We start from the raw sequence: 115718 nt of genomic DNA, 5'->3' as shown, positions 1-115718 counted from the left end.
AATGTCTATTGCAGACTCCAACAGATTTTCTGGGAGGAACATGCAAACTTTGCACAGGGAGGCCGGCAACTGGAATTGAACCCTGGACCTCTGCTCCGTGGGGCTGTGCGCAAATCACCTAGCCGCTGTTCCGTTTATTTTGTTACAGTTGCAGAAAAAAGGACATAAAAAAAAATCACAATTATATTTAGCTTAATATAAGGTCCATGATTGCCTCTCCTTAGCCCATTGCAGTCTTGTTCTTTCGTGTATAAGGGCCAACAATGGATTCCTTTTAGCTTTCCTATATGAAAATCCCATTTCCTTTAGGCGATTTTGCATGGTTCTGTCAATGCATTGATGTCCTCATTTTCCTTATGCATTTTCTGTTAAAAAGACGTATGGCTTTTGTTTGTCTTGACGCCAACATGTCTTCCTTGGCCTACCAGTACACTTGACTAAAACAACCTTCCCATGCTGTTTGTACTTAGTCCAAATCTTCAATACAGTGGACTGTGAACAGCCCACATCTTTGGCAACCGTACGAGTAGTTACCCTCTTCAAGAAGTACAACTTTGGTCTCAAGAGACATCTCTCTTGTTGGAGCCATGATTCTTGCCAATCCACTTAGTCCAAAAACCCAATTAAGCTCAATAAAGGAAATTGACTGGGTGAGGCCTTTTCAAAATGCACTGATTCCATATTTTTTTCCTTAGAATTGAGTGATTCCATATTGTTTCCCCTGCACTTGCTCTATAAAAGTAACATTTACTGACCATTGCCGGTCTTTCTTAATTTCATCTTGTTTCTGAATGCCATTTTGGAACATTACAATTGTTTCATGTTTGTGATCTACGTTTGTTCTACAAAATCAACTGTCAAGAGTAGGGCTTGCCCAAAACTACTGATTCCATACTTTTTGCTAAAGGGGTTTAACATAAAGCATATAGGCGTGGTGGAAAAGCTTGTAAAAGGCTCTTTGAACTCAGTTGGGCATTAGTAACACATACTTATGGAGAACATATTCTTCTTTCAACTTAATAAGTCACCTCAAACGTCACACCACACCTGTACAGAAATGGCCCCTAAATTTGCCACTTAGAATGAACCATGTCAACCTCAGAAAACGAGTGACATTTAAAACAATTATTATATAGTTCATTTTAGCCAGGCTCTCAATGGCAGGTTGACTCGAGTCAAACCATTTTTGATGTGATCCTTGAAGTCAGTGGCTGCCAATTTTACTACTAAAGGGGCACTAAATATCACACACTGTCCCTTTAAAATCAATCCCTGGTCAGTATTTACCCAGTATATAACATTGATATGTATTTTCATGCAGATGGACAACATGTGCAGATTTAGAGACTTTTTGGGATTAAGAGCAAGACCCATGTGCCTATGTTGTTGCTCCAAATCCAATAATCTCATTTTAGATGCGATCGTTGCAGCCTGGAGTCATTACTGTATTTTTCGGGACGCTGCACACGAAAACCAAAGGTAAAGACCATCATATTGGGCTGACAATGACACGTAAAGCACATTTACCCCAACATTAAAACTGTAACCCATTAAACAGTAGCAAGAGAAATCCCCTTTCCATTATTGTCCAATGGCAGTACCTCGTTTTCTCAATTGAAATATGTTAAAAAGTCTACAAAATTGTGATTCAAACAAAACAAATGTTTAAAAAACATACGGGACCATGGCAGGATTTGGATTTCATCAATTTTATTCAACAGACATTTATCACTCAGATGTTCCTGTGGAATGGAAAAAGAAATAATTAGAACCAGGTATGCAATAATAACAACTACAGCGTTAAATTCAAGACTTTTTAAAGACTTAATTGCATGCCTTTTGATATCAAATTTCGGACCAAGTCGATAAAAAACAAATATTTCTTGCACACAATAGCTGCCACAGCTCTTAGCCATGGCAAAAAACGTTTGTCGGACAACATGTTTGCATTTTGAAGACTTTCCAAACTTGGAGTTAAGACATTTTAACGCTAATTAAGGCCGTATATTTAGAATAATGAATTCAACGTCTTTTAAGACTTTTCAATGATAAGCGGGAACCCTGTTCCAAGGGAGTCTACTTACTTAGCAATAACACCATCGTTCTTCGACAGCCTGAGGATGGAATCGTCCGACTCTCCCTGTTAAGAATTAAAACAGGAATATACATTTACATGCACTGGGGAAATACATTAAAAGCATGGGTGTCAAACTTCTCACCGGGGCCAGACTGGTATGGGAAAGAGAAATAGAGAGACGAAAGGAGAAAAAAAGGAGCAAAAAAAAAATTAATAATAACAAAAGGGAACAAGAAATAGTGAAATTTAGTGGGAGATGAAGAGAGTAAAAGTAAAAAAAAAGAGAGCAATAAAAGAAAGACGATGAGGGAGAGACCAAAAGAAAGAGAACAACAGAAAAAGGGGGAAAGCTGAAAAATAAACAGAAATAGAGAATGAGAGAAACAAAAAGATAAAAAAAGTAAAAGATAGAGGGAAATCTAAAAAGCGTGTGGTTGAGAGAAAGACAAACAAATGAGAGAAACGGGGAGTGAGAAAGAGCAAATGAAAGTGAGCAATAAATTCAGCTTCAGTGTTTTTGTGAGTGGCGCTTGACTTTGGTGACATCCAGTGGACATATTCAAAACTGCAGCGCCGACTCACGGGCCGCATTGAAACCCTTTGGGCGGCCTGATCTGGCCCCTACGTTTGACACCCCTGATTCAAAGCATTTAACATCAATGAGTACACTCACCATCCTGCGGATGTTGCCGCAGATGGCGTAGGTTTTAAACTGGCCGTTAAAGCGACCGGTGACCTTGTCCACCTGTAGCAAACATCCAATGTTTTAGTTGAGACGCTCCAAAAGACATGGCACGAAAAAGCTTCAAAACCAAACAGTACATACTCAGACATCTTGCTACTTCGCACTTTATCCCTGCTTCACCGCTTTGCGGATTTCGTATGGAGTCGTCTTTATTGTCATGATATCACTGTACCATGCACACAGCAAATGCCGTCACAGAGGCAGGTTAGGGAGGGCTTTGTGTCTCGAGTGAGCGTGACTGTACGCGCGATAGAGTGACTGACACCTGCCTAACAGTCGGGGAGGGCGGACGAAATACCTAGCGAGGCACGGACGGTTAAAGCAACATCCTTCGCAGGTTGTTTTATTGAACTTGAATTTGTCAATTAAATTGGACTCTGAGGAAAAAGTGCAAAGAAATTGTGATCACCAGTAGGTGATCGGTTGATTGCTATTGGGTCCGGGAAGGGACTGAGGCGGGGTCGGGAGAGAAACCAATAGCAGTGCTGCGGGCCCGGCCTACTGCTACAGCTAGGTAACAAGCCACCCCTAACAAGCCTGTATATCTCAAAACCGATAAATCCATAACCAGTGTTCTGGTTTGCCCGCGTCCCTGCGTCCTAGACGCATCATTTTTACTGGGGACGCAGTGTCAAATCAACGTGCGTCACCCGGGACGCAACTTTTCTGACACCAAATTGTCGTTATTACCCACATACTTTATTTTTACAAAGATTTACCGCACTCCAAACTTTGTCAGGCAGATCCGCCATTGTTGTTTTGGCCTCGCGCCGATCTCGGCAAACGAGATCTTGTTGTTTCGAGATGACGTCATTGTTTGGTGGTTGTCGAGTGAAAGAGAAGTATGCCTCCGAAAAAACATTTGGCATTAGGTGCAAATCAACACAAAATTGGTCATTTCTTCAGTGTCAGTAATGAGTCGAAACATCATGCAGATAGTGATAACGGCAATAATTCCGGCACGAAAAAACGGCGGAGAAATTCTTCAGAAGACCGCGAAGGCAAGGAAAACACGTGTTTTGAAACGAACGATTCGACGAAAGATAATAAACAAAAGAATACTCGTAGCAAAAAAAGGACTTTTCTGCCAAAATGGACTAAATTATATTCCTGGTTAAGCTATGAGGAGGATGATAATGGAGGCTACATGTTCTGTGATGCGTGTACCCAGCGTGACAAAAAACTGGATTGCATAAATCATTTCGCAACACGAACTTTCAGAAAAGCACATTACATCGGCACAACGACAATGAAAACCACAAATTAGGTATGGAAATTCCGTTGCTGCAATTGGACATTGAGAAGGCATTACAACTGTGGCGGGACAGCAAACCATGAAGAATATGTGAACTGAAAAATCTGAAGTGATTCAAACTGCATGAATATATAGACTAATATTTTAGCAATATCGTTTTGTATAATGTACAATATTTTTGTGAACTGAAAAATCTGAAGTGATAACTGATTTGTATTACCAATTAACTGTGATGATTAAAACTGAATGAATGTATAGAGTTATATATTTATTTATTTGTCACCGATTTACAATTTCAACCCCGATAACACTAAATTTTGGGGAGCCATAGATCTCTGTTGGGACCCATAGATTTTTGAGCATGCGAGTCCCCGGGACCCATCACTTTTCACAGGTAAAATGAACACTGCATAACCCATGAAACGGATGACCCTGAGCTACAACTCAAAGGAAATAGCTACATTCGGGACAGTTGTATTTTTATCATCACGGAAATCTAGCTCAACCTAAGGATACCTGATGCTTGCGTGCAGCTGACCAACCACTCGTACACAAAAAAACCCCCTCCAATTTCATTGAATGTTTGCATAGTGAAAAAGTCCATTTCTTCTAGAGCAATTCTGTACTTTTTATTTGTACATCTGTAGTTGTTATCTTGTTACAGTTGTGTTCTCTCAGTGGGAATGGATAACATCCAGAGGCAATTTTGACCCTTGGTGGCTTTTATGAAGGGGCGTCACTACTTCCAAATTTTGTGGGGTGTCCAATTTAATTTGTGATTTTCAGCCTATCACAGTCTCACATACATACAACCTGCCCTGCCTGATGATAACTGTGTGCTCTCTGAACAAAATGAACCATACACGTTGATATCAATCACGACAGAGATAATTCCATTCAAAATCCACAAAGGAGTGAGACCCAGCATAGATGAAAACATTCTGGCTTTTAACCTGAAAACGTTATCCAATGTTTATCTTTATTCCCCTTTATGTGAAGCCTTTCACAACACTTACAACTCCCCGCACAACTGGGATTTTCTGAAGTGTTCGATACAAAAAGAAGAGAAACTAAGCTTACCTCAGCTATGTTGATCTGGACAGAAGCATGGTCCTTGGCTCCAATGATTCTGTTGCTTGCAGAACTTCAAGAAAGACATAATCACAGATATCAACACATTTCCATTTGCCAGAATTTCGGCCAGTATGCAATAGACCATCAGTTTTTGCAGATATCACATGCCAAATACGCAGAGGTGCGTTGAGTAGCCCAAAATGTTCAAGTAAATCTTACTTTGGATAATATGATTCAAATAGATTCTACTTTTGACTTATATTTAATTGAAATAAAAAGCAGTCATCTGAATAATTACTTATGCAAAAGAGTACTCAACGAATCAGTATTCAGTAAGTCTAGCAAGTGGATTAAGGGGGAACATACACCTTCGGTGGTAACCATCCCGGGTCCTAGAAACAATGCACTAGGGCCACACTTCCGTAAAAAACGAAAAAGGTCATTCCATTAACCGGCTTATAGTAAAACATTTATAACCTGTGCGGAGTATGCATGTTTTCCTCGTGCTTGCGTGGGTTTCCTTCGGGCACTCCGGTTTCCTCCCACATTTAAAAAACATGCATGTCAGGTTAATTGGCCGGTGTTATGCCGAGAAATGCATTCCCTAGCTACTATAACCACTTTTACCTCGTTTTATCTCACTTTTTGGGAATGTAATGGCAAACAAATAACCAAAACCACTTCGTCTTGCATTTGTTGGGAATGTAATACAACTTAAACCATTCCGTCTTTGTATTTGTTGTGAATGTAATCGAACGGTAATGCACTCTGTATATAAATCAGTTTTAAGAATCATTATGCTCTCTACCATAAAGCTTATTATGCTGAAGCTTTATGGTAGACTGCGTAACAGTTTTAATACGAGCGATTTGATTAGAAAAAGGCAAAATAAACATGTTACCTGCTCAAAAGTGATTTATATACGGTGTGGATCACCGTTCGATTATATTCATAACAAATACAAAGGCAGAATGGTTTAGATTGTATTACATTCCCAACAAATGCAAGACGAAGTAGTTTTGGTTATATGTTCGCCATTACATTCCCGAAAAGTGATATAAAAGTTAGATAAAACTAAGTAAAGTTGGTTCTAGTAGCGAGGGGATGCAAATCTCGGCAGGGATGCATTTCTCGGCATAACACCGGTCTGTCTGTCCCTGTGTGCCCTGCGACTGGCTGGCAACCAGCTAAGGGTGTCCCCTACCCATTGCCCGAAGACAGGCTCCAGCACCCCGCGACCCTAATGAGAACAAGCGGTGCAGCTCGTGGATGGATAATCAACTCACCATTTTCGAGGAACGTAGAGGTCCACAAATTCACCAGCGTCGTTTTGCATGATGGCTAGCACGTCGCCTACAAAGCTGTAGGAAAAAATTAGGTCAGCAATTGTATCCAAAGACTTCACTTAATAGAAGAAAAACACATGCTGGGAAAATTTGTTGAGTATAAAGCGGGTGGTTGTTGGGTCCTCTCAACTTTTTTAGCATAGCAACTAGCATGCGACCACGAGACGGTAAGGAAATGTGAAATGTAACCGCTTTCTTGCCATATATTCCCCTCTTAACGAACGCAAATTGCAACACAGTCACTCAATAGAAACGAAAACGAACATAACACGGGGTTATGACTCCAAAGGAGAGAATTAAATACGTATTTTAAGAGAGCGATAGCCAAAACGTACCGTTTTGGGAAAATGGACGCGAAGAGAGGGTGTTCTTCTTCTACGCTGATGTCAGGTCGGTTAGCATCCGCTATGTGGCTTTAGCGCCACCTGTCGTTTTTTTTTTAACTTTCTTTCTATGAGTTCAACGGCTGTTGGCATCCATCACTTTAGCACCCTCCTTCAAAACAGGCATTTGATCTGTTTTTTTTTTTTTTTTTTCAGAACAGTTCAGTCTCGGAAATTCTTACTGGGTTAATAAATATTGGCCCAAATCCAGTCATGTATCTATATACCTGTAAATATAATTACTATGTAGCTTGCCCGCCCGTGGAATAGGCAGTACAGTAATCCCTTGGTTATCGCGGTTAATGGGGACCAAAACCAGCCGCGAACAGTGAAAATCCGCGAAGTAGCGACGCCCCTTCAAAAATGCTTAAAACAAATTATTATTATTGTTATTTAAAAAAAATATATTTTATTTTATTATTTTTTTAGACCTGCGAAGCTCTGAACCCGCGAAAGTGGAAACATTAAGTAGCGACACCCCTTCAAAAATGCTTAAAAAAAAATATCTATTTTTATTTTTATTTTATTTTTTAATTATTTTATTTTGTTATTTTTTTTAGACCTGCGAAGCTCTGAACCCGTGAATGTAGAACCACGAAGTAGCGATGCCCCTTCAAAAATGCTTTAAAAAATATTATTATTATTAAATATTTTTAAAAAAAATATTATTTTTTTTTTTAGACCCGCAAAGCTCTGAACCCGCGAAGTCCCAATGTATAGGCAAATGCTGAGGGCGCCATCAATCTAGGGGGCGCCAGAGATGGGGAAAGACAAAAAAAAAAACTTCCACTCTTTTAAAAACTAGCAGTATTAATTATCTATCTATCTATCTAATCTATCTATCTGTCTATCTACCTTGGGCACCTAAGTTGGTCATGCTTTCGTCCTTCCAGATGAAATGGGACACAAGAAAGCGGCCATGTGAGTCGGGTCAGGGTGACACAACACACTCTTCTGTTCTACAGCAGGGCCCGACAGCTTTCACTGGTTTACCCCTGCTGCATCATACAGGTGCTCTGCCCATCTCATAGTAATACAAATTATTATCAATAATGGACAGTATTTATTACCAAAAATCAAGACCAAAATACAAAACAAACAAGTGGGCGGAAAAGCAAACAAAATGTCCAAACAAAAAATGGTAAATGGTCTGCATTTATATAGCAATTTTCAAGTCAATGAAGACCTCCCAAAGCGCTTTACAATTTGCTTCATACTTACCCATTCACACATACACCAATAGGAAAAAACTAGGAACAAAGACTGTGGTGTTGACAGTGGTAGCCCAAAAGGGTCCAGCCACTTATCTGCTGTCTGATGGAAAGGTGTGGAATGCTTTCCACCTTGCCCATTCTTCCACCTGTGCTGCTGCTTCAGCGCCACAGCCTGCTGATGCTGATGCTTGCCTCCTGCCAAGCAACCAAGGTGCTGAGCCACCTGAAACTGAAACTGTGCCCTCACCACATCCCTCTCCGAGTGTACCGAGAATACGACATGCTCCTGCATGGCTTCAAGATTACGTGACTTAAAAAAAAAAGATACAGAAAAGATGTGGTGATGTATAAAAAAAAAAAGACATGATGAATGTTCTCATCTCATCTCATTAGCTACACCGCTTATCCTCAGTAGGGTCGCGGGGGTGCTGGAGCCCATCCCAGCCATCTCCGGGCAGTGGGCAGGGGACACCCTGAACTGGTTGCCAGCCAATCGCAGGGCACACAGGGATAGACAACTCACTCGCTCATTCACACCTAGGAACAATTTGGACCGGCCAATTCACCTGAAATGCACGTTTTTGGAATGTGGGAGGAAACCGGAGTGCCCGGAGGAAACCCACGCAAGCACGGGGAGAACATACAAACTCCGCACAGGAAGTCTGGAGCTGGATTTGAACCCACGCAGGAGGTTCCCAAGACATGAACCGTGCCGCACATGCGCTAACCACTGCACCGCCGTGCTGCCCAATGACGAATGTTCATTGTTTTAAAAAAATTGTCATGTTTGTTTATGATGTGATCCTCATACAGTCTGCTTACGTTTACAAGGTTTACACACTTTTGCTTACCGATATTGACAGTATAGTTCCTTACAATATTGCTTACCTTTGATGAATATTTACCTCTAATCTGGTAATAAATATTGAAATGTATGTTTTCTATAAGCTCATACTTACCGAAGAGTTATTGCGTATTTTAGATTAATGCTACTGTTTGTGTCCTATTCTAACAAAAAGGGAATATGTGGTGTCGTGTAATACACTCCCCTTCCTGCGGTGTCGCTGTATACTAATGTGCAGCCTTGTACTTGTGCTTGAGAACTACCGAGGAAGAAGTTAAGTAAACACTCTATGAATGTACCGTCCGTGCCTGTCTCTGAATCCTACTACAACCCTACTACATACACAACAAAAGACATTTGACAAAGTTCAAACTAGAAACGACTAAAGCTGGAAATGGAAACTGTGTAGCGAGCAGAGACGGGAGTCGTAGGCGGAGTGTCAAACAAAGGTGCCAACGAAAGCTGCTTTAATGACATTTAAACTTGCAATAACAAAACAAACACGAGAGTGGCTAGAGCCGGCCGAATTAAGAGTCCCCCTAGGAACTCGCTAACTAAACAATGGTTCCGCGGGTGAATTATGTAAAACCCACTACAACTGCAAGGAATAAAGTAACAAGCAAACCGACAGAAAAATTCACTATGACCCGACAAAATTTGCTGATCAAAAATGTATTTTTAAAGCGTTCAAGATGATTGGGCACAGCTTTGTGATAGTTGGACACACCCGTACCTAGTTCAAAATGCCTGTTGTGCCCTCTGGTGGTGGGAGGTATCCCAGACCCTAACAATGTGGTTCAAGATCAGGGGATGGTGTCATTGTCACCTCTGCAGTCCTTTAAGACACTTTATGATTAAGGGCGTCACAAATAAATGGGACTTGATATAGCACAACGGTCTCCAACCTTCTTCAAACTGGGAGCTAATTTTGTTATTAATTAGCGCAAAGAGCTCCCAGTTTGATGTACATTTTTTAAAACAGCAACTAAATGGTTTGCTAAATAGCAAAAAAAGTAGCTTGATAGTTAGCTAGAAAATCAATAGCTAAAAAAACCTTAAAGAGCTCTAGATAAAAGAGTAAAAAGCCAACTGAATTGTCAGATATAACGCTAAAAAAAAGCTAAATAGCGGGCTAGAAAAGAGGCCAACATTTTGCGTAATAACTAGCCGAAAAAGTAAAAAAATTAGATAAATAACATGCCAAAAAAGTTAGCTAGATAGCTTGCTAAATAGCTAAAAATGTAGAAAGATAGTTAGCTTCAATGCTATCAGGGTAGCCAGATAGCTAGCTCAAACGCTTTATATCAACCATAAATTGTAATTTAATGTTTTGTATTTCCTGTCAAATAAATCAATAAAAATATGAATAAATACATTTGTTGAATACAAGAATAGAATCTTATTCTATTTTCTAAATCATTTGCTGAAAAATAATTATCAATACTTGAAGCCAATGAACTGGAATTTATTTATTTGATAATATTTATTAATAACAATTCTTCACTATTACTATGTTATGTTTGTTTTTTTGTTTGTTTGTTTGTTTATTCAACCAATAATCTTCACATAAAAATCATCATTTATTACAGGGTAAATACTAAAGTAGGGTTACCCTAAACCAATATATGATACATTTTACTCGAAAAATTACTCGAAAATCAACCAGCACTAGTAAGATAGTTCCGCGGGCACCTCAATTGTCCTTGGGGGCCCCAGGTTGAGGACCCCCGATAGTATATAGCATACTTGACAATAAAGTATTTGTTTTACATAGCCGAATCCCTACCCAGCTGGCATCTTGCTGCTACGCGTTGTTCTTTGCCACTGATTCTTGTTGGCATTAGACACTACAGTGCCATCTAGTGGTCAAATATAACACACTGTGGCTTTAACAACAATAAAAAATGCCAAAGGAACAAGAGAAATGAGGGGGTTTGGGGTTTTTAAGGTTTATTGTTCTATCTTCGTTATTCATTATCCATTATCCGTTATCGGTCAGTTCATAATACGCTACAAAGCCTAGGAGCCAGGACACTTACTCTCAGCCAAAAGGCTAAGCTAAGGTCCTAGCCCTAAAGCCTTGCTGCGATCATTGCGAATGCACCGTTCCCAGAGGTACTGCAATACCGGGCCGATGCGTGGAGTGGACAGAGCAAGCCAAAAACTATAGAAATGATCCCTAAGAGTATGAGTCCAATGAGGTGAACTAATGAAAGGAACCCATATTTCCAAATTGCGTCATTTTAGAGTTCGACCTTTTATACAAGAGAATGGACAATGACATCATGAATCAGAAAGGAAGCACAGGCAGAACATCATCCCTTCAGAGAAAGGTGGAGCAAAACGCTGACGTCATAAGGCAAATTTGGAATTGTCTATCAAAGGACTCCGTTGTCATAGGGTAAGACACTGTCCCTCTTTGGGCAATTCGAGTATGTCGTGCTTTAATTTAGCTAATCGACTCCACCACCGGGACACCTTTGATGTGCCAGAATGGAGTCGGGATCTTCAGACCAGCAAGGGGTTGTCGTACCAATTGTGATGAAATATTTTGAAAAAATCACTTCGGCGCAGTGGTGTCTGCTGGCTGACAGAGACTTTGACTCGGACACTGCGGCCATTCTGGCGGACATGTGTACTGAGATAGCCCAGACACTCGCAGCCGACACCCTGAAAAGATTCCTCCCTCTGCTTCAGCGACGATCTGCCGAGTCAAGATGCACGGCACCGATGATGGACGGAGCGATGAATACGGCTTTTGCTTCGGCTCTTAACATCCCAGAGCAGCCGTGTGACTACGCCAACAAGATGGACTCACTGCTTGCAGATGAGATCTCACAGAGGGTCAACCAGACTTTGACCATGACGACTGACACAGACACTGAGCCACTGGCACCAGTCATCTATGTCCCGGGGACCTTTACCAAGCTGGAGGTTCTCTACAAGATGGTAAGGCTATGCTGTGGTGTTCTCTGGTCTTATCTCAGCTGCGTCAAGTCCACCACACGGTGTTTAGGACCATGCTGGCGTCAACACAACCGGAGTTCTCAGGCAACACAAAATAAGGATCCTAAAAGTCCAAAGTCGTCTTCCCGTCCTAAATCTAACATTAGTCTGGAAGAAACCACGGAAGCGGTAACAGAAATCCTTCGTAAGTGGTCCGAGCCCTCGGATTCCTCTACATCAAATACCTCCCCGGACCTTCATGATACGGCGTCTGACATTGTTTCAACGATCAAGAGTGACCTACACTATGCCAGCAACGTAGACAGAAAGAGCAGCATGCCCGCCTGTCCTCATTTTGACCTCAGGTTAATCCTTAAAACTCTCACTAACTTCTTTTCTTCTCGAGAACAACCCACACCCCATCAGGAGGGTGTACGCAAAAGCAGCTTTATGGAGTTTTCCAAAAATCGATTTGACAAACTCATGACAGACGTCGCCTCTCCAGGTGTGCAAATGGAATCTGACTACCTGGTTGGGGTTCAGCGCCCTTTTTCATGTGGAAAGACTCAGAGATCCTTACAGGCTTCTTGTCTGGATACACCTAGCACCTCTCCTCCTTTCAACTTCGAAGGAATCCAAGATGATGTGGAGGACCTCTACAATAGGTTTCCCACAGAAGGACGAAAAGTCATCAAAAAGTTGGAGAGCCTCAGGGACGACATTGCAAAGTTCTCCATGCAGTTGCGAGATAAAATTTGCAATTATATGGAGGCAAACCGGGCTAGCCTTGCTGCGGAGTTATCGGGAAGTCAATCCGAACAGCAAGAAGCCCGACATCCAGAGGTCATGAAAAATATTATTGAAGATTCCGTAGGGAAGTTTCTACAACAGGTGCTTCTCTGGATGGAGATGGACCCAAGGAAAAAGAAAGACAGCGCTAATAAGGTCTGTGGCGCTTTAAAAGACATCGACAATCTAATCACTAATATTGTGACCTCAGAACCTGAAACGTTTGATACTGAGAGAACTTCCGAGATAGAGACAGAAACCTCTTCGTCCGAGGACTACCAAAGTCCCTTAATCACCGAGTCTTCGCTACGAGAGGTGACCAAGAACTTTGTGAGCATGCTAATCATCACGATGGTTCAGTACTTCCCAAAGAAGGTCCGCAAGTCTTTGCAGCCGGATGATGTGCTTCTGATAGTACGGCGGCTTTCAGACAAGATGCTCAAGGTCAACCTGGCATCTCTGGCGGGCGAAGACATGGTCAGCTACAGCAGATTCATCCAGGCGGTCATCAAATATCTCCTCAGACAATTTGGCTCTCAAGAGAGGTTGCTGGATGCGTTGATGTCCGACGAGCCGCGCTTTGATGAAGCAGTCTTGACACATCTGACCAACACCCTCAACAACTGGCATGACCGAGCTGAACAGAGCCGAATCAAGAGATTCTTTTCTGCCGTGGGCAAAGCGCTCACCAGACCCTTCAGTTTTCAGTGATGAATACTAAGAGTAGGACAAAGGAAGATCGATTCATGTGATTTCATTTTTGGCCATTTTCAAAATCGACGTTTCTCCTGGGACGTCATATCCGGTACGTAAAAATACGGAGAAGCAAACGGAAGTGAAAGAAAGCGAGCAACTACTGTACCCTTAGATTTTAAATCCGAAGTATGGACGTATTTTGTTTTTTATACAGTTCTCTGGGAAGACGGAACTAGACACGACCAAAATGGTCCGCAAACTTTGTCGCAGAGCCGTATCCCACTGCGGTAACACCATATTATCAACATTTACCAACCCAAACTACCTGCTGTGGCATCTCAAGTCTTGTCCTGTTTATTTGTTTGGCCCTTAATCACAAAATGTCTCAAAGGACTGCACAGGACAATGACACCATCCCCTGATCTTAAACGAACATGCGGGCAAGGAAAAACTCAAAACCTCGGCAGGAGGAAATTAAGAAACCTTGAGAAGGGACCAGGCTGCAATAGATTTAGCATTGGGTCACGGCACTCAAAACATAAGCAGTATTCATGGGTCCCGGGGACTCGCATACTCAAAAATCTATGGGTCCCAACAGAGATCTATGGGTCCCCAAAATTTAGTGTTATCCAGGTTGACATTGCAAATCCGTGACAAGTATATAAATAAATATATAAATCTATATATTCAGTCAGTTTTAATCATCACACTAAATTAGTAATACAAAGCAGTTATCACCTCAGATTTTTCAGTTCACAAAAATATTGTACATTATACAAAATAATAATGCGGAAATATTAGTCTCTATATTCAAGCAGTTTTAATCACTTCAGATTTTTCAGTTCACATATTCTTCATGGTTTGCTGTCCCGCCACAGTTGTAATGCCTTCTCAAGGTCCAATTGCAGCAATGGAATTTCCATAGCTAATTTGTGGTTGTCATTGTTGTTGTGCCGATCCAATGTGGTTTTCTGAAAGTTCGTATCGCAAAATGATTTATGCGATCAAGTTTTTTGTCACGCTGGGTACACGCATCACAGAACATGTAGCCTCCATTATCATCCTCTTCATAGTGTAACCAGGAATATAATCGAGTCCATTTTGGCAGAAAAGTCCTTTTCTTGCTCGGAGTATTCTTTTGTTTATTATCTTTCGTCGAATCGTTCGCTTCAAAACACGTGTTTTCCTTGCCTTCGCGGTCTTCTGAAGAATTTCTTCGCCGTTTTTTCGTGCCGGAATTGTTGCCGTTCTTACCACTTTCTGTATTATGTTTCGACTTATTACCGACACTGAAGAAATTACCAATTTTTTGTTGATTTGCACCTGATACCAACTGTTTTTTTGGAGGCATACTTCTCTTTCACTCGACAACTACCAAAACAATGACGTCATCTCGAAAAGCGAGATCTCGTTTGCCGAGATCGGCGCGAGACCAAAACAACAATGGCGGATCTGCCTGACGAAAAGTTTGGAGTGCGGTAAATCTTTGTTTTAAAAAAAAAATAATCGGGTAATAATGACAATTTGGTGTCAAAAAAGTTGCGTCCCAGGGATGCACGTTGATTTGACACTATGCGTCCCCAGCAAAAACGATGTGTCTAGGACGCAGGGACGCGGGCAAACCAGAACACTACATAAGGTACATCAATAAAAGATAACAATAGGTAATAAGTTGAAATTTTTCCAGAAAGTCTATGACAGAAACGGATCCTCTTTGTCCCTTAGATGGATCACTGAACAATCATCAATGACATTGAATCTCAATACGCGTAGAATCGCAATTATCGTGATATAAATCGAATCGGCGCCTCAGTATCTCGATACAATTGAATCGTGAACAAAGGATATCGTCCCACCCTTAATACTTACTTTGCTGCAAAGTTGTCTTAAAGCTATAACATACCTGAAAATTACAAAAAAGAAATTCTGGTCCAGACAGAATTTATTGGGGCGATAAACAAATCTTTACTGTATCCGGTACTTGAAGGCTCATATGTGAATATATATGGTAGCTGAAGGCTTATATACGAGTATATACGGTAGTTGAAGGCTTATTTGCGAGTATATATGGTACTTGAAGGCTTAATGTGAGTATATCTGGTAGTAGAAGGCTTATATGCGAGTATATACAGTACTTGAAGGCTTATATGCAAGTATATATGGTAGCTGAAGGCTTTAATGCGAGTATATATATGGTACTTGAAGGCTTATATGTGAGTATATCTGGTAGTTGAAGGCTTTAATGCGAGTATATATGGTAGTTGAAGGCTTATATGCGAGTATATATGGTACTTGAAGGCTGATGTGTGAGTATATATGGTAGCTGAAGGCTTTAATGCGAGTATATAGAGTTGTTGAAGGCTTATATGCGAGTATATATGGTACTTGAAGGCTTATATGTGGGTATATCTGGTAGTTGAAGGCTTATATGTGAGTATATCTGGTAGTTGAAGGCTTTAATGCGAGTATATATGGTACTTGAAGGCTTATATGTGAGTATATCTGGTACTTGAAGGCTTATATGCGAGTATATATGGTAGCTGAAGGCTTTAATGCGAGTATATCTGGTAGTTGAAGGCTTATATGCGAGTATATACGGTAGTTGAAGGCTTATATGCGAGTATATCTGGTAGTTGAAGGCTTATATGCGAGGATATACGGTACTTGAAGGCTTATATGCGAGTATATATGGTAGCTGAAGGCTTTAATGCGAGTATATAGAGTTGTTGAAGGCTTATATGCGAGTATATATGGTACTTGAATGCTTATATGTGGGTATATCTGGTAGTTGAAGGCTTATATGTGAGTATATCTGGTAGTTGAAGGCTTTAATGCGAGTATATATGGTAGTTGAAGGCTTATATGCGAGTATATATGGTACTTGAAGGCTGATGTGTGAGTATATATGGTAGCTGAAGGCTTTAATGCGAGTATATAGAGTTGTTGAAGGCTTATATGCGAGTATATATGGTACTTGAAGGCTTATATAATAATAATAATAATAATAATAATTTCCTTGTATTGTCATTCTGTGTAACAATGTACACAGAACGAAATGTCGATTGCATCTGACCCGATGCAGCCGCAGCCAAGAGAGGGCGCCGCCGACCACTTTTTAAGTCTTAGGAATGACTCGGCCGGGGCGCGAACCCGAACCTCCCAGTCTCAAAGCGGGCGCCTTACGTGGGTATATCTGGTAGTTGAAGGCTTATATGTGAGTATATCTGGTAGCTGAAGGCTTTAATGCGAGTATATATATGGTACTTGAAGGCTTATATGTGAGTATATCTGGTACTTGAAGGCTTATATGCGAGTATATATATGGTAGCTGAAGGCTTTAATGCGAGTATATACGGTAGTTGAAGGCTTATATGCGAGTATATACGGTATTTGAAGGCTTATATGTGAGTATATCTGGCAGTTGAAGGCTTATATGCGAGTATATACGGTACTTGAAGGCTTATATGCGAGTATATATGGTAGTTGAAGGCTTTAATGCGAGTATATACAGTTGTTGAAGGCTTATATGCGAGTATATATGGTACTTGAAGGCTTATATGTGAGTATATCTGGTAGTTGAAGGCTTATATGCGAGTATATAAGGTACTTGAAGGCTTATATGCGAGTATATATGGTAGCTGAAGGCTTTAATGCAAGTATATACGGTAGTTGAAGGCGTATATGCGAGTATATATGGTACATGAAGGCTTATATGTGAGTATATCTGGTAGTTGAAGGCTTATATGCGAGTATATACGGTAGTTGAAGGCTTATATGCGAGTATATACGGTATTTGAAGGCTTATATGTGAGTATATCTGGCAGTTGAAGGCTTATATGCGAGTATATACGGTACTTGAAGGCTTATATGCGAGTATATATGGTAGTTGAAGGCTTTAATGCGAGTATATACAGTTGTTGAAGGCTTATATGCGAGTATATATGGTACTTGAAGGCTTATATGTGAGTATATCTGGTAGTTGAAGGCTTATATGCGAGTATATAAGGTACTTGAAGGCTTATATGCGAGTATATATGGTAGCTGAAGGCTTTAATGCAAGTATATACGGTAGTTGAAGGCGTATATGCGAGAATATATGGTACATGAAGGCTTATATGTGAGTATATCTGGTAGTTGAAGGCTTATATGCGAGTATATACGGTACCTGAAGGCTTATGTGCGAGTATATACGGTAGTTGAAGGCCTATATGCGAGTATATATGGTGCCTATTTCTCCAACCAAAATGCTCGCAGAACCCCGGATGTTGATTTGAGATTGCCGCGGGGACATGTAGCATCTACCTCCGACACAAAGCGGGATGGTTGTTGGCAATATTCTGAATCAAGGACATAGTTTCGGGATTCTGTGAACAAGAGCTTGTTCAATTAATCGTTTTTTAAAGTAATCACCAGCAGAGGGTCCCAACTGGAGTTTCGAACTGGGTACAGGTGTGTCCAATAATCTCACACCTATGCACAATCATCCTGAACCCACCCTTTAAAAAGGAATTTTAGTACAGCGAAAAAAGGTTGGGTCATCCTCTGTGTCATTTTCACTTCCACACCAGGTTTGTTTGTTACTTTGTTACTTTATACCTCGTTTCCTGTTTCAGTCGTTTCTAGTTTGAACTTTGTCATGGTTGTTTTTTGTTTCTAGTTTCTTGTTTGGACATTTTGTTAGTTGTTTAGCATGCATTTGTTTTTTGGGTACTTTGGTCTTGATTTTTGTTAATAAATACTGTCTTTTTGAAAACCTCCGCCTGCAGTTCCTGCCTCCCCCACTTGGGTTTATCGTTACTATTATCAAATCAATATCGGTTGGGACAAGTCACCTCAATCCATGCCAGATCCATGCTCTCGCTTTGCACGTTTCTGCTGTTATTTGGCTTCATGCTGTCCGCTACTAACATTTTTGGACAAATGGTCTTTCGTCGTCTCACGTTTTTTTTTTTTTTTTTTTTTTTTTACACGAGTTGTCATATTTCCTCTCGACTTTCCGAGGTTTTTATCCATCTCTTAGTTCCGTAGTCCTGTATAGAGCGCGGTGCCAAGCACGCGGTCTGCGGGCTTGATGAAGCCCGCCAAGGTTCTGGATCCGGCCTGAGAGACATTGCTGAGAAGCACAAGAGGAAAATAAGCTGCTGTTTTAAATCTGTCCACTGTATGCAGGGTTAGGTAGGGTTACTTTAACTTGATTACTTTCAATTACTTTTGGATTACTCCAATACCAAATATGCTAATAAAAGACCAAAGTAACTAAATATGAATCAAATGATGACTCACAACACGTGGTAAGCTTTCTCTCCTGGCTTTGATCTCCGGCAAAACGAACATAAAATGCGACAGAAACAAAATGAAAACAAATCCAAACAGCTTGCCAACATCATTTTTGCCGTTCCATGTATTCCGTTACTCCCCAAGCCTGCACAAAATTGAGTAATTTTATTCATATTGAGCTTCTTTTGTCTTTTATTAGCATATTTGGTATTGGAGTAATGCAAAAGTAATTGAAAGTAATCAAGTTAAAGTAACCCTACCCAACCCTGACTGTATGTCACCCTGGCAAAGGGTCAGAGGCTCTACTTTGGTTTTGTCCAAAGTGTAAAGAGTGTTACTCTGGGTTTTACTAGGACAAGGAATTTTTCCACGTGTGCAAAGTGGTACAGCGAAGATGGTTTATATCAGGGGTGTCAAACTTATTTTAGCTAGGGGCTAAAAAAAAATCTCTCGGGGGGCCGGACTAGTGGATTACAGTATAGCGAAAAAAGAGGGTGAAAAAGAGAGAAAGGAAAAAAAAGAGAAGTAAAGAGAAACAAATGAAAGGGAGAGAGAAATAAAGAGAGCACAATATAGAAAGGGAGAAAAAGGAGAAAGAAGGATACAAAAAATGAAAGACATAGAAAGGTAGAAAGCGAGACAAAGGGAGAGAGAAAGCAAATAAAAGAATGAGAGAAAAGAAGGAGAAAGACACAGGGAAAATGAGCAAGTGTGAGATACTGAGAAAGAAAAAGAGTGCGGCAGAGAGAAAGTGAGAAAAAAGACATGGCAAAAGAGAGAGAAAGAGAGGGAGGTAAAAAAAGAGAAAGTTAAAGTGAGGAAAAAACAACGCAAAGAAGAGAAATGAAAAGATAGAGAAAGAGAGGGTGAGAGAAAAAGAGTGAAAGCAAGAATGAGAGAGATAGACAGAGAGTGAAAAGTGAGAAGAAAATGAGAGAGCCTGAGAAAGACATATAATGAGAGGAAGAAAGAGAGACGGCAACAGTTGTTTTGTGAGTGGCACCTGGCTTTGGCGACATCAAGTGGCCATATTTAAAACTTCTATCCCCAAGGTCAGCTCTCAAAATGACTGTTTAGCCATTACTGAAACATTATTTACAAATGTAACCGCGGTGTATCTGTCCCACCAAAGACCCACATTCACGCTGGACTGGATGATGAGGTTTTTATTACAGTTGCTGCAAATGAATGAGTCACTCACAACACGTGGTTAGCTCCTCTGCTGGCTTTCAACACGTTAGCAGCTGTAGACTGCCCAATACATTTTCTTTACAGTTGAGATACAATACAAGTTCAGAAAATCTCATCTCATCTCATTAGCCGTACCGCTTATCCTCATTAGGGTCGCGGGGGGCTGGAGCCCATCCCAGCCATCTCCAGGCAGTGGGCAGGGGACACCCTGAACTGGTTGCCAGCCAATCGCAGGGCACACAGGGACAGACAACTCATTCGCTCATTCACACCTAGGGACAATTTGGACCGGCCAATTCACCTGAAATGCATGTCTTTGGAATGTGTGCCCGGAGGAAACCCACACAAGCACGGGGAGAACATACAAACTCCGCACAGGAAGTCTGTAGCTGGATTTGAACCCACGACAGGTTCCCATGACATGAACTGTGCCGCACAAGCGCTAACCACTGCGCCGCCGTGCTGCCCTTCAGAAAATCAACCATGACAATTATTTTTACATCCATTTTAACAAGATACTTTTAACAAGTGATCGTATAGTGATTTCAACTTTTACAATGAAGTCAACTCGACATATTTCTCAATCTGAATTTCAACCAACGTCATCCTTTTTATATATTTGTGAAAACAGAAATAATTACAATAACGAGTGTAAAAAACGGGAACAATTTACCTGCAATGAATGAGTCACACACAACACGTGGTTAGCTGGCTTTCATCACTATAAGGGGAATTAGCATTTTAGCACAACATGCAGCGTCCAGCAAAACTAACATAAAAGGCGACAGAAACAAAACGAAAATAAATCCAAACAGCTTGACAACATCAATCACATTACTGTGCATGTTGAGAGATTTGTCAGCTGTGGTTTTAATGTTTACAATTAACTTTTTGCAGAGCACCAAAAGATCGTGGCTCACCGTTAGCAGCGCGCTGTAGACTGCCAACAACCCCCGCCTTCCGGTCACAAAATCAGAAGCCAAACCAAACCTTACCCCATACCAGCAGGTGGCACTGTTGGACTCATCATTGCAGGACACTTACACAAAAACTATACAACATATTTCAGCAGGAATTTCAACAAAACAAAAGTTATTATTACCCCCGTTACACAAAAACCGCACCCAGTTTTGAGTTTTGCTTCTCTCAACTAATTGTGTGTTCATTTGAGAAGGTAAGGGGCCAGTCTCGGGTCTTGTTTGAGCCTTTGGTCCAGTGCACGATACCTTTGAAGTGCTGATCTCTTGTGCCTGCAAACACAAATCGGGACAGGCTTGAGCGTGTATATATATATATATATGTATATATATATATATATATATATATATATATATATCCAGGAATCATCTGCTGTCTTGTGCTAGCAATAGCAGTTACTTGGGCGATAGAGTCTTTAAAGTGACGCAAGATTTCTACCATCCGGGATGAATGGGCCCATTCATTATAATTTGTAATTACTGTGTTATCGTCTGGTGGGTCCTTGAGCACCATTTATGTGGTGTATCTTGGGCAAGTACACCTTGGTGGCATTCATTTAGTATTGAACCGGGACATTTCGCATGTCAGGCAAATGTACTAACCACCGTACCGTCCTACAGAGACATACGTTACTTTGTCATTACTGTAGCAATGATTTCAGACTGTCCCTGAAGACATCTCATTTGTTTTGCGAGTTGGAAATCTCTTAGTTATCAGGAGCTAACATGCTTTTATGTCAGGTGTCCCTGAATGCTAACGACTATATGCTAATAAGTCGTGCTAACGATGACATGCTAACGCATAGATGTTAAAGACGACATTCTAACGTGTAGATGCTAACCACTACGTGCAAATGAGTAGATGGCACGGTAATGAGTCATGCTAAGGTCTACATGCTAACGACTACATGCTAACAATTCATGTTAAAGGCTACATGTTAACATGCAATGGGAACGGCCACATGGTAACAAGTAGATGCTAACGACTTCGCGATAATGAGTAGATGCTAACAAGTACATGCTAACAAATACATGCAAATAAGTCATGCTAATGGACACATGCTATTGCGTAGATGCTAACGAATCATAATAGAAGCTACACGCCAACGCGTAGATGCTGATGACCACGTGTTAACAATTAGATGCTAACGACCAAATGCTAAAGACTACATGCTAACAACTGCACACTTACGAGTCATGGTAACGGCTATATGCTATTTCGTCAAAAAGACAGGCTTTAGTGTCAGGCTGTGGAGGATCCGCGTGAATAATTCTGTCTCTCACAGCAAACCATGCTCGGCAGCAGCAGCGTATGGCACCACCAGATTAAGAGAAGAGGGCAGGGGCCGGTGCCCACTCACAAATACGATATGAACTTTCAGGCTTGCTACGGGTTTGGTTCTGCATATCAAGTAAATTGGGCTCGGGTTGAGTTTTGGGGGTGATGGACCTATGTGGGGGAGGCAGTAACTGGAAACGGGGGTCCTCAAAACAAGGAAGGTATTAACACAAACAGGACCAAAGTACTAAACAAACAAGTGGGCACAAAACAACTGACAAAATGCCCAAACAAAAACCAAACCTGGAGGCGGAAAATGCAAGGAGCAAAGTAAAACAGAACCAAACACCAACAAACCTGGCGTGGTCATGGAAATGGAAACCACAATGACCCGACCGCCAAGATTCAAGGGGGAGGCCCCCAAATCCCTTTTCTGGCGGCGGCTTCTGGTTTCCTGTCCTGGCGGGAAGAAAAAAGCCCCTTGCCGCGCCTGAATTTCTGTCCTGGCGGCAAGGGGAAAGCCCCTCGACCGCCACTGGTTTCTTCTTCTGGAGATGAGAAGTAAGCCCATCTGCCGTGCCCAGTTTCCTGTCCTGGCGCCAAGAAAAAAGTCCCTCGGCTGCGCCTGATTTTCTGTCCTGGCAGCAATGGGAAACCCCTTCGACCACCGTTGGTTTCCTGTTCTAGAGATGAGAAGTAAGCCCCTCTGCCGTGCCCGGTTTCCTGTCCTGGCGGCATGAAAAAAGTCCCTCGGCTGCGCCTGATTTTCTGTCCTGGCGGCAAGGGGGAAGCCCTTCGATCGCCCCTGGTTTCCTGTTCTCGAAACGAGAAGTAAGCCCCTCTAACGTGCCCGGTTTCCTGTCCTGGAGGCAAGAAAAAAAATCCCTCCGCCGCGCCTGATTTTCTGTCCTGGCGGCAAAAAGAAAGCCCTTCGACGGCACCCCGTTTCCTGTCCTGGCAGCAAGGAGGAATCTGGCCCTTCAGTGGGATGTTATTTTATCATGGCCAACCTTGTTTGGGACTGTGCCCGATAATCCTCATCCCTTAAAAGGAAATTTTGCTCAGCGAACGTGGTCAGGTCATTGTAATTTCACTTCTACCACCACACCAGGTTTGTTTCTGGTCTCTTACTTTGATCCTTGCATTTTCCATCAGTTTTTTTTTCCTGATTTGAACATTGTTAGATTTTGTTTTGTCAGGACGTTTCGTAGTTTTGTAACATTCTTTCGTTATTAAACGCAAACCCTCTTTTTGAACACCCCTGCCTCCGGTTCCTGCTTACCCCCACATGGGTCCATCACCTCAAAACGCAACAGCTCGGGCTGCGTCGGGCTTTGATATTCGTATGTATGCATGTGCATGTATGTGTGTGTGGTGACCTACACGCTGAGGCGTTTCTGCCCAATGTGTATCTGAAAAATGTGCTGGGCACAATAGGCTTGATACTCCTTTTCCTCTTGGTGGCTCATGTTCTGCTGGTTCTCCTGGTAATGTTCTTGCATCTTCTGCAGGGCCTGTGTAGCCTGTATGGAGGCATTGGCAGCATTAGACTGGAATGGGCAGACACTTGATGGGTGAACAGAAGCTGGCTATGCAAATTTAATCCAATCTTGATGTATATTTATAAACAATATGAATGTGGTGAATAAACGGTGAATAAATATGTTAGTGATGATAGTGAAAACGAAACAAGAATAGAATAAACAGAGATACTACCCATGGAGATAACTAATCTCATCTCATCTCATCTCATTAGCTGCACCGCTTATCCTCAGTTGGGTCACGGGAGTGCTGGAGCCCATCCCAGCAATCATCGGGCAGTGGGCAGGGGACACCCTGAACTGGTTGCCAGCCAAGGAGATAACTAATATAAACACAAATTAGACGTGTGCTGCACAACTCATAGAGCAGACAAACGGGAGTTTTTATATCCATCCATTATTTGCACCGCTTATCCTCAGTAGGATTGCGGGGGTGCTGGAGCACATCCCAGCTATCCTCGGGCAGTGGGCAGGGACACCCTGAACTGGCCAACCAGTCGCAGGGCACACGAAGACAGAGAACTCACTCAATCATACACACCTAGGGACAATTTGGACTGGGCAATTAACCTGACATGCATGGTTTTGGGATGTGGGAGGAAACCCACGCAGGCACGGAGAGAACATGCAATGAAATGAAATGAAATGCAATCTCTACATGAAGAGGCTGCGGTAGCTGAATTTGAACCCTGAACCATTGCCGCGCGCTAACCACCCAGCCGCCCCTAGCTTATTTCTAAATATATATATATATATATATATATATATATATATATATATATATATATATATATATATAATATATTTGGGTCCATGATACTAATAAAAATGTGGAGTTGTTTAACGTTCAAGTATTAACTGCACTTATTTTGAGGACTGTAATTATTTCATACTTTGTGGATTTTCATAAATCTGTCAAAGTATTCAAAACGTCTAAGTACTCAAGTTGTAAACAGTGTCTGAAATATTGTCTGCCCGGATGCCCGGGGCATGCATCTTTTACGTCGGGCGTACAACTTACAAAACGTCTCCGCCCGAGTGGCCGACAACTTTTTTCAGGAAAAAAAAAAAACGAAACATTTTTTTTCCAAACAAACGTTTGTATTATTCAGATTTCCAAATCTTTGTTCGGTTTGGAAATTTCGAAAATTTCGGTTAGTTAGGCAATTCGCATCCTCTGCAGCCAATCAGAAGCCTTCATCGTATAACTTCGTGCTTCCGGACTTTTTTTTTATAAGGTCGTGCATTTGCTTATCATTTTCCGAAGTAGACACACAGAGAACACAAGAAAATGGATAAATGGTAAGGAATCAAGCCAAAACCTCAGCCCCAGAAGAAGGATTCAAAAGAAGCTAACCAAATTGATGACGCTACAAAACGTAAACATACATTAAAAGCATTGTGGAAAGAGGAGTTCACGTGGCTTGTAGCAGACGACACAACGCAAACATTGCATGAATAAAGATAAGTAAATACAGGTACATACTGATGGCAGATGGAAAACAGCAATGTCATATACATGCAATGAATGTTATGAGTACATTAATAATAACCTTAAATTTAAAGAGTTGTTCTGTTATATATTCTGATTATCAATCCTTAATATTTTGCAAAAATTCTTTTTTTTTTTTTGCAATGAGTCGTCTTACTGTGTTTCAAGTGGTGATAAATGGGGCAGGCAACTTTATGGCTGGGCAGGCAACTTTTCAGAGTTGTCTGCTCTGGTGTCCGCTAACTTTTTCTCATGAGTTTCAGACACTGTTGTAAATCATCATTCAAAACATCTTCGTGTTCTTTCCACTGTACCTGGTCATGACGTTCCTGGATGAGTTGCGCTTGTGCGAACATACACTCTTTGAATTTGATCAAGATATCGTCGTATACGCGCTGTGCGTCCTCGGCGCTCATAATCTCAAGGTCAGAGAGTTGGCTCAGGAAGGGAGCCAGTGAGTCATTTTCCTTTTCTTGCAACCACCGATGTTCTTCAGCAGCCACACGCTCCTGAGAGACAGACAGACAGAAAAAGTATTTGCCCCCTTCCTGATTTTTGTGTTTTATTTGGCATATAGGCGCCGCCGCGAGTGGCAGCCTCCCAGCAGCTCCGTGTTATTTTGCTCTTTTTTTGATTTATTGTTTTTGTTGTCTGCTTCTATCTTCGGTGTTTTTCCTCCCGTTTGACAACTACGCTTTGGATGACTTTCTATCCTATGGTTATGGGTTTTAACGCACAAAAATGCGTTTATTCGAGGAATCGACTCCTTGCCCTGAAGAATTCTCGTGCTGGTGTGATGAGGGGGCCCTATCGTGGATGCAGAGCCGAAGCTAAGGTGTTATAAGCCTTAGGTATCGTCCGTTATCATGGGAAATGTGAACTCTCTACCAAATACGACCTACGAACTGGCTGTGCTGGTGAAAAACATCAAAGCGTACAGGGAGTGCCGTTTGCTGTGTTTTACGGAAACGTGGCTCACGTCCCGCATCCCGGTGGAGCTACCCGGCTTCAACGCTGTTAGGACAGACAGAGACACAAAAGCCTGCGGGAAGCGGAGAGGGGGTGGACTCGCTATGTACGTGAACACGAGGTGGTGTAACTCTGTGCACAAAGATTTCCATCTGCTGCAAGGACGTCGAACTTTTGGCCTAGCGTGTGACGTCATCCACTCCGCTATTGCTAAACTACATCACAGCACCCCGAGGCCATCCTGTTAATCTGTTAATAAACAACAAAAAGATACTGCTGGAAGTGTGAATTTCCCTACGGGGATAAATAAAGTAAGTATCTATGATCTATTATCTATCCATCTATCTATCTACCTTTCTATCTATCACTAACCAAAGGTTTCAGATCATCAAACCAATTATAAAGTCTCACAGAGGCAACCCAAGGAAATACAGTTTGGAAATGTTGATTTCATTCATTAAGGCAGAATAAAATATCAAACCCTATCTGGCCCTATATGAACCTTATAGCGAGTTGGGGCTAATTGGGGCTCCACTCGTTCCACAAAAGAACACAAAGAGTCGTGTCACATTTGCCAAAAAGCATCTTGATTATCCTCAAGACTTCTGGAGAAACATTGTTTGGACTGGTGAGTCAAAAATTGAACTTTTTGTAAGATGTGCAACCCGTTACATCTGGCGTAAAAATGGGACAACATTTGACAAAAATATGATTCCAATAGTAAAGCATGGTGGTGGCAGAGTGATGATCTGGGGCGGCTTTGCTGCCTCAGGACCAGGACAACTTAATGTGGTTGATGGAATAATAAATTCTAGTGTTTCCCAGAAGATCCTGAAGGAGAATGTCGGGCTATCAGTTTGTGCCCTCAAATTCAAGCGCTCTTGGATCATGCAGCTGTAACAATGATCCGAAACACACCAGCAAGTCCACCTTTCAATGGCTTAAAATCAAAATGAAGGTTCTGAAGTGGCCAAGTCAAAGTCCGGATTTAAATCCAATTGAGATGCTGTGGTGTGACATTCATCGGGCAGTTCATGTCAGAAAACCCTCCAATATGTCAGATTTCAAACAATTTTGCAAAGAAGAGTGGGCCAAAATTCCTCCACAGCGTTGTGAAAGACTCATTTTCAATTATTACTCCTGTTTTCGCTGCCAAAGGTGGCCCTTTCTCAAAAGAAGACAAAAATAAAATATTTTAAGAGGGAATAAGAAATACAGAAGAAGAAAAAAGAAAACTGGAAAAAAATAGGAGAAAGGAAAGCTAAAAAGGGAAAATGGAGAAAAAGAAAGAAAAAAGAAAATAAAGAAATTAAAGAGAAAAAAACTTCTTTTCATTATTTCCTTTTTCTCTTTACAATTTTTAAAATTTTTATTTTCCCTATTTTTTTTTTATTTTTTCATTTTTCTCTTCCATTTTTCTTTCCTATTTTCTTTTCTATTTATTTTACTATTTATCTCCTTTTCAAAAGTAATAAGGATCGTTTTGGTTTTCTTCCAACCTCCGTATTTTGCCTTTTTCCGTTGTGCTTTTAGCACTTGTTTTGGTGGCGTGACAGAACACAGCGACATGTAGCGGGTAAACAATACGCACTGTCCCTTCAATTTTCATATCAAGGCGGGGGCTTCAGACTATCAACCTGGGGGCTGAAATTGGCCACGAGTTTAAGAAGTGAAACAGGTCATTTAGCTCAGGAAGAAGAGCCATTAGTCGTCTTGGGATCAAGAGATCGCGAGTTCGATTCCCGGCTCCTCCGCATTCTATGTCGAAGTGTCCTTGGGCAAGACACTGAATCCCTAATGCCCCCAATAAGCAGGTCGGCGCCTTGCATGGCTGCATGGCCGCTATTGGTGTGTGAGTGTGTGTGTGTGTGTGAATGGGTAAGTGTAAAGCACTTTGGGAGGTCTTCTTGAAAAGCGCTATATAAATGCAGACCATTTACCATTTACCATCAAGTAGAAGGAAACCAACCATTTCTCCCCGTAGATTGCAGGCCTTGGCGGCACCCGTGGTGGTCCATGGTGAAAAGTGAAGCAGAATATCCGTCTCCTCCTGCTCCCTGCAGGCCACGATGTCCCGTACCTGTGCATATAAAAGCTATGTTACTGCCGACTTACCAAAATTAATTACCGTAAATTCCGGACTATAAGCCGCTACATTTTTCCCAAACTTTCAAACCTGCGGCTTATTCAGTGATGCGGCCAATTTAGGGGCGCTCGAGTACAAAAGGTAAGATTTAGACCGGTGGAATATATGCGCCGAGGAAGACTGCAACTTCTTGGCTTGACTAGCGGTGATAAATCTTTCACTAAAACTGTCCGCATGCGAAAGGCAACTTTTTCGCAAGTCTGCCAGTGGATCCTGACAGCGTGGGGCAGCATCAAAAAATCCACCATCACCAACGGGTTCCGAAAAGCCGTGAAGGAGAGGAGGGCACACCAGCGACAGAGACCACCCGAGTGAGGCTGCGGGAGCGTGGGACGACGTCTATATGACACTGTATCTTTCCGAGACTGAGGAAGATGACTTTGATTGCTTCAGTTCTAAGGAGGAAGATGAGGACGGTTTACCGTGATTTTTACAAGTACGGTATATTTTTTTAACAGACTCGTTTACTGTGTTGCGAGTGGGTGTTGCTAGCGTGTTGCTACCATGAACTGCCCGGATGAAAGATATATTATTATTATTAAAGCTTTGAAAACTTTTGTAATGTATTTATTTGGGACACTTATTCTGACATGTTTTGCGAATTAAAAAAGAGGGGCGGAGCAAACGCGGGCTGACGGGAAGTAGGGTAAAGGTGAGTGAGACCTGTTGTCGGGGCAGACAATAGTATATATATATTTTTCCCACCCTTACCTTTGAAAATATAGACTTTTTGTCCTTGGATTAGTTACAACGGGTAGCCGGACTCTGCAGGTCTGCATCAAACCTTAAGTACCGGTGTCATTTTCTGTTCATTTTGCCGGCTGTGATTTTTGGACTGTGTACTTCAAAGAAGGACATTTAGTTACAACCGCGCGACATGAAGTCGGATATGGATACATTTAATGTTTGTGTTACAATTTTTTTTACGTGGGCGTATGCGGCTTATATACAGGTGCGGCTTGTGTATGTACGAAATCGGTTTTCCTCTGAAAATGTGGTGGGTGCGGCTTATAATCAGGTGCGCTCTATAGTCCGGAATTTACGGTACCCCACAGCCACATTTTGTTTCGCTTCCTGGTTTGTACACCCTTTTCATGGCCAAATTCAAGCACTTCTTCAGGATTTTTAAAGCCAATTTTCCAATTTCATCAGTTCACGGATCCCTTAACTGCATGGGTCGTCGGGGCACCAATGAAACTTTTTTTGATCCTTGTTTGTTTTTTTGTTCTATTCAAGTGTAGAGCAAATCAGCCCAGCAAATACATGACTTCCACCTTCTTTGTTTCAGGTGGCTCGCTTTGGGATAGATTGAATGACAGCGTCCCCTTTTGGAAAGGTTTCGAAAGTACCAATTCACCATGTACCATAATGCAATTTCATAACATGAAGTTTTGAATTTAATCAAAACATCCAAGGCAACATATTGATAGAATGATGTTCTCACCGTACGTAATTATGTCGATTGGCGGGACATTCACAAGTGCAGAACATTACGCAAATTTCTCACTTCTTTGGCTTTCTAACAAGTTTAGCAACTTCAAACACCGTCACCTGATTCTTAGGGTATCGGATATCTGAGACCACGCCCAAAGAGGCATAATCTGGTTGAGCGATAGCCGGTCTCTTTTCCTCCTGCCTCTCTGCCTGCCTGGCTTGTTCGTCTGTATCCTTGAGTTCAGCACGTGGGCCATACGTTGTGACCTTACGGAGCACGAGACCAGATCGCTCCGCAACAACAAGGAGACGGTTTCAGATTTAAAACCATGTTTGCTGGTTCTTGGGAATGAGCGTTTTTTTCTATAAAAGGGAATCTCCCCAAATCGACTAGCATTATAGCGGGAAACGTTTTTTTTGTGCTAGTAACTTCAACCTTCAGCGCTCGAAAACTCCCATTATCTCCGGCGCCTTCCCCTCCCCTTTTTCTCCATATCATCAATTCTGTATCAATGAATTGTTTGTGCTATTTCAATCGGACTGGATCATTGAATCCATTTTCTAAGGATTAGTAATTCATATCAGAACTCAAAGAACTCAAAGTAATAACATAATGTAAGTTTTTATCCGTTCAGGAAATTCTAGCATCCTTCAGAGAAAAAAAGAAGGGGGAAATCATTTCAGAATTGCAATAATAATAATTATAACAATAATGGTAAGAATAATACATTTTACTTCAAACAAATTCCCAAATAAAGACTAAGTCCAGTTAAAAAGGGGGGCAGTATGTGAAACAGATAATTATGAAGCGACAAGTCTGAAGAGGTGGGTTTTGAGTCCAGATTTAAAAGAGGACAGGGTATCGGAATTCTGGATGTCAGGTGGTACTGAGTTCCAGAGCAGGCGGGCAGAGCGGCTGAAAGCTCTGCTCCCCATGAAGCTGAGATGGGCAGCTGGTACAGGAATCACACTCTCCTGAATTATAATCAAATTGTGAGGTACCCAAAGATTCCCACACCAAATATTTATTGTATCATTATTTGAGAAAGGTTGGACAATGTTTTTACTCATGCATTGGTGGGATGAGACTCTGTATCTGCACATATAAAAAAATCCAATTCCTATTTTTCTCCCCCCGTAGCCATCCCCGCTGCATTTTAATCCATGTGGCCTACAATCCAAATATTTGCCCACCCCTGCTCTAACCTCTTTCTTGGATCTCTGGATCTGTAGGGCAACATCCTTCTCAGCTTTCACAAGTTCCGAGAGAAGATCGTAGAGGGCCAGTGTGTGGAAAGGTTTCTGGGCAGGATCCACCTATAGAAAAAAAAACCAAAAAGAATGTAATTGTGCAAAAAGACTTTGTCATTGTGCTGCACCGGTTCGTGTAGGACCCATTGGTTGGATATGCTCACATGGAAGCCTGAAACCATGTCGGCTCTAAAGTCTTCAACCCAGTTTCTGTTGTTGTTAGATATTCGGGGTTTGATGAAAGTCCTCATGCAAGGGACGAAGCGGTGCTCCTCCAGATGGTATTTCACATCTATCCTTCTCTGCGAAGCCACGAACACTCGCTCAGCTACATCTTCGTTGGCGTCCTTCTTTGGGTTTCTGTGAAAGCGCTCCAACACTTTCTGTGCATGCATCACAGACACACACGCAGACACAAACCTACATTAACGCTCTATTGTAGATATGGGTTGCTGCTGATGTCCACCTAGGATGTTGTAAAACTGTGGGCAGAATACTTGAAAAAACTCTTCAATTCCATTGACATATTCGGGAGAGGTAGCAGACTCTGGGGACTCTAATATGGTCTCTCCCATGACTGTGGTTAAAGTCACTGAAGTAGGTAAAAAGCTCCTCAGCGGCAGGGTGAACATCGGGCACACTACCTCTGGATCGGTAGACAGGAGCGATGGTCCCACCGTTTTAAGAAAGGGACCTACAAGTGACCCAACTACAAGGGAATCACACTACTCAGCTTCCTTGTTAAGATCTATTCTAGGGCACTGGAGACAAGGGTCCGTCAGGAAGTAAAATCTTTGATTCAGGAGGAGCAGTTTGGTTTTCGTCCGGGCCATGGAAGAGTGGTCTAGCTCTACACCAAGAAGCTGGAGATTAACAGACTGATTTGTGCAACGCCTGCCATCATGCGGACCCTTTGCTGGTCCGTTGTGACTACATTAACGCTGTATTGTAGATATGGGTTGCTGCTGATGACGACCTAGGATGTTGGAAAAATGTGGGCAGAATACTTGAAAAAACTCTTCAATTTCATTGACACATTTTCATGTGAGGTAGCAGACTCTGGAGACACTAATGTGGTCTCTCCTATCTCTGGGGTTAAAGTCACTGAGGTGCGTAAAAAGCTCCTCAGCGGCAGGGTGGATAAGATTAGCCGGAAGTTTATTTAGGCATGTGTCGTGGGCATGTCCTAGTTGACACACCTCTGCAATATAAGGTGGACATCGGGCACACTACCTCTGGATCGGTAGATAGGAGCAATGGTCCCACCGTTTCAAGAAGGGGGACCTACAAGTGACCCTACTACAGGGGAATCACACTACTCAGCTTCCTTGTTAAGATCTATTCTAGGGCACTAGAGACGGGGGTCCGTCAGGAAGTCAAATCCTTGATTCAGGAGGAGCAGTGGAAGCCATGGAAGAGTGGTAAAGCTCTACACCAAGAAGCTGGAGATCAACAGGCTGATTAGTGCAACGCCTGCCATCATGCGGACCCTTTACTGGTCCGTTGTAACGAAGAAGGAGCTAAGCTTAAACGCAAAGTCCTCGATTTACCATTTCATCTTCGTTCCTACCCTCACCTAGGGTCAGGAACAGTGGGTCGTGGCCGAAAGAACAAGTTCCCGGATACAACCAGCTGAAATAAGTTTCCTCTGAAGGGTGGCTGTCTTCTGGAGAAAGGGTGAGTTGATTCCTGCGTTACTTCAAGGCTAAGACTTTTGACTAGAACAAGAATTTTTTATTATATTCCTCCAATTTTAGCTAACTTGTAATTGCTCCCTGATGTTTAAGATGTGACTTTAAGGTTTTGTTACAAGCATACAGACGTTTGCATTGACTTGCCCTCTATTATCTCTCTGATTTGATTTCCCCTAAAACCTTGCTCGGAGCCTGAGCTCAAAAAATGCTGGTCTACTTGTGACTTTAAGAGCCAAGAACAAATCTGCAGGCTTGAGAGCGTTCTCCATCTGGGCCTCTGCCACTTGAGATAAGATCTGCAACCTAAGTGTTTAAAACTAGGCTTAAGACACACTTCTATTCTAAAGCTCATGACTGATGCCCTGTCCTTTAAGACTGCCAGACTGGTGGCGAATTAAGGGAGAAGGACGAACCTGGATAAATGAGCAGACCAGCACCGGGACCTGAAACAAGTCACCATCTGCATCGACTAGCTGGCTGAGATGGGAAGATGCGTCATCGCTGTCTTGGATGTCCTGAACACTTTTACATATTACCTATATTTATTGTTGACATTGACCCAATGCAACATCTATTGCAGCCTGGTCATCCTGAAAGAGGGATGACCTCTTTTCAAGGTTTCTTATTCTTCTCATGCTAAAGTTTTGGAGTATTCCTCGCCAGCATGCTGGTTTGAGATCAGTGTATAGTGTAATTGTGGCCTGTGCAGTCCTCTGAGACATTGTGTACAAGTATATGTGACTAAAGCTAGCTTATCCGGCAGGGGCTTAAATTTAAGCCGCTGCTCCTCTTCACTGAGAGGAGCCAGTTGAGGTGATTCTGGCATCTGATAGGGATGCCTTCTGGATGCCTTCCTTGAGGGGTGTTTAGGTCATGTCCTACCGGCAGGAAGTCACAGGAATGACCTAGGATACGCTTGAGAGACTATGTGTCTAGGCTGGCCTGGGAACGTCTTCAGATCCAAGCGGATGTGCTGGACAAAGTGGCGAAGGATAGTGAGGTCTGGACTTTCCTGCTGAAGATGCTTCTACCTGACTGACAGACGTAACCCTGAATAAGCAGATGAGAATGGATGGATGATTTGAAACTACGTTTTTGGGCTGAGGCAACACTGCTGTTTGAAAGTATTTCTCCTACTTTGAAGTAAACATGTCACGGGGCAAAGATACCAGCATAGCGCACATACGAATAAGGTCGGGAAATTAGTCTTCTTTGTCTGTAAACAATCAAAAGACTCCCACTCCAACAGTGAAGGCATATGTTTTTTGCCATTAATTTATTAGTCTGTTCCACGTGGGAGTGGTCTTTCTACTGTGTGGCCCCTTAGCTAAAATTAGTTACTGCTGAAGGATTTTATACATTTGACTATAAAGCATTTTATACGATTGAATACAAGTTTAATGCAAGATTTTTACCGAGTGGGCTTTAGTTCAATGACAGGACAGGCTGTTCGAAATGCATAATATTTTGTCTGGGGAATTTTGATAACAGGACTCTGACGGAAGACGGCAGGCGTTGTTTTGAGAATAAGGCGCTGTGTTGTGAGAACGATGGGCGTAAACAATTCCTTGGCACGCCCATGGGAGGAGTCGGCACGCCATCTTGCGGGGAGACGTGGGCCAAGAAGAGAAAGCTAAAGGACTTCAGAAAAAGACTTCACACAGACGAGTTGGAGTACACTTAGTTAAATTGTTAGGGAAAATAAATCTGCCCCAATTTGAAAATGTGGGCTTTCCTGTTCTTTTTTCCCTCAAGAAACGAGCGCGCATAAATTGTAGGGTGAACGTAGGTTGTGTTTGGTTAATGGAGTCAGATAACTAATTCGAACAATTAGGTAAACGCTACATTTTGATATTTAATTCCCGACACTGCTGATATAAATGATCTGCTTGTTATCGAGCTTTACATGGGTTTAGTAACAATCCTGGTCATTTGAATCACCTGTCTTGGAGCAAAAAAACTCAAAATATCCAGGACTGCAGTCCTCGAGAACCAAAGTTGCCGAACCACTGATTATAGGTTATCAGGAGTGATTTACCAGCAGACGTCGCTCCTGTTGCTGAGTGTTGTTGCTTTCCTCGGGCAACTGAACATTGCTGTCAAAGATGACATGTCTGTAGTAAAGGAAGTCCTCACGGCCCTTGAAGTCCTCCGTCATCTCCTCAGGCGTGTCGACTCGCCGCACCAGGCCATCCTCACGAGCGCCACTAAATTCCATCTCGTGCTCAGCGCCATCTGCTTCGGCGGATGTGAATTTGTGAACTGGAAATAGAAGTACTGGGATTATTGAAGGTGGAGATTGAAACAAAACGAAAAGGCCTAAGCAGAGTGGGCACAGCATGAACAACATTATCATGCTGCTGTCTTTTCACATTTGCAGATTTTTTTATTTACCGTAAATTCCGGACTATAAGCCGCTACCTTTTTTCCAAACTTTCAACCCTGCGGCTTATTCAGTGATGCGGCCAATTTATGTAATTTTTCTAACGGCCGCCAGCAGCGCTGGAGTACAGAAGGTAAGATTTATACCAATGGAATATATGCGCCGAGGAAGACTGCAACTTCTTGGCTTGTGCAGAAATTAAATTAGCGTAAACATACCCTCATCATGCAAAATGCAAAAAGGAAGGCACACGACGCAGCTTTCAAGCGAAAAGCAATCGAGCAGCTCGATAAAGAAGGAAAACAGAAACAGAGCTACTGTAATTAGGAGTGGATAAGAGTTCCAGCGACGGTGACAGCGCGAGTGAGGCTGCGGGAGCGTGGGACGACGTCTATATGACAAAGTTTCTTTCCGACACTGAGGAAGACGACTTTGATGGCTTCAGTTCTAAGGAGGAAGATGAGGACGGTTTACCGTGATTTTTACAAGTATGGTATGGTTTTTTTTACCGGACCCGTTTACTGTGTTGCGAGCGTGTTGCTAGCGTGTTGCTACCATTAACTGCCCTGTCACAGGCACCGTTTGGGATGAAAGTTATATTATTATTATTATTATTAAAGCTTTGAAAACTCTCTTGGTGTACCGTCTTTCTTTGTAAATATGTGTAACCATGTATAATATGTATTTGCAACTGTATATTTTTGTAATGTATTTATTTGTATTTGTTTTAGACACTTCTTCTGATATGTTTTGCACGGGCGAGTGAAAAAGGAGGGGCGGAACAAACGCGGGGTGACGGGAAGTGGGGACCGGTAAAGGTGAGGAACAGACAGACCTGTTTGTGGACGCGGCGGACAATAGTATAGTATATATATATTTTCCCACCATTACCTTTGGAAATATACACTTTTTTCCTTGGATTAATTTCAACGGGACCCAGACTCTGAAGGTCTGCATCAAACCTTAAGTACCGGTATCATTTTCCATTCATTTTGCTGGCTGTGATTTTTGGACTGTGTACTTTGATGAAGGACATTTAGTTTCAATCGCGGGACGTAAAGTCGGGTTTGGGTTAATTTTGTGTTTGTGTTACATGTTTTAATGTGGGCGCATGCGGCCTATATACAGGTGCGGCTTGTGTATGTACAAAATCGGTTTTCCTCTTAAAATGTGGTGGGTGCGGCTTATAATCAGGTGCGCTCTATAGTTCGGGATTTACGGTAGTTAGGTAATTGTTTTAGGGGTATTAGAACGTGTAGCGTTCCTCCCCACACTCTTCCAGATATGTTCCGTGATTTTCCACGTGCCATGGATCTCCAGAAATAAATTCTCAAAGATGACAAATTGACCTTATATCCCCTAAAGCTGGGAGGTCACTGGATGATAACAAGGACTCAAAAAAAATGGTGTTTCCCGTTGAAAAACAAGATGGACTTTGTAGTGATCAGCAAATGTAGATCGCTCATTCCTGCTTGGAGTAATTGGAACTTACGGTGTTGCTAAGGGACTTCTGACTGTTTTGTCTGATGTGCGTGCTTTATTCATCAAAAGCTACATGCGGTAAGTTAACCTGATTTCGTGTACAGCGTACATCCTTTTTTGCCTTCGCCTCATATTTGGTATGTGATTGTACATTTCTTTTTTTGTTTTTCGCTGCATTTCTTGCAATTAATATAATATTGTCCAGATAGCTCCCCCATTAGCGTGCGGGCCCTCTAAGGCTTCCAGGTTAGCCCCAAAAGCAGTCCGCTAGTTGGCTAGCCTAATGTTCTAATTATTTTACCAAGGCTGGGTACCTGTTTCTTGCCGTAATCACTTTTTTTTTGTTGGCTCACAGTTATCCTGGCTGCTTACTGCATGTTTTTGTCAGCCAGGCGCTTGTTTTTTCGGCCGATCGGTCTCCGTCGCCCTCTAGTATTCGGCTAGCCTGCCGTGTCCATTTAGTATACTGCCGGCTGGGTTTGTGTTTGTGGCTGTAATTGTTTTTTTGTGTTGGCTCCTAGTTATCCTGGCTGCTTACTGCATGTTTTTGGTCAGCCAGTCTCTTGTTTTTTCCGCCAATCGGTCCCCGTTGCCCTCTATAGTATCCAGCTAGCCTGCCGTGTCCATTTAGTATACTGCCGGCTGGGTGTGTGTTTGTTGACGTAATCGTTTTTTGTTGTTGGCTCCCGGTTATCCTGGCTGATTACATCCTCCCGTTTTTCCCGCCGATTTGTGTCGGTTAGCCATTATAGCAGTCGGCTAGCCTGCCGTGTCCCAGCTGGTTTAGCCCATGTTAGCTCTGTATGTGGTACTTTTGCCAGTTTGCCCCATTTTGGCTGCTTGCCATTTGATGTACCATTTCTGCAATCACCTGAGACACAAGACCTAGGCATTCTCCACAAAAACTACCAAAACTTTGCTCAAAACACTCCAAACCTTTTCGAATAATTAACATGTAAACCAATAGGGTGACCGGCTTGCTGGGGTGCTTGTGTTCTTCACATGACGTCAGAGCTCAGGTCGAAAACAAGACAGACTTCAAAAAGCATTGTCTCTGAAAATAATTTCAATATACCAATGACATAAAAATAGATATTATGCAAAAAACGTACTGGTGTCTCACATTTTGTATGATTCATAATTTGGGTATCCCTATGAATTTTAATCACTGGAATGGACTACAGTCTTTCCGGATTATTGTTCTATTTTCAACAACATCCGGCTCTTCAAAGTTTGGTCCAAATTTCACCGAATAGGACTTAACATTGCCCTGTCCAATTGGACTGTGGACTTCCTGAAGAAAACGCACAAAGAGGGTGCATCCAAATACCTCCTCCACCTTTGTCATCAACACCGGAGTTCCTCAAGGGTGTGTCCCAAGACCTCTACTTTACTGTACACTCCTGACTGCCCTGCCACGGCTAACCTCAACCCTGCCAATTGGTGTTTGTGCAGGTGTTTGGGGTAGAAGTCATAATAATAATTATAATGACTAACATAAAAGATGAAAGTGTCGTCCTGGCGTGAAGCTCTCCGTGGTGATGCCTGTCACCTTGTTAACTTCCCGCTCCCTCAGGTGGTCATTTCTGCCCTGGTACCACTCCGTGACGGTCATTAACTCCGTCCCTGTGGCACAAGCACACATTAAGCAAACATGGATATCCTTGGCATCACACATGATGTTTGCATGTATTCTCACAGTCTAGGTCCTTGTATACACTCAGTCGGGTAACCAGACCATCCATTCGCAGAACAGGCGCAAATTTCTCCAGTTCCACGTTCTTGTACCGAGTCAACTTCCTGCCTCCTGGCCAACGAATCTCCAAGTCTGAACACGATGAAAAAAATGAGCAGATAATGATTGTGATTGTGATGATTGTCACAAGTTCCCGAAATATCTCAACCCCAAAAACCACAAACGTATACAGGTTTGAATTTAGGATAGAATGTGGATTTAATTCTTAAAAGAGTATTGACATTTGGGCCATATTTTATTTTTTGATAAAGATAGTAAGCTTGTTTGGGCATAACTAGGCACTATTGGTCGCTTAAAACAAGGACTAGCAGAGTCAGAGACAGTTTTTTTTCACCAGGGCCATCACCACCCTTAACAAGGGCGCAAAATTGTGAAAACTATAGATCTTGTGTGAATTTTTTTTTTTTTCTGGTTGATTCTTAAGGTTATTGCACTACTTTTAATTGCACTTTCTCAAGGTCATCACCACCCTAAACAAGCACGCAAAACTGTGAAGAAAAAATATATTTTTATATATATATTTCAATTTATTTGGGATTTTTTGTTGATGCTTAAGGTTATTGCACTACTTTTCATTGCCTATTGTTGAATTTAAGATAAAATGTGGGTTTAAATAAGTGTTGACATTTGTGTCGTATTTTATTTTTGATAAAGATAGTGAACTTGTTTAGGCATAATCAGGTGCTATTGGTCCCTTAAAACAAAGACTAGCAGACTTTTTTCACCAGGGCAATCACCACCCGAAACAAGGGCGCAAAATTGTGAAAACTATAGATCTTGTGACTTTTTGAGGAATTTTGGTTGATTCTTAAGGTTATTGCACTACTTTTAATTGCACTTTCTCAAGGTCATCATTACCCTAAACAAGCACGCAAAACTGAAGAAAAAATACAAATAAATAAATTATATATATATATATATATATATATATATATATATATACAAGCAGTGGTTAGTGCGTGTGCGGCACAGTTCTGAGGTCGTGGGAACCTCCTGCGTGGGTTCAAATCCAGCTCCCGGCCTTACTGTGCGGAGTTTGTATGTTCTCCCCGTGCTTGCGTGGGTTTCCTCCGGGTTTCCTCCGGGCACTCCGGTTTCCTCCCACATTTCAAAGACATGCATTTCAGGTGAATTGGCCGGTCCAAATTGTCCCTAGGTGTGACTGAGCGAGTGAGGTGTCTGTCCCCGTGTGCCCTGCGATTGGCTGGCAACCAGTTCAGGGTGTCCCCTGCCCACTGCCCGATGATTGCTGGGATGGGCTCCAGCACCCCCACGACCCAAATGAGGATAAGCGGTGCAGCTAATGAGATGAGATGAGATATATATATATATATATATTTCAACTTATTTGGGAATTTGTGTTAATGATTAAGGTTATTGCATAACTTTTCATTACATTGTTAAATTTAGGATAGAATGCAGGTTTAATTTTAAAGGTCAAATGTGTAATTTGTGCCCCTAATCCAAAAAGGAAATACAAATTTCTTGACCTGTAATTGTTTGTGAAAATTAAAAGTGGTATGATAGTTCACATATTTTTGCCCAGTAATCAAATCAGGGTTTTTTTTGTACCACTAGGTGGCACTAAAGGTTATGATATCGGTGCTATATTTTATTTTTGATGATGATAATAAGCATGTTTAGGCATAAAAAGACGCCTTAAAACAAGGACTCTCAGTCTCAGAGAAAGTTTCTTTCCTAGGGCCATCACCACCCTAAACAAGCACGCAAAACTGAAAATATATACATATTTCAACTTATATGGGAATTTTTGTTAATGCTTAAGGTTTTACCTTGTTTGGAAATAGTAATGGAATGAACCCAGGATCTCGGCATCTCAAACACTCGAGTGTCCTCTTCCTCTTCTTCCTCCTTCACATAAAAATAACATTATATTATCTTTCCTTTGACTTTACAGCAGGGGTCTTAAAATCATGGCCCGACGGCCAATTGCGGCCCTCAGGATGAGAGTTTTAGGCCCCGACTTTAATATGAAAAGTTAGAGGGTGTATATTTTTTCCACTAGATGTCGCCAAAAAAGCGAGCAAGGAAGAGGAAAAAGAGAGAAAGAAAGAGGAAAAAAGACAGTGAGAAAGAATAAAAGTAAAAGAGAAAGAGGGACAGAGAGAAAGAGAGACAGAGAGAGAGAGGTCAGAGACAAAAAAAGAAGGGACAAAAGAGAAAGAGAGAAAAAGAGTGAAGAAAAAAGAGCAGGGGGGAGAGAGAGTGAGTGAGATAAATAGAGAGTAAGAAAAACAGCTACAGGGTCCTTGTAAGTGGCGACAGCAAGTGGGCACATTTAAAACTGCATTTTTCTCTTGCACTTCTCTCAGCGTCTTCCCGGGGGCCGGATTCAATCTGTTGGTGGCCCTGACCTGGCCCGCGGGCCGCATCTTTCACACCCTCGCCTGAGAAAGAAAGAAAGAAAGAAAGAAAGAAAGAAAGAAAGAAAGAAAGAAAGAAAGAAAGAAGAGAGAGAGAGAGAGAGAGAGAGAGAGAGAGAGAGAGAGAGAGAGAGAGAGAGACACACACACACAAACACACTGGCACTTACCCAAGTCATTCCCATCATTTTCATCTCTTTCCTCTTCAGAAGATTGACAGTCAGTTGTCTTTTACTGATGACGCCGAACAAGACGGGCTCCCACAGTTTGATATCGTGCAAGTCATAAAGCAACTCCTACACAAACACATTTAAGACCTTCACTGTCATTTTATAGCAGTTCACTGTTATTTATGACGCATTGTAAACGGTTTATGAGCATTCTTCTTTTGTTTTTAAAAAGACAGTGTTTGGAAGTACTGCGTGTAGTCTGCTACTGTAGCAACACCCAAAAATGACATGAACACTTGGAAAAAAGCTCACTCTGCAGAAAGCAACGAGCTGCAACCAGAGATGTCAACATGTTACTGTTTCTGAACAAAAACCTGTCAATCTGTTGTTACTATGGCAACAGAGTCATTTTATTTGCATGACTGACTTGGTTTTCTCGATATCGTGCAATCGAAGGTACATTGTTCAACTGAATATGGATATTTGCTGCTTTTTTTGTTTAGACTCTCTTGATTTTTGTTCTGAAACAGTTTTTGTATGAAATGTTTTTTTTTTTTTACACTGTTCATGTTTACATTGTAGTTATTAAAAAAATGGTGGAGCCTGAAATCTTGGTGCTGTGTTTATCGTGGAGGGCTTCTAGAATTCAATAATCGTGACACTTCCATGCAAAAAGTTTCAGTATCGCATCCTATCGTTCAATACTTTCCTGGATTTACTTCGTGCGGACTATCAAAATTCTCAGGACCAGAACGGAAACAGGACCCACTCGCGTAACTGTCGAAAACCGGATGTAGTGCTACAACAGGATGGATATGGTTAATGGAAATATGAGCCAATTTTTTTGTTTGTTTCTTAAATCTGCTAGTGTGGAAAGTGTTAGGACTGTTAGGGGACAGAACCAAGATACAGTAAGCTTCGGCTTTTTCTTGTCAGTGTCAGGACCAGAATGGAGACAGGACCCACTCGCGTAACGTTTCTCTCAGTTTTATTGGGAAGAAGGGATAGGACTGCACACACAGTCCAGTGATCGCTGGTCGCGGGAAGCAGGTCGCTCTGAAGTGGGCGAGCGACGGCGGTGTCGGGAACAGAAAAAAACGGGTCAGTAGCCGGGATAGAAGAGCAAAAACGTGGTCGGGATCGGAAACACGTCAAAAGCCAGAAAAGGAGAGTAGACGTGGTCGAGATCAAAAACAGATCGTAATTCGGGACGGGAGAGCAGACGTGGTCGAGATCAAAACAGGTCGTAATTCGGGACAGGAGAGCAGACGTGGTCGAGATTAAAACAGATCGTAGCAGGAGACAAACAGGAGCAAAAAACAGGACAGGCGAAAAAAGGCTTGCCATGTAAAAAGAGAGATTCGCAGACGGACCGACAAAAGGGGACTGACAGGACATAGTTTAAATACTGACAGGGGGCCAATCTGTCAACAAGCTGCAGCTGGGGTCATAAGGCCGGGGCCAATTGGGCGCCATGGCAACCGTGACAAAAATGACACCTCCATTTCAGCAATTTTAGTATTATATCATGACAATTACAATAATATATAGTACCTTCCAGTACTCACAGCACAGCTGTCTTTGCAGTCCTGCATGTTCACATAGTAGTTGAGGTTATTCCAAACGCTCTCTACACCCAGAAAATGGTCATACGCGGTGCCGTATCTTCTTCCTGTGAGCGGGTCGATAAAAAAGTTCTCCTGGACACTGCGGCACCCTGCTAACACAAGCACCCAGCAATGGACTCGTAAACCCCGCAAGGAGTCAACTGGCGGCGGTGGGACCTCCTGCAGGGTCATAAATGGTACAGTGAAGAAATGAAGTATTTGAACACCCTGCTATTTTGCTATTTCTCCCGCTTAGAAATCTTCATCTTAGCAATTTTCATTGTAGGTGCATGTGCACTGTGAGAGAGATAAACTAAAAACGAAAATCCAGACATCACAATGCATGATTTTTTTAGCGATTTACTCGTGTGATACGGCTGCAAAAAAGTATTTTAAAGCCTGAGAAAATGAATGTTAGTATTTGGTACGGTAGCATTTGTTTGCTATCACAGAGGTCAAACGTTTCCTGTAGTTTTTCACCAGGTTTGCACACACTGCAGGTTGGATCTTGGCCCTCTCCTCCACACAGATCTTCTCTAGATCAGTCCGGTTTCTGGGCTGTCGGTTGAGAAACACGGAGTTTGAGCTCCCTCCAAAGATTTTCAATTGGGTTCAGGTCCGGAGACTGACAGGGCCATGCTAGAACCTTGATATGCTTCCTACGGAGCCACTCCTTGGTTTTCCTGGCTGTGGGCTTCAGGTCGTTGTCGTGTTGGAAGACCCAGCCGCGACTCTTCTTCAATGCTCTGACTGAGGGAAGGAGGTTGTTCCTCAAAATCTCAATACACGGCCCAAGTCATCCTCTCTTTAATGCAGTGCACTCGTCCAGTGCAGAACCACCCCCCCACCCCCCAAAAAACATGATACTACCACCCCCATGCTTTACAGTAGGGATGGTGTACTTCGGATTGTCGGATTGTACTCTCCATTCTTCTTTCTCCAAACACGCTTAGTGGAATTATGACTTTTTATATGAGTAACTAGTCACTGTTATTAATTACATTTTTGGTTTAGTAACGCGCCCAACACTGTTAGTGACACTGACAACTGTTCATACCTCCAGCCGTTTCGCTTTGGCTTCAGCCTCCTCCTGTTTCTTCTTAGCCTGTTGCGTCAAAAAACGACTCTTTGGCTCGCGGTGAAATCTAGCCCAGGGATCGCTTTCATCGGGCAAGTCAGAGGTTACGTCCTGCACCAGAAAAATAAAGGAGCTTGTTGTCGGATCATGCATTCGCGATGACCGGCTAGATGTCTTACAGTGTTCTCGTTTGCCCGCGTCCCTGCGTCCTAGACGCATCATTTTTGCTGGGGACGCATTGGGTCAAGTCAACGTGCGTCCCAGTGACGCAACTTTTTTGACACAAAATAGTCATCTTTACCCGATTACTTTTTTTTTTTTAACAAAGATTTACCGCACTCCAAACTTTTCGTCAGGCAGATCCGCCATTGTTGTTTTGGTCTCGCGCCGATCTCGGCAAACGAGATCTCGTTGCTTCGAGATGACGTCGTTGTTGTGGCGGTTGTCGAGTGAAAGAGAAGTATGCCTCCGAAAAAAACAGTTGGCATTAGGTGCAAATCAACACAAAATCGGTCATTTCTTCAGTGTCGGTAATAAGTCGAAACATAATACAGAAAGTGGTAACAACGGCAATAATTCCGGCACGAAAAAACGGCGGAGAAATTCTTCAGAAGACCGCGAAGGCAAGGAAAACACGTGTTTTGAAGCAAACTATTCGACGAAAGAAAATAAACAAAAGAATTCTAGCAAGAAAAGGACTTTTCTGACAAAATGGACTCAATTATATTCCTGGTTACGCTATGAGGAGGATGATAATGGATTGGACCTTGAGAAGGCATTACAACTATGGCAGGACAGCAAACCACAAAGAATATATGAACTGAAAATTTTGAAGTGATAACTGCTTTGTATTACCAATTAACTGTGATGATAAAAACTGCAAGAATATATAAATATTTCAGCAATATTTTTGTATAGTGTACAATAGTGTGAACTGAAAAATCTGAAGTGATAACTGTTTTGTATTACCAATTAACTGATTATTAAAACTGAATGAAAATATAGATTAATATAATTATTTCAGCAATAATATTTTGTATAATGTACAATATTGTTGGGGCAGCACGGCGGCGCAGTGGTTAGCGCTTTTGCGGCACAGTTCATGTCATGGGAACCTCCTGCGTGGGTTCAAATCCAGCTCCAGACTTCCTGTGCGGAGTTTGTATGTTCTCCCCATGCTTGCGTGGGTTTCCTCCGGGCACTCCGGTTTCCTCCCACATTCCAAAAACATTTCAGGTGGATTGGCCAGTCCAAATTGTCCCTAGGTGTGAATGAGCGAATGAGTTGTCTGTCCCTGTGTGCCCTGCGATTGGCTGGCAACCAGTTCAGGGTGTCCCCTGCCCACTGCCCGGAGATGGCTGGGATGGGCTCCAGCCCCCCGCGACCCTAATGAGGATAAGCGGTACGGCTGATGAGATGAGACAATATTGTTGTGAACTGAAAAATCTGAAGTGATAACTGATTTGGATTACCAATAAACTGTGATGATTAAAACTGAATAAATATATAGATTTATATTATATATTTGTCGCCGATTTACAATTTCAACAGCAATAACACTAAATTTTGGGGACCCATAGATCTCTGTTGGGACCCATAGATTTTTGAGCATGCTAGTCCCTGGGACCCATCACTTTTCACAGGTCAAATGAACACTGGTCTTACCTTGGCCAGTGCGTCCAGTAAAGGGCACTCTTGCAGCCTTTGGTCCAGCACGCACATCTCCTGGCTAGCGTAGCCGCTAACGCAGTAGGCGTCATAGTTGGCGCCCAGCAGCAGACTGCAGAGGACAGCAGCGTACTCAAAACATGTTCCTGTCTGACTCTGCAACACTGAGGTGGCCGAGAACAAGAACCTGGGCTGCACACACACAAACATACACTCCTTTGGTACGGGGCTTTAAAGTCATTTTATTATGATTTTATTTATCTTTTTACGTTGCCGGGCATTGTACTTGAGCGAGATTGTCCAGAAATTCATTCATTCACTCATTGCGTGATATCGAAAAAAAAACTATCAGTCGTGCAAATAAAGTGTGACCACAATTGGATCAAATTTAAAAGTTAGATTGTATGTATACTCTTACAACTCACAACATTATCATAGTGATAGTTAAAACGGGAAGACAGTATTTATTTTAAGACAATATGCATATATTAGCCTGGTGTTGCCGGGCATTCTCCTTGAGCGAGGTTGTTGGGGCCTTGGTTTGTTGAAAGAGTGCCAGGGAGGCACTAGGGCAGACCTGGGCACTCCGGTCCTGGAGGGCCGCACGTCCCGCCAGATTTTGAAGTTTGCTCTTCTTTAACTCAGGTGATACAAATTATAACCTCGTTAGCAAGCTAGCAAGTGCTCGTTAACGATACTGGTGATTGGAATCACCTGTATTGAATCAGCGAAACCTCAAAAATCATGCAGAACATGCGGCCCTCCAGGACCGGAGTGCCCAGGTCTGCACTAGGGGGTGCCAAAGAGTAATATGACTGCATGTACAGACGCTCCCCTACTTATGACCATTTTGACTTGCGTAAAACGGTAGATACAATCATTTTTTTCGGGATGTTGAAAAATATCCAGAAATTGCTGTGCACCTTTTTCCGAGTACAGGACATTACTGTAGTGCTTTTTTCCGCCACTGCCGGCGTGTGGCGCTGTGAGAGGTCACCCACCATCCACCCCGAAGAAGAAATCCACTTCCTCTTGCTAGTTCGTGTGTAAACATTCTATACTGTATCTCCAGCGTGCTAAGAACTTTGACATTTTTACTGTTTAATATCTCGTGCATCCCTTCAATATGTTTGGTGTAAAGTGTAAAGAAGAGGCGAGAAAGTGGAATAAGAAAGCTTGATGCGGTTGAGAAAATGGTCAGATCGCTTTTTTTCGGCCACTTTCTACCACGGAGGAGGAAGTTGCCTAACTTTTGAAGCTCATCCTCCAAAAGTTAGTCAAACTTAACTTTATTTATCTATGTAGAGCATATTATTTTATGAAATGTTTATTTTTTAAAAACAATACAGGTTACTTATACATGCCTTAATCATACTTATATAAACCTTAGACGGACAAAATATAACACTGAAGCAACCTACGAACATATTCAACGATCGTTCGTAAGTAAAGCAGCGTCTGTACCTCCAGAGTGGCTTGGAAGCAAAAGCGGATGTTTATGGATTTTCTTGGTATTTATTGGGGGTACCTTGAAACCTTAATAAAGACACTCCCAGAGGCCTAAAGTACAATTGTGTAACTTTTCATGAAAATCAGTTCAGCCTTTTTGGGGCCTATAAGTCACATACATATACACACACACAAATCAGTCTGGCGATTACTTTTTCACATAGGGCCATCCAGGCCTAGATTTTTTGGGCGCCTTAAAAACGGTATTAGTATTTTATTGGGTTGTCTCAGTGATGTTCAAATTGGTTTTGGAGATCAATGCAAAAAACACAGAATTTGGGAAGGGGGGCAAGTACTTTTTCACAGCACTGTACATGTAACTCACAAGCTCTACAGGAGGCTCCAAACGTTTTAGAGACAGGAAGTCAGCCACGAATGAAGCACATCCTTCCCAATTGAGAAGCTCAGGATGCGTTGTCATGGTAGGACGAAGAGTGGTTGACACAAACTTCTAAACGCAGCAACAAACAAGCGTAGACCAGACAGTGCTATAATTGCGATTCACACAGCAGCCAGAAAAAGTGGCATCAAAATGGCCGCCATCATTACCTGGACACCGCATTCGTTGAGCGGGCAGAGGAGCAGAGGTTTACGTTCTGGGCACAAGAGTCGATACTGACGTTGGAAGTTGTCGGCGATGGCGAGAAGTCGGACTTCCTCCGGAGAAATGTGCCTGTATGACTCGGGAAGGAGTGTACTCGACCTGTGGGATACATTTGCAACATAGGTATACAGTCATCCCTCTCTGTATTTGCTCCAGACTATTATGACACCATCCCCTGATCTAAAACCTACATGAGGGCAAGGGAAAACTCAAAAACATCAAGTCAAGTCATGTTTATTTGTGACATTCTTAATCACATGGAGTCTCAAAGAGCTGCACAGACCATACTATTGCAAACTACAGATTATTATGACACCATCCCCTGATCTAACACCTACATGAGGGCAAGGGAAAACTCAAAACCTCAAGTCAAGTCCTGTTTATTTGTAACGCCGTTAATCACAAGGAGTGTAAAAGGGCTGCACTGACTATTGCAAACTACGGACTATTATGACACCATCTCCTGATCTAAAACCTACATGAGGGCAAGGAAAAACTCAAAAACTTCGAGTCAAGTCACGTTTATTTGTGACGCCTTGAATCCCAAGGAGTCTCAAAGGGCTGCACAGACTATTACTCCACCATCCGCTGGTCTATAACCTACATGAGGGCATGGGAAAACTCAAAAATCTCAAGTCAAGTTTATTTGTATAGCCATTAATCACAAGGAGTCTCGAAGGGCTGCACAGACCACAGATTATTGCAAACTACGGACTATTATGACACCATCTCCTGATCTAAAACCTACATGAGGGCAAGGAACAACTCAAAAACCTCAAGTCATGTTTATTTGTTTGGCCCTTAATCCCAAGGAGTCTCAAAGGGTTGCCCAGACCACAGATTATTGCAAACTACAGACTATTATGACACCATCTCCTGATCTAAAACCTACATGAGGGCAAGGAAAAACTCAAAAACGTCAAGTCATGTTTATTTGTGACGCCTTGAATCCCAAGGAGTCTCAAAGGGCTGCACTATTACAAACTACAGACTATTAATTTACCATCCTCTGATCTAAAACCTACATGAGGGCAAGGGAAAACTCAAAAACCTCAAGTCAAGTCATGTTTATTTGTGACATTCTTAATCACATGGAGTCTCAAAGAGCTGCACAGACCATACTATTGCAAACTACAGACTATTATTACACCATGCCCTGATCTAAAACCTACATGAGGGCAAGTGAAAACTTAAAACCTCAAGTCAAGTCCTGTTTATTTGTTAAGGCCCTTAATCACAAGGAGTGTAAAACGGCTGCACAGACCAGATTATTACAAACCACACACCATTATTACACCATCCCCTGATCTATAATCTACATGAAAGCAAGGAAAAAATCAAAAACTTCAAGTCATGTTAATTTGTGACGCCCATAATCACAAGGAGTCTCAAAAGGCTGCACAGACCACAGACTATAGCAAACTACGGACTATTATGACACCTTCCCCTGATCTAAAACCTACATGAGGGCAAGGAAAAACTCAAAAACTTCAAGTCGTGTTAATTTGTGACACCCTTAATCACGAGGAGTCTCAAAGGGCTGCACAGACCACAGAGTTTTGCAAACTACAGACTATTATGACACCATCCCCTGATCTAAAACCTACATGAGGGCAAGGAAAAACTCAAAAACCTCAAGTCAAGCCACATTTATTTGTGATACCCTTAATCACAAGGAGTCTCAAAAGGCTGCACAGACCACAGACTATAGCAAACTACGGACTATTCTGACACCTTCCCCTGATCTAAAACCTACATGAGGGCATGGGAAAACTCAAAAATCCCAAGTCAAGTCAAGTGTATTTGTATAGCCCTTAATCACAAGGAGTCTCCAAGGGCTGCACAGACCACAGATTATTGCAAACTACGGACTATTATGACACCATCTCCTGATCTAAAACCTACATGATGGCAAGGAAAACCTCAAAAACCTCAAGTCAAGTCATGTTTATTTGAGACACCCTTAATCACAAGGAGTCTCAAAGGGCTGCACAGACTAATACAGACTACAGACTATTATGACACCATCCCCTGATCTAAAAACCTACATGAGGGCAAGGAAAAACTCAAAAAACTCAAGTCAAGTCAAGTCATGTTTATTTGATGCCCTTAATCACAAGGAGTCTCGAAGAGCTGCACAGACCACAGAATATTGCAAACTACAGACTATTATGACACCATCCCCTGATCTAAAACTTACATGAGGGCTAGGAAAAACTCAAAACCTTCACATGAGGAAAATGAAGAAACCTTGAGAAGGGACTGCACAGGAGGTAATCCAGGATGACCAGGTTGCAATGGTTGTTGCAGTAACAAATAATACACAGATATTGTCAACAATTCATTAATTTTGCATAATTCTGGAAAAGCATCTCAAAAAGTGATTTGGGATTCTGTAAAAAAATAAATAAACCAAAAACATGGATAATGTTGTGTTTGGTAAATTACATTTAGAAAAAAAGGGAAAAAAAATCACAAAGCCTCTCTTCATTTTTCAAAACAAGGTAAAAAAAAAACAACAACTGTAATTGAAAAGAAAACTATCGCACTTCATATATTGAGATATGCACCCATCTTTAGGGAGGGATTTCAGTGTTCATTTTAGCTGTGAAAAATGATGGGTCCCGGGGACTCAAAAATCTATGGGTCCCAACAGAGATCTATGGGTCCCCTAAATTTAGTGTTATCGCGGTTGAAATTGTAAATCGACGACAAATATATAATATAAATCTATACATTAATTCAGTTTTAATCATCACACTTAATTGGTAATACAAAGCAGTTATCACTTCAGATTTTTCAGTTCACAACAATATTGTACATTATACAAAATAATATTGCTGAAATATTAGTCTCTATATTCATGCAGTTTTAATCACTTCAGATTTTTCAGTTCATATATTCTTCGTGGTTTGCTGTCCCGCCACAGTTGTAATGCCTTCTCAAGGTCCAATTGCAGCAACGGAATTTCCATAGCTAATTTGTGGTTGTCATCGTCGTGGTGCCGATCCAATGTGCTTTTCTGAAAGTCCGTATCGCGAAATGATTTATGCGATCCAGTTTTTTTTGTCACGCTGGGTGCATGCATCACAGAACATGTAGCCTCCATTATCATCCCCCTCATAGCGTAACCAGGAATATAATTGAGTCAATTTTGGCAGAAAAGTCCTGGCTAGGAGTATTCTTTTGTTTATTTTCTTTCGTCGAATCGTTCGCTTCAACACGCGTGTTTTCCTTGCCTTCGCCGTCTTCTGAAAAATTTCTCCGCCGTTTTTTCGTGCCGGAATGATTGCCGTTGTTACCACTTTCTGCATTATGTTTCGACTTATTACCGACACTGAAGAAATTCCCAATTTTTTGTTGATTTGCACCTAATACCAACTGTTTTTACGGAGGCATACTTCTCTTTCACTCGACAACCACCAAAACAATGACGTCATCTCGAAGCAACGATATCTCGTTTGCCGAGATCGGCGCGAAACCAAAACAACAATGGCGGATCTGCCTGCCGAAAAGTTTGGAGTGCGGTAAATCTTTGTTAAAAAAAAAAAGTAATCGTGTAATAATGACAATTTGGTGTCCAAAAAGTTGCGTTCTGGGGACGCACGTTGATTGGACACTAACCGTCCCCAGCAAAAATGATGCGTCTAGGACGCAGGGACGCGGGCAAACCAGAACACTGGGATTTACAGGTGAAAACTTTTTCTTTTTTTTTCATAAACAGAGAGAGAAAAAAAATGAAAAAGTTGAGCATGAAATAGTGATATTTTTTTCAACTGTTTTTGTATGCATTGTGCTAGAAATTGGATGCGGCCACTTACAGGAAATCACACGTCGGCGAGACATGGACAACATCTTCTCGCTTGTATTCCTGTTCAGTCTTGGCTTCTTCTTCGTCCTCAACGTTGGATTCCTCTGGTGTCTCTGTAAGATCACTTGTCGTGTCCATCTTTGGTGTGCCTCATTTGCCCTTCGAATGTCAAGGAATGTTATTTACAGTCCCGTGATAAAGTATTTGCCCCCTCTCTGATTTCATTGTTTTTTTTGGCATATTTATCACTCAAAAATGTTTTAGATCATCAAACCAATAATAATATAACATAAAGACGACAAAAAGAAACACAAAATGCAGTTTTGAAATTGATTAAGGCACAAAAAAAATCAAACCTGACCTTAAGTAACATAATTAGCGACAGACTACTGTCACAGTCTTGTTCCACGGACAGACTGAGGAGATCATTTCTTCCTCATTTCATGAGGCTCTTGAACTCCACCCGGGGGAGTAAAAGCTCACATTAAACCCCACCCCCACATTTGCATATTACCCTATTTTCATTACAGTGTGTATTTTCCGTAGCACTATTTAAATACTCTATATCAACACGTTATATTGCGTATTTTTGTATTTTATAGGAAAAAAAAGAGAAGCAAAGAGAAACAAATGAAAGGGAGAGCGAAATAAAGAGAGCACAATATAGAAAGGGAGAAAAAGGAGAAAGTAGGATACAAAAAATGAGAGAAAGACATAGAAAGGTAGAAAGTGAGAGAAAGGGAGAGGGAAAACAAATAAAAGAACTAGAGAAGAGAAGGAGAGAGAGACAGGGAAAATGAGCGAGTGTGAGATACTGAGAGAGAGAAAGAAAAAGAGAGCGGGAGAGAGAAAGTGAGAAAAAATACATGGCAAAAGAGAGAGAAAGAGAGGGAGGGAAAAAAAAGAGAAAGTTAAAGTGAGGAGGCAAAGAAGAGAAATGAAAAGATAGAGAAAGAGAGGGTGAGAGAAAAAGAGTGAAAGCAAGAATGAGATAGGCAGAGAGAGTGAAAAGTGAGAAGAAAATGAGAGAGCGTGAGAAAGACATAAAATGAGAGGAAGAAAGAGAGAGACCGCAGCAGTTGTTTTGTGAGTGGCACCTGGCTTTGGCGACATCAAGTGGCCATATTTAAAACTTCAACTCATTGTTCTCTTGTGCTTCATTTTGCAATGTCTCGCGGGCCAGATTAAAACTGTTGGCGGGCCTGATCCGGCCCGAGGGCCACATGTTTGACACCTGTGGTCTATATGAATCCCTTCCTATTGTTGGCCAGTCTCAGATATGGCTTTTTCTTTGCCACTCTGCCTTGAAGGCCAGCATCTTGGAGTTGTCTCTTCATCAGTGTTCCCTCTAAGCTGCAATTGCGCACTGCTCGCACGTTCTCAGCGCACAACAAAATCTAGCCAGCGCACAAAAATGAGGGCTCAAAATGACTAATTAAGAAGCGACTTAAGTCAAAGTTACAGTGCATGAAAGTAAAAATACACGGGTTCCCCTGACGTTGTGTCCTAAATGCGGTATTTTGAAGTCGAGTAAAGTTAGTAGAGTTTGTCGAGAACCGGCTTCGTTGGCTCGGCTCACTAAAAGGAACCGGCTCTTTCGGGGCTTAAACGGCTCTTCAGGTTGTTTTTGCTTCTTTAATCCCAACATGACCAAATAGTATGTAAAATTATGCGCAAAATGACTTAAAGGAAGGGGGAATAGAACAAAAAAAAAATAACAAAATGAAAAAGTAGTGAAAAGCTGGGGAAAAAAAGAAACAAAAGGAAGAGAAAAAAAGAAGGAAAAATTTTGAAAAAGGCCAGAAAAAAAGAATAGAAAGAAATGTAGGAAAAAAGTAAATGGAGAACAAAAAGAAAAAAGTAACAGCTCGTAAAAAATAAACACAATCGGATTTTTTTTAAAGGAATTTTTAAAAAAGTAGAAAAAAAATACGGAAAAAAGAAAAAGTTTGTGTTGCATTCAAATAATTTCCAATTATATGAGGTGAATCTTGTTGCCAACATTGTATTTCCACTAAAAAATGTGATTAAGTACAGTTCTGTATCGTACAACCGACTCAATAAGCCCCCCAAAATGTTAATATTTTGCGACAAAATATATCAGGAAATAAAAAGAAATGGATATGTTGTGAAAGAATTGTAAGAACAAACGACGTTTGTAGGCCGTGCAACCTTTGCAATAGTACATTAGTCAATTCATTCAAGAGTGAAACATAATTTTTCATTGCCGGAAACTCAGCAAAATGTAACTTGATGTCAAGTTTTGGACATGTTTGATAATGAATTATCTTGCCACACTTGGGATTACTGTTGCTCACTGTTGTTTCAAGCGTTGCTCACCGACTTTGTGTGAACGCTCAGACCCGTAAGGAAAATTACAGGGAACATTGCTCTTCATTGTAGATAATGAGTGTTATCTGGTGTTTTGTAGCTACAATTTAACCTAGTCTTTGAATTCCAGACGTTTCTCTGAAATGGGAAGTGCAGGTGCCAGCCATTTTTTAACCATTTTCACTCATTTTTGACAGCAAATTTTGTTCTTTAGCTAGTGGATATCAAAGGAAACTTGAACCCAGGACCTCTGAATTGTGATGCAGGCGAGTAAATTAAAAGGCTGAGTTACAACTGCAACATGTATCAAAACTTACCGTTCTGTCTTTCGTGTTAGCTACTTTCGTCGGACACTGTTGACATTTGAATGGTCGCCATGGTTACCACAGTACGTCACGACGGTAGACTTTTATTTATTTATGTTTTTGAATGAAATGATAAATAGCGTATGTGTCCCCGGTATATCATTTTCCTTATATTAATGAGCAAAAATGATGCAAAAGTGACGCTATTCAAGCCACACAGGACATAGTCAAATTAGAATCTCACCAGCACTCCCTGCTTTTCTCTTATTACGAACGTCCACCGTTTTTTGTTTTCAAATTTAAATAACAACACTTTTTAAACTCGGGACTAGTATTTAGTTTTTATCTGGAACCAAAACTAAGTCTTATTTCTTGAATAAACCGCTCCCAAGATCGCGTTTGAATTCGGTTTCTGAAAAAGTTTGCCACTTCCGGTTTTGAAGCTTTATTGAACAAAACGCAAAAAAACTAAAGTCATTTTTATTTGTAATCACAAGAAGTCTTGAAGGGCTTTATCCTTTGAAACGCATGTAAAGAAAATTACTAGAACCGCTTTCTTCCATCTTAACATTGCTAAAATTCGTTCTATACTGTCTCAGTCGGATGCGGAAATTATAATTCATGCGTTTGTTACCTCCCGTCTCGATTACTGTAATGCACTACTCTCCGGTCTCCCGAAGTCTAGAATCAAGTCTCTTCAGCTAGTACAAAATGCCGCAGCGAGGCTTTTAACTAGGACAAAAAAGTCCGATCACATCACACCGATTTTGGCTAACCTGCATTGGCTCCCAGTTAGCCTTAGATGTGATTTCAAGGTTCTTTTAGTATTATACAAAATCACACATGGACTTGCTCCCTCTTATCTTTCAGATCTGATTTCCCCCTATGTCCCGGTCCGAAGCCTACGATCTGAGAGTGCCGGTCTTCTGGTGATCCAAAGAGCAAAGACGTGTTCTGCTGGGTCGAGAGGGTTCTCCATCCGGGCACCGGTGCTGTGGAATGCTCTTCCCCCTCCCTGAGATCCGATCTGCAACCTCAGTGGAAATGTTTAAATCTAACTCACTTCTACTCTATAGCATATGAACAACCTACTCTTTTCGTCGGCTCCAGAGCAGGGGAATGTATGATAATATTCTGAAAAATAGTCTGTGTAATATAGTGTAACGATCTGTGAAGCCCTTTGAGACTCTTCGTGATTTAGGCATATACAAATAAAAATGACTTGACTTGACTTTATAGACTACAAACTATTACAGACTAGAAACTTTTATTTGACCATCCCCTGATCTAAAACCGACACGAGGGCAAGGAAAACTCAAAAATCTCAAGTCAAGTCATGTCGATTAGTGACACCCTTAATCACAAGGAGTAAGAGGAGGCGATATAGTTATTGCCTGGCAAAGCAGCTGACTACCCGCAACCCTCATGACGAGTCGTGAGGAGAAATAGTCAGGAAAATGTACAAATGGGTGGATACTGAACACATCTCCACCAGGCCTGGCATGGATGCTGAAGAAGGATCCTTGATTCTGATCTTGTCCTTTGCGTGTTGGTTAAATTTCGGGTGAAGAGAATGTTGGTAAATCAAGAGGCTGGAGATGAACTGCTTCTCGAGAAGTTTTGATTGGAAGAATATATTCTGGAGACAACCACAATTCAACAATTCATTCGGACAATCTTAACAATAGTCTTTCTATTATCTTTTCAAGCAAGATTTTTATAAAAAAAAAATTGAGGCGTTGTATTGGTCAACAGGGAACCGCAACTTCAGTTCCCTGCATGCCACGTGACACAGGAGTCGGTGCAGCAGGCTATCGCTAACGGCATCACCGCGCAACAGATACTTCACTTCCTGAGGAGCCGAGCACACCCGGTTATGCTGAAGCAGACGCCGGTGTTGCCGCCAACAATCGCCGATCAGATCCGATTATTGGAACTAGAGAGAGATCGCTTGCAGTTCACAGAAGGTGTTCTGTACGACCAAATCCTGTCCCAAAACGACTTTGAGGTGCTGCGGGACCGAGCTCAGGGCCTGGACTGCCTGGTGTGGCAAGACGCGGCACATCGGGTGATGGTGGTGACGCCGCACGGGCACAGCCAAGTCAAAAAGTTCTGGAAACAGCAGAAGTCGCACGTGTAGACGAGCGTGCGGTGCTGCATAGCGTGCGTGCTTTGCCCACGTGAAAACGTGGTGCTACAAAATAAGTGAATGAATGCCATTGTTCGCACATTTTTGTGTTATAGGTCATCAGGAAACCGCAACTTCAGTTCTCTGCTTGCCACCATTCACACATTTTTGAGTAATCAGCCAATTATTAAAGTTTTAGTTCCTTGTTCTCATCTTGACAACAGAATGAACCCTTTTGCTTAAAGTTCCTGACATTAGTTTGAACATGTAGTTTGCATTGAAAATATCCATTTATAATAAAAGCTGATATACAGCAATTCTTGTGAAATAGGTCTACAGTGCCAATAGATATAGAAGGTCAATTACTTTTGATTTAAACAAAAACAATAAATTCAAGTTGTCATTGTTTAAAATGAACTCAGACCACAGAAAATGTGAAAAAGCAACACGGGTTCATGTCTCGAGTAGAAACTTTTCAATTGTGTTACAAGTTAATCTTCTCCGGAACCATGAATGGTTTTCTCTTGAGGGAAGGCTTTTCTCTCATGTTTCAGGATTTTCCAGCTCACTTTGATATGTTCGCTCGCTAGGTTGCTCTGCAAACTTTGCTGCAACTGAAACACAAAGATGGTATCTTGGAGATATGACTGACACCCGATTGGTATTTCCACTCCTATTTACCTGCTTCAAAACTGATGTCTGATTAAGCTCCGCTGAAGAGTTCTGGAACATATTGACCCTCACCAGTCGTATTGCTTTGGGCTGAACCACTTGAATTGGGGAGAAAAACGTTTGTTTTTAGTCCTGTGGATATGTCTGCTAACAAATAACAAAAATTTGCAATTTCTGTATCTAAAACAAGAGTGTCAAAACTAAATAGTGTCATGCTCATTTGGCGCCACCCGCCGCGGGTTCTGATTGGCTCCCTGTCACGATTTGAACCCAGTCCTGTCTGTCACCTGTTGTCAGTCCGTCTGCGAACCTCTGTTTTTACAAGGCAAGCCTTTTTTCGACCCTGACTCCCGCCTGTCCCGTTTTTGCCCACTTTGTCTCCGACTACGACCCGTTTTCGATCCTGACCACATCTGCTCTCCCGTCCCGACTTATGTTGGGAATTAAATCTCAAAATGTACCGTTTACCAAATTGTTCGAATTAGTTATCCGACTCCATTAACCAAACACAACCTCATTCACCCAACAATTTATGCGCGCTTGTTTCTTTAGGGAAAAGGTGAACAGGAAGCCGACATTTTCACACGGGGGCAGATTTAATTTCATTAACAATTTAACTAAGTGTACTCCATCGAAAACGGCTGAATTAGCGACGTTGGAGTCTCTGGGAAGCATTTTTCTCAAGTCCTTTAGCTTTCTCCTATTGGCCATCTTCTCCCCGCATAATGGCGTGCCGACTCCTCCCATGGGCGCGCCAAGGAAGCCCCCTGAGCTTCACCATCTCCTAGAAGAGTCCCGATGTCTGGGGTACTCAAAACAGCACTGAGCGTTTCTACATCATCAGGGCCTTTCTGCGTCAACAGCGTCTTGATGTGCTGATTATCTTATCAGCTGTACGTCCCGTTCCTGCCGTTTCTGTAAACAACATTTTCCACCAGTGTGCCCTGACCTTGCACCACAGCCCTGTCGGTGAATATCTTTTGCATTAAATGTAATTTGTATTCAATTGTATAAAATCCTTTATAGTCCAACATATAAAATCCTGCAATTACGACCCGTTTTCGGTCCCGACCATGTCTGCTCTCCCGTCCCGGCTTATGACCCGTTTTTGACCACCGACCACGTTTTTACTCTCCAGTCCTGGCTACAGACCAGTTTTCCCTTCCCTGACACCGCTGTTGCTCACTACGGAAGATCCACTTCCGTGTTCGGATCACAAGCCGAGTACGAGAGCGACTCGCTTCCTGCGTCCAGCGAACACTGGATCGGGGCGCAGCCTTTTCTCTTTCCTTCAATAAAACTTGTGGTAAACGTTACGCAAGTGGGTCCTGTTTCCGTTATGATCCTTACAAATACCTACAAACATACCTGCGGATTGATTGTTTTTAAAAGTGATGCATAAGGTCTAATAAACTTACTGAAAACCCAACAAATGAATTCCAATATGATCATATAAATAGAGTAATATTTTCTTAAGCCATTTTCAACACAAGACAAAGGTCTTTGACATAAAAATGTCCATAACATGAACATGAAGGTTCTTAAGACAATTTTAAACTTAAAGAGATTGTCAGGACCAGAACGGAGACAGGACCCACTCGCGTAACGTTTCTCACAGTTTTATTGGGAAGAAGGGTAAGGGGTGCACACACGATTCGGAGATTGCCGGTCGCGGGGGAGTAGGTTGCTCAGACGCAGAAGTGGCGAGCGATGGCGGTGTCGGGAACGGAAAAAATGGATCAGTAGCCGGGATAGAAGAGCAAAAACGTAGTCAATATCAGAAAATGGGTTGTTATTCGGGACAGGAGATCAGACGTGGTCGAGATCTAAACAGATCGTAATTCGTGACGGGAGAGCAGACGTGGTCTAGATGAAACTGATCATAGCGGGAGAAAAACAGGAGCCAAAACACAGGACAAGCGAAAAAGGGCTTGCCGTGTAAAAACGCATATTCGCAGACGGACCGACAAAAGGGGACTGACAGGACAGAGTTTAAATACTGACAGGGAGCCACTCTATCAACAAGCTGCAGCTGGCGCCACACGGGCAGGGGCCAATTGGGGGCCATGGTAACCGTGACACACGGGCGGGGCCAATTGGGCGCCATGGCAACCGTGACAGAGATAAGAATCTGACTGCCAAATCACACAATTCATAGATCCGGCAGCGCCTGTTTTCAGCCAATCAGAACGTGAGGCAGCCATCAGCCGGTGGCTGCCGATTAAGGTCGTACGTCTTTGTATCACGTGTGATCAGGGTTGGGTAGGGTTACTTTAACTGGATTACTTTCAATTACTTTTGCCTTACTCCAATACCAAATATGCTAATGAAAGACAAAAGAAACTAAATATGAATCAAATGATGACTCACAACACGTGGTAAGCTTTCTCTCCTGGCTTTGATCTCTTTGATCTCCGGCAAAACGAACGTAAAATGCGACAGAAACAAAATGAAAATAAATCCAAACAGCTTGCCAACATCATTTTTGCCGTTCCATGTATTCCGTTACTCCCCAAACCTGCACAAAGTTTAGTCATTTTATTCATATTTAGTTTCTTTTGTCTTTTATTAGTATATTTGGTATTGGAGTAATCCAAAAGTCATTGAAAGTAATCCAGTTAAAGGAACCCTACCCAACCCTGTGTGTGATTCACACGCTTGTACAGTGGTACCCCTACTTACGAATTGGTTTGGATTAGCTTTGTAACCTGAAACATTTCTGAGTAGAGTGTTTTGTATCAAAACTGGTTGGATGATGCGTCTGGGGTATTGGAACGTCGATCAGAGGTATCCGGAACAATTGGTAGGGGTGAGTTTGTCCCTTTTCCTCAGCCAAAAGCGAATCAAGAAAGTTTTGGATAAAATGACTGCTTGAAGTCCTGTTACCGACAGGGTTGGGTCGGGTTACTTTAACTTGATTACTTTCAACGACTTTTGGATTACTCCAATACCAAATATGCTAATAAAAGACAAAAGAAACTAAATATGATTAAAATAACAAAATTTTGTGCAGGCTTGGGGAGTAACGGAATACATGGAACGGCAAAAATGATGTCGGCAAGCTGTTTGGATTGATTTTCATTATGTTTCTCAAAAGCCAGGAGAGAAAGCTTAAAACGTGTTGTGAGCAATGTTCCCTGTAATTTTCAACGGGTTTGAGCGTTCACACAAAGCCGGTGAGCAACGCTTGAAACAACAGTGAGCAACCATAATCCCAAGTGTGGCAAGATAATTAATTATCAAACATGTCCAAAACTTGACATCAAGTTACATTTTGCTGGGTTACCGGCAATGCAAAATTATTTTTCTCTTTTGAATGAATTGACTCATATACTATTGCAAAGGTTGTATGGCCTACAAACGTCGTTTGTTTTTACAATTCTTTCACAAAATTTTCATTTCTTTTTAATTCCTGATATATTTTGTCGCATAATATTAACATTTTTTGTAAGATACAAAACTGTACTTAATCACATTTTTTAGTGGAAGTACAATGTTGGCAACAAGATTCTTTTGATATTATTGGAAATTATTTGAATGCAACACAAACTTTTTCTTCTTTTTTTTCTACTTTTTTTAAAATTCCTTTAAAAAAATCTCGTTGTGTTTATTTTTTCCAAGCTGTTCCTTTTTTCTTTTTGTTCTCGATTTACTTTTTTCCTACAATTCTTTCTTTTCTTTTTTTCTGGCTTTTTTCTAATTTTTTCCTTCTGTTTTCTCTTTCTTTTGTTTCTTTTTTTCTCAGATTTTCACTACTTTTTCATTTTGGGATTTTTTTCTTTTTTGTTCTATTCCCCCCTTCCTTTAAGTCATTTTGTGCATCATTTTACATATTATTTGGTCATGTTGGGATGAAAGAAGCAAAAACAACCCGAAGAGCCGTTTAGGACCCGAAAGAGCCGGTTCCTTTTAGTGAGCCGAGCCGAAGAAGCCGGTTCTCGACAAACTCTACTAACTTTCCTCAACTTCGTTCTACTCCGACTCGACTTCAAAATACCGCATTTAGGACACAACGTCAGGGGAACCCGTGTATTTTGACCTTCATGCACTGTAACTTTGACTTAAGTCGCTTCTTAATTAGTCATTTCGAGCCCTCATTTTTGTGCGCTGGCTATTTATTCATATTTAGTTTCTTTTGTCTTTTATTAGCATATTTGGTATTGGAGTAATCCAAAAGTCATTGAAAGTAATCCAGTTAAAGTAACCCTACCCAACCCTGTTCACCGATGACCGCAAGCTAAGCCACATATGAACATGCGCTTACCCTGATAACATATGAAGGGATGCCGGGTGTCACAATCCTGGTTCGTCCACCACGTAGAGTTCTTAACGTTGGCCACAGTGCAAGAGGCATTTGCACATTTGTTGGGCTTTGCCAATTTTAAGAGCGAGAAGGTAACACGGCTTCCATCCGACCACCTCCATAGGTCCCTTTTAAGTCCGAGCCAGGTTTTTTGGTGTCCGGTGAGCGTCATGATATCGCTGTTCTGCAGCTCGTTGCTCACGCGTGCGAGGGATCCGTTGTTTCGGTGGCAGGCATCCTCGGCCTCGTGCCAGTTGAGCTTTGTTTTTCGGAAGACGTACGAGCTGTTGAAACCTTGAATGAACGAATGAATGAAAACTTGATTTCGAACATTACAACATGAAATAAAAACAGGACAAAAACAATGACTCAATAACTGTCACGAGAGCGGACCAGAACGGAGGCAGGAAGGATGAACTCATTCGCGTTAACGATCTGGACTTTTATTTAGCAAAATAAAAGTCGTCCAACACTCATGGGACAAAACAAACAAAAACAGGCTTTACAGGCAAACAGGATCTCCGACTAGGAATACTAACAAAACAGGATTTAACTCAGAACGTGCAAACACAGGTTTCCTCCGAATCAAACATAACAGGACAGAGCAAAACAGAACGGAAAATGCAAATGAACCAGCACCCGCAAAACCCACAACCCACCCTTAAGTAGAACACACACAAATTAGCTGATCTACTACAGCCGGTGCCCAGGGGGCGGGGCCAGCCGGTCGCCACGGCAACCATGCTGGACAAGACAATGACAAAATAATGTTAACATAACATGTTCGAAAAGGGGTAAGAAAAAAGCAGACGCTTATTCTCACTACCCCTTCATCTTCCCTATTAATTACATTTTACAGACAGCTCCTCTTTTGTTTCTAAATATAACAAAATCTCACGGATATACGTAGGTCAGATATCAATAATTAGGATTAGAGCACGTGTGTCAGACTCATGACGGTGGTTCAAATGATCGCCTAAAAACAAACAGGTCAACAAGTGCGCTGACCAAAAACTACATTTCCCACAATCCCCCTTGACTACGATCTCCGTGGTTCAGTACCATTACACACTAGCAGTTACATATACCCTGTTACATTTGAGTTTTGGGGACTTTTTTACTTTTAGGGGTATTTTGATTCACTATACTTTTGACTTTTACTTGAGTTGATACGTGAAGAAGAAACGATACTGTTACTCCGCTACATTAGGCTACATTGAACCCGTTACTTAAATCCCCTCTTGGTAACTGTGTCTCTGTCTCTGCTAAGGCGCATTTATAATGTCAGAACTCTTTGCTAGGCTCTTTTATGTTTCATCAATTAAAACGAAGCTCTCTTGGCACGTGATTGTAATCAACTTCAGAAGCACGCAAAATTATCTCGAGGCCTTCACGCATGAGTCACGTTTCTCTTATTTAGTTTTACCAGGTGACCTAAACAACCACCAGGTGGCACTTGTGAGAAAGATTGGGAACTTATTTTACTTATAATGTATATAGTTACTGAATATCATTGTGACACCAATGATAATAACAACAATAGCAATAATAACAGTTATGATATAATAATAGTAACAATAACAACAAGGTTAACTATAGTTGTAAACGCAGTATTTCCAATCTTTAGTATCACTCATACCCAATGTTCCCTCTAATTTTCCTTACGGGTCTGAGCGTTCACAGAAAGTCGGTGAGCAACGCTTGAAACTACAATGAGCAACCATAATCCCAAGTGTGGCAAGATAATTAATTATCAAACATGTCCAAAACTTGACATCAGGTTACATTTTGCTGAGTTTTCGGCAATGCAAAATTATTTTTCTCTTTTGAATGATTTGACTCATGTAATATTGCAAAGGTTGTACGGCCTACAAACGTCGTTTGTTCTTACAATTCTTTCACAAGATATCCATTTTTTAAATTTCCTGATATATTTTGTCGCATAATTTTAACATTTTTTGGGGGCTTATTTAGTCGGTTGTAAGACACAAAACTGTACTTATTCACATTTTATTCACCGTACAATGTTGTCAACAAGATTCACTTGATATCATTGGAAATTATTTGAATGCAACACAGACTTTTTCTTCTTTTTTCCGTGTTTTTTTCTACTTTTTTGTAATTCCTTTAAACAAAATCTCATTGTGTTTATTTTTTCTGAGCTCTTACTTTTTTCATTTTGTTCTCGATTTACTTTTTTCCTACATTTCTTTCTTTTCTTTTTTTCTGTTTTTTTTCTAAATTTTCTTTCTTTTTTCTCTTCCTTTTGTTTCTTTTTTTGTAAGCTTTTCACTACTTTTTAATTTTGGTATTTTTTTCTTTTTTGTTCTATTCCCCCCTTCCTTTAAGTCATTATGTGCATAATTTTACATAATATTTGGTCATGTTGGGATGAAAGAAGCAAAAACAACCTGAAGAGCCGTTTGAGACCCGAAAGAGCCGGTTCTCTTTAGTGAGCCGAGCCGAAGAAGCCGGTTCTCGAAAAACTCTACTGACTTTACTCAACTTTGTTGTACTTCGACCTTGACCTTACAATACCGCATTTAGAACACAGCGTCAGGGGAACCCGTGTATTTTGACCTTCATGCACTGTAACTTTGACTTAAGTCGCTTCTTAATTAGTAATTTCGAGCCCTGATTTTTGTGGGCTGACTAGATTTTCTTATGCGCTGAGAATGTGCGAGCAGTGCGCAATTAGAGGGAACACTGCTCATACCCCATTTTCTTCATCTCTGTATTTCGCCAGTAACGTTTTTTTTGTATTTAAATTTGAACACGTCAATAGTTGGACATTGCTTGCTCGTCTTATAAATTGTTCCAAAGTTTGACTCCACACACAGACACACACATACTTTTCCTGGTGGTTCTCACCTTTGTGATTTTGAATTTACTCCAGCCCCTCAAGTTATAATTTCCCTCTTTCCGAATGAATAATGTCATGATTGCCGATTAAGTGCAGCTGCGGCGGCTTAACTGGCGCCAACAGCCCGGACAGCTGATTGGCTTTCACTCTCTTTTTAAACCCCCGGCTTCCAAGAGGAAGCGGTCTGATCGTCGTGAACTGTTGCCTTCCGTTCCTGTCCTTTTTATGCCTGATCTTTGTTGCCAACCTGTTTCCGGACCTGATTTCGCTCCGTTCTGCCTGCCTGTTACCTGAACTGTTTTGCCCCGTTACCTGCCTGCCTCCTGCTGCCGATCTCGGAATAATGAATTCTGGTGTACACCAGAAGATCCTGAAGGAGAACGTCCGGTCATCAGTTGGTTCCCTCAAACTCAAGCGCTTGTTGATGCAGCAGGACAACAATTCAAAACATTCCAAACAAGTCCACCTCTTATTGGCTTAATAAAACCAAAATTAAGGTTCTTGTCATGATTTGCCAATTGCCCTCGCCTACGCTCACTTGTTCAGCCCCAGCTGCCACTCGTTCCCTAATTAGTTCTCTTATTTAAACACGACATTCTCGTTCACGTCTTGTCAGTCCGTCAGCAAACCTCCGCATACGCAAGGCAAGCACTTTTTGACTCTGGCTCCTGTCTTGTGTAGGACCAGAATGGAAAAAGGACCCAATTACGTAACATTTACCACAAGTTTCATTAAAAGAAAGAGGAAGGGCTGCGCCTACGATCTGGTGTTCGCAGGAAGCAAGTCGCTCTCAGACTCTGACTGTGATCTGAACACGGAAGTGGATCTTCCGTAGTGAGCAATGGCGGTGTCAGGGACGGAAAAACTGGACGGTAGGCGGGATTGGGAGAGCAAGGCGTGGTCGGGGTCGGAAACGAGTCGTAAGCCAGGATGGGAGAGTAGACGTAGTCGGGATCAAACATGGGTTGAAAGCCGGGACGGGAGTGCAGACGTGGTAGGGAACAAAACAGGTCGTAGCCGGCTACGACCGGGAGCCAAAACGGGACAGGCGTGAGTCAGGGTCGAAAAAGGCTTGCCTTGTATGAACAGAGGTTCGCAGACGGACTGACAACAGGAAAGTCACAGGACAGGGTTAAAATAGGAACAGGGAGCCAATCAGAACCCACAGCGGTTGGCGCCAAAGGTGATTCAAATCGGTAATCATGACAGTCAGTATTAATAAGAAAAATTGGACGGTAGCCTGGTGGTTTTAATAAAAGTTTGATTCCGAAATAATCATTCCGAACGTTCTACTTCTTTAACAAAAATCTGGAAATCCGTCTAAAAACCTCATCAAGCGTATTTGCATTTAGTTTAAAATGATTTGTAAGAAAATGGAATGGAGCATCTCACTGCAGATAGACGGAAGCAGCTGGTCACAATGGTCATCTATCCAGTATTCGTTGTCATACAGAACACAGCTTGTGGTGTCCGGCATTTGGTTCGGTTCTCCGGGAAACCACTTGCTGTAGTCCTTGCAGGCCTTGAAGGTCTTCCCCGTTGATGACCACTCCCAGCTTGGCAAGTACAAGCCGATCCAAGCAAACTGTGAGTGAAGCACAGGTTTTTTTTTCTACACGCATGATTTTGAGATTGTTGACATTTCTCTCTCTCCTTTCAAGGTCGCAATTCATTTAAAACACCACAATTGACGAAACAATTTAAGTAAGAAGGGCTGACTGTCATGGTTGCCTTGGCGCCCAATTGGCCCCGCCCATAGTCACGGTTGCCATGGCGCCCAATTGCAGTTAGAGCGCATGCTTTGTGGAATAGATCTTCTCACCGTTATCCTCGGTGCCGCCACAAAAGAAGCAACTCACTGTGTTTAAGAGTTGCACTGTTTAAATGTGGGCAAAAAATCAGCAGCTTGTGGTCCGGAATTTACGGTAACTGAAGGACAAACTAAATAAACTGACTGGTAGACCAAGAAACTCTGATTATCTCACCTAACTAGCAACGATACAGTGGACCTCACTCTAAAACACAAGTCATGCTAACGGCTACATGCCATAATAAGTAATTATGCTAACTGCTACATGTTTTTTGAGTCATGCTAACAGCTTCGTGCTAACGGGTTAAGCTAACCTAAGATGCTGAAGGATTTTTAATTTTATTTAATTGACTATAAGGGAGGCAGCACGGCGGCGCAGTGGTTAGCGCGTGTGCGGCACAGTTCTGAGGTTGTGCGAACCTCCTGCGTGGGTTCAAATCCAGCTACCGGCCTTACTGTGCGGAGTTTGTATGTTCTCCCCGTGCTTGCGTGGGTTTCCTCCGGGCACTCCGGTTTCCTCCCACATTCCAAAAACATGCATTTCAGGTGAATTGGTCGGTCCAAATTGTCCCTAGGTGTGAATGGGCGAGTGAGTTGTCTGTCCACGTGTGCCCTGCGATTGGCTGGCAACCAGTTCAGGGTGTCCCCTGCCCACTGCCCTGAGATGGTTGGGATAAGCGGTACAGCTGATGAGGTGTTTTGGCTGGGGAATTTTGATAGCGGGGCGCTGACAAGGGAATTATTCCTTGTTTTTGACATTGCTTTGAGCTGATAAGTTTTCTTGTTTTGAGCCCTCTAGACGTGGCGGCGTCTTCCGGGGAGGAGGAGTTCCTGGCCCACCCAGGAGGAGGTGACGTTGGCACCTGGCCCGCCCAGGGGAGGAGTCAGCACGCCCCATGGGAGGGGCCAATGCCCCGACGTATCAAAAGGACGGAACCCGGAAGATGGACGGGCGAGGAGACAGACAGACAGGATCGGAGAACGGGAGATGAGAGGCTCGACAAGACTAATTAGACTAATTCGATAATAATGCGGCAAAATTCGATGGAATTCACTTGAGAAATAATTTAAGAAAATAAATCTGCCCCTGGGGCAGCACGGCGGCGCAGTGGTTAGCGCATGTGCGGCACAGTTCATGTCTTGGGAACCTCCTGCGTGGGTTCAAATCCAGCTCCAGACTTCCTGTGCGGAGTTTGCATGTTCTCCCCGTGCTTGCGTGGGTTTCCTCCGGGCACTCCGGTTTCCTCCCACATTCCAAAGACATGCATTTCAGGTGAATTGGCCGGTCCAAATTGTCCCTAGGTGTGAATGAGCGAGCGAGTTGTCTGTCCCTGTGTGCCCTGCGATTGGCTGGCAACCAGTTCAGGGTGTCCCCTGCCCACTGCCCGATGATTGCTGGTATGGGCTCCAGCACCCCCGCGACCCTACTGAGGACAAGCGGTGTAGCTAATGAGATGAGATGAGATGAGAAATCTGCCCCCGTGTGGAAAAGCCTGTCTCTTGTCAATGTTTCCCTAAATTAAGAAAACGAGCATGCGTCTGTTAGGGGGATAAAGTGTGTGTTTGGTTAATGGAGTCAGATAACTCATTTGAGCAATTTGATAAACGATAAATTTATATTATAGTTTTTTTCCCTAACAATGCTCACAAACAGGGTTGGGTAGGGTGACTTTAACTGGATTACTTTCAATTACTTTTGGATTACTCCAATACCAAATATGCTAATAAAAGACAAAAGAAACGAAATGTGAATAAAATGGCTAAATTTTGTGCAGGCTTGGGAAGTAACGGAATACATGGAACGGCAAAAATGAAGATGTTGGCAAGCTGTTTGGATTTATTTTCATTTTTTTTCTGTCGCATTTGATGTTAGTTTCATCGCATTTGATGTTAGTTTTGCCGGAGATCAAAGAGATCAAAGCCAGGAGAGAAAGCTTACCACGTGTTGTGAGTCATCATTTGATTCATATTTAGTTTCTTTTGTCTTTTATTAGCATATTTGGTATTGGAGTACCGTATTTTCCGCACAAAAGGCGCACCTAAAAGTCTTCATTTTTTTCAAAAGCTGACCATGCGCCTTATAACACAGTGCGCCTTATATATGGCTCAATATTAAATTCGCAAGGTCTTGCAACTTACTCAACAGCCGCCGACTCGATTTTCCCCCGAACGTGGAGTAGTCCGCGGTGTATGCTGGGATTTATATACCGGCGTTTCATTGGCTAACCAATGTGTCAATCATCATTTGAATCGATCACTATTGGCTGAAGTTATTCGGAGCCTCGGATTGGCTAGAGGGCCAAAACAAACCCTGCAATTGGCCGAGTTTAGCAATGGCGTAGCAAGCTTGCTAAAGTACGCCATAAAGAAACATGTTTCATTAGTCTGTATTTGTAAATATTCTCCTCTCCTGGATTTACTTCACTCACGGTTGTAAGAAGACCATGATTGCGTATCATTATTGAACGTGAGAACTTAGGTGAGTTATGCGGCTTTATATTTTCCCGGTATCTTGTTTTAGAACGATCTTGATGTTGCTGTGATGAGTTGAGTGAATTCAACTTAATTCCAAGTGTTTATTGTCATATGCACAGTAAAGTTGCGAGCGAAAAAGAAAATAGAAACTAAGGAATGGTTGGCATTTCTTGAATCCCAAGACTTTAACCTTCCGAATGGTATTTGAAACGATGCATTTGAGTGACATCGTACGGACACCGCATCCGCACGTGTCTACGACACGTATTTGCTTCTTTGCAAGCTTTGGGAATGTTAAGGGCGTAATAAGTTGGACTGAACTATCTGACTGTTTTGTCGACGTTCCCATTGTAGCGCCTTATAATCCGGTGCGCCCTATCTATAGAAGATATAGGACCAAAAACTATTTTTTGGGGGTGCGCCCTATAACCCGGTGCGCCCTATTGTGCGGAAAATACGGTAATCCAAAAGTCATTGAAAGTAATCCAGTTAAAGTAACCCTATCCAACCCTGCTCACAAATAAGTATTTGTCAAAAGCTCTTAAATCCTGCAGTAGACGTATAATTCTCTGTCCAATGGCACTTTGAAAATACCTGTGTTTTGTTGAGCAGTTTGTGAAAGTCCACCGCTTCCATCATCTTCTTCACATCTCCATCATCATGTAAAGAGGCCAGATCCTGATGGCTGTCTTTGCAGTAACGCGAGGCCTCATCCCACGTCATTGAGTGATCAAAGACACGAAAGCGACGCCGAACACCGGCACCTGATACGCAAAACGCCGATGGAGAGAGAAGAAATGTGTCGGCATCAGGACATCTTGGAAGTCAAAAATCCTGACTTGCCTGATGAAATGATAGCGACCATCAGAAGAACTGTATCCATGGTTGTGGTCCAATGCGTCTCTGATAAAACTCAGAGTCAACACCTTCATTTGTTTTCATGCAAACCGAAAAACAGGAAAGTTTGTTCTACTTCCTCTTTCCAGGACTGGACTCTACACAATGTAAATGAGGTTTGGTCATTAAATGCCGATGGCTCCTGGTGGACAAAGTTCACTGTGGTGACGTGATAGTGATTTTCAGCAGTGGTGAGCCAAAAATATCACAAACATCCATTATCTGCACCGCTTATCCTCAGTAGGGTCGCGGGGGTGCTGGAGCTCATCCCAGTTATCTTCTGGCAGTGGGCAGGGGACACCCTGAACTGGTTGCAGGACACACAGGGACAGACAACTCACTCTCTCATTCACAACTAGGGATCGGCTAATTGACCTGACGTGTTTCTGGAATGTGGGAGGAGACCAACGCAAGCACGGTGTGAACATGCAAACTCCACACAGTAAGGCTGGTAGCTAGATTTTAACCCATGACCTCAGACCTCTGCCGCGGACAGGCTAACCACTCATTCGCCGTGCCACAGTTATCTGAATCACGTGATGTAAATAATACTTTGTCCATAAATACTTCCATTCATTATCTGCACCGCTTATCCTTAGCAGGGTCGCGGGGGTGCTGGAGCTCATCCCAGTTATCTTCGGGCAGTGGGCAGGGGACACCCTGAACTGGTTGCAAGGCACACAGGGACAGACAACTCACTCGCTCATTCACACCAGGGACAATTCGGACCGGCCAATTAACCTGACATGTTTTTGGAATGTGGGAGGAGACGCACGTAAGCACAAGGAGAACATGCAAACTCCGCACAGTAAGGCTGGGAGCTGGATTTTAACCAACGACCTCAAAACTCTGCCGCAGAGAGGCTAACCACTCATTCGCCGTGCTAGTTATCTGAATCATCTGATGTTAATTATACTTTGTCCATCAATACTTCCATTCATTATCTATACCGCTTATCCTCAGTAGGGGCGCGGGGGTGCTGGAGCCCATCCCAGCTATATTCGGGCAGTGGGCAGGGGACACCCTGAACTGGTTGCAGGGCACACAGGGACAGACAACTCACTCGCTCATTCACAACTACGGACAATTTGGACCGGCCAATTAACGGGGAGAACATGCAAACTCCACACATTAGGTTCGATCTCACGCCCTCAGAACTGTGCCGCTCACACGCTAACCACTGTGCCACCGTGCTGCTCCCATCAACCCTTATTAAATAATTTCAAATCATCCGTCAACTTTCGCCATGGTTGCTCTGCTTTCCAGATGTGCTTTTATATTTAAGCCTTTGACCAATCACATTTCCGCCATTACTTGTTGCTAGGCTCAGAAATCTACCCGGACGCCTTCAGGGTGAGATTTGCAGGCTCTGCCCAATAAAATCAGTCTTGGGAAGAGCAATTGGCGTACCCATTTAGATTTTGAGTTGGCATCTAAAAGGAAGCTAGAGGGCCTTGGGCAATGTCATCGGTTTTGCAAACAATCCCTAACAAGGCCGGACAATTCCAAAGAAACAGTTTCATCCGCCACTTTCAGCCTAGAGGTAACATCTTATTCCTGAATTTCGACCCGATACGAATTGCGGTCTGTTGGGGTTTAAATGTCAATCATGCCCGGGTCTGGTCGAGTTTCTGTCTCGCTGCCTTTTTTTAAAAATCATCCAACAATCATAGTTCCTGTGTTTTTGTCTTTTTTTTTACCTTAGATTTTGTTACAAAAAGCAGTAGTAGAGTCGAAAATCCCCACCCACCCCCCTTACTGAGCGGGAGGCTCAGTCTGAACCCCCGACTGGATAGTTGGGGTTTGTCCGTGAAAAACCCATGACTAATTCAGTATGGAGCTGGAGGCATAGTTGGAAAGTCCACGGCACACGTATATAAGTCCCTGGTTCGATACCGGGTGGAAACATATGTTGGCCTGGAGAGGGATGGGCCCAAGACACACCAGAGGAAATGGTTCCCAGCCAGCCTAGATATTAGCTAAAAATAGCTGTAAAGACTGTCGGCGATGAGTTATTAGCTAGGAAGGGCTGATGCTATGCTAACTCATAGCCAACAATGCAGAAAACACAGTGGCAAAGTGTTGGGCTAGCTAAGCCAGCCCAGATATTAGCTCTAGCAATCTGTAAACACTGTCGGCAATAAGCTAACGAGTCATAATAATAGTTAACTGCTAACGGCTTCATGCTAACAAATTATGCTAACGGATAGGTGTTAACAAGTAATGCTAACAGCTACATGCTAACGGATCCATATTAACGCATTGTGCTAACGGCTACATGCTAACAAGTCATGCTAACAGCTAAATCCTAACCGCTTCATGATAACAAATTATGTTAAGGGGTACATGCTAACGAGTCATGCTAATGGCTAAATCCTAACTTCTTCATGCTAAGAAATTATGCTAACGGCTACATGCTAACAGTTAAATGCTAAAAAAATATACTAACAGCTTCATGCTAACATTTTATGCTAACACATGTTAACTTCCAAGTCATGCTAAAGGCTACATGCCATAATAATTAATTATGCTAACTGCTACATGTTTATGAGTCATGCTAACAGCTTAGTGCTAATGAGTTAAGCTAACGGTAACATGCCAACTAATTATGCTAACATTCAAATGCTAAGGGCTACATGCAAACAAATTATGCTAACTGCTATATGCTAACAGTTAAATGCTAAAAAACTATACTAACAGCTACATGCTAACATGTTATGCTAACACATACTAACTGCCACATGCTCACAAGTCATGCTATCGGCTACATGCCATAATAAGTAATTATGCTAACTGCTACATGTTTATGAGTCATGCTAACAGCTTCGTGCTAACGAGTTAAGCTAACAGTAACATGCTAACGTTCAAATGCTAAGGGCTACATGCTAACAAATTATGCTAACCGCTACATGCAACAGTTAAATGCTAAAAAACTATACCAACAGCTACATGCTAACATGTTATGCTAACACATGCTTACCGCCACATGCTCACAAGTCATGCTAACGGCTGCATGCCATAATGAGTAATTATGCTAACTGCTACATACTTATAAATCATTGTAACCACTTTCGTGCCAACGAGTTAAGCTAACAGTAACATGCTAACGAATCATCTTAACGTTCAAATGCTAACGGCTACATGCTAACAAATTATGCAAACAGCTATATGCTAATGTCCATTTGCTAACAGCTACAGGCTAACAAATTATGCTAATAAATTATTCTTACGGCTACATGCCAACGTGTCATGCTAACGCTTACATAATAACTATTCATCCACTCGTTAGGATCCCTTTGTAAAAATTTCAAGTGGAACAGTGACCCAGTGCATAGTGTAATAACAGTGTTATTACTATGTTATTACTGAACCCGGTTCAATATAACACATCTTACTTGCGTTTAGCAAAGACATGCTAACAACTTGATGCTAAAAACTGGATGCTACCGTTTTTATGCAAACATCTTCCAGTTCCAGCACCAACTCTCGGGAATTGTCTAGTAGTTATCATTTTCCCATTCAACGTGCAAACTCCTCACTCGGGTATCAGAGCAGTGATCAACAACCAGAAGCTCTGATGATTCCTCTCCAACCAGAATTAGGAATTCCTTTAATGAAAAACATTTCAAACACATGTTTACACATTTTATTATCATTATTATTTTGTCCTTCAAAACGGGAGCAGGATGTGGACGGAAAGGAGAAAAGAGAAGACAGGAACAGGGATAAGTAAGGGTGAGGACTTTGAGGCAGGTTCCTTCACCACAATTGACAAGCCTTCACCGGGTTCCACCATTTTGGATTCTTTCTCCTTCCTCTTGCCTGCTTTCTTCTGGGTTGGAGTAGGACCTAGTCGCGGAGGGATTGTCCTGCTGCTGGTATGTTCCGCTCGGTAGAAGAAATCTGGCGTCGTAGGAGGACTGAGGGTTTCATCCTGGATATTCTCCTCTTCTTCACCCACGACAGAGTTGGGTGTCACCAGAAAACGAGGAACGGTGGATATCAGTGGTGGAGAGGTGGTTCTCATTGTTCTGCTGGATCTGGTGGTGAGCTCCTCCTGGTTGGAGGACTCTGTGGCTGCAGGAGGGTGAACAAGATCTTCTTCTGGTTCTTCCTCACCCGAGTTTAAGTTTGGAAGAGTGGAAGTCGGTAGAGGAGAAGTTGTCCTGCTAGTTCTCTGCATGATGTCCTCTTGGTCTATCGTCGAGTAAGGTAGAAGAAGCAAATCGTCCTCCTCCTGCTCCTCTCCACTGTCATCGTCGTCTTTGTCGTGAACTGAAAACCACACAGACAGGAACGACGTCAAGCTTTTGATGGATCTCAGTGAAGCTGGGATGCATGATGAGATAAGTAGGTGTCATGATTACTGATGCGGGGCATCTGAGTCTGCTGATTGGCTGAAACCCCCGCCTTCCTGGAAACACTCGTCGGATCGTTTGTGAACCTACGCTACATGCTAAGCAAACCTTTAGGACTCCTGACTCTATCCTGCCCTGTTTTCTGTCTGATTCCCGTTGCCGACCTCTTTCCTGGACCCGTTTATGTTTTTGCTCCTCCGCCCCGGCCATCGACCTGTTTTTTTTCTCGTTGTCAACAACTACCTTCGCTCGAACACGGAAGTGCCACCTCCGCGTTCCAGCTATCTGCTCCCCGTGACCGACGATCATCGGATGGTGGATGCAAGTCCTTTTCTCCTTCTAAATCACAGGTGTCAAACAGGCGGCCCGCGGGCCAGATCAGGCCAGCTAAGGGATTGAATCCGGCCCGCGAGACAACACTCAGAGAAGCACAAGAGAAAAACGAGCTGCAGGTTGAAGTAGGTCAACTTGATGTTGCCAAAGCCAGGTGCCTCTCGCAAAGACACTGTACTTGTATTTATTTATCTCTCTCTCTCTTTTCCACCCCTTTTCTCCCACTCTGTCCCTTTCACTCTCTGTGTCTCTATTTTTCTCTTCCTTTGTTGCTCTTTGTCTCTCTCTATCTCTGTGTCTTTTTAACTTCATTTTCTCTAACTTCCTGTTTTCCTTTTCTCTCTTTTCTCATTCTCTCTTCCTCTTAAAAACGGTAGCATCCAGTTTTTTTCTTCCTCTCTTCGTGTGCGCCAGCTGAGGCTTGTTGACAGATTGGCTCCCTGTCAGTATTTAAACTCTGTCCTGTCAGTCCCCTTTTGTCGGTCCGTCTGCGAATCTCCGTTTTTACACGGCAAGTCCTTTTTCACCTGACCTGTGTTTTTGCTCCTGTTTTTCTCCCGCTAAATCTGTCTTAAGCTAGACCACGTCTGCTCTCCCATCCCGAATTACGACCAGTTTTGATCTCGACCTCGTCTGTTCTCCCACCCCGAATAACGATCCGTTTCTTTGAACTCGACCACGTCTACTCTCCCCTCCTGGCTTCTGACCTTTTTCCGTTCCCGACACCGCCATCGTTAGCTACGAAAGTCCCACTTCCGCGTCTGAGCAACCTACTCCCCGCGACCAGTGATCTCCGGACCGTGTGTGCGTCCCTTTCCCTTCTCCCCAATAAAACTGTGAGTAATGTTACGCGAGTGGGTTCTGTTTCCTGTTCTGGTCCTGTCAGGCGAAGCTTTAGCAAATGATGTAGTATGTTCTGAAATACTGTAATGGATATAGTAATGGATTAGCATTTTTCAACAATGACCCACCACAGAGATTGTTTTGACATGTTTGTAGTTCTTCTGGACATTTGGAGCATGAGTCTCCTTCCGCATACGGGTGCTCATCTTCGTAGTTTCCACTGCACAAACAACACAAATAGACAAATTAGTGCTAACAAAGGAGGAGAGGATTTTCACAGTTTCCTTTCATTCTTGGATGAAAATGATGAAAGTAAGAAAAGGACTGTTTCAAATACGGACCAAATGCCGACCTAAACCCTCAAAGAGATGAAAAGGGAAGAGTTAATTCGAGCGCATCTAAGAATCTCACATACTTGCACGCGCAACAAAAAGGGCTTGACAGAAACTGCAAAGACGATTTCAGCCAGAAGATGGCGTCAGCAGGTAGACTATTTTGAAGTTGCAGACAAAACATTTATGTCACGGTTGCCATGGTGCCCAATTGGCCCCGCCCATGTGGTACCAGCTGCGGCTCGTTGAGAGATTGGCTTTCTTTCTATATTAAGCTCAGCGCTCTCTTGCTTTTTTTGTCAGCCCGTTAAATGAACATCCTACATGGGTTCTGACTCAGTCCTGTTTTCCTGTTGATATCTTCAGTCCGGTATTGTTCCCCGTTTATTTTTGTCCTGTTTAATATCGGTTTCCAGTTTCGTCCCCGTCTATTTTGGTCCGGTTTGTTATTTTCTCCAGTGTTCGTTCACGTCTAGTTTCTCCTGTTAGTTATTGATATACGGATTTGTTGTCAATCCTGTCTGTCCCTTCCTGTCTGGTATCGACCCCATCTGTCCGATATCAACTCGGGCAGTTGGAATCGGTCTCGTCGGTCTTTGGCTTCCTGTCCTTCCACGCCAGACTGGCTTCCTAACGTGTATGACTCCCCATGTCCCGTAAAATAAAAGGCTTGTGTGAGAACGTCACGCGATTGGGTCCAGTATCTGTTCTGGTTCTGACAATTTAAGGCTATATGAATACTGACTAATTAAGAGGAGTTCACACTTACGCTGGGTAGTAGTTGCACACTAGGAAAGAGATCTTCTCCCACGCAAGACCCTCCATGTTGTTACATAGGTGGGCAGCACAGCCCACCCTGTGAGTGTCCGACCACACCATCTGTAAAAGCGTGAAAAAAGTATATTGTGAATTAACGAGAACCCTTGTGATCAATACAGAAACCAAGATCTTTATCGCAGTTTATACTTTCTGGATTTTCATCGAGCATTGTTTTCGCCATTCTGATTGGCCAAAAGGTCGTTTTGTCGAGAACGTCGTTGGGCATTGCCCCAAAATATACGCAGAGAGTAAATATGGCAAAAAGGGAACGCTCTTTATTGCATTCGGGACACGTTTAAAGTTCCAGACGTTCAACATTGGCTTTTATAGTGTTCTCGAATAAAGTTAAGATATCTCGTGAAGGTCGTCCGCCCCGGCTCCCTCAGCCTATCAGTTTGTGACCTCTTGCAACTACGTCATCCCACGACCTTCACCAGATACCTACCAACTTATCATATCATCTGTGCTCTCATCAAAGTAAAAGAAAAAGTGCGCTAAAATCATGGAATCAATAGTGCAATACTGTATGGTAGTAAAAGATTTTATACATTTGACTACAAGTTACATAGATTCAGTTTAATGTAATAAAGATATTCACTGACTGCTTTAGTTCAATGTACAATAAAAGGTCAGGGCAGGCTGTGTGGAATGCATAAATGGCAGTTGTTTTGTCTAGGACATTTCTGATAACAGGATTCCTGGGTGTGCTGACGCAGGACGACCAGAGATGGTTGGGCACAAAACAACTGCCTTTGCACGCCCATGGGAGAAGCCGACACGCCGTCATGCGGGGAGAAGATAACCAATAAGAGAAAGCTAAAGTTAGCTGCAGATTACACATAGCCAATAAGGGAATAGTAGGATGTCTTTGCTCTGTTTGTTGAAATGTATAAATGTTCCCGGGCAACTCGGATGGGGGCCGTCTCCTGTTTACACTTAGATCTGCTGTTAGGAATAATAAACATCCGCGTGTGGAAATACCAGCTCCTGGTCATTTTCTCTCAAAAAACGAGCGTGCATAATTGTTGGATGAAGGTAGGTCGTGTTTGGTTAATGGAGTCAGATAACTAATTCGAGCAATTAGGTAAACGGTACATTTTGATAGTTTAAATCCCAACAGTAGATAGATTATTTTGAAAACTGTAATTTGACAGAACATAAGTTTGTAAAAAATACCAAAAAAACCTACCATATAAATCACAGTACTTTTAATTGCAAATGTAAATTTGTTCTTTGGTTTCAAAGTATAATACATTATTTGATAAACAAAATAAAGGTTTTTGTCTGTCGTGAAACCTTTCAGGAATGCGAAAAACGAGTAATTACTGTATATGGTTGGGGTTTGTGTGTATTTAGGAATGTGTATGTGTGTACATCACTCACCTGTGTGTAGTGTCCACACATCTTGTCTTCATCACAACTGTTATTATGGAAGTCATAGTCGAGATGTTCTACACAAACACACACCCACACCGACACACTTTTAGTTATTTGGAACAATTTCACTTGAAAGATAAGTTATATACTCTTTATAAGTTCTTCTATTTCAACTCCAACAAATAATCCTCTGTATTTAACAGAAAATCAGCCCAAAGAACTGATTTCCAATTATATTAATACTTCCTAGCTTCGATTTCCACCCAGTGTCACTTGTTCTGATTACCCTCCAATCACACCTCTCCCTTTTCACTATTTAAACACTGCGTATCCTTGGCTCGGTGCTAGTTCATTGCTTTTGTGTCATGTCCCAAGCACGTTTTGTCGTTCTAGTGTAGATTCCATGCCCTTTCAAATCACAAGAACAGTGGAACCTCGGTTTCCGAACGCCTCTCAGTTCGAACAAATCGGAGTTCGACCAAAAATTTCGAGAAATTCTTGCTTCGCTGTTCGGTCAAAAATTCGGAGTTCGAACGACGGTAATGTGTGAGTGCGTACGCTAGAGTGCAACGCTGAGCGGCATACGGGTGTAGATCGCCCCCACCCCTCGTGACCAACTGTTATCACGTGCGCGCTTGCCTCTATTTGCTTTCGCTTTTAATATCGGTGAACGGAGTGTTTTAGCCCCTAACTATGCCTCCGAAGAAGGTCGGTGCAAGCAGGACAGGTGAAAAAAGAAAAGTTGTTCGTACAACTATTGCCTTTAAGAAAGACATAATAGCTAAATATGAAAGAGGTGCGCGAGTTTCCGATCTTGTTAGGCAATACAGCATGCGCCTTCTGCTGACCACCACAAAGGTAAGAAATCCTATTCATAATTCTTTTCTTTATCTTTTTTTTTTTTTTTTTTACACGTTCGTGTTTGCGTAATCTTTCGTACGGAAGATTACGATAACGCGAACGTACGATTAGCCTGGGTTAGCTTTATGATTACGTTGAACATTCAGGTAAACATTCAGGGTGTTGGAACTGAGCCCAAAATTCAGGGTGTTGGAACGGAGCCCAAAATTCAGGGTGTTGGAACGGAGCCCTCTTTCCAATGAAGCGCTAGCCACTTGTTGTGGAGACCCGGGTGCTAAATGACTTGTAAACGACCTGATTTTTTTATTTTTACACGTTCATGTTAGCGTAATCTTTCGTACGGAAGATTACGGTAACGCGAACGTACGATTAGCCTGGGTTAGCTTTATGATTCGAGGTAAACAGTCAAGGTAAACATTCAGGGTGCTGGAACGGATTAAAACGATTTACATTATTTTTAATGGGAAAAATGATTTCGGTGATTGAACAAATCGGTTCTCGAACAGGGTTCTGGAATGGTTGAGAACCGAGGTTCCACTGTACTGCCTAACCAACTGTCTAACTGTTGCCCTTACTATTTGGACTCACTGGAAACCCGACCCCTTGCCTGCACCCTCAACCAAACCCTGCCCAAACCTCTGTTTGCTGTACAAATCAGTGTTTCTTAACATAACTGGCCTTTGTGAGACCTGGGTGAAACCAAATGAGTTTGTATTGCTAAACAAGGCTTCTCCCCCTAACTTTGTGAGTTTGCATTTGGTACGGCCCTGCAAGAAAGGTGGCGGTGTTGCTCTTATAACGGGAGTACACTGAAATTTACTCCCGGTACCCTCTACTGTCACCACCAAATTATGTAGTAGTTGTGTATCCCCCACCTGGACTTTATTCAAATTCTTGGAATTAATTTTTCGAACTGTTAACTGACTGAGTACCGTATTTTCTGCACTATAGGCGCACCTAAAAAGCTGACTATGCGCCTTATAATCCGGTGCGCCTTATATATGGATCAATATTGAGCCGCGACAGGTCTCGCAACTTACGGTACGCAGCCACCGACTCCATTTTTCGCGTAGAAGAAGTGCGCTGTGCATACTGAGAAATATTAAACAACGATTCTCTTTTATTTGTGCGTTTGTATAAAGACCCTGAAATGGCTCCTATTCAGAGACACGCTTACAACGCAGAGTTTAAACTCAAGGCGATCAGTCACGCAGTAGAACACGGAAATAGAGCAGCAGCAATTCGAACACTGCAGAAGTAGAATTCGAAGGATTCGTAGATGAGGAGCTGATAGAGTGAGCTTTATGTTTTTCTTTTGTGTGTTTACGTTTTACATTTTACAGTTATTATGTTATTGCTTTATTGTTATTGTTTTGCACTCGTTATTGTTTTTGCACATTACGAGTGTCACTATATAACGTTTAATTTACCATAACAGTATCAGACGTTTTTTTGCGTGTTGTCTAAATGGAGGAAAAGTAAAATGTTATGCCTTGCTGTTGTTCAAAGATGTTAAAGATGTGTCACGAAAATGCTTTACCTCTGAGAAAATAATAAAACAGCTGTTTATTTATTTTGGGAGTGAATGGAGTTGTGGAAAGCTTGTTTGTTATCTATTAATAAAGTTTGACTGACCTATCTGACTGTTTTGTTGACATTCCCTTTAGCGCGGCACCATCTAACGGTTGCATAACGTAACTACAGCCTCTACTGTAGCGCCTTATAATGCGGTGTGCCTTATGTATGGAAAAAGTTTTAAAATATATCATTCATTGAAGGTGCGCCTTATAACACGGTGCGCCTTATAGTGCGGAAAATACGGTAACTTATTCATACGAACATGCTGCGGTTTGCAAGTGTTTCCTTTCCTGCATGTTGGTTTAAGATCAGGGGATGGTGTCATTTTAATCTTTGCAGTCCTTTAAGACATATTGTGATTAAGGGCCAAACATTTACCGTGAATTTCGGACTATAAGCCGCTACTTTTTTCCCAAACGTTCAACCCTGCGACTTATTCAGTGATGAGGCCAATTCATGTAATTTTTCTAACGGCCGCCAGCGGCACTCGAGTGCAAAAGGTAAGATTTAGACCGCTGGAATATATGCACCGAGGAAGACTGCAACTTCTTAGCTTGTGCACAAATTAAATTAGCGTAAACTTACCCTCATCATGCAAATTGCAAAAAGAAAGGCACATGACGCAGCTTTCAAGTTAAAGCAATCGAGCAATCCGATAAACAAGGAATCAGAGCTATTGCCCGTAAACTTTACTTTGCGAGCGTGTTGATATCATGTTTTGAATATGTTTTGGAATAAGGGAGTGTGGGACGACGTCTATATGACAAAGTTTCTTTCCGATACTGAGGAAGACGACTTTGATGACGTCAGTTATAAGGAGGAAGATGAGACCGGGTTAACGTAATTTCTAAAAGTACGGTATATTTTTTTAACAGACCCGTTTACTGTTTTGCGAGCGTGTTACTAGCAGCGTGTTGCTACCTGTCACAGTCACGGTTTGGGATGAAAGTTATATTATTATTATTAAAGCTTTGAAAACTCTCTCGGTGTACCATCTTTCTTTGTAAATTTGTGTAACCATGTATAATATGTATTTGCAACTGTACATTTTTGTAATGTATTTATTTTAGAGACTTATTCTGATGTTTTCCACGGGAAAATCAAAAAGAAGGGACGAAAACATCAGGGGCTGATGGGAAGTGGAGTAAAGGTGAGACGTGTTTGTGGACGCAGCGGACAATAGTGGATATATATTTTTCCTACCCTTACCTTTGGAAATTTAGACTTTTTTTCCTTGGATTACTTTCAACGGGACCCGGACTCTGCAGGTATGCATCAAACCTTAAGTACCGGTATCATTTTCCGTTAATTTAGCCGGCTGTGGTTTTTTGAACTGTGTACTTTATATTCAGTTACAATCGCGGGACATAAGGTCGGGTTTGGGTTACTTTTGTGATTGTGTTACATGTTTTAATGTGGGTGCATGTGGCTTATATACAGGTGCAGCTTGTGTAAGTATAAAAGCAGTTTTCCTCTTGAAATGTGGTGGGTGCGGCTTATAATCAGGTGCGCTCTATAGTCCGGAATTTACGGTACATGTGACTTGACTTGACACTGTGCTTCTACTGACCCTGAGTGGGTTCCTGACAGATTATTTCTTGTAGTATTTGATTCCAGCAAGGTTATTTCCAGTGTCAGAAAGGAGCTTAACCTTCTCTGAAAACCTCTGCAACGAAACTCAGTGTTCTTGTATTTCTGGTATTGCCTTAAACAGCATGCGATTGACTTTTATTTTAGGGAAAAAGACAACGGGATGGGATTCAGCTATGTTTTCTGGTTGATTAATGATAGTCTGCAAACACAGCTACAGTGGGTGCTTTGCGAGTGGTGCCGTGCTTTTGCGACATGTGGTGGACGTATTCTAAACTGCATTGTTTAGAAACGCTTTCTCGTGCTTCTTTTCGTCTCTTGGGCCACATAAAATGAACTGGCGGGCCTCATTTTGCCCGCGGGCCCTGAACTTGACGTGATGTAGAACGAGCAAATATAAACTTTCTAGACTTGTGTTTGTGTGTGTCATTTGCAGGTTACCTAGGAACCACTTCTCCAATGCAATCCGCAGATCCAAAGGCCCAGTGCCAGCGTAAAGGTTCTCTCCGGTGTCTGTAAGGTCTGGGTTGTGGTTCCAGATGCACTTAGCAGCGTAGCCTTCAGCCACCACCTTCAGTGTGGGGTCCCATTTCTGAAGAAGAAGAAGAAGTCAAGAAGAAGTCAAGTCAAGTCATGTTTATTTGCGACGCCCTTAATCACAAGGAGTCTCAGAGGGCTGCACAGACCACCAACTATTGCAGACTACAGACCATTATGACACCATCCCATGATCTAAAACCTACATGAGAGCAAGGGAAAACTCCAAAACCTCAAGTCATGTTTATTTGTTTGGCCTTTAATCCCAAGGAGTCTCAAAGGGTTGCACAGACCACAGATTATTGCAAACTACAGACTATTATGACACCATCCCATGATCTAAAACCTACATGAGGGCAAGGAGAAACTCAAAAACCTCAAGTCATGTTTATTTGTTTGGCCCTTAATCCCAAGGAGTCTCAAAGGGTTGCACAGACCACAGATTATTGCAAACTACAGACTATTATGACACCATCCCATGATCTAAAACCTACATGAGGGCAAGGAGAAACTCAAAAACCTCAAGTCATGTTTATTTGCGACGCCCTTAATCACAAGGAGTCGCAGAGGGCTGCACAGACCACCGACTATTGCAGACTACAGACTATTATGACACCATCCCATGATCTAAAACCTACATGAGGGCAAGAAGAAACTCAAAAACCTCAAGTCATGTTTATTTGTTTGGCCTTTAATCCCAAGGAGTCTCAAAGGGTTGCACAGACCACAGACTATTGCAAACTACAGACTATTATGACACCATCCCATGATCTAAAACCTACATGAGGGCAAGGAGAAACTCAAAAACCTCAAGTCATGTGTATTTGTTTCCCCCTTAATCCCAAGGAGTCTCAAATGGTTGCACAGACCACAGACTATTGCAAACTACAGAGTATTGTAACACCATCCCCTGATTTAAAACCTACATGAGGGCAAGGAGAAACTCAAAAACCTCAAGTCATGTTTATTTGCGACACCCTTAATCACAAGGAGTCTCAGAGGGCTGCACAGACCACCGACTATTGCAGACTACAGACTATTGTGACACCATCCCCTGATCTAAAACCTACATGAGGGCAAGGAAAAACTCAAAAACGTCAAGTCATGTTTATTTGTGACGCCCTTAATCCCAAAGAGTCTCAAAGGGCTCCACAGACCACAGACTATTGCAAACCACAGACTATTATAACACCATCCCCTGATCTAAAACCTACATGAGGGCAAGGAGAAACTCAAAAACTTCACAGGATTACAATGACACCAACGCCTGATCCTAAACCAAAATGCGGGCAAGGAAAAACCCAAAACCTCAACGTGAGGAAAAAGGAAACCTTGAAAAGGGGCCTCACAAGTGGTAATCCCCCTTCCAGGATGACCAGGGTGGAATAGATTTAGCATTGGAGCATTAGGTAATCTGCTAGTGTCCTCGTGTCTCATCACTGACACTCGTATCTTCTATGGCATTGGCCTAGGAAGGAATGTCTCATCTCATCTCATTAGCCGTACCGCTTATCCTCACTAGGGTCGCGGGGGGGCTGGAGCCCATCCCAGCCATCTCCTGGCAGTGGGCAGGGGACACCCTGAACTGGTTGCCAGCCAATCGCAGGGCACACAGGGACAGACAACTCATCCACTCATTCACACCTATGGACAATTTAGATCAGCCAATCCACCTGAAATGCATGTTTTTGGAACGTGGGAGGAAACCGGAGTGCCCGGAGGAAACCCACGCAAGCACGGGGAGAACATACAAACTCCGCACAGGAAGTCTGGAGCTGGATTTGAACCCACGACAGGTTCCCATGACATGAACTGTGCCGCACAAGCGCTAACCACTGCCCCGCCGTGCTGCCCTAGGAAGGAATGTATTAGTCCAAATTCCAAACTCACACCATCGTGCACAATTTTCTGTTTTCCATTTAAAAGTCACACGATTATTTATCACATGATTTGGGTCAGGATTCCGTTTTGCAATGTCAGAAAATAATCAGACAATGTCAAATCATTTGACTTGAAGACTGTGTTTTAAGTCAATGACATTGATTTAAGTATCTGAGAGATACTGGGTGAAATTGGATTGGTAGGGCGTTATCACGCATGTGAACATCAAAAATCGCTGTGACAACTCCCCCCAGCCAGACCGGAGCCGTGAGCTAGGGCGCCGGAGAAACTGCAATTCAGTTTGAAAAAGCCAGCGAGCTGATAGGTGGCAAGAAATTGTTCTCTGGAGCCAGCTAAAGAAGCAGTACAGGACCAAATCCTGGCCTAGCAACCAAAAACGTTAGCAAGCAACCAGAGAACCTTGCTGGCCAGTGCCCAAGCCTGAATGAGACAGTGACCGACCCGGTGGTACACAGCCAGTGACCTCCAAGAAGTCTCCAGTCAACCACAGCCAAGTACGGCTTCAAAACACCGCATTCCGCGGCCCTCGTCCTGACCGGGTCCCCAGCCTCGGGGGTCCCTCACCGCTCGACCGCCGAGGACATCCAGACTGGGCCTTCATCGAACCATAACCACAGTCCATCTCACGGTACTAGGTATTGGTATTGATGTGAGCCAACGTTGTTTCCTATCTAAATGGTGCCAGTTAAGATTCCAACTTCGATCTTTCTTTATTTTCTTTTATTATTTTTGTGTTCTGTTCAAGTTTCTTGAGTAGATTATAAGTAAAGGAAAACTCCATAAATCCAAAAGTGTGTGTGTCTTGATCGAGGTATATGGAACTATCAAAAACTGTAAAAAGAATTGACTTAAAGTTGTGTGTAGTTGCCCTTAAGAAACACTTTTTCCTGACGCACTGTGTTAAATATGGTGAAATGACATCTGAGCCCTTTAGTGTTACCTGTGGTGTTCCGCAGGGTTCAGTACTTGGCCCCCTTCTTTTCATCATTTCCATGCTTCCATTAGGTGGTTATTCGAAAGTATACTATCAGTTGGGCAGCACGGCGGCACAGTGGTAAGCGCGTGTGCGGCACAGTTCTGAGGTCGTGGGTTCAAATCCAGCCTCCAGCCTTACTGTGCGGAGTTTGAATGTTCTCCCCATGCTTGCGTGGTTTCCTCCCACATTCCAAAGTCATGCATTTCAGGTGAATCGGCTGGTCCAAATTGTCCCTAGGACTGAGCGAGCGAGTGAGTTGTCTGTCCCCGTGTGCCCTGCCATTGGCTGGCAACCAGTTCAGGGTGTCCCCTGCCCACTGCCCGGAGATGGCTGGGATGGGCTCCAGCAAAAACTTTTCTTATCTTTCTTGGTGTTTGGACTCTACTCTTAGCAAGCCTTTTGTTACTTTCACTATTTTCATGCTAAACTGACAAATACAAATACAATAAAATCATGCGGGGACGAGCATGACGTCACTCTCCAGCACTTCCCCTACGCCCCATTCCTTGAACCTAATGTGTTCTGCTCCGAACAGCTCTGTTAAAAGTAAGAAAACGCAGATAGTGAAAAATAAAGCATAGGGGCCCTATGAACTCAGTTGGGCATTGTTAACACATACTTAATAGAGAAGATATTTTAAGATACTTTTTAAGAATAGAACAAACAATGCACCCGACCTTTGAATATCCAGAAAAATGTGATAAAGAAGTTCCCCTCTTTTATTATATTACATACACACCCTTCGATATGGCAGATTTGAAACAATTTTGCCAAGAAGAGTGGGCCAATATTCCTCCACAGCATTGTGAAAGACTCATAATCAATTATCTTATCCCCTTTATTTCTGTTATCGCTGCCAAAGGTGGCCCGACTCGCTATAAGGTTTAGGGGGCAGTTACTTTTTCACGTTTTGATTTTTTTGGTGCCTTAAACACAGAAATATGGAAAGGGGGCTAAAACTTTTTCACGGCACTGTATCTTTTATAATGTGTTCTTTTTATTTGCCACACTACCTTGAATGCCAGCCTCTCGGAGTTCACACTGGTACTATTTAACCCAGCTGCTGGTTTGGGACCTACAAGCCATCTGAGAGATGGGTGCCACCAGACTGTACTTGCCCAAGACACATCACAGGAAATGGTTAATGGATCCAACCAACCAACCAGCGACTCTAATGCACTTGTCATCTTGCTTGTTTGCCTCTCACTGTTCGGGCCAGTTTGTGATTTTCTCTGAAGGGAGTAGTACCCAACGTTGAAGCAGATCTTGAGTTTTGGGGCAATTTATCGCATGGAATCGCCTTCATTTCTTAGAAAAAGAATAAACTGTTAAGTTTTACGTGAAATATCTCTTCACACCCACAAATGTGACGCTCCAGATATTCAACTACGTCACAGGAAGAGTTATCCAATGTATGTCTTCTTTTGCCCATATGAATCCCTCTTTTTGTTGGCCAGTATCCGATATGGCTTTTTTTTGCCACTTAGCCTTGAGAGCAAACATCTCAGAGTCAGTTACAACAGATTTCAATATAAAATACGTAAGGGCTGTTAGGTCAGACCGAAACAGAATTCTTATTATCCACAGTCCAACCTTTAGCGATTGGGCCCTATCGTGGGGCTCTGGTATGCCTGCCAGAGGCAGACGAGATCGATACCAGATACACGAGTAGATACCGGACGGATGGGATCGATATGGGACAGGACAGGACAGGATCGATACCGGATACTGGAGTCAGATATCAGACAGGACGAGACAGACAAGATGGAAACTGGACTGGAGACTGGCGCAAAATATCAGACGGGATGAGACAGGCGGAATCGATGCTGGATACAGAAGACAGTAGCAAGATATCAGACAGGACGAGACAGACGGGATCGATACCGGATACTGGAGGCTGGAGTCAGATATCAGACAGGACGAGTCAGATGGGATCGATACCGGATACCGGAGACTGGCGCAAAATATCAGACAGGATGAGACAGCCGGAATCGATACCGGGTACTGGAGACAGTAACAAGATATGAGACAGGACAAGACAGACAGGATACCGGATACTGGAGTCAGATATCAGACAGGACGAGACAGATGGGATCGATACCAGATCCCGGAGACTGGCGCAGGATATCGGACAGGATGAGACAGGCGGAATCGATACTGGGTACCAGAGACAGTAGCAAGATATCCGACAGGAGGAGACAGACAGGATTGATACCGGATATTGGAGTCAGATATCAGACAGGACGAGACAGACAAGATCGATACTGGGTACCGGAGATAATAGCAAGATATGAGACAGGACGAGAGAGACAGGGTCGATACCGGATACTGGAGTCAGATATCAGACAGGACGAGACAGACGGGATCGATACCGGATACTGGAGACTCGCGCAATATATCGACAGGATGAGATAGGCGGAATCGATACCGGAGACAGTAGCAAGATATCAGACAGGACAAGACAGACGGACTCGATACCAGACACTGGGGCCTGGAGTCAGATATCAAACAGGACGAGATGGACGGGATCGGTACCGGACAGGATACACAAGCAGGATACCGTACAGAGTCAAAACTCAAGTGTTGCGGGTGCAGAGGTTTGTTGACGGACTGACAATGGGTGAGTGAGAGCACTGAGCACAAATAGGAGGGAAGCCAATCAGGCAACGAGCCGCAGCTGGCGCCAAACGGGCGGGGCCAATTGGGCGCCATGGCAACCGTGACAAATCTAATAATCGCCCAATAATTGCCGCAACAAAAATAATGCAACCAAACCCAGCTTGCATCTATAAAGTAAATCATCAGCTTTTGAAAAGGTGAAGTAAATCAAATCTCATTCATACGGTTAAAAGTTTGATTTCTGTGCAGTTATTTCTCTTTAAAATATGGACAATTCCTTACATCCACTACACAGCATTATATCCAGACAGAAGAGCAGCTTCAGCGACAGACTGCTTTCACAGTCTTGTTCCATGGACAGACTGAGGAGCTCATTTCTTCCTCATGCCATGAGGCTCTTTAACTCCATCCGAGGGGAGTAGAAGCCCACATTAAACCCCACCCCCACATTTGCATATTACCCTGAGCGCTGATTGGTTCCCTGACTCTTTTTAAACCCCCGGCTTCCAAGAGGAAGCTGTCAGACCTTCCCGCGAACCTACGCTTTTGCTAGGCAAGCTCCGTACCCTCCAACAATCTCCTGCCGTGTTTTCTCCTGCCTGATACCTGTTGCCAACCTGTTTCTGTATCTATCTATCTATCTATCTCCATCTATCTAAGACAGGGGTGTCAAACTCATTTTAACTGGGGGGCCACACGATAGAACAAACATTCTGTCGAAGGGCCGGACTAGTAGATTGAAGAGAAAGAAAAAGAGAGATAAAGAAATAAGAGAACAAGGGAGGGAAAAGGAGAGAGGGCAGGACATAGAAAGAGAGAGAGGGAGAGAGCGTGAGAAACAAGAGATAAAAAGTCTTGAGAGGGGGGAAAAGAAAGAGAGAGGAAGAAAGAAATCCAAAGAGAAATAGAAAGACAGAAGGAGAGAAAAGAGAAAAGAAAGCGCGAAGGGGATAAAGAAAGAAAGAGAAAAGAGAGGAAAGGATAAAAGGAAGTTAGAGCAAAAGAGGTTAAAAGACACAGAGAGAGAAAGAGACAAAGAGCAACAAAGGAAGAGAAAAAGAGAGACATAGAGTGAAAGACAGAGTGGGAGAAAAGGGGTGGAAAAGAAAGAGAGAGAGAAAGAAATACAAGTACAGTGTCTTTGTTCGAGGCACCTGGCTTTGGCAACATCAAGTGGACATATTTCAACCTGCAGCTTGTTTTTCTCTTGCGCTTCTCTGAGTGTTGTCTGGCGGGCCGGATTCAATCCCTTAGCAGGCCTGATTTGGCCCGCGGGCCGCCTCTTTGACACCTAAGACAACCTGTATCCCTGTCTTTTGACCGCCAGATACAGGTGAGAGAGCGGCAGACTTTCCACCTGTGAACTCATACCAGCTGATCTTCTTGTTAAACAGTTTTATAGTTGCACCCTTAGTTGAATTGTAATACTTATTCTACAGAACCAAAACAATAACTGGACAACAAAATAATGTACATAATATGTTCAAAAAGGGGTAGTAAGAAGCAAATGCTTATATTACAGAACTGTATTTAATTACATTTTTTTAGTGGAAGTACAATGTTGGCAACAAGATTCACTAGATATCATTGGAAATTATTTGAAGGCAACACAAACGTTTTCTTCTTTTTCCCTGTTTTTATCTCCTTTTTTTTTTAATTCCTTTTTTTTTTAAATCCCATTGTGTTTATTTTTTCCTAACTGTTACTTTTTTCTTGCTTTTTTGTTCTCTATTAAATTTTTTCCTTTATTTGTCTTTCTTTTCTTCTGGCTTTTTTCTGATTTTTTCCTGCTCTTTTTTTCTCTTTTTCTCTCCTTTTGTTTCTTTTTTTCTCAGCTTTTCACTACTTTTTCATTTTGGTCCTTTTTTGCTTTATTGTTCTATTCCCCCCTTCTTTTAAGTCATTTTGTGCATAAGTTTACATAATATTTGGTCATGTTGGGATTAAAGAAGCAAAAACAACCCGAAGAGCCGTTTAGGACCCGAAAGAGCCGGTTTTCTTTAGTGAGCCGAGCAGAAGAAGCCGGTTCTCGAAAAACTCTACTGACTTTACTCAACTTCGTTCTACTTCGACCTTGACTTCAAAATACCGTATTTAGAACACAGCGTCAGGGGAACCCGTGTATTTTTACCTTCATGCACTGTAACGTTGACTTAATTCGCTTTTTAATGAACAAATTCGAGCCCTGATTTTTGTGAGCTGGCTAGATTTTCTTGTGCACGGAAAAGCTCCGGGTAGTGCGCAATTGCGCACGCACGCAGCTTAGAGGGAACATTGATCTAAACCTGAACAAGTGAATAGTTGGACATTGTTTGATCTCGTCTTGTAAATTGTTCCAAAGTTTGACTCCACCCACAGACACACACATACTTTTCCTGGTGGTTCTCACCATTGGGATTATGAATTCACTACAGCCCCTTAAGTTATAATTTGTCCTGAAACCATATGCCATTTTGTAAAAGCGCATGGCCGACCTTCGTTCTAAGCATGCAACAAGCAATTGAGAATAACCGAGAAGTTCAATCCACAGCTTCGTGTATGAATAGGATTGTATCCTTCCTGCTTACCAGGGGCAGCATGGCAGAGGCACTGGGGGACACTTGCCCTCTATAGTGGTTATGGAGCTCCACCAGCAGCTCCTCCTCTTCTTCTCCGAGAAGGCTCCAGGCTCCGGGAGCCAGCAGCGTTCCTAACAGCAGCCAAGTCCACATAGCAACCCCCGGAGTCATCCAAAATGCAACCGCTTCTTGCAGGAACCGTGCTGACCTTCAGGAGCTCCAATCTGAAATCAGAAATCAGAATCCTGGGACTGGTGAAGGTCCATCCAGAGTGTGCTGTTGTTTCCAGAGGACCGATGGGTGTTGGATGTCCTCAACAGCGGCTTGAAGTCAAGTTTCTGCCTTCAGACACACAGGCACTTTGAATCCTCCTCTTCCTCCAACATCATCCCTCCCTCCTTCTCCCCGTTAAGTGACCATGAGAGATGTTCGAAAACTTGCAGAGCCCAGCCCAAAAGGGTGTTGCAAAACTTTCGGGATTTGCACAACCATACACCAATCTGAACTCAAGTTATTGAATACACTGGTGTCCGGTAGGTGGGGGCAGATCGATCCAAATATCGATACTGGGATCGGATCGATACTATTGCCCCGGGATCGATACTTTGCTCCTCCACCTATTTCCTGAAACACCGCTTCTCTATGTATCTGCCAATATAGATTCAACTTACGAGTATTTAAAGAAATGCACTTTAATACGATAGTTCGTGTTTTTTTTGTCTTATTATTACAGATCGATAATGTTCTTACTTAAATGATTGAAGTATTTTTACCACTAGGAGGCGCTCAATATTACACAATGTCATTTTAAGTTATGTAACATGAATGAGTAAGAAATAATCTATCAAGATTGTTATCTGAATGGTCATTGTGGGTGGATCGATCCCAACATCGATATTATCGATACTAAGTGAGTACCGGGATCGGATCGATACTATTGCCCTGGGATCGATACCCATTTCCTGAAACACCGCTTCTCTATGTAGAGACTCAACTCGCAAGTATATAAAGAAATACACTTGCAAATGATAGTTTATGTATTTTTTTCTTATTATTACAGATCGATAATGTTTTTAATCAAATGAATTAAGTATTTTTACCACTAGGAGGCGCTCAATATTACACAATGTCCTTTTTCAGTTCACATTTGAAGTTATGTAACATGAATGAGTAAGAAATAATCCATCAAGATTGTTATCTGTATGGTCATTGTCGGTGGATCGATCCAAACATCGATATTATTGATACTTGGATCGGTTCGATACTATTGCCCCGGGATCGATACCCATTTCCTGAAACACCGCTTCTCTATGTAGAGACTCAACTGGTGAATATTTAAAGGAATGCACTTGTAAATGATAGCTCATGTATTTTCTTATTATTATTACAAATCAATGTTTTTACTTAAATGATTGAAGTATTTCTACCACTAGGAGGCGCTCAATATTACACAATGTCATTTTAAGTTCACATTAGAAGTTATATTTCCATGTAACGTGAATGAGTAAATCTATCAACATTGTTATCTGTATGGTCATTGTGGGTGGATCGATCCTAACATTGATATTATTGATACTTATCACCGGCTTGGATCGGATTGATACTATCGCCCTGGGATCGATACCCATTTCCTGAACCGTCGCTTCTCTATGTAGAGACTCAACTGGTGAATATTTAAAGAAATGCACTTGTAAATGATAGTTTATGTATTTTTTTCATATTATTACAGAATATCGATAATATCGATATTATTGATACTTAGCAAGTACTCGGATCGCAGACAGAAGTTATATTTATATTTAACATGAATGAGTAAAAAAAATAACAATCATTTATCAATTTTATTATCTGTATGGTCGTTGTGGATCGGATCGATACTATGGTCCTGGGAATCGATATTTGGCTCCTACACCCATTTCCTGAAATGCCACTTCTCTGTGTTGATAGCGCAGCCCTTCTCTCTCTCTCACAGCGCCCTTGGCCAGACTTAAAATTATGTGTGTGCCTGCCACCGATAAGCATACTTTTGACCCCTCTCTCTACCTGGCCTGCTGCTGCATCCTGCCTGCCAGGCAGAAGAGCGGGTCAAATCTATACACCTCCTATCAGATGCTAAGCGCAACGCAGTGTGGACTTTTTTCTATCTACAAAAAAAAGGAGAATTCTAGATGTAATTTGTGTGGTAAAGGGGTCTGCTACTGTGGGAACACCGCACATTTACATAAACACAAAAGGAAATTTTAACTAGCAGAGCGTAACGAGCTGCAACCCAAAATATAAACATGATTTTATTCCTGAACAAAAAACAGATAGATGACAGATTGGCTTTGCGTCTGTTTAAGCTCAGTGCTCTCACTCTTCCTTGGTCAGTCCGTCAAGGAACCTCTGCCCCGCAGGACATGGGTTTTGACTCTGTATTTCCTGTCTAGTATTGTTCCCATTTATTTTTGCCCTGTTTAATATCGGTTTCCAGTTTCATTCCCGTCTAGTTTGTCCTATTTAATTTTGATATCCTGTTTTGATATCAATCCTGTCTGTCCCGTTGTTTAATATCGGTTTCCAGTTTCATTCCCGTCTAGTTTGTTCTATTTAATTTTGATATCCTGTTTTGATATCAATCCTGTCTGTCCCGTTGTTTAATATCGGTTTCCAGTCTTGTGCCCGTCTAGTTTGTCCTATTTAATTTCGATATCCTGTTTTGATATCAATCCTGTCTGTCCTGCCCTGTCCGGTATCGACCCCAGCTGTCCGATATCTGCTCGGGCAATTGGTATCGATCTCGTCAGCCTCTGGCTTCCTAACATTCCACGCCAGACCGCTGCCTAACGTGCGTGACTCCCCATTTCCCGTAAAATACAAGGCTTGTGTGAGAAGCGTCATACATTTGGGTCCTGATCCAGTTCTGGTTCCTGACAATTGCTGCCTTCTTGTTCCGATTTTCTTGTGTTTGTTCTGAAACGGTTGTAAATTGAAAGTTTTGCAGTGTAGGACTGTCTGTGTGTCCTTTTGGGTGGACAGACAGACAGACAGATAGATACCATAGAAACCAGAGATAGATACCATAGATACCAGATAGATACCATAGATAGATAGATAGGTACCATAGATACCAGAGATAGATAGATAGATAGATAGATAGATAGATAGATAGATACCATAGACACCAGATGGATACCATAGATAGATAGATAGATAGATAGATGGATAGATAGATAGATACCATAGACACCATGGATACCATAGATAGATAGGGGGATGTCTAGATAGATGTCTAGATAGATAAATGTCTAGATAGATAGATGTCTAGATAGATGTCTAGATAGACAGATAGATAGATAGATGTCGAGATAGATGTCTAGATAGGTGGATAGATGTCTAGATAGATAGATGTCTAGATGTCTAGATAGATAGATGTCTAGATGTCTAGATAGATAGATGTCTAGATGTCTAGATAGATAGATAGATAGATACCATAGATAGATAGATGTCGAGATGTCTAGATGGATAGATAGATAGATAGATGTCGAGATGTCTAGATGGATAGATGTCTAGATAGATGTCTAGATAGATGTCTAGATAGATGTCTAGATAGATAGATAGATAGATAGATAGATAGATACCATGGATGGATACCATGGATGGATACCATGGATGGATACCATAGATAGATAGATGTCGAGATAGATAGATATCTAGATGTCTAGATAGATAGATGTCTAGATAGATAGATGTCTAGATGTCTAGATAGATAGATAGATAGATAGATAGATAGATAGATAGATAGATACCATGGATGGATACCATAGATAGATAGATGTCGAGATAGATAGATAGATAGATAGATAGATAGATAGATAGATAGATAGATAGATAGATAGATAGATAGATAGATAGATAGATACCATGGATGGATACCATAGATGGATACCATAGATAGATAGATGTCGAGATAGATGTCTAGATAGATAGATGTCTAGATAGATAGATAGATAGATAGATGTCTAGATAGATAGATAGATAGACAGATAGATAGATAGATAGATAGATACGATATATACCATAGATACGATAGATAGATACCATATATAGATGTCTAGATAGATGTCTAGATGTCTAGATAGAGATAGATAGATAGATAGATAGATAGATAGATAGATAGATAGATAGATAGATACCATGGATGGATACCATAGATAGATAGATGTCTAGATAGATGTCTAGATAGATAGATAGATAGACAGATAGCTAGATAGATAGATACGATATATACCATAGATACGATAGATAGATACCATATATAGATGGATAGATAGATGTCTAGATGTCTAGATAGATACGATATATACCATAGATACCATAGATACATCCATACTTAGATCCCGAAGGAAAACATGATAAACAGCCTCTTCTCTCGCTTTGCTAGCGGGTGTTACCAATTGGATCGAGAAGAAAAACATCCCCGAAATGTTCCTGAGCTGCAGGGCGGGGTCACCGACTCCCGCACGCGGGGCATTGCACTCGTCAAAATTCTAAATCGTAGCGTGTTTTGCCCGTGAGTGAGCAGCAAGCCATAAGCGGAATTCCCCTCAAACTCACAAAGGAAGGATAAAACGCACGATGCGAACATGCACACATCATGAGAAGACTATGCAAAGTCTGTGAGCACCACCCTTGTGATTCAATGGCCTTTGAGAAGCTAATAATTGCCAACAGATGATTTGATGTGTGCCTGCGTTAGCCATGTGAGCGCTCTATCCTGAAAAAGCGTTAGCCCTCGTTGAAAAAACAGATACCATAATAATGGCCAAGTCAAAATCTGGATTAAACGGGCAATACTTAGTAGAAAACGCTCCAATATGGGAGATTTGAAATCATTTTGCAAAGAAGAGTGGGCTCAAAGTCATCGGTTGATTTCTATTATGGCTGCCAAAGGTTTTCATGAACCAGAACAGAATCAGGACCCAAACGCATGACGTTCTCACACAAGCGTCAAGAAGAAGGATGCCTCTCGTCTCAATAAACTGGCTAGGAAAGCGAGCTCTGTTGTGGGCAAAGAGCTGGACAGCCTGACAACAGTAGCTGAGAGACGGGCACTGGAAAAGCTACGGTCAATCAGGGACAATCCATCGCATCCACTACACAGCATTATCTCCAGACAGAAGAGCAGTTTCAGCGACAGCCTGCTGTCACTGTCTTGTACTACGGACAGACTGAAGAGATCTTTTCTTCCTCATGCCATGAGGCTCTTTAACTCTACCCGGCAGACTAATAGCCCACATTAAACCACACCACCTACATTGCATATTACCGAATTTTATTGCAATATGTATTATGTAGATATCGGACAGATGGGGTCAAACCCGAAAAGGACGGGACAGACAGGATTAATAATGAAGCAGGATATCGAAAATAAACAGGACAAAGTAGATCGGAATGAAAACTGGAGAGAATAATAAACAGGACAAAAATAGACGGGAACGAAACTGGAAATCGATATTAAACGGGACAGAAATAAACAGGAACAATACCGGACAGGAAACAGGACCGAGTCAAAACCCACGTCTTGCGGGGCAGAGGTTCGTTGACGGACTGACCAAGGAAGAGTGAGAGCGCTGAGCTTTAATAGACGGAAAGCCAATCTGTCAATGAGCCGGAGCTGGTGCCACACGGGAGGGGCCAATTGGGCGCCATGGCAACCGTGACAAAGGTGGCCCAACTCGGTTCAGGGAGGAATTCATTTTTTGGGGATGGGGGCCGTAATAAATAAAATCAACATTTCAAAACTGCATTTTGTATTTCCTTGGGTTGTCTCTGCGTGATATTAAAATTGGTTCAATGATCTAAAACCTTTGTGAGTAATAAATGTGCAAAAAAACACCGAAATCAGGAAGGGGCAAATACTTTTATAAATACATTTTCAATAACTTGAGCATGTCCTGATTACTGATGTGACTAAGCTGTCCGATTGGCTCCCGATCGGTATTTGTACCCAGTCCTGTCTGTCCCCTTTTGTCGGTCCGTCTGCGAACCTCTGCGTATACGAGGCAAGCCTTTTTCGACCCTGACTTCCACCTCTCTCGTTTTTACTCCCGTCTGTCTCCGGCTACGACGCATTTTTGATCCCAACCACGTCTGCTCTCCCGTCCCGGCTTACGACCCGTTTCTGAACCCGACCACGTTTTTGCTCTCCTGTCCCGGTTATCGACCTGTTTTTCCATCCTTGACACCGCCATCGCTCGCCAAGGAAGATCCACTTCCGCGTTCAGAGCGACGTGCTTCCTGTGCGTAGCGGACACCGGATGGTGGGCGCAGCCCTTCCTCTTTCCTTTCATAAAACTTGAGAGAAACGTAACGTAATTGGGTCCTGTTTCCGTTCTGGTCCTGACAGAACCGTCCTCCCTTGAATGACTTTTCAATGAATAAAGATTATAGGCAGTAACTATATGGTAAACTTTGAAAGTATAGAACTATTTGTATTACAATTGTTTCAGAACAAAAGCCAAGAAAGTAAAACAAAAAATCAGCAATGTAACAAAAACATGCAATTAAAATATCAATTGTCACTGGCTCTGTTGCCATAGTGACAACAGATTGACATGTTTTTGTTCAGGAACAGTAACATGTTGACATTTCGGGTTGCAGCTCGTTCCTTTCTGCAGGATGAGCTTTTTTTTACAGGTGTTTATGTAATCTTTGGGTGTTGCTACAGTAGCAGACCACACAAATGACACCTAGCATTGTGTTTTCTGTACATGGTAGTATCGATGGATACTGATGGGATACCGATTTTTTTCGTTTGGAAATGTCAAGATCGGCGAAAAGTTAAAACCTTCTCACTTTGAGTTAGTTTATAACGACAAAAAAAACAGCATAAGTATTTAAACCACTAAATATGTTTCATTTTTTTCATTAAATAACTACATTGCAAACTGTAACAGTATGAAACAGAAATAGAAATATGTTTTTTACTGTTTCTGAACAAAAAGCCAAGAGAGTCAAACCAAAAATGCAGCAAACATACAAATTCTGTGGAACAATGAACCTTTCATTGCACGATATCCAGAAAACCAAGTCAGTCGTACAAATAAAATGTCAACTATTTCTCATTGGCTCTGTTGCCATAGTGACAACAGATTTTTGTTCAGGAACAGTAACATGTTGACATTTTGGGTTGCAGCTCGTTCCTTTCTGCAGGATGAGCTTTTTTCCAGGTGTTTATGTAATCTTTGGGTGTTGCTACAGTAGCAGACCACACAAATGACACCTAGCATTGTGTTTTCTGTTGTTGATGAAAAAAAAAAAAGTCCACACTGCCTTTCCTGGTTGTCATTTTTAGTTTCTGGGGAAGGGGTGATCGCAAAGATTCGGCCCTCTCTTCTTTCCCAGGTAGGGAGGAGTGCTAAAATGGTTCCTGTCAGTCACTAACTCAAGCATAAATTGGCTAAGGACGCTGGGTGAGAGAGAAGGGCTGGGCTCTCTACATAGAGTAATAGTGCTTTGAGGGGCAAACTATCAATCCTAGGACAATAGTATCGATCCAATCCAAGTATTTGCTTAGTATCGATAATATCAATATCTGGTGTACGCGTGTGATAGTTGCATTTTACGAAAGGACATTTTGACATACCTTTGAAGTAACTGTAAAAATCAAATGAGAAGCTTAAAACTCACGACCCGGGGGCCATTTACGGCCCTCAGGATGATAGTTTGGGGCCCCTGCCTTCATAAGAAGGTTAAAGGGGCAGTGTGTATTATTCGACTAATAGATGTAGTATTCCAACGTGCAACCAAAAACGAGTGCTAAAATGACAACTATGAATGAAAATTCCGGAGACTCAAAGCAAATGTTTTTTACCCAGCCGTTCGCCAGGTATTTGGGGTAACCATAGCAGCAAGATGGCAGACAATTATGCCCTCGCCCTCTAGGTAGGGCTGGTGTAATGTAAATAGACAGAAATTTCTCGAATACTTAAAAAAGAACATCTATACCAGATAGATACCATAGAAACCAGATAGATACCATAGAGCGATAGATAGATATAGATACCATAGATAACACAGATACCAGATAGATAGATAGATACCCTAGAGCGATAGATAGATATAGATACCATAGATAACACAGATACCAGATAGATAGATAGATGTCTAGATAGATAGATAGATGTCTAGATAGATAGATAGATGTCTAGATAGATAGATAGATAGATAGATAGATAGATAGATAGATAGATAGATAGATAGATAGATAGATAGATAGATAGATAGATAGATAGATAGATAGATAGATAGATAGATAGATAGATAGATAGATACCATACATATATACATAGATAGATACCATAGGTATATACATAGATAGATACCATGGATACCATAGAAACCAGATGCATACCATAGATCGATAGATAGATACCATAGATACCATAGATATCAGATAGATACCATAGATCAGGGGTGTCAAACTCATTTTAACTCGGGGGCCACACGATAGAACAAACATACTCTAGGGGGCCGAACTAGTAGATTAGAGAGAAAAAACAAGAGAAAGAAAGAAATAAGAGAAAGAGGGGGAGAGAAAAAGAGAGAGGGTGTGAAGGGGGATGACCTAATGTGCGGTCCCTTCTCAAGGTTTCTTCACTTTGCTCATGTTGAGGTTTTTGAGTTTTTCCTTGCCCTCATGTAGGTTCCAGATCAGGGGATGGTGTAATAATAGTCTGTGGTTTGCAATAATCTGTGGTCTGTCCAGCCCTCTGAGACTCTTTGTGATTAAGGGCTATACAAATAAAGATGATTTGACTTGACTTGAGGGTGGGACAAAGAAAGAGAGAAAGGGAGAAAGAGAGAGGGTGAGAGAGAGAGGGGGAGATAATGTAAGAAACAAGAGATAAAAAGAGAAATAGTGAGACAGGGGGAAAGAAAGACAGAGAAAGAAAGAAATCCAAAGAGAAATACAGAGGGATAAGAGAAGGAGGAAAAAATGAAGGTGAGAAAGAGAGAAGGGGAAAGCAAGAGGGAGAGGGAGAGAAAGAATGAAAAGAGAGAGAAAAGAAAAACGAAGAGAGCAAAAGAATGTAAAAAGACACACAGAGAGAAAGAGACAAAGAGGAAAAAAGAAAGAGAAAAAGAGAGACCGATAGAGTGAAAGAGAGAGAGAGAGAAAGAAAGTGAGAGAAAAGGGAGGAAGAGAGAGAGAGTGCGAGAATTAAACACAAGTGCAACATTTGTGAGAGGCACCTGGTTTCGGCAACATCAAGTGGATATATTTTAACCTGGAACTCGTTTTTCTCTTGCGCTTCCCTCAGCGTTGTCTCGCGGGCCAGATTCAATCCCTTAGCGGGCCTGATCCGGCCCGCGGCCTGCCTGCTTGACAACCCTGCCATAGATAGATAGAAAGGTAGTTGATACCATAGATACCACAGATACCATATATACCATAGATAGATAGATAGAGATAGATAGATAAATAGATAGATAGATAGATAGATACCAGATAGATACCATACATACCATAGATACCATAGATAGATAAATAGATAGATACCATGGATACCATAGATACCAGATACATACCATAGATCGATAGATAGATACCATTGATAGATACCATAGACACCATAGCTAGACAAAGATAGATACCATAGATATCAGATAGATACCATAGATGGATAGAAAGGTAGTTGATACCATAGATACCACAGATACCACAGATACCATACATAGATAGATAGATAGATAGATAGATAGATAGATAGATAGATAGATAGATAGATAGATAGATAAATAGATAGATAGATACCAGATAGATACCATACATACCATAGATACCATAGATAGATAAAAAGATAGACACCATGGATACCATAGATACCAGATACATACCATAGATCGATAGATACCATAGATAGATAAATAGATAGATACCATGGATACCATAGATACCAGATACATACCATAGATCGATAGATAGATACCATAGATAGATACCATAGACACCATAGCTAGACAAAGATAGATACCATAGATACCATAGATATCAGATAGATACCATAGATGGATAGAAAGGTAGTTGATACCATAGATACCACAGATACCACAGATACCATACATAGATAGATAGATAGATAGATAGATAGATAGATAGATAAATAGATAGATAGATAGATACCAGATAGATACCATACATACCATAGATACCATAGATAGATAAAAAGATAGATACCATGGATACCATAGATACCAGATACATACCATAGATCGATAGATACCATAGATAGATAAATAGATAGATACCATGGATACCATAGATACCAGATACATACCATAGATCGATAGATAGATACCATAGATAGATACCATAGACACCATAGCTAGACAAAGATAGATACCATAGATATCAGATAGATACCATAGATGGATAGAAAGGTAGTTGATACCATAGATACCACAGATACCACAGATACCATACATACCATAGATAGATAGATAGATACCAGATAGATACCATACATACCATAGATACCATAGATAGATAAAAAGATAGATACCATGGATACCATAGATACCAGATACATACCATAGATCGATAGATACCATAGATAGATACCATAGACACCATAGATAGATAAATAGATAGATAGCATAGATACCATAGATATATACCATAGATAGAATCTCAAATACTTAAAAAAGAACATCTATAAGATAGTTGCTAATTATTAGAATCAATATTATTTTTGTCTTAATAACTTTTTACCACAAGGAGGCGCTGACACTGTCCCTTTAAGTCCTGATTATGTATTCATGTATGACTGATTGATGCATATTTTTGATTTTTATATTTATTCTTTGTGTTTTTAGATTTTGTGTAGGGAACTCAAAGTACAAGTACCATATTTTCACGACTACATATAAAAGTCTCCATGTAGACCAGCTCGGTGGCCTTAGGGTTGGGTGCCTGACCCGAGACTTGGAGGTCACAGGTTCGAGACTTGGCTGATTTTTGAATGGAATTCGATGTTTTTGTGAGATCGTTTAGATTTTTAACTAAATGCGACTTGTTTGCTACCTCATGTGTCTCCTGTGTGAATGTGTCCTCTTTTGGACAAGCGGGACACTTGCCCCCACATGCAATGCGTCCATTGTTTACGGAAGTAGTCATGGATGCCAACGCTGACATATCGTTTAGAGCAGGGGTGTCAAACTCATTTTAACTCGGGGGCCACACGATAGAACAAACATTCTGTCGGGGGCCGGACTAGTAGATTAAAGAGAAAGAAAAAGAGAGATAAAGAAATAAGAAGAAAGAGGGAGGGAAAAGGAGAGACGGCGGGACAAAGAAAGAGAGAGAGTGAGAGAGCGTGAACAAAAGATAAAAAGTCGTGAGAGAGGGGGAAAAGAAAGGGAGAGGAAGAAAGAAATCCAAAGAGAAATAGAAAGACAGAAGGAGAGAAAAGAAAGCGCGAGGGTAGGAAGAGAGAAAGAGAAAAGAGAGAAAAGGAAAAAAAGGAAATTAGAGCAAAAGAGGTTCAAAGACACACAGAGTGAAAGAGACAAAGAGCAACAAAGGAAGAGAAAAAGAGAGACACAGAGAGTGAAAGAGACAGAGACAGAGTGGGAGAAAAGGGGTGGAAAAGAAAGAGAGAGAGAAAGAGAGAGAGAGGGAGAGAGAGAGAAATAAATACAAGTATAGTGTCTTTGTGAGAGGCACCTGGCTTTGGCAACATCAAGTTGACATATTTCAACCTGCAGCTTGTTTCTCTCTTGTGCTTCTCTTAGTGTTGTCTCACGGGCCGGATTCAATGCCTTAGCGGGCCTGATCTGGCCCGCGGGCCGCCTGTTTGACACCTGTGGTTTAGAGGGAGGTGTCATGATTACTGATGTCCACCTGTGCCCGCCCATTTGGCGCCAACCGCCACAGGTTCTGATTGGCTCCCTGTCACTATTTGAACCCAGTCCTGTCCGTCCTCTGTTGTCAGTCCGTCACCGAACCTCGGCCCCGCAAGACGTGGATTTTGACTTGGTCCTGTTTTCTGTTGGTATTTCCTGTCCGCTATTTTTCCCGTCTAGTTTGTCCTGTTATATTTCAACATACTGTTTTTGTTCCCGTTTATTTTGTCCTGTTTAATATCGATTTCCGTCCTGCGTCAGTGTCCTGTTATCAACAGAACCAGACAAAACATTCCGCATTCGGATCAGCGTGACCTGTCATTGAATTTCAGCCTACTCTGTGAAAATCGTCATTGCACTCCATAAATGTAACTTGTATTCAATCGTATAAAATCTTTTAGAGTCAAATGTATAATATCCTTCAGTGTCTACGGTTTTTCGAACCATTTTAAGGCATTGGAGACCATTTTAGCTGAACAGCCGACCATTTTTTTTGCACCTCTTTATAGGTTCCTCCCTCTCCAATCAACTTTTTGGTCAAAGAACACCGTTCTTCAGAGCAGTGTCTTGAACGACCCATTTTCCTCAAGCGCATGTTCCACCTGTGCCGGATTTATCATCCTTAAAGAGGCGCTACCCGGTTCACACCTGTTTTTGTTTCTGTTCTTCCCCAAAACTGATGAACTCAGAAATTGGTTGCGGGCAGCACGGCGGCGCAGTGGTTAGCGCTTGTGTGGCACAGTTCAGGTCACGGGAACCTGTCGTGGGTTCAAATCCAGCTACCGGACTTCCTGTGCGGAGTTTGTATGTTCTCCCCGTGCTTGCGTGGGTTTCCTCCGGGCACTCCGGTTTCCTCCCACATTCCAAAAACATGCATTTCAGGTGAATTGGCCGGTCCAAATTGTCCCTAGGTGTCAATGAGCGAGCGAGTTGTCTGTCCCTGTGTGCCCTGCGATTGGCTGGCAACCAGTTCAGGGCGTCCCCTGCCCACTGCCCGGAGATGGCTGGGATGGGCTCCAGCCCCCCCGCGTCCCTAATGAGGATAAGCGGTACGGCTGATGAGATGAGATGAGAAATTGGTTGCCACACTGCTATTTTTTGGAACGCACCCCTTTAAACTTTATAAACACATCAGTGAGAAAAATCTGTGGTCATGCAACTAAATACAGTAATCCCTCGGTTATCGCAGTTAATGGGGACCAAAAACACTTGCGAAAAGTGAAAATCCGCGAAGTAGCGACGCCCCTTCAAAAATGCTTACAAAAAAAAAATTATTATTCTTTTTTAAATTATTTTATTTTATTATTATTATTTTTTAGACCCGGTTAATGGGGACCAAAACCACCCGTGAAAAGTGAACATTTGCGAAGTAGCGACGACGCTTCAAAAATTTTACTTTTTTTATTACCGTATTTTCCGCACTATAAGGCGCACCTAAAAGCCTTTATTTTTTTCAAAAGCTGACCATGCGCCTTATAATACAGTGCGCCTTATATATGGATCAATATTAAGTCGCAAAGTCTTGCAACTAACTTGCCGCCGCCAACTAGATTTTCCCCAGAACGTGGAGTAGTCCGCGGTGTATGCTGGGATTTATATACCGGCGTTTCATTGGCTAACCAATGTGTCAATCATCATTTGAAGCGATCGCTATTGGCTGAAGTTATTCGGAGGTCAAGGGGCAGATCCTTTTTATCACTTACAGGCTGGCATCTGCTTAAACGGCAAAACAAAGCCTGCAATTGGCCGAAAAAGATGAATGTGTATAGCACGTGGCTGACGGCACACAGAAAGCATTTTTTTACTATTTTGTATTTGTAAATATTTTATTCTCCTGGATTTACTAAACTCACGGATATAAGAGGACCACGGCTGCACATTATTATGAACACAACGACTTCGGTGAGCTACTCCGGCTTTCTATATTATCCCTGTATCTTGTTTCAGACTGAACTCGATGTTTCTGTGATAAGCGGCGCAGATAATGGATGGAATGGAGTGTCTATTTTTAAATTCAACTCAATTCCAAGTGTTTATTGTAATATATACAGTAAAGTTGCGAGCGAAAAAGAAAATAGAAACTAAGGAATGGTTGGCATTTCTTGAATCCCAAGACTTTAACCTTCCGAATGATATTTGGAACGATGCATTTGAGTGACATCGTACGGACACCGCATCCGCACGTGTCTATGAAACGTATTTGCTTCTTTGCAAGCTTTAGGAATGTTAAGGGGGTAATAAGTTGGACTGAACCATCTGACTGTTTTGTCCACGTTCCCATTGTAGCGCCTTATCATCCGGTGTGCCTTATGTATGTCAAATATAGGACCAAAAACTCTTTTTTCGGGGTGCGCCCTATAACCCGGTGCGCCTTATAGTGCGGAAAATACGGTACTTTGTTATTATTATTATTTTTTAGACCTGCGAAGCTCTGAACCCGCGAACGTGGAACCGCAAAGTAGGGAGGTCCCACTGTCTTCGGATTTCTAAATATTTTATTTTGGGAAATAAAACATATTTTTGAGTTTTTACAGTCGACAGCAGACACTGCTATTTTTCTGAACACGCCCCCTTGAGGCAGCACGGCGGCGCAGTGGTTAGCGCATGTGCTGCACAGTTCATGTCTTGGGAACCTCCTGCGTGGCTTCAAATCCAGCTCCAGACTTCCTGTGCGGAGTTTGTATGTTCTCCCTGTGCTTGCGTGGGTTTCCTCCGGGCACTCCGGTTTCCTCCCACATTCCAAAAACATGCATGTCAGGTGAATTGGCCGGTCCAAATTGTCCCTAGGTGTGAGTGAGTTGTCTGTCCCCGTGTGCCCTGCGATTGGCTGGCAACCAGTCCAGGGTGTCCCCTGCCCACTGCCCGATGATTGATGGGATGGGCTCCAGCACCCCCGCGACCCTACTGAGGATAAGCGGTGTAGCTAATGAGATGAGACGCCCCCTTCAACTATTTGCCTAATTGCACAGCCGATTATGAATTCCTGGTCTTGTTTCTGAGAATCGATTGCAACTACTAGTCAACTTGTTTGGCATGTAACAATATAAAATATACTAAAAACCAGGGATATTCTAGTTCAGGGGTGTCAAACTGATGGCCCGCGGGCCGGATCAGGCCCGCTATGGGATTGAATCTGGCCCGTGAAACAACGCTCAGAGAATCGCAAGAGAAAAACGAGCTGCAGGTTGAAATACGTCCAAAGCCAGGTTCCTCTCACAAACGCTGTACTTGTATTTCTCTCTTTCTCTCTCTCTCCCTTTTCTCTCTCTGTGTCTTTTGCCTTCTTTTGCTCGCTCTTCCTTTTTTCTTTCTCTTTTTTTCTCGCTCTTGCTTTCCCCTTTTCTCCTCTCTTTCAATTTCTTTTTGGGATTTCTTTCTTTCCCCCTCTCATACTATTTCTCTTTCTATCTCTTTTGTTTCTCACATTCTCTCTCTCTCTCTCTCTCTAATTTTCTCTCTTTTTCTCTCCTTCTCTTTCTCTTATTTATTTCTCCTCAATCTACTAGTCCGGCCCCCGAGAGAATGTTTGTTCTATCGTCTGGCCCCCGAGTTTCAATGAGTTCGACACCTCTGTTCTAGTTAGTCACATTAAACTGCTGATATTTTGAACAGTACTGTACCCATGCACCCGTGCAGGTCACAAGAAATACCAACAACACGCTCACGATTGAGAATAAAAAGCCCTTGTTTTTGTCTCGCTTGCTCCTCCATTGAGGAAGCGTCTCCAGTTCGAACGGGCGTTCACATCAAGTGTTGGGTCTGTCAGGGACGATGATGTCAGAGCTATGGAAGCTGACGCCTCCTTAGAGACCACGCCAAACATTTCAGCAAACATCTGGACCGGCAGACCCCCAAAATTTGAACTTATGTCAACTCCCATTTCAAATCTCTCGTGTCGATTGCAAAAAGGCGGAGTAGAATTAAAAAAATACAGTAAATAATCGATCAAGAACAGCAAAGAGTGCGATGATCATCGAATAGAATTGTCTTGAGGGTCATTGATAAGCAGGGTTGGGTAGGGTTACTTTAACTGGATTACTTTCAATGACTTTTGGATTACTTCAATACCAAATATGCTAATAAAAGACAAAAGAAACTAAATATGAATAAAATAACTAAATTTTGTGCAGGCTTGGGGAGTAACGGAATACATGGAACGGCAAAAATGATGTTGGCAAGCTGTTTGGATTTATTTTCATTTTGTTTCTGTCGCATTTTACGTTCGTTTTGCCGGAGATCAAAGAGATCAAAGCCAGGAGAGAAAGCTTACCACGTGTTGTGAGTCATCATTTGATTCATATTTAGTTTCTTTTGTATTTTATTAGCATATTTGGTATTGGAGTCATCTAAAAGTCACTGAAAGTAATTCAGTTAAAGTAACCCTACCCAACCCTGGTTTTGCCGGAGATCAAAGCCAGCAAAGAAAGCTTACCACGTGTTGTGAGTCATCATTTGATTCATATTTAGTTTCTTTTGTATTTTAATAGCATATTTGGTATTGGAGCCATCCAAAAGTCATTGAAAGTAATCCAGTTAAAGTAACCCTACCCAACCCTGGTTTTGCCGGAGATCAAAGAGATCAAAGCCAGCAAAGAAAGCTTACCACGTGTTGTGAGTCATCATTTGATTCATATTTAGTTTCTTTTGTCTTTTATTAGCATATTTGGTATTGGAGTAATCTAAAAGTCACTGAAAGTAATCCAGTTAAAGTAACCCTACCCAACCCTGGTTTTGCCGGAGATCAAAGCCAGGAGAGAAAGCTTACCACGTGTTGTGAGTCATCATTTGATTCATATTTAGTTTCTTTTGTCTTTTATTAGCATACCTGTATTTGGTATTGGAGTAATCCAAAAGTCATTGAAAGTAATCCAGTTAAAATAACCCTACCCAACCCTGTTGATAAGGACACGGTGATCATTGTTTGCATTGAGATTAGACACGGCGCTCCAGGGTAAACGAGACGGACACGTAATAAGGACGTACGACAGGGGTAACCAAGCTACGGCCTGTGGGCTGTGTCAGGCCCGCCAACTCAACTCGATTTCTCAGCCTGTGTCTCCGTCAGGGTGGGTAGGGTTACTTTAACTGGATTACTTTCAATTACTTTTGGATTACTCCGATACCAAATATGCTAATAAAAGACAAAAGAAACTCAATATGAATGAAATGATGACTCACAACAGGTGGTAAGCTTTCTCCCCTGGCTTTGATCTCTTTGATCTCCGGCAAAACCAGGGTTGGGTAGGGTTACTTTAACTGGATTACTTTCAATGACTTTTGGATTACTCCGATACCAAACATGCTAATAAAAGACAAAAGAAACTAAATAAGAATCAAATGATGACTCACAACACGTGGTAAGCTTTCTCCCCTGGCTTTGATCATTTTGATCTCCGGCAAAACCAGGGTTGGGTAGGGTTACTTTAACTGGATTACTTTCAATGACTTTTGGATGACTCCAATACCAAATATGCTAATAAAAGACAAAAGAAACTCAATAGGAATCAAATGATGACTCACAACACGTGGTAAGCTTTCTCTCCTGGCTTTGATCTCCGGCAAAACGAACATCAAATGCGACAGAAACAAAATGAAAATAAATCCAACATCATTTTTGCCGTTCCATGTATTTCGTTACTCCTCAAGCCTGCACAAAATTTAGTCATTTTATTCAGATTTAGTTTCTTTTGTCTTTTATAACATATTCGGTATTGGAGTAATCCGAAAGTCATTGAAAGTAATCCAGTTAAAGTAACCCTACCCAACCCTGGTCTCCGTGTACCCCATTTCGCTCCATTTTTTTGTACATGATTTTCTAAAACACATTTTAGTTTTCAAGATATTCTATTAAAGGTAGTGTCTGTAACCTCAAAATATTCTACTTGCTGACGCCATCTTCTGACAGAAATCAGTATTGCAGCCTCTGTAAACTATGTGAAATTCTGCCGTGTCCTACTGTCTACCTGTGTGTCCAAGTGTAGTGTGTCCTAGCATAGTCTGAGGTTTGCAGACAGACTGACAACAGGTGACATGGGTATATCATTTCTGATATTAACGTGGTTCTTGTTCTGTTACATAAGATAAGCTTCTATATAACTTGCTCTATTGCAGTACTTCCAGGCTAGTTTTATAAGTCTTCCTTTCAATAATGGGAATGGCAATTGCCACTCTACTTTCCCCAACAATTTAAGAAATGAAGACCGAGTGCACGTCGGAAAATATGACTCGGTCCAAAGGCCGGTCCGGATGTTTGCTGAAATTTTTAAACGCACTCGAAAAAACTCTTCTTTTTTCAACTTTTTGGGGGTTCGGTTTGGCAATTTGGACTGTATTTAAAATGGTCATTTTCTTACTTTCGCCATTCTCATCCTAGAATAAAAGAAATCCACAGGCACTTGAAATCATTCTTCTCCCCTCATCCCCGTGCCTCCAGCCTAATGGTAACAGTAGGATAAAAACAGATAGGCGCGGTAGGAAAAAAATATATATAAAGGCTCTTTGAACTCAAATCAGTAATCGTTAACACATACTTAGAGAAAATCATCTAAACAGAGTGTGGTGTCTAGTGCCTCCAGTGGTGCAAAAAAAACTTTTATTCAGTAAAAAAACATTTATTTGAATGCCAGAAAAAAAAACATCATACCAATGTTATTTTTATAAAATAAATCATAGAACAAAAAACGTGTTTTTGTTTTTTTTATTATTATTATATTATTTGAATGTCGTTTTCCAATGCTGTAAGAATGGTCAATGGTAAATAGTCTGTATTTATATAGAGCTTTTCAAGTCACTGGAGACCTCCCAAAGAGCTTTACAATGTGCTTCACACTTACCCATTCACACACACACTCACACGCCGATAGCAGCAACAGCAACCTGCTTAACGGGGGCATGAGGGGTTCAGTGTCACAAACTGTGTACAATAAATGTTACATTTCAACTACTTCCTCGTACCTCTCCTCTGCTCTCTTTCCTTTGTCTCCCGTGTTTCCTGTGTTAGAGCCGAGCTGCGTGGGGCCCAGGCTCCACCCCTTTTAAGGAAGCAGCGTCAAAATTTAAAGCTCTTAATTTAAACACAGAAGTTACATTAAAATCCTGTCATAGGCCCTTTTTCAGTAGCCAAGTAGCTGTTTTTATGAAGTGATTGCTGATTTTGGTCAGTATATATTTTGAATGATACTTAGCGATATTAAATGTGTTTTGTTGCTCAGGCCGGAGGACGGCTTGTCAGGACCAGAACGGAAACAGGACCCAATTGCGTTACGTTTCTCACAAGTTTTATCAAAGGAAAGAGGAACGGCTGCGCCCACGATCCGGTGTTCGCTAGGCGCGGGAAGCAAGTCGCTCTCGTACTCGGATTGTGATCCGAACACGGAAGTGTATGGCGGTGTCAAGGACAGAAAAACAGGTCGATAGCCGGAACGGGAGAGCAAAAACGTGGTCGGGGTCAGAAACGGGTTGTAAGCCGGGACGGGAGAGCAGACGTGGTCAGGATCCAAACAGGTCATAGCCGGAGACAGACCGAAACAAAAAAGGACTAGTGGGAGTCAGGGTCGAAAAAAATGCTTGCCTAATCTACACTGAGGTTCGCAGACGGACTGACAACGGGGGACTGACAGGATTGGGTTCAAATAGTGACAGGGAGGCAATCAGAACCCGCGGTGGTTGGCGCCAAATGAGCTGGCACAGCTGAGTCACAACAGTAATCATGACAAGTGGGGCAAGAGCAGTGCAAAGAATCATATAGACTGAACCATTTCAAGGCGGTGGAGTAATTTTGACCCTGACCCTTGTATTATTTTCCTTCTTTTTGTTTTTTTAGCTAGTTTTTCATGAAGCCTAACCATTAAGGATGGGGTGCATAGTTTGAAGTTTCTTCATAAAGTTTAAAATTTAATATTTTCTCTTTTAAGTATGTGTCAAAAATGGCCACCTGAGTTTAAAGAGCCTTTATTTTTTTTCACCGTGCCCATCTGCTTTTATTATTGGTGTTCTGGCCATGGAGCGCATTAGGCTGGAGGAAAGGGGGCAGGAGGGATGGGGGAGGAGAGTGTTTTTTTGCGTCTGCTTGAGGTTTACTTTTATTCTAGGATGCAAATGGTGAAAGTAAGAAAAGGACCGTTTTAAATACAGACCAAATGCCGAACCAAACCCAAAAACGACAACAAAAACGAGAGTTTATTCAAGCGCATCTGAGAATCGTATGTGCACGCGCCATACACGCAGCTTGACAGAGGCTGCATTGATCATTTCAGCCACAAGATGGCATCAGCAAGTAGGTATTTTGAAAGTACGGACATTACCTTTAAGGAAAAGAGATTTTTTTAAATGCTATAGTCTTTGGGGGTGCTTGGGTTGAATTTGGGGGTGCTAGACGGACTGGTTAGAGCTCCGAAAGGCAACCAAAAGCACCAAAATTTTCGTATGAAAATACAGTACGACACAAAAGTGAGCACAGCCCTCACATTTCTGCAGACATTTTATTATAATGTCTAGTAGAACATCATGAAGAAACATCACATGGACATGATGAAAGGTTGTCTGTGCAAAGCACATTTATTTTCCCCCTCCAAAAATTAAACTATAATATATCAGCTAAACCCCTTGTAAAAAAAAAGTGAGTACACCCTTGAGTAAAAGTTCCTAAAGTGTCAATATTTGGTAGCTACTGTGATTTTGCAGAACCCCTTTAATCCTCCTGGCCATGGGTTTCACCAGAGTCTCACAAACTGCCACTGAAATGCTCTTCCACTCCTTCAAGACAGAGCTGGGGGATATTCGAGAGCTTGTGCTTCTCCACCTTCTGTTTGAGGATGCCCCAAAGATGTTCTATTGGGTTTGGATCTGAAGACCTGCTAGGCCAGTCCACCCCCTTTACCTCTACCCCCTTTAGAAAAGCCTTAGTCATTATAGAAGAGTATTTTGGGTCATTGTCAGGCTGGAACATTGCCCTGCGACCCAATTTCTGGAGGGAAGAGATCATTTCTTAGTCCAGTTTTTCACAGTACATACATGAGTTTGTGTTTCCCATCATGAAATGCAACTACCCGAATCCAGTTGCACGCATGCAGCCCCAAACCATGACATTCCCAACACCATGCTTGACCATAGGCATGACACAAACATGATTGTACTCCTCACCTGGTTCCCGCGACAAATGCTTCACACCATCTAAGCCAGGGGTGTCAAACTCATTTTAACTCTGGGGCCACACGATAGAACAAACATTCTGTCGGGGGCCGGACTAGTAGATTAAAGAGAAAGAAAAAGAGATAAAGAAATAAGAGAAATAGGGAGGGGAAAAAGGAGAGAGGGAGAGCGTGAGAAACAAAAGATAAAAAGTCGTGAGAGTGGGGGAAAGAAAGGGAGAGGAAGAAAGAAATCCATAGAGAAATAGAAAGACAGGAAAGAAAAGAGAAAAGAAAGCGCGAAGGGTATGAAGAGAGACAGAGAAAAGAGAGAAAAGGAAGTTAGAGCAAAAGAGGTTAAAAGACACAGAGAAAAAAGAGACAAAGAGCAACAAAGGAAGAGAAAAAGAGAGACACAGAGTGAAAGAGACAGAGTGGGAGAAAATGGGTGAAAGACAGAGAGTAGGAGAAAAGGGGTGTGTGAGAGAGAGAGAGAGAGAGAGAGAGAGAGAAAGAGAGAGACAGAGACACACACACAGATACAACTACAGTGTCTTTGTTCGATGCACCTGGCTTTGGCAACATCAAGTTGACATATTTCAACCTGCAGCTTGTTTTTCTCTTGCGCTTCTCTGAGTGTTGTTTCGCGGGCCGGATTCAATCCCTTAGCGGGCCTGATTTGGCCCGCGGGCCGCCTGTTTGACACCTGTGATCTAAGCCAATAAATTCATCTTTGTCTCATTAGACCACGGGATATTTTTACAGTAAACCATGGCCTTTGTTGACATACTTCTTTTTATTGTGTCATAGCGATGTTTCTCCACTGATGTTATATCAAAAATTATAACAAAATAGAAATAGAAATTTGGGTGGTGTACTCATTTTCGTGCCATACAGTACTTAAATGGCTGACACCCATACAATATTTTTATGTTTTGCAATCATTTCCTTCTCTGTTTTGTTCGTTGTTGTCAATTTTATATGACTATATTTATTTGGACTATTATGGAAATAGGGAATAAAACAAACAAAATCACGATAAAATGAGATGTTGTCCCTTTCAAAGTGCCGATTGATTGAGTTTCGATACGACACAAACATCTTTGTACTCCTCACCTGGTTACCGCCATCTTTGTCTCATCAGACCACAGAATATCTTACCAGTAAGACATAGCCTTTGTTGACATACTTTTTTTCATTGTATCAAAGTATTGTTACTTTAATGATGTTCCAATAAACATTATAATGAAATCCCTGCAGAAATGTGAGGGGTGTGTTTAATTTTGTGACATACTGTTGCTAATAGTGTTCTCGTTTGACCGCGTCCTTGCGTCCTAGACGCATCGTTTATGCTGGGGACGCATTGTGTCAAATCAACATGCGTCCCCGGGACGCAACATTTTTGACACCAAATTGTCTTTATTATCCGATTACTTGTTTTTTTTTTTAAACAAAGATTTACCGCACTCCAAACTTTTCGTCAGGCAGATCCGCCATTGTTGTTTTGGTCTCGCGCCGATCTCGGCAAACGAGATCTCGGCAAACGAGATCTCGTTGCTTCGAGATGACGTCATTGTTGTGGTGGTTGTCGAGTGAAAGAGAAGTATGCCTCCGTAAAAACAGTTGGTATTAGGTGCAAATCAACAAAAAATTGGGAATTTCCTCAGTGTCGGTAATAAGTCGAAACATAATGCAGAAAGTGGTAACAACGGCAATGATTCCGGCACAAAGAAACGCCGGAGAAATTCTTCAGAAGACCGCGAAGGCAAGGAAAACACGTGTTTTGAAGCGACCGATTCGACGAAAGATAATAAACAAAAGAATACTTCGAGCAAGAAAAGGGACTTTTCTGCCAAAATGGACTCAATTATATTCCTGGTGACGCAATGAGGAGGATGATAATGGAGGCTACATGTTCTGTGATGCATGCACCCAGCGTGACAAAAAAACTGGATTGCATAAATCATTTCGCAATACGGACTTTCAGAAAAACACATTGGATCGGCACAACGACAATAAAAACCACAAATTAGCCATTGAAATTCCGTTGCTGCAATTGGACCTTGAGAGGGCATTACAACTGTGGCGGGACAGCAAACCACGAAGACTATATGAACTGAAAAATCTGAAGTGATTAAAACTGCATGAATATATATACTAATATTTCTGCAATATTATTTTGTATAATGTACAGTATTTTTGTGAACTGAAAAATCTGAAGTGATAACTGCTTTGTATTACCAATTAACTGTGATGATTAAAACTGTTGAGTTTCATTCATTATAATGCTTATATAAGGGTCCAGACAATATATATATATTTTTTTTCAATATGGCTTCGACCCCTATGCTAACCTAAGGGCAGACTACAACTGAGCTTTTCAGAGCTGCGTTCTTATGGTATGGCAGCAGGGGAACTTGCAGAATCTGCTTCTCCCACGGGCACATTTGAGTTTTAAAAGCTCTCGTTGATGAATACATATGTGATGATGCGTCCCCGCCCCTGCAGCTGTAGGTTTAGCGCATCGAGATGGCTTAAAGAGACAGTGTGTCATTATTTAGTACCTCCTAGTGATACAAAAACCTTCATTCAGTAAAACAAAAAAACTGTGATTAAAATAATCGGCAAATATGCTTGGACTATCATACCAATGTTAATTTTCATAGATATTCATAAGGAAATGTTTATTTCTTTTAAATAGAAAAATCCATACCTATCAGTCACAGCCATGTTTGTTTGGCATCTTTCTGCTATGTTGTACTCATTTAGCACTCATTTTCATTAGGGTTTAACCAGGGGTGTTCATCTCATTTTAGCGGAGGGACACATCCTAAAAAATCTCAGAAGGGCCAGACTAGTAGGATCAAAGAGGAAGTCGAAAAAAGAGAGAGAGGGAGAAAAAAAGAGAGAAGAGAAAAAAATCAAGCGAGAACAAGAGATCACAATAGCAAAAGGGAGGAAAAAGGAGAAAGAGAAAAAAAGAAAAGAGGGTTAAAAAAGAGGGAAAGAATAAAAGAGAAAGGAAGTGAGAAAAAGACAGAGATAGAGAGAGTGAAAAAAATGAGAGGAGAAAAAGACATAAAGACAGAAAGAGAAATTAAATAGGAAGTATGAGAAAGAGAGAGAAAAAGAAAGTGAGTAAAGATAACAAGAGAGGAAATGGAAAAAGGGAGAGAAAAAGATTGAGATAGAAAAGGTTAAAAGAGAATAAAAGAGAGTGATAGATTGAGTGAGAAATAAAGGAAAAAGAGAAAAACATAACATAAGAGAAGCAGTAAGAAAAAAGGAGGGAGAGAAAAAAGAAACGAGATAAAGAAGGGAGACAGAGAAGGAAATCGAGAAATCACCATTGAGAAAGGGAGGAAAAAGGAGAGCAAAAATAGGTTGAAAAAGAGAGAGAATGAAAGAGAGAAAGGAAGTGAGAAAAAGACAGGGAGAGAAAGAGAAAAACACGAGAAAGGAGAAAAAGAGACAGAAAGAGAAATTAAATAAGTGTGAGAAAGAGAGAGATAAAAAGAAAGTGAGTAAGAACAAGAGAGAGGAAATGGAAAAAGGGAGAGGAAGAGATTGAGAGGTAGAAAAGGTTAAGCAAATGAAAGAGCGATAGATAGAAAGAAAGAGTAAGAAATAAAGGAAAAAGAGGGAGAAAGACATGGCATAAGAGAAGAAGAAAAAAAGGAGGGAGTGAGATAGGAAAAAAAAGGGAAAAGAGAAATAAAGATCTAGTTGTTTTGCGAGTGGCTATGGCGGCATCAAGCGGCCATATTCCAAACTGCTAATCGTCTTTCTCCTGTGCTTCTTTTGGCAATGTCTCGCAGGCTGGATCAAAACCCTTGGCAGACATGATCCGGCTCGCAGACCGCGTGTTTGACACCTGTGCATTAGACAATGCGGAGCCATCTAGTGGTCAAAAAGTACACAATGTACATTTAAGACAGGAGTCCTTTTTCATCTTTTGGGGTTTTTGGGCATTCGGACTGTATTTGAAACAGTTGTTTTCTTACTTTCACCATTTTCACCCCGGAATTAAAGAAAAAAGCAAGCACGCACGTGAACTTTGTGTCTAAACTGTGTTAAAATAGAATTGTAAATACTTTTTTTGGTGCATTTTATCATTTATTTTTAGCCTTTCCATAGTAGAATTTCTGTAGTATTTCTATAGTATTCAAGGATTTCTGTGGTAGTATTTTAAAGTATTCTTGTAGCGTTTCAGCAAAAGTATTTCCTTGTATTGCTATAGTATGATTTTTTTGGGGGGATCATGTCTGTAGTATTTCTGGATAAGTATTTTTGTAGTATTTATACAGAAGTATTTCTTTTACTATTTCCATCGTAGAATTTCTGTAGTATTGCCGTATTATTTGAGTATTTCTGGAGCAGTATTCTTGAAGTATCTCAGCAGTAATATTTTCGTAGTATTTCCGTAGTAAGAACTAAGAGAGATGCAACTCGTTAGTGTTGTTTATTTGGTTAATAAAATACATGTTTTTTTTTTTACACAAATTACTTTTATTATCATTCTACACTGTGTCTTGTGAGTAAATAGGTGCCGCGTTTTGTTTGTAATGTTCAAAAGAGCTTAAAATTGTAATGTTTAAAATTGCAATCTGTATTTAACTCATGTTTTTGTAGATTTGGGAATGTTTTGATTTATATTTAATTTATTTTTCGGGGATCACCTGCAAGTCACTAAATGCCTGATTCCTAAATATTTTGGTGCATTTTTTTTTTTCTTTTTATTGGTAATATATTATTTAAAAATAAAATAAAGTCAGAAGGGCCGTTTGGGAGCCCAGCCAAAATTTGTTTTATTCTAAATAGAGTTGTCCTCTTGGGTGAGACCAGTAGGGGGCGGTGACATTTCAAATGACACCGCCATGATAATAAGCCACCAGAGCAAGCGTGTCGGCGTTATTTTCTTTTTTTCTAAAATGTTCTTCATTTATTGCGTGGTCTATAGTCAAACTGCCAAGAACCGTGGCTAAGGCAACCATTTCAAGCATTTTCAAGCTCTACACCCAAAATTCAAGCATTTTCCTGAACTGAAAAACACAACATTAATATTCAACCAATTGCAAGGATTTCAAGCACCCGTACGAACCCTGTTAACACTATTCAAAATGCGATCTTTGGCTTATTTCTATTTATTTTTTTAATATTTA

The 115718-nt window shown here is 41.9% G+C and overlaps 4 protein-coding genes and 1 pseudogene across 6 annotated transcripts; 1 reads left to right on the top strand and 4 right to left on the bottom strand.

The window, feature by feature from the left end:
- Positions 1-1693: 1693 nt before the first annotated feature.
- Positions 1694-6905, bottom strand: rps21 (ribosomal protein S21). 2 transcript variants are annotated; one of them, XM_088329761.1, is made up of 6 exons: positions 6833-6905; positions 6438-6512; positions 5158-5221; positions 2751-2822; positions 2085-2140; positions 1694-1742 (listed from the first exon to the last, which is right to left on the bottom strand). In XM_088329761.1, exons 2-6 carry the CDS (start codon positions 6485-6487, stop codon positions 1733-1735), a joined length of 252 nt encoding a protein of 83 aa, XP_088185887.1. In that variant the 5' UTR covers positions 6488-6512; positions 6833-6905; the 3' UTR covers positions 1694-1732. The 2 variants fall into 2 exon arrangements, with proteins under 2 accessions (XP_088185887.1, XP_088185888.1); XM_088329762.1 differs by lacking the exon at positions 1694-1742 and having other exon boundaries at positions 2081-2140.
- Positions 6906-11355: 4450 nt separating this feature from the next.
- LOC148368605 (uncharacterized) lies at positions 11356-14945 on the top strand. The gene has a single exon (XM_088330581.1). It carries the CDS (start codon positions 11432-11434, stop codon positions 13382-13384), a length of 1953 nt encoding a protein of 650 aa, XP_088186707.1. The 5' UTR covers positions 11356-11431; the 3' UTR covers positions 13385-14945.
- A 4871-nt stretch (positions 14946-19816) lies between these two features.
- drc7 (dynein regulatory complex subunit 7) lies at positions 19817-53877 on the bottom strand. Its single transcript, XM_088329760.1, has 18 exons — positions 53721-53877; positions 51083-51231; positions 47207-47360; positions 46983-47108; positions 45146-45340; positions 43460-43591; positions 42364-42582; positions 40796-40921; positions 40035-40113; positions 38185-38313; positions 37983-38111; positions 34659-34882; positions 31091-31309; positions 30882-30992; positions 28065-28175; positions 25441-25635; positions 23477-23616; positions 19817-21087 (listed from the first exon to the last, which is right to left on the bottom strand). The coding sequence occupies exons 2-18, from the start codon at positions 51208-51210 to the stop codon at positions 21000-21002; spliced, it is 2505 nt and encodes an 834-aa protein (XP_088185886.1). The 5' UTR covers positions 51211-51231; positions 53721-53877; the 3' UTR covers positions 19817-20999.
- A 2450-nt stretch (positions 53878-56327) lies between these two features.
- Positions 56328-68842, bottom strand: LOC148368603 (C-type mannose receptor 2-like). Its single transcript, XM_088329713.1, has 6 exons — positions 68803-68842; positions 68554-68723; positions 65067-65259; positions 60773-61105; positions 56518-56606; positions 56328-56450 (listed from the first exon to the last, which is right to left on the bottom strand). The coding sequence occupies exons 1-6, from the start codon at positions 68840-68842 to the stop codon at positions 56328-56330; spliced, it is 948 nt and encodes a 315-aa protein (XP_088185839.1).
- Positions 68843-72436: 3594 nt separating this feature from the next.
- On the bottom strand, positions 72437-105308 carry LOC148368602 (uncharacterized; annotated as a pseudogene). The gene is made up of 7 exons (XR_015849857.1): positions 105128-105308; positions 89549-89851; positions 81389-81539; positions 76925-76992; positions 75492-75601; positions 74519-74610; positions 72437-73131 (listed from the first exon to the last, which is right to left on the bottom strand). The product of XR_015849857.1 is annotated as an uncharacterized LOC148368602 (transcript).
- Between the last annotated feature and the right edge of the window lie 10410 nt (positions 105309-115718).

This window comes from Urocampus carinirostris, chromosome 3 (assembly GCF_059441175.1).
Source record: "Urocampus carinirostris isolate Australia breed hairy pipefish chromosome 3, RoL_Ucar_1.0, whole genome shotgun sequence".
In the NCBI taxonomy this organism is placed as follows: Eukaryota; Metazoa; Chordata; class Actinopteri; order Syngnathiformes; family Syngnathidae; genus Urocampus; species Urocampus carinirostris.
This window is presented reverse-complemented; position numbering and strand designations above follow the sequence as displayed.

What these genes read in the sequence shown, in the direction of transcription:
- LOC148368603 (XM_088329713.1), bottom strand. Translation starts at nt 68,842, where the DNA reads ATGGATACAGTTCTTCTGATGGTCGCTATCATTTCATCAG. An exon ending in GGTCGCTATCATTTCATCAG is followed by an intron (nt 68,724 to 68,802) that starts GCAAGTCAGGAT and finishes TTTGCGTATCAG; the next exon opens with GTGCCGGTGTTCGGCGTCGC. An exon ending in AGACATCAGTTTTGAAGCAG is followed by an intron (nt 56,451 to 56,517) that starts GTAAATAGGAGT and finishes TTTGTGTTTCAG; the next exon opens with TTGCAGCAAAGTTTGCAGAG.
- LOC148368605 (XM_088330581.1), top strand. Translation starts at nt 11,432, where the DNA reads ATGGAGTCGGGATCTTCAGACCAGCAAGGGGTTGTCGTACCAATTGTG.
- rps21 (XM_088329761.1), bottom strand. Translation starts at nt 6,487, where the DNA reads ATGCAAAACGACGCTGGTGAATTTGTGGACCTCTACGTTCCTCGAAAA. An exon ending in CTCTACGTTCCTCGAAAATG is followed by an intron (nt 5,222 to 6,437) that starts GTGAGTTGATTA and finishes TCTTTCTTGAAG; the next exon opens with TTCTGCAAGCAACAGAATCA. An exon ending in GCGGCAACATCCGCAGGATG is followed by an intron (nt 2,141 to 2,750) that starts GTGAGTGTACTC and finishes AATTCTTAACAG; the next exon opens with GGAGAGTCGGACGATTCCAT.
- drc7 (XM_088329760.1), bottom strand. Translation starts at nt 51,210, where the DNA reads ATGGACACGACAAGTGATCTTACAGAGACACCAGAGGAATCCAACGTT. An exon ending in TGTATACAAGGACCTAGACT is followed by an intron (nt 38,112 to 38,184) that starts GTGAGAATACAT and finishes CTTGTGCCACAG; the next exon opens with GGACGGAGTTAATGACCGTC. An exon ending in GCAATCTACGGGGAGAAATG is followed by an intron (nt 25,636 to 28,064) that starts GTTGGTTTCCTT and finishes TCTGTCTCTCAG; the next exon opens with GAGCGTGTGGCTGCTGAAGA.